A 131,739-nucleotide genomic window follows, 5' to 3' on the forward strand; every position below is an offset into this window, starting at 1 on the left:
GAGGGGTCACATTTAAAGGTGGATCAGCTGCAAACTGGCCCTGTTGCTGAACTGAGCTGGCTGAGAAAAACCCTTGGGTTTCCAGTTCCTTCTGATGACATCAGCTACTGTTCAAACTGGGTTTGTTTTTACCTTCTGCCTGTGCTTCTCAGCTGTCAGCACCACACTCCTGACTCTCAGTTCTATTGCCAACATACAGGTCAATGAGAATCCTCCACTGCAGTGTCAGTCCAGGAAAGATGAAGCCAGAGCTGTAGGTAGTCCCTAGGAGGAGGGTATAACTATTAAAAGTTGATGGTTCAGATAATTTTCAGTCATTTTTGTGTGAAATTTGCCATAAGGACATAATCTCAAGTGTTCTGGAAAAATAATCTACTCCGCTGCAATTCTTGAAGACCTCTTAATGAAGAGAAACTCTTAAAATTAATACTTGGCTACTAGAGGAATTGGCCAGTTCATCAAGGTTTTATTACTGCTAACATATTATCTTTCCCACATAATGTTTAATAATGCAATAAGAGAAGAAAGACTGTCACAAGCAGCAGCAAATCCTGAAATGTCAAAAGGGAAGTAAGCTCCACCAGTCATCCCAGACTTGTCCTGGACTGGGATGGCTGACAGAAGGTAATGCCATGAGACAGACAAACACCTTAAGATAAATTCAAGCTATTTTTACAACAGTTAAAATCTCACAAGCAATGTTCCTTAATTTGATAGTTAATATTTCAAAACAGTCAAGTAGAAACACAGTGAAGAAGATAATGAGAGATTATACATCAGTCCTGGAAGATATTTTCACTTCAATTTAGGGTGTTTTCCATTCCTTCAAATTCTGGAATTCAAAGTAAAAGGATATTTAACACAGAAATGTTTGTTTGGGGTTTTTTTAGCAGTTGTTAATTTAATTATGGTGGAATGGTTTGCATTAGTGTGCCTTTTTTTTGCTGTCAGTTTGGTGATTTTGGAACATGCTGTTGAATCTTTAAAAGAATGTAAATCTATATGCATTCAATATACTTAATTTCATCACAGAGTACACAAGAGTTTTTAAAATCCTGCTTCTAACTGTGAAGCAAGCAACATTTCCAAAGTTTTTAGAAGAAAATTTGTATCTCAAAATGATATCTTGGTTTCTGTGACAACACTTGAAGCCATTAAAGAATCCCTCAATATACCTGCACTTCTCCTTTGCAAAAAAAGGACTCTGTCAGGTCCAATTTCTTCTTCTTGAGTGCGTGCATCTCCCAGTTTGTCAGTATATATAAGTGATCAAAAAAGACCACTGCTTAAAACTGTTGCTCAAACTGATTTTGTCATTGCCCTTGTAGGAAGGTGTGAACAGGCCCTTTTGTATTTGCACAGACTCCAAAGAGGGAAATAAGGACCAAAATAAAACCACATAAGCACAGAGATATTCAAGGACAGTGTGTTGAATGGAACTGTCATGGATGGAACTGCTCTGGACAGTTATGCTGGTTCCTCCCTTTTTGGAGTTTTTTGGAGCAGAGAGCAGTCTGCACTGAGCAACACCCCCAGGTGAGGGGCCAGGGGCTAAGAGCAGATCTGGTGCCCAGATCCTACAGGCTTCTGCCCACAATGGATCCATCTCTCGTTCTCACTAGCAAAGTCAATGCATTAATTCAGGAGAGCAAATGAATTGTATGCTTTGGTTCAATAGAGATGAGTCTCCTTTACCTACCCCTGAACAGGATTTACACAAAAAGTAATTCTTTCTTATGCCAAACTCATAATTCTGTTAAATTACTTGCTGTATTAAATTGCTGAATACAGTGATTTATAGATTCAGTCTTAATTGTGACCTTATTTTCATCCTTGTCTTGTTCTTCTTTAATTAGTTTCATGAAACTGCAGTAAATTAGCCTAATAATGTGCTTGATAAGCATATATTTGCTCAATTTTTTCCTTTTAGTAAAATCTATAAAAGAGCACCTGGGGCTGGTCTATCCCTTCAAGTCCTGTGAACATCCATTTCTGCCTAATATCTAAATCCCAAATCCACAAAGCAATTGTAGGACCCTAAACCCCATGACAATAAAAGTCACTCTCATTCATTTATTTCATTATTTATCTGAATAATCGAAGTCGGTTGCAGCCTTCCCTGCAAAAATGCAAAGCCTTCCCTTACTGTAGGGCCAGGGAGCCCAGCGTGAAAAAATTAGTGCTGCCTCATTCCACACAGGACCCCTGCTTGTCTGCTAGTTGTGTTGGCATTGGCTGCTTCCCAGGCATCACAAAGTAATGCCAAGGGCTACTGCATGATCTCCACAGTCACAGGCTGCTCTAGGAATGAGTTCTGTGGGGAAACAGTCCCAGCACTCATGCCAGAGCTAAATCTGAATTTTATAGATGGGCCCATTATCAGAACAAACCAAAATGCTCAGTCTGCAAGGTCTCTAGTTACCACTATGTGAGAGCCACCCCTTTTTGTCTATGCTGGGCTTTCTGCACTAAATCAGAGCAAATTCTGCTGAGCAGGGTCCATGACCAGCTTGTCTTCTTTCCACTTCAACACTCATCACCAAAAGGTTCCAATACCTCTTTCCAGATATCTGGAAAGAATTTCTTTGGTTTCAGCACCTCTTTCCAGATATCTTACTGCACTGCACAAGTACTACTCACCATGCCCCTGAATTCCAAAGAGTGGGGACCTTCAAAAGGAGTCTGGAAGACCAAAAACACTGAAAACATCCTGTGCCCCCTTCCACTTCCATCTGAAAAACACACCTCCTACGCTGCAGGAAGGGGAGAGTGCAAACATGTCTGTGCAGACAGGCAACACAGCTCCAAGTGCATCAGAAAGGGATGTTCAGTGAAGAGTGGTGATCATAACCATCCTTTATTCTTTGACCATGTCAGCCTCTGATACAGGTTATTTTGTCTGGCCAGAACAACCAACATAATACATTTACCAAAAAGAAAAAAAAAAAAAAAAAGAGGGGAGAACAAGGTTCTTAAGGAGCTTCTTTAATGAAAACAAAATCTAGCAAGCACTGTCAGAAGAGTTAAACCATGTGGTTTAAGTTGTATTTTAAGAAAGGAGGGTGTTTATTAGCTTTTGTTCCAGATTTTTGTTGTTGTCTAATGCCTGAAGGAACCTTATGTCAGATGCTCATACCAGAGATAAAAATAGAGGGCCAATGTTCCCTGCTTTAGCTATTAGTTTAACTCCACTGTCATGTGCTCTCTAGGTAAATCCTTCTAAGATCTGTCTCTTCTCCCATCCAAAATGAGTCCTTAGCCTCACTCTGTCTGACTGACAAGCCAAAGAACAATTATTAGCAGAATGATCCCCAAATGAGCACTGAACAGGAAACAGGGCTCATTAACTAAGCCAGAAAACTCTCCAAACCTCATTTGAAAGTTTTTTTTCTCACTTAGGGTTCTGCCTGGCACCACTGGGACTACCCCTAACACAGTCACACCACCCTGGTGTAGGGAGGATCTCTGTTTAGCAGAAGGGAGTCAGACAAGAGGAAGCTGATCCCCAATATAGGCACAAAATAAGAGACACATTTTTAATAGTCTGAAATTCCCAGGTGGATCTGAACATCCTGGGAACCATCGCTTGGGGTTTTTTAATCCAGACTGAGCAGCACACAGCCTTAGGGAAATGCCACATAGGGAAGTCTCCTGATCCAAACCACTGCAGTCCTTTCAGACCTTCCAATCTCTTTCTGTACAGCCCTCACAAAGCACTGTGACCATTTTTCTTCTTTCAAAAACTCTATTTCTCATCTACATCATATTACCTTGTGATGAGAGAACTCCTGAGGTCCCTGGGCAGTGACCACAACCAGCCCTGGGAACTGGACGCAAAGGCTCAGCCAGTGAGGAGTTTTGCCTTGCAGGCAAAATGATGCAATGACAATTTAGCCATTTATTGCCATAAGCAAATGGTCATCTCTAGCAACAGAATGATCATGCCAAATAGCATTTCCAATTTGTGAGCCTTCCCCACAAATGAATCAATTATCACTTCTAGCTGGGATCATTACACAGCCTTGTTCCCTTCTGCATTGTTCAGTAATATTGCTGTGTCTTCATTAACTAGCAGTGATTAGAAAAGAAACAACCATAATTCATATTCCAAAAGTCATCCTCCCATGTACCCATTCACTCACCATTCCTAATTAAGTTCATGAAAGATTAATTCCTTAATGGTTATGATTTGTAATGTTAATTAATTAGCTGCTTTTCCATTAAACATTCAAAGGTTTCCAGCATTACATAGATTCCTTAATTAGCCCATGGCGAGTGTAAAAAAAAATAAATAATTCAGTAACTTCTCTTTGTCCCTTAGGCAATTTATCAGCTGCTTGGTCTTCCAGTCCATCTCCTTTCCCACTCCATGCAGAATCCCTTTCTGCAAATGCAAATGTACCTGCTTGGCTCATTCATCTTTCTCAGAGGGTAACACAACCAAGGAACAGGCACGGCTGACTGACCTCACTCTTACGCCAGGGAGAAAGTGCTTTGACATGAACTTTGCCTCTCTTCAAGTTCCCTAAGCTGTGCAGACCTGAAATTGAAAAGCTGCCTGGGATGTGGCTTGGGATGAGCATGCCAGGATTGTTGAGCTCTGCCTGATGCCAGAAGTGGGACCGGTATTTACGTTGCAATTCCAGTTAGCCTGGCAGGAGCTCCCTGCAAATTCAGCTTCGTCACAGTTGCCAAGGCAACTTCTTGGCTCCTGGTTGTGATAGGTTTTGAGGGATGCCCACAGGGGGTTTGCAAGCTCAGCCTGTCCTCTCTGCCCTGATGGCAGGGACTGGAATCTCCCACAAAGATTACTCTGAGAGACCTTTCTTCCTCAGACTCTTCTGGAAGTGTAGTGGAATGTGGGACTTCTCTCCAGCCCTTCTTACCTTGCTCCGTGTGGCTTTGCAGCCTCTGGTCACCACCTGCTCAGACTCAGAATTGGGAGCAACCAAAAAAAGTCAGAGTTGTGTTTTTAGGATATATCCATGGCTCCCTTCCTAAGCCACTTTTAAAGGTACCCCTAAACCATGTTCTGCTAACACCACCATTCCCAAAACTTCTCTAGCACAGGGCTCTGGGAGAATATCCATAACCATGACCACACCAATATAGCAGGCTGACCCAAAGTAAAATGAATTTTTCAGAGGTCAGATCATTATATCTGAGGAATGGTGCTATCTATCCTTGACTTCAGCTCTGCACTTCCCCATACACCTTCCCACAGAAAGAAGGCTTCCCACATGTTGGGTGCACCCAGGTGGGCTGCTCCACATGCCAGGTCACTCCCTACCTTTCCTGCAAGCACTGTAACCAGTCCTCAGGGGCAACCTCAGCATTAATCACCAGTTTGCTTCCAGAGTCTGGTAGATAAAGCTGGTAATGTGCAAGGAACTAATGGGGATCACAGTTAAAACAGGAAGCATCCCATCCTGGACCAACACCACAGGGTGAGGAGCTTGCACAGTGACCACTCACAGCAGGAAAAGCTCCATGCTAAAGTAATAGCAAATACATGAGTAGGAGGCCCCAGCTTCACTGTCCTTTGCACTTGAAAACTCTGCCATTAGCAATAGTAGTCCATTCCCCAGTGGTGTTATCCTGCCATTAGTTACTGCACTGCACTTGGTTCCTACAACAAACTCATCCCATAGCTCCAAGTCCTCCACTTGAAGCCTAAACCAAAATTAGATCTGCTGCAAAGGGTCTCTGTGTGATAAACCAAAAAGGAAACTCACCAGTAGATTTTTCTGCTGTGGGTCATTGTCATGGGGTCAGCACCTGCAAGCAAAAGGGTCTCTAAATGTAGGAAAATTGGGATTTTCAGGATCCCACAGTAATGGCAATGAGCCCACAGGGTACCAGGTCTCAGTGCAGCACACACATCAGAACCACAGCAAACGTGGAGGGAGCAGAGCTCCCTCATCCCACAAGCTGACCAGCATATATTGCAGAGGGAAAGCACAGCACTAGTCTTGTATTCCTCAGAATGCAGCCTAGGAAATTCTTCCTAACAAATTACTATCCCATACATTCATCTCTGATCAAAAATGGCAGTGAAAGCCAAAATTAATGGTAAAAACCAGTGTTGCAAATTGCACCCCTCCTTTCTGCTGGAGCTCAGTGAGGCGTAAACCAATTTTCAGCAAACTGTCACCTCCATGCAGGTGTTTTTATTCCAGCAGTATGTGCTTTTTAAATATGAAGTGTTTGGATCATTTCTAGTACAGCCAGCTTACACTGAAGCAAATGTCCCTTAGGACTGCCACATCAGTCTGATGAGATTCGTGGTGGCTAGAGAAGCTGACAGATAGGAAGTTCTCCTGAAACATCATATTCATCTGCCAGGAAGTCTCCTCATCATCTGGTGACAGGGACACAAGAGGATTTGAGACAGAGACCACAGCTGAGCCGTGTCCCCAGATTACCTCAGCTGACCTTTCAGTTTAGATGTTTCCTGCCACTCCAAGTAAACCTTGCCCCTGTGTTTGGCTCCCAGCAGGAAAAGCTGAACAACTCCTGAAGCATCTCTCTTCTCTGCTTCCTACTGTCATTATTACTTGGTGACTCACTCCTGAGTATGCCCACAACCTGCTCAGCCATTGCTGCTGGAAAGCCCTGCCAAACACAACCCTGCAGCTCAACCAAAATAAATACCACCTGCCCCCTTCCTCCCCTCGAGAACCAGCACAGGCACACTTGTGAGCAGGAGAGATCCCAGCCCTCCCAGATGGGGCTCAGAGTGAGACACATTTTTCTGTACAGACAGAAAAATCCTATGTGAATTAGCAGGGGAAAGAGGAAGAGAGTCAGCTTGGAATGGCCCTTCCTACCTGCTACCAGTCCCTGGTCACAGCTCCTGGAAAGCTCTGGGACTGCGGGCAAGGATCTGAACGGCTGGGTGAGCTCTCACATGCCCCAGACATCCTCATGCCCTCATTCCTGCACAGCCCTGTCACTCCTGCAGCGCTGACAATGGATGTGGAAGCACCGAGCCCGACGGAACGGGCAGTTTCACACCGAGTTATAGATGTCTCCAGCACAGCAAGGAACAGAAGCAGCTCTGCACTGCTGATGCTGGGAAGATGAGACCACTACATTACAGTACCATATTATCCAGCTGACAGCCTAAATGGACCATTGAGCTCTTCACCCTAAAAAAATGATGCAAACAAAACCATTCATGCAAGCAGGCAAGACAGAGCACTTACCGTGTGCAAGGCTGCCACCACATGGTACGAGGACAAGCCTGTAGATTCCCTGAGCCAGAGCAGGAGAGGGGAAAACTATCCTCACACCTCCCGCCAGCCCTAGCCTCACTGACCAGCTACAGCCAAATCGTGATGTCTCAGCTGGATCAATTCCTTTGGTCGGGTTCCTCTTGCACCCTTCCACACGCTCTAAGTCACTAAAATCTCTTGTGAAGAAACCACCTGAATCTTGTGAAGTGGAGATTCCTGCGACACGGATGAGATCTGGCCATTCTCACCACAGAAAATTTGAATTGACCAGAATCAGTATAACAGTGTCACACAGATAGAAAAGTCTGGGCTCAGCAGAGCCTGAGAGCACTGACAGACCAAAATCTACCAAGCTTTTGCAGTTCCATTGCTTGTGGCACGGAACTACTGCAAAAGCATGACACTTCCAATAATGGCTGGGCAGCCTTGGCCTCTCGTGGTGAATTACAGAGCAGTTCAGGTAACTGTGGTTCTGCTCTGCAGTAGCAGAGCCAAAACACAAATGTAGAAGCAGGAGGAGCAAGAGAAATCACAGCTTTGTGTTGGAGGAGTACAGGCACAGTCAGGCCATAGAAGGATGACAAGCAAACAGAGATTTACCTGCCTCCAGCATCTGTCACTATAGGACACGAAATAACATGACACAGACATGCTGCTCTTTTCAAGGTAAAAAGGGACTTTTTAATTTCTGACTCCAGCATTTATAGTTTTCAAAAAAGTGACAGTGGATTGGAGGGTGAAAGTGCCACCTCCAATGACACTGGACAAACTAACAGTCCATCAAATCTCTCCTCCTCCGTAAAGAATGCAAAACAAGAAGTTATTTACAGAAAGTGTATGAGAAAGGTTGTTACAAGAATGTAAACATCAGAAAGCTTGGAAAATCTTACAAAATCAGGGTGACAATCACCCTCAAGCCCAGGCAGTGTTTTGGGGATTATTTACTTTTGAGGGTGTCCCATCCAGCAGAACCACATAGAAATGGTGCCTCCAACAAGTCCCAGGCTTTGTCACCCCCTCCTCCTTTTTGCTGTTCTCCTCTCTTGACTGATGGCAGGTTTCTAATGAAAATACAGAGCCCAAAGTGGTGGCTGGCAGTGGTTCAGACAGTGAGACACAGCCAGACAGGGCAAAGTGGTGCCTCTGTCACTGGCCTTCACAGAGCAGGGACAGCTTCCAACAGCACTGAGCCTTCATGGCAGTGGTGCCTGCCATCTTTGCAGCAAACTCTTCTCCATTTCCAAGCCATCATCACCTTCCCTGGTCAATAAAGGTCTTTTTATCCTCCATTTTACCAGGCAATCCATCAGGTGGACAGGCATCAAAGCCTGACTGAGATAAACCAGCCAACTGAAATCCTTATCTGCAGTTCATCCTCACTCCTGGAGACCATAAAGCACATTGAGTGGGCTCTTCAAGATAAGAATGCCTTTCTTTTTAGGGTCAGAGAGAGCACACAGTGCCATGAAACATGCTCAGGGCACAGCACTGCATAAACAAGGCACTGGGAAAATGGAGATGTTGAACATACTTCCCCTCCTCCCCTCCACCTGCCCTCCCTCTGCCCTGTTCATAGCTCCTGTCTATCCCTTTCCCCCAGCATGGATCAGGTAAAATGTCTTCATCCTACAAACCCACTCCAAGGGCACTAGAAGCTGGACAGAAGCTCTGCTGGAACAGAGAGGGGGACCATATTTCTTAAGTGATCACACCACTGACAGAGCTTTTTCCTGAAGGGTGAAGAAGGGGTGAGGCTGCCTCTGAAGGCAGATCTGCATAGGAACCGCCCCGGCTGAAACCACTCTATGATAAATAAGGGGGCATTAAAGAAGATGCCTTTGACATTTCCAAGTGTCTTCTCACATAGAAGTAAGACAAGTATTGCTGGATCAATTCACTTTCAAGCACTGTATTGATGCAGTTGCAGCTTTGCTCCTAAGGACAGCCTCTGCCCTTTCACAGATGAAAAAATTTCTGCTGACCCTCCAGCCGGGCTGTTGCTTTATAGCTGCAAGTCATCTATGGGGTTTGGGTTTAGCCATAGCACCCAGAAAAAGCTGAGCAGCCTTCTGGGTAGGTTCCCTTAACCTTGTCTCCTTTAACAGCTTAAGCAGTTAGAAGAAGCTTTTACAGCCTGTCTTGAAAGTTTCTGCTCTTTGAGAAAACTTTTGGCATAAGAAATGCCCCTGGGACCAACTACCTCCCTCCAAAGGGGTTATGATCCCAGGCAAATCAGTGAGACAAAGTGTGTCCCTTCAGCAGGATGCCATGAGTCATTTGAACTAGCACACAGAGAGCAGAAGTCAAGCCAGCACCTGTAAACCTGTCCATGACAGATCAAGCAGACAGATGTGCTTAACTGAGCTGAAAACAACAGCAGGAAAGAACTTCTGGAGGAGAGAGAAAAAAGAAAACTACGTTTATTTCTGCCCATCAGGACACCCTTCGGGAGCTTTCTGAAGGCTCCAGGGACTCCTAAAGCCCTTGTTCAAGCCTGAGCATGGCAGCAATATACACACATCTCTCTGCCAGGCACAAGGCTGCTGCTTTGTGCTGTGACAGGGACTGACAGCATGCGCAGATCCAGGAATGCCTGGGTACCTCCTGCAGCCCCTTCCCCACTGTCCCACAGCCCGTGCAGCAGTCCTGTCCCAAAGCACTGCCCACAGGTCAGCAATGCTCCTTAGGGCACAGAACACTGCAGCCACCCCCCTGCAGTGAGCACCCCCCACATTGCACACGGAGGGAAGCAGCCACGGACACAAAGTGGGCAGCTGGCCAGCCAGTAAATTAATTTCAAAGACAGGCAGGTGATAGATGGGATTCATGTGGGAAACAGGAGAGGATAAATTGCCCATCTGTGACTGATACAGCGGAGAACAGCACATGATGGAGCAAAATGAATGGGCACAGAGGGACCAAGGATGGAAAGACTGGGTGGAGTGTAAATAATTGAATCCCTGAGGCCTGGATCCTGTCTTTGGGACTACGTGGGATTGCAAACGTAGGAGCACAACTGAAAGGAATGATTCATGGGCTGTGTGTGACAGATAGGACCCTCAGAGCAATCTCTCAGTGGTGTGGAGGTGGGAATGCCACTTGACAGGATGGTGAGGGAGTGTATGAGATGAGGAGCTTCCTCCACACCTTTCTATGAACCTTTGAACCCAGCCTCTATGGAAACAACCTGGAAGGGTCTACCAAAATTAGAGGTGATGCCACAGCTCAGCATTCAGGGCCTGGTCAGGGAGACAGCTCGTCAACGGGATCCAGTTCCCTACACACAGCAAACCAAAAGCCTATTGCAGCTCAGTGCTGCCAACTTCCTCCCTGCAGGAATCTTTGTCAGGGAGAATAAAACGTTAGAAAAATCAGCTCTTCTCCCTCTGTCCATCTCTGCCCTGCTGCTGTGCAGGTTCAGTTTGGTAGAATCAGCCAGTAAGCAAGTGCCAAGCCATTTCTAGGGCATTCCAGTCTCACAGGAGGCAGGAGCCCCCCAGTGCCTTAGGAAAGAGGCTCTCAGCAGTGCCACCCCAGACCTGCACGCTGAAAAGCCGCTCAGAAGCACTCTTGACTGTCCTGTGTTATGTCACTTGGTTTTGGCCCTGCAGCTACTCAGGTGGAAAGACAAGCTCTTGTACTTATGGCAGGAGACTCACATGTGCATGGCACAAGTGCAGCTGGGACATGCCCAAGCACTTGTGCCCTTCTAGACCGCCTGCAGCAGCGCAGGAACATCAGCTGCACTGTCCCGCTGCTACAGTGGATTTAGCATGCTCCCCCAAAGGACTGGGGGCTGCCAGAAGACATGAGCTGCAGGCTATGTGTGACCACAGCATCCCTCTCACCGGCTCCTGCTCTCCCAGAGTCCATCAACAATGGCCAAGAGAAAACAGGAGCTGTGTGTCGCCTTCCCGCCTGCAGCAGCCTGCGGGAACCTGTTCAAGTGGGAATTTTCATGCTCTTAAGGCCACCTATGCTTTCTTACCTTGCAATTCTATTTTTTTCTTCCAAGTCTAAACCTTTAGCATCCACCACAACCTGTGGCAAAGAGGATATTTCATGCCACACTGCTGAATCATAGAGGTAGCAGGCAATCCATTTCCTTAGTCCCAGTCCTTCTGGTACCTGGACTTCTTCCTGTATCTGTTTTAAGCAGATGAGTGATAGATAACTTTCTGGTTTTTTTGTTGGTTTTTTTTTTTTTTTTTTGAGATTGTGAACAAATTCAATTTTATGCTGAGATCTGCTGTCTCATAGCTCGTTTCCAACCTGCCATGCCACCCAAACCCTGGGAAGCAAAGCATGGCTGAAAGGGACATTTGGGTCTCTACCCCCCTGACACTTGGAACAGGATTACTGGCAACAGTAGATCAACAAAATTATAATCTTCTCTAGCTGAGTCCTGAAAATCCCCAAAGATGAAGATGTCAAAGGCCAACACATTTTCTTTCCAAGAAACACCAAGAGTATGGGGAAAGTTCAGATTTTCACAAATAGACTCAAATAGACACAAAGAGACTTAAAAATGAGCATCAGATAGGGATGAATGGATGCAAAGTGAAGCCCTGTGGAGAAGGACTTAGGGTGCTGGTGGTTGAAAAGTTGGACAATGTCTTGTCAGTGTGCACTAACAGCCCAGAAAGCCAACCATAACCTGGGCTGCAACAAAAGACAAATGGCCAGGAGGACCAGGGAGGTGATTTTCTCCCTCTGCCCTACTCTCACAAGACCCCACCTGGAGGTGGCCATGATCAGTGCCAATCTGGGCAGCAGGTACATCTCACAAAGACCTGGCCAGCACTCACTGGGCAGCAGCAAGGCCGTGGAGCACCAGAAGAGTTTGACTGAGGTTCAAATAAATTCTACCTTCCAAGCACAGAGGGTTATTCCACTGAGCATAAGGCAGAAACAGACCTTCTCTGCAGGGATGTAACTTCTAATTACGCATTGTTCCCTGCAGCCTATATGCCAGGTTCATTATTGTCTCTCATGTTTGTTAATCAGCTACCTGATTTTAACAAGAAGATAACTTCTAGCAGATATGCAAATAATTCTGCAATTTTCCTTTCCAATGACTCAGCATTTGCATCAGAAATGTGTTAACAGAATACAAAAGCTATTAAGAAGCTCTCTGCATAGTTATACTCTCCCTTGCCTCCAGTTCTTAATAATTTATGACAGAAAATTAGTATCTTGTAATACTCAATCTTGCCAGAAGAAAAATTTTTTAAATTATCTTCTGTTTAAAATCTCATTTCTAAAATTTTCCCTTCTCTAAAGACTTGTCTTGAAAATTTTACTTAAATAAGGCAGAATAAAATACTCTCAGTAGAAAAATGTATGTAAGTGAAACCAAATGCTTTCAGAATTGAGGACACTGGCACCAGTTTCAAATAGGATTGTCACACTGAGAGTCAATAGAGCACCTTTATTTTACTTTTCCCTGTTTCTCCAGGAGAGAACACATGGCTGTGACTGAGTTCATGTTACTGTCACAGAAAGGCAGCTGAAGTGATGTTTACCCAAATGGTCCCATTCATGCCATTTATTTGGGATCAAGTGCCACACATTGATGAGCTTGGAATTAACATTAAATATGTTGGAAAATACATCAGTGTAGAGAACGTTTTTTAGGGGGCAGCTATTTTCTTAGGAGACACAATGACAGTACACAGCTACTTAGTGCTTGTTGTGCAGGAGTTGTTCAGGAGAAAGAAAGCTGGTCTGGGCTACCTACAGGTGGAACACTGAGCTTTTCCTTGTTCATGTTGTTCAGGCTTTTTTTTTTTTTTTTTTTTTCTGAGCAAGAGCTTTGCATTTAACTATTAGAGGAACTTACAAGATTCACAACCTAAGAGATAGCTCCTGCCTTTGGTTTTGCTTTCTTCGCCTTCCCTGTGGTTCTGCTTTCTTCACCTTCAGCTGGCCCCTCTGCCTTGAAAAATCACACCTTCAAGAAACAAGGAAACAAACCCAGCCCAGCATAACTCTCCAGTATTTAAGCCCTTACCATCCTTCCCCCCAGGATGGCAAATCCAGCCAATAACCATCCCACCAATAACAAGGGAACAGAAGGACACCCTCATCTCAAATGGCTTAACAGGGAAAGCTGGGACAGAGAGCTGGGAAAGCTAGGGAAGGAGATCAGGCAGAGAGAAATAACCCTCTGCATGCTTCACCAGCCACAAAACGTTCTGATAAGGCATCTTGCTTAAAACAGGCAAGCCAGGGGCCTTTGCATGAAACGTGCCTTGTGTTGAGCAGTAATCACAAAGGTGTGCACAGAATGAAAATCTGAAACTGCAATCAATTTGCACAGGTTACCTGGAGGAATAAGAACATATTAAGCAGATAATAAAATAACCTCCCTATGATGCCATGTAGGCAGGGCACACTGTCAGAAAGAAAAAAAGCCGTACTTGAAAGGACTCAGAGGCTGACATACAGACAGGAAAGGTGTATGTGATGTCTGTGTACGTACCTGCCTGGGACATATCAAAACACTCCACAGGTCTAACCCCAGTTCATACACAGAAGCACAGGCCATTTTACAAGTTAATACCCCAGATTTTGGGAAACTGCATAAAAAACATTTGCAGACCCAGACCCTATGCAAAGCCAAACTCTGGGCTCTGCAAAGCTAACTCTTATCAGTGACCGCCAGATGAGATACTCTTTGGAAAACAGTGCTGCCGAGGCACCCAGCCATGCTGGTGGGACAGCGCGCCGAGGCTTTCCAGCCCCTGTATTCTCATGCCTTTGGAGGCAGGCAGGTTGCTTTATTGCCGGGACAGTTCTTCTGTTCCTTCTGTTAGAGCAGCACTCACAGCCCAGCAGAAGCCATCTCTTGTCACTTTATGACGAGACGGGGGCCCTGACCTTAGCAGCCGCACGGCACTGCGGGCGTATTTCCAACCTCCCTGCACTGCCCAAGACACTGCGATCGAAGCACAGCCCCGACCAGCTGAAGCCGAGGAGGGAACCCTGGGGCACGCTGGAATCCCAGCCGGCGCCTCCCCATTAACTGTGCTGCCCGCCTGCACGGCTCTGACGGGAAAGCTTTCCACCCCCGTGAGCGTGCTCCTGGGGAGGCTCCTACAGCACTCAGCCCCGCGTCCCCGCCGTGACACCCCAGCCGTGGGCGTCCCCCGCGGCCGCTCCGCGCCCCGTCCGGTACCGGTTCCGCCCCGCGCCCCCCGTTGCCTCCCGCGCTGCCGCGGCCGTTGCGCCCCGAGCCGCCGCCGCTGCTGCCCCCGCCGCTGTCGCCGCCGTCCCCGCTCAGTTGGCGACATGGCGCGGCCGCTGGCGCTCCTGCTGCTGCTGCCCGTCCTCCTCGCCGGTACCGCGCACCGCGCCGGGGCGCTGGCGGTCGGGGAGGGGAGCCGGGGAAGTTGGAGACGGGCTGGTACCGAGTCCCGGCCGGTCCCGTCCCAGGGAAGGGGGAGCCTAAAGCGGTGCCGTGCCCCGGCTGGCTCAGCGGCGGAATCTAAACCGGGGGTGGGCACCGGAGCCAGCCGGAGGCAGGGCGGGGAACCGGCACGGGATGGTGCCGGACGGCAGCTGGCCGGGGCCGGGACCGGGACAGCGGCTAGAGGGGGATGGCGGGGTGGGACAGCGGCTGGTCAGGGTGTCCCTGGAGCGGACAGAGGCTGGTCAGGGTGTCCCTGGAGCGGACAGAGGTTGGTCGGGGTGCCGGGACGGGGCAGGGTGCGGTCGGTATCAGCCGGCCCGGTCGCGCGGGGCTCGGGGGATCCGTGCGGGACCCGGCGCCGTTAACGCTGCTCGCTCTCCACAGGTCTCCTGTTGTGTCCCGGAGCCATGGCCAGCTACCCGGTGAGTGCCGCCTGCCCCGCTGCCCTCCCTGCCTCCAGCCAGGCCTCCCGCTGGCCCGGCCCCTTCCCCAGAGCCGCGGGCCCCACGCTGGGCTCTGCGCCTGCCCTGGCCCCGGAGCCCCGGCCCTCTGCGGGGTCTCTCCCCGCAGCTGAGGCGCCCGGGACCATGCTGGCTCCGCAGCACACACGCCCTGGCGGTGCCCATCTCTCACCATCTCCGGCATTGCCCTTCGTGCGGACTCGCTGTCCGTGTGTCCCGCTGATGCTCGGCGGTCGGAGGGGCTGCGCTGTGGGACGCACATAAGTCCTGACACCACAGCTAAGCCGTGCCAGGCAATAGGAGCCAAGCCTCAAGTGATAAATTCCCATAAGAGCATGAAAGATAATGTGGCACTTTAAAATGCTGTGCCAGCTCCCGATGGACGCCTTTTTTCTGTGCATACCAGGATTCTTCAGACACTGAGCAGAAACCTGTTTCAAATGGTGTAACTTTGGCTTCTTTTGTACCTGTTTTCTCTAGCCCAACTGTGCTCAGTATGGGAAGTATATGTGTCCAAGGGACTACCATCCAGTGTGTGGCACTGATGGAGAGACCTACGGAAACGAGTGTGTGCTCTGCCTTGCTAACAGGTAGTCAGTTCTGTCCTTCCCTTCCCTACATGCTAGCAGAACATTCACCCTGACATTCCAGATAACTGATAGGTAATTTACTGGCTTTGGATCATTTGCACTGTTGCACTGTAGTTCCAGCAGTGTCCTCTCAGCTGTGAATCCCCTGCAACAGATTTTATTGTGGTACCTGTAAACTTTGATTGAATTTGGTCAGCTGGATTTACTGAATATTAGTATTAGTATTTCCTGAGAAGGAGCATCTTAGAGGAGCTTGCTTGTCATGTTCATACAATGCCATACTACCAATAAATATAATGCCAGACCCTTTCACTTTCCATCAGAAAACATGAAAGATTCCACCCAAAATGCAGCTTTACATATAAAATATTTATGGTCAAGATCCAATCTCCTGTACTTCCTTTCACAAAGAAGAGTAAGAATGCCAAATGTTAGGAGAAAATGCTATTTTGCCTTCAGGTTGTCTAAAAATCAAGAAAAAGACTGTGTGATATTTGAGAGCGGGTATTTTATTCCTTAATAATTTATTTTAAAAAAATATTGCAAACACAGAGAATTGGTATCTAATAAGCATTATTACTCCACATTACAATTGACTGTAAACCTTTATAAAGCCGGCTCTCAGTACAAACTGAGGGGAGCTGCTGTGAACAGAAATTTTGATGGTAAAAGGCAATTTACATTAATGAAATAAAAGATCTTCTGTTTCCAGGAGAAGGTATAAGTGAGAGTAGCAGAATAACGAACAGATAGATCTCAAGAAAGGGAAGGCTGAAATGAGTTTCTGACTTTGGGGCAGAGGAGAGATTAATTCTGACCAGATGATCTACAAAAGTCAAATTACCAAGATAAAAGAAACATAGGCCAAAATAAAGAAAGTGACAAAGGTATCAAAGGACACTTTAGGTAATGTTGTGAAGAAAGTGCTGAAGTGTGTCATGCATATCTGCAAAATTTGACAACACTTTCACCAGAGCACACCACAAACAACCCAAGCAAGTGACAAATTGCAAAGAGAATTGGTAAACCTACAGTTTAGGAAAAAAAAAAAAAAAAGAAAATTAATCAAAATTCACACACAGTATAATCTGTAAAAAGGGAAGAGGTTCTGGCATGTTACATATTAGGAGCCTACCCATCTTTCCTGCCTCGAGTGATGTTGGAGTAAGTTATTAAGTGATTGGCTTTGTACATAGCCAGAGGTAAAGAGGAATGTAAGCAAAGCAGATACAGATTTGTCAGAAATAATCCAATCAAATCCATGAGATTTAGTTTTTTGGCACGATAACTGGCCAAACAGAGTAGGAGGATATAGAAGTATTGGTGCATGACATTAATAAGGCAGTTTACATTATCTCCACTTGACAATCACATAAGCAGACAAATAGTTATTCAGCTGAAATTGTTAAAGGATGAAGTCACAGAAGTTTGAAATGCTGTGGTTCAAAAGCGGTGATCAGCATTTTACATTTGAAAGAGCTATCATATTTTATATAATCAAAATTGCAAAATGGCACAGATATAGTGATCTGTGCAGGATATAAAAATTCCGAGAGATCTGGAGAAATTAAGTTAAATCAGTATAGTTAAAGACAAAAAAAAGAGCTGAGTATCACCCATAGAGAGTGCAAATCCATATTGTGGAGATACAGACAGGAGAGCATCTCACAACCTAAACAGTATATTTAATCCTTTCAGAACAGAAGGATGAGTTTGAGATCCAGCCTTTCTAGGATTTCTAGGATGCTTCATTTTTTTAGGCATGATCCCTCGGTTCCAGATGGATGCATGGCAGATTCCTGAATGCAGCACTGCACACAGAACAAAGGGTTCTCCACTCAAATCTGCTGCTTATTTCAGCTCCTTAACTAATTCCTTAAGTAATTAGTGATGGGGCTTTTGTCTTTTTAGTATAAGATGTAAAGTACATCTTTTGTGTGATACATGGGATTAAATCCAATTATAAACACAAGATAGAATTTTGTCTTACCCATCCTTTTTTGCTGTCTTCTTACATGCCCAGAAACATGTATTTTGGTCTGAAGGGACACAGGGTAGTCAGATACTCTCCTAATATTCTTCTTTTTATAGTTCAGTAGTTGGCATATTTGGGAGCCTTCTAGTTCAGCCTGGAGTTGTTGTTCTAAAGTGTTTGACTTGGCATGAACACAACACAGATAAAACATTTTGCTTTCTTGGAGGAATTTCAGCTTTAAAAAATAGTCCATAGTCATAAGCAATGATCATTCCACTCCAAGTAATCTAAGGTAGAGTCTGTCACGCTTCTTAGGAAGACAGAACAAAGAGATTTTTCTGCCCTGTTTAGCAGGCTGCATGACTAGTTGCTGAAATAGTGTAATGTGATATAGAAACAGATATAGGGACACATCCAGTACTAAATTACAAAACAGTCACTTCTCAATTAACTTGGAGTGATTCTCAATTGCCACCTTGCAGGTTTGTTCTAGCCCATATTTAACCCCATGAAGGGACTTCTTGGAGAGAGTTGTGCTTCCTCATAGCCAAGACAGTACTGTCCATGAGCTCTTTTAGCTATGAAGGACTGTGGGGGCACTTGGAGAGCCCTGGGTGAATCCAGAGCTGCAGAAGAGATTGCTGCAGCTGATCCATGATAACATGAGACACCTGCAGCAAAGGTGCAGCACAAACCCTCCCCATCCTGCTCTGCAGTGAAGCCCCTTAATTGTAAGACCAAAGTTGGTTTTGCTCCTTGCTTTATTTTTTTTCTTTTAAAGCTTAGATTTAATTTATTCTTAAGTGGGTGCTCAAATGCAAATCCAGGGTCTCTTCCACACTCAATGTCCAGGAGCAATGACAACATCTGATCTTAGTTTAAACCTAGTCTGACAGCAACACATTCTCTTTGGAAATAGATGCAGCAGCTTGAGGTGTCTCTGCAGGGTTTAGTGTGAGGGTGTCCTTCAGCCAGAACCACTCCTTACATCCTTACCAGTGTTTTACATCTCCTGGCCTTGATTTTGCCTTTCATATTCCTGATCTGCCTTCTGGCACTACCTTCTGGTTAAAGGATCCCTGATAAAACTATTACTAACTAGTACAGATTAACCCTGCTTTTGGGTAAACATGTCTCTTGAATTTTATGAGGAGTAAACCAGCTTGATTCTATTAAGATAAGGAAGCAAACTGATGATCTGGGACAACTTGCATTCTATTAGTTTCTTTTTCTGTCTGCATTTGCCTGGTAAATTGAGATTTGTAAATGGAGCACCCCAAAATACTGTGTATAGGACTTGAAAGAAAAACAAACCAGTGTTTCCAAGCTAAGGGGTACTTGGCCAAAATTTCCTTAAAGAAGATTCCAGCATTCGGAGAACCACACATTCAAAATTTAGCGAAGCCTCAGATGCCGAGGTGCATCAGGATGCACACCCTTCCCACTGAATTCCCATGTGGAAGGGGAAATACTGTAAGCATTAGAACTGGTTTGCATCTCAGAGACTGCGAAGTTTGACTTGTATTCGTGCTTTGTAATGGACATGTTAGTCCCCATGGTGTGATTTGTCATGTGGTGCGACAGCACTCAGATTTGCAGATGGTTTTATCAGGTTTTTATAGGTGACAAAGCCTGTGGTAAGTTACTCACTCTGTGTATCTGATTTCATAAAATTTTGCATCATGGTTACTTCGTGGTGGTGCTTTAAGTAAGTGGTGCAATTAATGCATCGCTGCATTTAATTGAACACATAGAAAGAAACGAGAGAGTCCACTTTATAAAATGTGTCTGAAAAATTCAAGTAGTGTTCCTCTTCTAATAGGTTTTTCTTCTGTTTGCAGGGAAGATCATACCCATATAGAAATTGTCCACAGGGGACATTGTTGATACGACAGATGGCTGCTTTTCAAGAAAAATAGAGGGTCACAAACAATCCAAATGGAAACAATGCCTTAAGTGCACATTCTGTGTAGCCTGTCTTAATAAACAAACTTGCATATTCAAAGTTTGTTTACTGTATTGAAACCAGTGGTTGTAAACATACCCATAGTACAGCTATAACCTGAACTAAAGATGGATGATAAGAAGGGGATGTCCTCACTCTATACCAGAAGGTCAGTTGTCCAGAGAAGGGATTGAGTGCACCAAGGAAGGAAGTGAGTGGGTACCAAGTGCCATTCCCACAGTCCCTCCTGGGATCAGGGAGGCCCCAGCATCTCTGTCAGAGGCAGTGCTCTTTGGTTCTGGGACATTCTGAGCCCACAGGTGCCAGCAACCCCTGGAGAGCCACTGGAGGGGTTTCTTGTGGTGGCTACCAACCTGGCATGTGCCAAGCCTCTCCCCCTGGCTCCCTGCCTGCAGGTCCTGCTGGTGGGGGGCAGTTGCCTGGGCACCCTCTGCTCTTGCTGCAGGTAAGGGCTGTTTTGGAATGCTGGAGGCAGGAGCAGGGGCATGCACTGCCCTCCAGTCCCCATCCCTCTGGCACTGCTCCCTGCGGCTGCGAGGAAGAGGCACCCGAGAGCCCCTTCCTGTGGCAAACATCAAAGCAAAATTGGAAAGCTCAAGACTCCTGTGAAGGGGTGCACTCCAGAGATGCTCTGGTGGGCCTTCCCACAGGGAGGGTGTGCCAGAACTGGGGCTTGGTCCTTTCCCTGTACTTGTCGTGAATATGGGCACATACCTTAGATTTGTTTGTTCCACCAAACAAGTGGGTTTTGCGTGCTGATTGAAATTAACTGTGTTTGGGTTGTCCTGCAGTGCTTGGTAATACACAGGTGGCTTTTTCCTTTGATCTCAGCCAAGCAGCACCTGCTCTCCCCTGGCCCCAGACCATGGCTTTGTCAGGCTTTGCTGGGCAGCAGCAGTGCAGGCAGAGATGTACAGCACATTTCATGCCTGAGGAACATTCTCAGGTCAGTGACTTCAGGTTTGAAAAACAATAATGTTTTTGCCTTGCATTTCCTTTAAAGGATCAAAACTGCTCTTACCTTCCAGGTAGCACATGCCTGCTTTCATTTTCTTTGAGCAAAGATTAATCCCTGGAGGGCTGGAAGCAAAACAAAAAAACCAAATACAAACCTGAAACAGTAGTATACCCCAGTTATGTGTTTATGAAGCTTTATAGCTCAAAAAGATGGTGAATTTCAGTACAATGGGTTTAAATTTTTTAAGTTAAAACTGTACATTTGGGACCACGTTGCAAGCATTATCCAAACACTTCTTGAACTCAGATGGCCTTGGTGCTTCCCAGGGAACCTGTTTCAGTGCCTAACTGCCCTTTTCCTAAAATCCACCCCAAACCTCCTCTGGCACAGCTTCACAACGTAACTTATAGTAATATTAACATAATAATAACAGATTCACAGCATAATTCATAATACAGAAGGATGTTACTGTAATCTTTAGACATCAACAACCTCATGGCAAGCATTCCCATTGGCTTATGACACATGTGTGAGGCTAACAAGGAGTTATGCCAGCTGAATGGCATGATTGTGAACCAGGAAAGGATCTCTCTTCTGTCTGAGCTCAGGTGGTTGAACAGTATTTGGATTGATTAGGATTTATGATATTTTCTAGCTTCACAGGATCAGCACAGCCCTGATCTCACTGGGAGGAGAATGTGCAGCCATCCATATAGATCAAAGGAAGGTCAGAGGATGTCTCACTGCCTTTTGCTAATGAAATGTGCAGATGAATGGCTTTTTTTCCCTGGCTGAGCTGCAAGAACAGTATTTTTTTTTTTAACTGATAAAATTCCCAACTCTCCCTCCTGTGGAATTTTAATCGTTTTTAAATTTGCCCAGGAAAAATGTTTTTAAAAGTTGCCTGAACTCCACATACTGTCGCTCAGCAGGCACGGTGTGTGTGTTTTCTGGGACAGCTGGGCTCCAGCTCCCAGCTCAGCGGGGAAGTGCTCAGCCCCTTGCTTCAGGCACCCTTGAAGGGTGTGCAGGCTTTCCCCTCCAGAGGTGTAACTGCTCAGTAACACTGGCATCTAGAGGGAAAGAGAAGTCTCTCCTGGTGACACAGGACCGCAAGCAAGGGCAGAAGGGAAAGCCATGTCTGAATCCTGTGGGAGACAGTCAGTACGAGGAGCTTGGATTTGTGGATTTCCAGCTCGCTCTCTAGGCGGCAGCGTTTGTTTTCTTTTAAAGCTCTTTTTGTGTTCTCAGTAGGGGCTGTAGGAACGGCTTTTTATTCATCTTTATCGTTTGAATGCACAAACGTTCTGTTAGGAGCTGTTTGTTTTCAACTGTATTCTATTATTAGTGTCAGTGATACACGGTCAATCTCATTTACTTGGCACAGCTGATGGGCTTTTTCCTGACCATTTTTTGGAGGAGACTCCGTGGCACACAATTTGGTAGAAACGTTATTCTCTGGGCAGATGACTCACAGATGAAGCTGTGACATTCATTGCCATGTGTAGGATTGCACTGGCTTCTATCTTAGCTTTGTGATTTCTGAGCTGGTCACGTAGCAACTGCTTCATTTTCTAAACTCCAAACATCTATAGAAATAGCATAGGTTTCTGGGGAATTCTTAGCTAGATAACTTCAGAGAAAAACCCCAACTTTTCTCTGTAAATGTGCCTCATCTTTACATTGAGAAAAAATTAACCCCTTTTAAGTGCTTCTTCAATCAACTGGTGAGAAATTATGCAAGAATCTGGTACATGTGTTTAATTTTACATTTTAAGCAATTCTGAATATTTCTTCCTGACATTAGGAGTTGACATAAAACTGTTCTTACATAAGCTAGTCTATTCCAGCCTCCCCAGTGAAAAATCCTACTGTGAAGCACTCTGGAGCAGGGAATAGGGCTGGGACTGAGGTCTTTAACTTGCCTAGTAATATCTGGGGTCACTGTAGATTTTGTGGGATGTTGTAGCAAGCCCCAAACTGTTGCTCTGGAAGAGCCTGGGTTTTCTGGAAGTCCTTTCTAATCTGCCAGTCCCCTTCAAATATTTTGGATATCCAGCAATTTGCAGATGTCTGTAAATGGAGACTTGGAGTGAACCCTCTCTTCATTTGAAGGTGTCAAACAGAAGTGGCTTCTGTAGGAGGCCTTGGGGCTGTTGTACCCTAGCTGCTGCATGCACACTCACCTTCTGGCAAGCTTTGGGAAACTCCAAGTAGCTTGCTTCTCTCTGAATTTCTAAAAACCAGCTTTGCACTTACATGGGACTCACAGCTTTCCTTGTCCCACAGTGTTTCTGCCTTCACTAGGCCTATGGCAGGGGACATAAACACAGCTGGGTGCACGGAGCTGTAGTGGAATGGGGGGTTGTGAGTGGGAGGTCACAGCCATGATTAAGGTTATCTGCTAAGAATCATAGAATCATGCAGGTTGGAAAAGACCTTTAAGATCATCAACTAACATATACCTAACATGCTAAGTCCAACCAAGCTGTGTTACCAAAAGTAAATCCTGACGATCAAGCCAAATGCAAATTGTGTCCCTGGTGCTTTCTCTGACTATCAACTTGCCCTCTGCCTAGAGGATGCACTCAATCCCCTTGGCCAGATCATTAATAAAGACACTAAACAGGACTGGCCCCAACACTGAGCCCTGGGGAACCCCACGAGTGACCATCCAGCAGCTGGATGTAACTGCATTCACCAACACTCTCTGGGTTGTTTTTTACATGGCAAACAGTGCACCCATCCATGCCACGATCAGCCAGTTTCTCCGGGACAATTTAGGGATCTGCAACCATAACCAAAGTTTAAGACTTGACTATCTATGGAGAATTAGATATCTATGGAGTTTTCGTGTCAGAATCAAATAGGACAAGGCAACAAGCAAATTATCTCCATAGGTCAGCCAAAGTAAAGACTTGCTAAACTCTGGGCAGAAGGGTCTGTAAATTCCTAGCACCACCTGTTGCTATGTGACTGAGCCCAAACAGAGGAAAAACCTGCATCTCCTTCCACTCCTACACAGAGAAAGAAGGATATACTTTTAAAAAGTCGTCAGAAGTGGAAAAGGAGGTTTTTAACACTGAAAAGAAAACTGTCTGGGCTCATGAGGAGGGAAAAAAAATTTGTTGTTCCCCTGACAAACATTGCCTTTAGACTCTGCCATGCACCAGTAAGGCAAAAACCCCCACACATAAGTAGTAATGGGCTAGAATAGGGATCTTGTATACATGCAAAAATTTTGTTAAAGACCAGCAAAAATTTCTGTCCCATGAGGAATTCCAGAACAGGAACTTGTAGTGGTTTTAGGAACAACTTTCTTCAGATGTCCACAATTCTGCTGCTCACTGTCCTAAGCCACCTGATCTAGAGGGCCCTGCTTGGAGCAGGAGGTTGGACTAGAGAATGGAGAGGTCATTTCCACCTCACTTATTCTGCAGTTTGCAATAGCAACAGGCTGCTGCATTTGCAACCAGCACCTGAGCTGCCCAAAGTCAGGTGTTATCAGAACCACCAGCACCACCTTGACAGGTCTGACTACTTATGAGAAAGCACCCCAGTTATCTGGAGTGCTGTGTGTAGGTGCTCAGCAGAAAAATGCCTCTGAGCCTTCTGCCTAACTTCCCATCTCTTGCATTATATTTCCTTGGGTGAAAACATCATGAAATGTTTAGGGTCAACAGTCTGCCATTGGGGAGCGATAAGAGTACTTTATTCAGAACAGAAAAAACCCTTTCAGAGACTCAAGAAAGCCTCCAGGTCTTCAGAAATGACAGGACTGGAAAACACCTGGCAGAGACCAGCAGGCTGTGAGCAGTTGCACACCAGCTGTGTCCTGTGTGTCCCTATCCCAGGTCACCAACATTTCCAGTGCAACAGCAGGCTGGGCACAGAGAGTAGAGCTGGCCCCTTGTGTATTGTATTTTCCCCATGGCTCATATTGGTCATGGTCAGGCACACAAGTCAGCAAACCCATTTCTATGCACAGAACAGGTGAATGGGCAGCAGCGGTTAGAACTAGAATCTTGCTAAAAGAATAGCTGCTAAGTGAAGTGTATTTCAAGGGAAGCAGGCTCTGGAAACCCCTGACAGTCTGTTCCAGTGTTCCCTTGCCATGCAGACAGGCCTGTGCAGGACAGCAGGAGTAGCTCAGGGGACACTGCTCTCCAGTGGGCTCCTGGAGCTCAGCTCTGCTGTGCCCACCTCACTGAGCTTGGCTTTCTGCAGCCCAGCCAGAGACCTACAGGAGACATGGCCCTACATAAAGCCCTCCCTGGAGAAGATCTTACTAGCCAGGACTAGGCCTAGGATGAGAAACAGCCTTTGAAGGAGGGAGAAAAGCCCACCCAGAGAAGCCAGACAGACTGGCTGTATGCAGCACCAGCCAGCCAAGAGACGGGCACATAGACACTTGGAGCAACATGAGAGCAATCCCACGCCGGTGCCAGAAGCCTTCCTTCGGCTTCAAACAGCCTCAGATTGGCAGTGAGCCTCCAGAACCTGCCCTCACCACTGATGGGAACTGGCCCCCAGCCTTGGGTGTCCCCCAAACCACTTCCCTCCAGCAGGACAAGGTGCTAAAAGACGTGCTGTGACAAGAGTGTGACTTCCCCAAGCAGTGGTGCAGGTATGGCTTAGCTCAGGTTTCTTAGGCTGTTTGTGCTTGTTTGAGCCTGCTGGGCTCTCCCATGGGTTGAGCACTCTCCAGCTGCTTGCCTGTGCAGCACTGCACCCTGCTCCCATACTCCTTCCCTGGAAAGCACCCCCATCCACCAGCCCAGTCACCTTACCCTACACCCTGGAGCCTCTCTGCCAGGCACCCCAGACACAAACAACCCCCTGACAGTGGAGTGCCTGAGACTCCAGAGCAGGAGCAAGGGGAGATCCCAGGAGCAGGGGATGTCCCACTGAGAGTGACCCCTCCCTGGGATGGAAATGAGGCTGTCAGAGCAATGAGGAAGGCATATGTGAGTGCTTCTACTGCGCTCACTCAGCTGTCCCCAGCTGTGGCCAGCTGTGTAGAGAAGACTGTGGGCAGCTAGCGTCCTTTGTCAGTGTCAGCTTCCCAGGAGCCCTCTTTAGCAACCAGCTTGCTAAAGGGAACAAAGATTTTACAGTTAATTGCTTAGGGCCCTTGAAGCCACTCCCTGACACCCAGCAGGTGGAACAGTCTCCATTATGTTCCTTCCCTGTTCATTGTCACTCTGTGAGTCATTCTTGTTGTCTGCCAGTGTCACAGGGCACCACAGGTGCCACAGGGACTGTGGTGTGTGTCACACAGAGATGACCTACCCCGCTCATTGCCTGTGGCAATGCCCAGCAGCTGGGGACACCAGAGCCACCTCTCCACAGGTGCCTGCCCAAACTGGTCCAACAGAAACCACGGGCTGCCAGCTGCATGGCACTGCTGCCATGAGGTGGGCACAAGGGCCAGGAACCTGTGGGCTCCCTGGCACGGGACAGCACAGGGGAAAACTTGGCCCTTGTCCCTCATGGTGAAGGCTGAGCAAAGTCATGGGATGGTCAGCACCCGTGCTTGCCCTTGAAGCTGGTCTTCAGGGTAGCATTCCTGCTGCAACTGAGAGCCACGGTGGCAAGCAAGTGTTTGGACGAGCTCATCCCCGCTCTGGGGAGGGATAAAGTCCCTTCATTGACCTTGAAGTATTTGATCACTGAAGTATTTGAGTCAGGACCTCCAAAAGCTCTCTAGGCAGCTTCAGCCTAGAGATTCAGAACAGAACAGATTTCAGCAGACAATTCCCAGCCCCCATCTCCCCACTTGCTCCCTAGAAAACGCACAGCCATCCGAGTCTGTGGAAGGGCTCTCGCTCCCCTGCACGCACCCCTGGCATTCCCAGGGTAGAGAGTGGATCTGCAGGTCTACTCTGTCCTCCCTCCCCGCCTCTCACAGTGCCAGGCCGTGTTTTCCCGGGCTGGGCATGGCAGCAGCTCCCACGTGTGATGATGCCCTGCTGGCTGTCTCTGCGTGCTGCAGCACGCTCTGCCTACAAGCTATGGCAGCGCTGCTGAAAATCCTCCCGGCAAGGAACTGCACGTATCAGCTCCCGGTTTAGTCACTTCAAAACAATCCGGTTAGTAAGAGTGAGAGTAGGGAGGAAGACTGTACCCCAGGCAGAGATTGCACATGGAAATACCAATGAGATGACACTGTTCTCTGAGAAGTGCTGGAACAACGGGAGGAATAATAAAACACTGCAGTTTCCATCCACACAACTGTATCCCACGGACAAAGTAAAGGCGGGAATCTAACTGGAAGTCCCATCTGATTAGTATCTGTCTGGCCTGGATCCCTTCTACTGCTGAGGAGAGACAGGCTGAACCCTGCCCACTAGAACCAAAGGAAAATGCATGAAGGAGAGAGCAGAAGAGGCAGTTGCTGAGGCCAGGCCAGCAGCCCTGCTCCTGCAGCAGGAGCCAGCAGTGCCCACCTCCTCTTGCCCCAGGGCATGGTCTGGGTAAGCACGGTGTGCTGCTGGCTCTTGGGGTGCAACCAGTGTTGCTGCCCTCCTAGGGAAAAACTGATCAAAAGAGCAATGACTCAGTCACGTTCTTGTGTGTTGGGTTGTCCAACAAAGGCAATTGCCAGCTGCACCCTGAAGAGCAACCAATCTCTTATGCTGTTATGGGGCAAGTGGGGTATGGAGGTAGAAGTCTCATCTGGTTAGCTGCAAGAGTTGTCCTGTGAGTCAGTACTGGCTAGTTAGAAAATGCTTCTCTAACTGAATGGAAGCCAAAATATCCTGTAAAGCCTTGTTTCCAGCCACATTTTTTTTTGGATTAGCAGCCAGAAAATCCCAGCACATCAGGGAAAAAAGCCACTGGTAAACAAAACAGAAGATGGCTTTTGAGGTTTTCCTTTGCATTGGGGTGTTCAGAGGGAGAAAGGAAGCTTTTGTGCTTTCTCTGACACTTGGGTTGGGGTGGAGTTTGAAAAGCACATATTTTTTAATTCACATACTCAGAAAAAGGAAGAAAATCTCTGCTTAATCCCCAGACAAGTGATGCTGGTGCTAAGCCTCATTTTCAGAAAAGAAAACATGGCAAAATTCAAGAGAGACACGTGCATGAAAAGGAGGAAACATGAGCAAGTCAGAAAAGCTGTGTTATAGCCCATTCTATCCTGATGACTTGACAAGTCGCTTCCCCCCTCTCCTTTCCATGTTTTTTTCCATTCTGTCTTCATGCAGTGTTAAAGGGACAACAGCTGGGTCAGGGTGGGCATGAGCTGTGTGTCGAATGCCCACCCCATCTTCCCCCCAAAAGTGACTCCAGCCAATATCTTGCCATGGAGCAATATGGATGATATTCCAGCCTCTGCAGAAGGGGTCCAGAGCAGTGGGGTGCTGAATGCAAGCTGCAGCTGCCAACCCCTCCCTGCAGTGCCACAGTATTATGCAAAATTGTCAAATGTACATCACAAGAGCTGTACTTCTTCTCAACAGGAAGAAAGTCTCTGTGATGGGCCTGGATGCACCCCTTCATTTTGTTTCTATGTAATCTAATTCTGCTGACAGAGGACATCCTCTGGGACAGGATCTCTTCATAGCAGGTGAAGCATAAATTCCAGCAGCACTTCGACCCTCTCCCAGGAGGAGAAATGGGGCGTAAAAGATTTCAGAAAAGGTCAGAAAAGCATTAACATGTGCCAGCCAGATGCACACAGATTTGTGACATGACTTTCACACTGTCACTGCAGGACTCCCAGCACCTCTGAAACCATTTCAATGGGGTGTCTCAGCCTCAAACACGTCACTGCCAGTGCTCCCAGTGCAAGCCTGGGCTGGGTTCACAGGCTAAGAGAAAAGGGTTTTTCCACATAAAAGGCTTTCTCTCCGTTGACAGTAATAAACAAGGGAAGAGAGGAGCCTATCCTGTTCCTGCAGGCCACGTTACTCACATTTTGCAACTCTCAGGGCATATGCACGGAAGGAAAAAAAAGACAGCATACAAACATTGGAAAATCTTTCTGGACCAGAATATTTTCCCATCTGTCCTGTCACCGAGGCTGGCCAAGAGCAGATGCCAGAGCAGAGCACAGACATGGGGCAGATAAGTAGCAATACCCCTGAGAGCTCCCCCAAGGACGTGTCAGTATGCAGTTTGGGACCACTGCCTGGACTTTCCCAACACTGGGGTTGAAATCCAAGGCTGAGTCCTGCTGCAGGGGTCTGCTCCAGCCTCCTTGAATGCACCCTGACGCCCCCAGCCACAGCTCCTGGAGCCATCCCCCAGTCACATCGTCCAACCTGCTTGTGTGCACATTGCTAGCCATGCTCCTGTTGCTTAGCACCAGTGATAAACAGGACATATTCCTTTGGCCAGGTGCCTGCCCAAGGCATGCAGGATCAAGTCTTCTCCCAAAAACCTCTCTGGCAGCCACTGAACAGCACCGTTTGGCTTATCAGGCATTGAAGCTATCCCCTGGTCTTGCTTGATCAATGTCATCCTGCTAAGAAAACTGGCACAGGTCTGCCTGCCCTTTGGCACAGATCTCTTTGCAATCCCCTTGTCCTAGCCCATGTTTCCCCCAACATTACAAAACCTTTTCAGGGCAGTCTTGGCTCACTGCTAAACATATGGCAGGTTTCTTGCCTGGGTTTGTCCAGCCACTTCTCTCCAGGGTCCGGGGCCCTGCCTCTGGCTCCAGCCAGCTCCACAGCTTTTGCATTCTGTGCCAGTTTGAGTTTTGCTCTGGCAGATAATCTCAGCCATTGCAAGCCATACTCAATTTTTCATGAAGCCTTTCTTCAGCCTCTCTGATTTTCCAGCATCCCCTTCCAGCTGTCTATAAACTGAGAGAAAAAATCGCCCCTCCCCACTGCACTCCACCCCACAAGATGACTCTTTTTAAGCTTCTGTCTGATGCTTCCAGACCACCACACAGAGAACGGCAGGCTCCTGGGCACTTTAATCGAGGAGATGGCATTGGCAGAGGACGCCCTGCTCTCCTGCCCATCCCCAGGCAGGCTGTGCCTCCGAGGGCTGCAGCAGCAGGACAGATCCAGGACCCGGTCCTGCCCTTACACCCAGCCTAGCGGGATCACAGGGCTGATTAAAGTGACAGCAGACTCAGGAATGTTAAACCTGGACACATCATTTGCAAGACACTAAAGCGAGATGAGAATCCAGCCCTGCACAGCAGCGAGCGCTGCGGGCTCCATCAGCCCGGGCGGGAGCGGGGCTCCTTACAGCGGCGCAGCGGGATGCAGCCCGGCCGGGCGGGACGGGCGGGCTCGGCTGGAGCTCCGCGGCACGAAGCGCAGTTTCCGCCGCACCCCGCCTGCACCTTTCCTGTACCCCCGCAGGAAGCAGCCCCGGCCGGGACCGCGTCCTGCGGCCCCGAGCGTGGCGGGACGCGCCCCGACGGCTGCCGGGCCACCGAGAGCCCGCGGAGCGCACAAGCACGGAGCGCGGGGGGAGCCCTGCCAAAGGGAGCGGGTGCCAAACCTGAATTACCAGCCCAGAGAGTGGCTGTGGATCCCGGGAGCTCCTGTGATTTGCGGCAGGTTTTTCAGGTCCCCGCCTGTCAAACACACACGCAGATACTTAAGCAGTCACCCGAGGACCTGCGGGGTTCTTGTTTTACACACTTCTGGTCCCTGCCAGCTCCAGGTAAGCACAGGCTTCGAGATGGGGGTGCTGGGGTGGGTTTGCATTTGGGGATGGGGGGGATGGAGGCAGGAGCTCCCCTGTGAGTACTGATGCTGAGGAGGTCGGAGCTGCACCCAGCAGGGCAGGAAGGCTCATGCCTGGGGCAGGCAGAAGGGCACCCAGGCACGGCCCACCACGGGGTCCTGCCTCTGCTGCAGCAGCTGCTGTGCTCCTGTTTGCTTTGTTCCTATCCGATATTATCTTCTAAAAGACTGGACGGGTAGTTTACAGGATGCATGACAGGTGTTTTTTCCTTATTTATGGCAAGGCCCAGTTTATTTTTAAAGCCTCTGTCCCACCTTATCCTGTGCGCTATGCTGGCTGATGTTATCCACAGCCACCTCACAGCAGGAGGATGAGCAAAGCTCAGGACAGGACATGGCTCTGCAGCAGAGCAAGGGAGGGTAGGAGGGCTTGTTTGCATTGAGAACTGCTATTTTGATCCCTGCAGTGGCAGGAAATAGCTGCAAGCTAAAACCAGATGCAGATGCCTCCAGTCGCATCCTAGCCCTGACAGTGGGAGCACTGGGAAAGGGGTCAAGAAGCCCAGCAGAGGCTATGGAGCCCCATCATCTTGGCAAGAGCTACTGCTCTGAGAGATTTCTAGGGGCTTTGGGTGCAGTAAATCGTTGGAAAGCTGCATACCCAGCCAGCTATTGTGACTACTGTTAAAAAAGCAAAGCTGAGCAAACAGTGATCATGTCTTTTCTGGAAAAGTGGCAGATTTCTGCCAGGATAGTAAATGCTGACTGCACTAGCAGTGCTGGACAAGCATGCTGGGAGAGAGAAAGATGCCCTTGCCCATTTCAGGCCAGAGCTAGGAGTCCTGCTAGTAACCCCAGGGTGTTTCTGGGGAGCTGGGTGCAACCACAGGACATGGGCAGAGTACTGTATATTTATAATAAGACTTTCTCTTGCTGCAACTTGTGTCCATCAGCCATTACCTTTTCTCTGCTCACTCCAAAATGGCCCTGGAGGTGCATTTTAATGCCCTCTCAGCCACACTAAGAGCACCAGGTGCTGTAATGTACATAGCAATGCTGGCTGGAGCTGCCCACAGCCCAGGCAGCTGCTGATCCACCTGCAAGCTTCTGCTCTCACATCGCTCTACCTAAAACCACGACAGTCAGAGCCAAGGGTGAATTCCCAAGGGGTCCTTAGCTTGACACTTAGGACAGAGCAGGTGTGGTGGTTTCCTTGTGACGGTGCATCTGGCATTGTCATTTCTGCCTGGGTGAGTAAACCCCAGCTGAATGACAACTGCAGCCCCACAGCCCAGCTGAATGGTTAACATTCCTTGCACTGAAAAAACTTCTTTTTTTTTTTCAATGTTTTCAAAAATTTAAGAGGAAAAAAGCCGTAAGAAGTGGTGCATTTCAGCAGCTAAGCCAAACAGCTGTGAGGCTCCATATTTTTGCCAGGCTTAAAGAAATGTGAGACAATCACCTTTCCTGTACAGGGAGAGATGTTGGACAGCCTGAAGCTCAGCTGCATGCCTGAGCTTAAACGAGGTTCCATTTAAGTAGTGGGCAGGTGGTCAGTGGTCTCAATAGGGTGTCTGGCCATTTAGGCGCTCCTGCTGCCCTCAAGTCATGCCATATATCCTCAAATTTAGCATCTAGGAGGTGCCAAGTGCTAGAGGCCATATGCTGCACAGGGGTCACATGGCTCCTGAAAGCCTCCAGGACATAGTGGAGTGATGTGACCTGCAAAGCCCTCCAGGAACCCCAGGGTTTTTGCCTTTTACTGACACCCATCTCACAGCCTTGAGAGGTAAAAATTGTACACCTACCAGAGCAGGGGGAGAGGGGACACAAAGAAAAGCCATCAGGCATCACATCCCACATGCTGGAGTACCCTGAGCTGCCAACAGGTAGAAGATACTGTGTCCTGTGGGGAAACGCCTCAGGAACCTGGAGATAATCAGAAGCACAAATAGCTGTGCAGGTGAAACATGAAAGGTGAAGCATGAGTTCCCTATGCAAATCCATGCACTCACATCAATGCACATTAATGCGGCAGGCTGCAAACAATGATTTATGAGCTGCCAAGGCATGTTGCTGCTGGTGACCCAGGCTAGATGCATGATCTGCAGGTGATGAGGATCCCTTTGTGGCTGGGCTTTCTATGGGAAGGGCAGGTGGCTCAGCTGTGTGCTGAAAAAAGAAGAGGCAGGACTTGTGGCCTGAGCTTGGCCTCATCTGCATTTTGACCTCATGGAGAGCTTGGCAGCCACAGTGCTGGAGAGCAGCACCTCAAGTCCAGGGGACCTCCTTCTAGCCCTGCATCTTTTCCAGAGGTCTACAAACATCTAAGGTAGGTGAGCAGCATTCAGCAGACTCCTACGACCTCACATGAATGAGGAACTGAGTTATGGTGCCCCCTTCCTATATGGATGTTTCTGAAGTGAGCTGACCCCAGGAAACCCAGGCAGCAGCAATGCACTGCAGACAAGGCCAGCTTGGCTTGCAGTACCTGGGGTTAGAGATGGTTTTTCCTCAGTCCACCCAGGGCTGGTGGGTGATACTGTCTGTACTGTCCACCAGCACCCCATCACGTTCAGAGGTGCTCCAATGTTACACAACCTCTGTGTTACAATCCGTATTTACCAAGTGACTCAAGCAGAGTGGGCTGTTTCACAACCAGCCCTGGTCTATTTATAAGCCCCTACTCAAATGCCAAAGGATTCTTTTATTAGTCAAAGCACTTTCTGCCGAGGAGGCTCAGGGGGATCTTTGCTTTATGAGGTAAAGTTCAAAGAAGAGGATCTCTCCAGCCTCTCACTGTGCCTGGCTCTTCACGAGCTGCATGACAGTTTTGAAGCTGAGCTCCATCCTAGCAGTTCTGTCAGCAAGAGAAAGCCCTGGGGCATTCGGTTCCCCAGGGTACCTAAAGGTGAGTTACCAGTCAACCAAGAAAGCACTTGGGTTTAAACCTATGCAGTAGGAGTGCAGCATGATGGATGTCCCAGGATTATACCCCAGAGCCAAAGAGAAGGAAAAGCTGGACTGCAATGTGGAGGCAGGGCAGGTCTGCAGCAGATGGCCCACAGGATTCCCAAGAAGGGCCAAGGGCTCCTGGCAGCACTGGAGAACCAGCAACACCAACCAGCCAACCTGACAGAGATGGGCCAGGCAACTGGGACGGCAGGAGAGCAGATCAAGCAAGGCCACATGTTGCAACCAGCTCTTCCCCTGCCAATACCCCACAGCCTGGTTTCAAAAACACCACAGTGATTCAGCATCAAGGGACTTGTGCGTGCTGTGTGGGGGCAGTGCCTTGAGTTTTAGTTGACTGAATTAGCAAGCTCGACCCTCTGCCATGTGAAAGCAAACCTGAAACCCAGCAGAAAAGAGGTGTGGGGCTTAGCCAAGATGCATTTGCTTTGCGTGTTCTTTTGGACCAAATCCTCCAGAGATTGTGCAAAGCGCAAGTGGGACAAGTGTTACTCTGGAGGAAAACCTGGGCTTCTTGGTGCTGCCTTTGCTGGGAGCACCTAGGACTGACCCCAGTCAGAGGCAGCAGGTGCTTGAGCAACAAACATACACTGGGTACAGTCCTTGAGGATTTGACCACTTACACACCAAAATCCAACCAATCAACTAACCAGTTCAGTGATGCTCAGGAACAATAGGACTAACTGTTTATGCCCATGTGTGGTAACATTAAATATTACTTTAAACAGTGCAGCTCACCTTCTCATGGCCAGCATTATGTGATGTCTGGCCACACTGCTAAGAGAAGGACCAGGACACTGATCCTGAGGAGGGGAAACAGGGTGGTTTCTAGATCAAAGACTACACTCCCAGAAGGTCACGTATGCTCTGTTTCATCATTCCTTTGCACAAACTTGCCTGATCACTGGGAAACAGGGGGAAAAAAAAAAACAACAACCCACTAGGTTAGATGTCAGATATTGTCCCTTCACCCAGAGGATAAATAATGTTTTTTGCCTAATGTCTTTAAATTAACCCCCTGAACATGCCCATTGCTGTGACATCACTCCTTAGTGACGCCCAGGCCTAAATAGGGCTGTAAACAGGAATCGTTCCCATGGGAGTCACACTGGCTATAAATACAGCACCAGGGGAGTGCTGAGCAGCCTGCAGCTTCCTGCCAGCTGAGGATGGTGAGACAGCTCAGCACTGGGCATTGCTGCCGTGTGCTCGCTGCAGTGAGGAAATGAGACAGGAGCTGCTGGGGGTTGGTGCTCCCAGCTGAGCTCCCTGGCATGCCTTTAGGAAGGGAGCTGAGCCCTGCTGCAGCCAGAGGCCACAGCTGGGGCCGGGAGGGAGGTTGGTGGGGACACAAATGGCAAATCTGGGGCTCAGCAAGTGTTGCCCCACTGGCCACTCCCAGCTTGAGCAATGACACCAGCCCCTCTCTGCAGTGCCTGGCCCCATAGCCCTGCCCCAGGAGGAGATGGCCATGGAAAAGCCAGTGATACCCACTGAGGAGCAGCTGGAGATCCTGGAGTACCACTTCTGCAAGGTGAATAAGCATCCTGACCCCACTACACTGTGCCTCATCGCTGCGGAGACCGGGCTCTCTGAGGAGCAGACTCTGGTGAGTGCATGCCCCTCATCCTGCCCCTGGCACCAGACCTGCTCCCCCTGCATGCCTCTGTGTCCCATATCTCCTGCCTGCCCTGGCCTATCATACACCTGTCTGTCCTCCCACAGGCTTCCTACAGCAGCCCCTACCCTTCTCATGCTCCCCCCACACGCCTGCACTCCTTTGTACCCCATGTGCTCTCTGCCTGCACTCCCTGCACCACCGTGCACCCTGCACTCTCCTCACTGCGCCCCCAAGTCTCCTCTGCACCTCTGCAACCCCCAGCACACTCCTAACTGCACCCAGAGAGCTCTAATGCAACACAGCACCGTCCTGTACCCCACATCTTTCCTGCACTCCACGTGTTTCTGCTCCTGAATTTACAACCCGTGCATGCTGTTCTTCCAAATAATTTCTGATAGTCTTGGATGCACAAGCTACTGGTGGTTTTAATGTCTGAAGAAACTACTGTCATTTTAAAACAGAAAGAGGATAGATGCAATTCCTGCAGGATGTGCTGTGGGACATGCTCAGGCTGTGCACCCTACCCCTCAGTGTCCCTAAGGCCCAATGTCAGGCAAGTCTGTCAGGCTCTCCAGGAGACAGAGAGGCCTCCAAATACCCCTCCACAGGGACAGGCTGCCTCTGTCTGGGCATTCCACCAAGCCCCGTGCTCCAACTGGAGCAGGCTACCGTGGGCTTCGGAAGCAAAGGGCTTCTTCCCAGTTCCTTCAGGTGGCAGTGCAGCTCATTGGGATGTAGGTGTTTTCTAGACTGCATTTATGGGTATAGAAAAGAAATCCATCCCACTGGAAAGTTAGCAGCAGTTTGCAGAGAGCTGCCAAGCTTGGCTCTCCCTCAGCAAAGCCAAAGGGGTATAAAAGCCGAGCTGGCAATGTCAGCATTTAGCCTGTCCTAGGGAAAGATGCTGGAACAGCATCCATTGCACAGATAGTCCTCGGCTGGAGTGGACTGTGCTTTGGTGACAGGCAGGTACCAATCACTGCTTATTTGAGGCAGCAAGGAGGTAGTACCCCTAAAATACCTTTTTCTCCATAGAAATGGCACTGTTCCTTTTTTTTTTTTTCCCTACAGCAACTTGTAAACACAGGCCATGTAAGCCCAGGGCACCTGTGGAGATGTCTTAAAATCCTCCCTGATAGCTATCTTTTTCCACTAATCTAGTGTGCTCCTAGAGATCTGGAGATGGAGGTCACGTTAGGGACAGGTTCAAGACTGGGGTGGTGAGCTGCAAAGTGCCTGCATTGCATAGAACACAGGGAATCATTGCCCCTGACATCTGGAGTGCTTTATCATCTAGAAATAGCAGCCATTTTAATAAAAAATTCAGTAACAATGAGATGCAAAGAGGAGATTATGGTTTAGGACAGAGAGTGAAACTTTTGAGAGAAGGCTAGGCTGTCAATCGTATGACTGGATGTGGTCAAAGGCAGTGTGAGTGTGAGAGGCACTTATGGAGAGCACTGTGGTTGTATCATTATGGACCATAATAGCTTCAAAAATAACCATGAACAAATATAGCAACAAAATGAACTGCAACAAAAGGAATCACAGGCACATTGCCAACAAAAGGCTGAGCTGTGCTTCCGGCACATGAGTAGTGTTTCTTTTCTTTTTTTTCTTCTTAGGTAGTGTTGCTTTAACCAAATACATTTTATCTAATATTTTAAATTGTGGCTGCCTTGAAGTGGCATCAGCAGTTCTTGGAATAGGCTTCCAGATGCTAAGTTACAACAGACATAGTGCTAAGTGCTGCTAACATAGATGTGCATATTGCCTTAAAACTAAGATGATTTTAAAACAATTTTAAAAATAGATTGAGAGTCAATGTGCTGTACCTCTCCTCCTTTCTGAAACAGGTGAGCTTTCAATTCCTGTCAGTTTTGAACTTGCAGATGATTTTTTCACTTCTCCAGTCATTTAAACAGACACCATCCAGCTCCTCAGCCAATCTCTTACTCTGCAAGAAAAACCTGGGCTTACAGCAATAAAAAAAAAGCCTCACCCATGCTGTCAAGGTCTGAAATGAGCTAGAGAAATGAGTTTGAAAGAAGTGCACATGTAGGTTATAAGACTGTTCAGTCAAGAGCAACCATCCTGGCTGCCTGTACTGCCTGGAAACAGCACCTTGCTACAAGGCAGCAGCACCATGAGTTCCCCTCACCTTGTCCCATATGCTGACATCTGCACCTTTAGAAAAGTGATTTGGAGGCTTCACTCAGCCCAGTGTACTCAGTCTCTGCTTTGTTCTTTCTCTCCAGAAATGGTTCAAGCAGCGCCTGGCGGAGTGGAGGAAGTCTGAAGGGCTGCCCTCAGAAAGCGGGTCTGTCAGGGACTAGAGCATGCTGCTCCAATCCCCTTGCCACTTATAAAGGATGGTGAAGCTCTTCAGTGGGTTTCCTTGGGGTTCTTCCCGTTGCAATAGGGTTTGCGATACAAAGTTATACTCTGCTATTTAACATAAATCTTATTTAACATGTACATAACCAGAAAAAACCCCACTATATATATATATATATATATGTATGTGTGTGTGTATACAACTTTTGATGGCTGATAACCTATCTTGTGATTCCAACCCATTAACAGCAGCTGCACAAGAAAAGGCAATTTCATGCCCTTGTTCCAGGCTTGCAGAAATTTTGCCATGATATATGTTCAAATATAGAAGGAAGAAATAAAGACTCCTTTTCCTTACAATCCCCAGAGGCAAAGTATGTGTGTGAGCTTTAAGGTGCAGATCATCCAGAGAGTAGGGCATCTGGAAAACCAGGTGTGTTGTTCAAGTGACCTGATTTGGCTCAACATGCCTGAATCAGCTCTGGATACTGCAAACCAAGTGCCTACACCATAATCAGACCAAGCCAGGCACCCTTTGAATGCCTTTTTTACCTTTCTGTTAAAGGTCACCAAAGGGAAAGAATTCATGGGTTGTTTTGGGTTTTTTCCCCAGTGCAATTATAAAAACCCAACATTTTTTTAATAAGAGGAGCTGTGCTATGTCCCTCCTTGTGCTCCCTGCCCCCATGACAGGAGGCAGACTCATTCGTCTGGAAGGGCACCATTTCTCCCAGGCAGCCTCAGTGGGCACAGTGGGCTTTCCCTTTGCCACAGGGACAGCCATGGGCAGCCTCATCTCCTAGGGTATGGCAGCCCACACAACCCCACACACCTCTTAATCCCTGGGGTGGCAGAGGATGGTGGTGCTGGGGTTCCCCCACAGCATGGGGGTTTTAGGGGGAGACCCCAGTCTCCTCCTGGCCATTCTCAAGCCAGAGGAATGCAGTTGCACTGGGGCTCTTGCACGAAGTCCAAACTCTCATCCATCCTGGCACAGGACAATGCCTGATCTAAAAATAACCAGCACAATTTCCCAGTGACCTTACCTTATTCAAAAGGTCTCAAAAGTCCTCTGCTTAGTGGATTACTGAATCAATTAATGGATCCTCTGATTAATCCCCTTCTGGTTTGTGGTCACCTGCCTCTAACTCCTTTGGAAGGAGAATCAGCTTAACAAAGGGAAGATTAAAATACATTGGCTCTGAAACCGCCATATGCTTTCATTTGTGGCTTTTGTCCCTTACTGGTGAGCATCTCTCTTGCCTCAGTATCTCCAGCCTGTCGCCAGTAGTTGGGCAGCCAGTGCAAACACACTGACCCTGTAGGAAGCAGATAAAAGCATTCTCCCCTTATGTCATGCCCTGCACAGGCTGTTGTTCCCCCTGAAATCCAGCTGCCAAACTGACTCACCCACAGACTTGACTGGAGCTCAGAATTTGGTCTGCAGACTCTGGCATCAATATTTGTTTTCTGCTTAGCCTTTGCAACTTGCCTTCTTTCTCTGCTTTTTTGAGTTAGGCTCCAAAAATCCCAATGCAGAACTCTCTTATTTTGCCCTGGGTCACACAACTGAGTATCTGAACCACACAGCTTTAACCCACCTATGTAACTGGATCTGCCTGTTCTCCAGGCATTTGAGAAAACAGGCCCCAAATCGAAGCCAACTCAACATATATTGTAGCCTTTTGTATTTCTACTTCTGTCACAAACATAAAACTTTTGAGTGTCAGTAAAAAGATCATCTTACTGACACTCAAAAGTTTTATTAAACTGAAGTTCTGCTAAAACTTTAGCAAAAAATTTTAACCCCAAATTCAGGAGTCGTATTGCATCAACTTACTGCGTGCTTGCTTTTGAGTTTAGTTTGCCACACTTCCCTGCATGAAAGGACAGTTCCTGTGCTGCCTTCCCCCAGCAGTTGGTTCATTACTTCTTAAACTATTACAGCAAAAAAAAATCAAGAGAGAAACTCCAAACATAACCCATCCTAGGGAGAAAGTCTTCCCACATTAAGTTGAATTCTGTCATTTTCTCTGATGACTATTTTTAAGGAATGATGATTTTATTTTAACTCCCAGAAAGCGTTCCTGCTGAGTGCTGCCTCTGCACTGTGTTCAAAGAGATTTTCCAGCCACAGCACAGCCCAGAGAGAGTGATGTTCCAAGGGGTGATGCGGGCAGATGGCAGGAGCATTTCTGAAGGTGCTTAGCGCCTAATTGGTTGAGCTAGTTCTGCGACCCGTGGACTACAAACCGCCTTCAGAGCTCTCTCTTTCACTTTGAACGCATCTGGGTCGAGTGCAGTCAAGCCCTGACGAGGTCTGGAAGAGAGAGGGTAGGGATCGTCAATCCTGACTTCAGCAAGGCCAGCTGTCAGCTGCCTGCAAGCTCCCACACCTCCACTTAAGCCTGCCCTTTCCTGTCAAGGGAGGACAAAAGGCAACCCACCTCCAGTGTTGTCCTCAGGGGAGGAGTATCTCTCACAGCCACTACAGCAAGGCATTCTCTCACCCTCTGTGAAACATCCTCCCCAGCACTTCCTGCAGACTGGGCTGAGGTCAGCTGCAACATGCTGGGCAACATGAGTGTATTACACTGCCCTTTGCCAGTTGGTTGCTTTTTATAGTTGGAATTAATAACAGATCCCAACCAGTAATTCTGGTGGAATTAAAGAGTTCCTGTTTCTTCTCTTTTGACTCTCCTTCTACCTCAAAAGGGCTTTTTAAACCACAATCCATGTAGCATCAACTCATCAAAACATCTAAAACCCAGGCATTTTGGAAGTGGAAGAGCACTTTCTAATCTTGGCCTAATCTCTCTGGCCAAACACAAATTAACAAAGTGCCATGAGCCACGCAAAATGGGCTGGCAGCTGATCATTTCCCAGTGACAGGGAAGCAGTACCTACCTTGAGGAAGGCTGGGCCAGCCCCACAATTCTTTCTGTAGCCACTGCTTGCATGGCAGCCTTTGTCACAGGCCACTCGGGCTCGCGCGCGGGCATGAAGTTAGGGTGGAGCTGTTTGGGCTTCGACAGCTCAAGGGTGCGAGGGCTTGCGACTACCTTCCGAGATGACGGGGGAACCTGAGGAAGAATGGGGAGGAAGGTCTTTAGAGATGGTCCTGGCATTCAAGGGTGCTCAGCCTGCAACCAACTCAATGTTACCAGGTTCACAGGCACTGACCACACACAGATAGGACACAATCATATCCTCAGCTGTGTTTGGTACCAAGCAAACTGTAGAAGAAGAAATCACTGCCTCGTCAGTCCCACAACCTGCCCTCCAGCTTCCTATTACTCACAGCCCTTTGTCCAACCCACCCCCAGCACTGGAGATCCCAGTTAGGCACTTGTCCACCTCTCCCCGTCCCTACAAGTGCAGGTTAGGCAGAGCTCTGCCGTTCTCAGGGGATATGTGCTGGGAGTCAGTTCATGCTCTGAATGGAGCACAAGTCCTGCTTTCCAGCTCAGGAAGCAGCTATGCCAGCCTCATGGAGAGCAGCACATCCAGGGCTGACACGAAGAGAGCCACAAACAACTGAGCACCTGTGCCCTCTCCTCTGCCAGAAGTCTCATCCATGTCGGGTCCCGGGAGACGCTTCCTTACCGTAGGCATGACACCAGGTTTGGTGTGCGTAGTGCAGCAGGTCAACTCCCTGATCAACGGCTCTGCGAGTTTCTGGATCCGCGCCGATGCACTGGCCGAGATTGCTAAGCTGGAAACCTGTATTGGCACCTGCATGGATCCAGAATGGGGGAGGGACGTGCAGACACAGAGCTTGTACAGCAGCCCACAGGGACATTCTCCCTCTCCACAAGGATGAGCATCCCAGCACCCTTCCTCTGCATACATGGTCACTCTTAATTTTCCCAAATCCATTTTTTTTTCCACCTGAACTATTAAGTCATTTTGGTGCTTTACAATTTCCCGGCTGTTGCCCACTCAGAGCCAGGAGGGGAGTGCCTGTAATGAGAGCTGATGTTGCCAGGTAAAAGTACAGAGAAATTCCTTCCATGTTTTTACATTCATCTTCCTGGCCAAATCAAATAACTTCACTGCTAAGGAGAGACATTCAGATATCAGGGTAAATTTGCTGCTATGGTTAACTGCATTCCTACAGAAAACTTCTCCAGCGGGAGACTTCTTCCAAATTTTTTCACAGGGTTACTGTTGCCCAGTCCTGCTCCAGCCCAGGCTCCCTCTTCCCAGCCCCAGAGGCTGCATCCAGAAAACCTAGCCTTTGCCACGGAAATTAGTGTAATCTGAATTGCTCCAAGCCCTTTCACCCCTGCCAAAGCAATGATCCACCTAAAAAGAACAAGCTCAGAAATATAAATTAGGCTTCTGGCAAAATGTAGTTAAAATACACATAGTAATTGCAATCTCATGCCCCCTCTGTACTCAGATAGGAGCACAGCTGCCCAGCTACAAACATGACTACTCCCTAAGAGCTAAACGTGCCATTTCCATCAGGTTTCTCCACTTTCCCCGGCAGCTTTGTTATCAGAGGATGCAGCCCAGATGCCTCCCTTGGCTCTCCTGCTATACTAGGCTGCTCCAACCTGGCTGGTTTTTGTCTCCCAGAAGGAGACTTGCAAAGACAACATTCTTCTCTGAACAGGCAGTTTCTTCCAGTGCCATAAACTGCAGCAGAACCAGGCAGCTTCTCCCCTCCACACACTGGGCACATCCAGGGGTGGGATACAGGACAATTTGCTGCATCCCTGTACCCCCCAAATCTCACTCGACCTCCTCCTCACCTCTCTGGGCGGCATGAAGTCTGGGTGCAGTGCCTTTGGCTGGGCAAGCTGCAGTATCCGCTTGGAGGCATTATAGTTCTGTGCAGCGAGGGACACAGGCCACTCCGGGGTCTCACGGGATCTGGAAGCACAGAGTCATGGCACTGCCACTCACAGATGTTCTCCAATCTGGCAGCAGCTGGCTTGTCTAAGCCTCACATTTGCTGTCTTGTGGCCATTTCCAGTGTAGGACTCATCCCATGAGAGAATCCAGGAGTTCTAATCCCAGCAGAGACCCTGCTCTGCATTTTTACCCTCTGTTTACCCATCCTCTGTTCCTGCATTTATTAGACACCATTGATGCAAAAGGACCCAAGGCTCTACCTATAGCACCCTATAGGCTTTCTAGCCTCTCACCTTTGTTCCAGGTAAGCAGGGAGGAATTTTTTAGGTTCAGACAACCTCAGCAGCCGTTCAGAAGGGTAGCCATACTTCGGTAGCAGGGGATTCCCACCGATTATTGGTCTGCAACTGTACAGAAAGAAAGATTTTGAGGAGCAGCACAGAAGAGCTAGCAAAAGGCAACTGACAGAGAACATGATCCTTGCAGATGGTAACCTAAGTGTGCCTAAACAGACTCATGCCCATTACATGTACAAAATTTGGCACTGGCGCACATGGAAAAGCCATGTACAAATAGGAATTTACACCTGAGATTTCCTCACTTTAAATGCTTTTGGTATCTGAAGAGTTGACTTTTAAGCACTCTCAGTGCACTGCTTTCAAAGTCTAGGCTTTTCCTGAACCATATAAAGAAGCTGCCCCACAATATCTGGCAGCATTTATGTTGGTCAGCTCTGCCAATTTAGAAACCTCTTTGTTACAATGGCTTGATAGCACCTTGTGCCCTTGTAGCTCCTTTCATCTTGGTGTCTCCTGTAGTGCCTTGTTAATCCAGCTCTCAAACAAGCATAACTGCTGGAATATGCCTGTCATCACCAAGGAAGAAGAGGTAAGAAGAAAGGCAGGAAGTGCTGTTGTATGGACACCTTTAGCAAGAGACAGTAGCTCTCAGGAGGATGAGAGCCCATAATCAGTGATAGTGGCAGAGGGGGGGAAAACTACAGACATGCTTGTCTTGACATTCCTCCAGGTAGAGGAAAGCCAGGAGTGCAACACAGTTTCATCTCCATTCTCACAGACTAGCAACCACCACTTTGACTCCAAAAGAGCTTAATCTCCTCCAACAGAGCTACAAATGACTTGCTTCAAGTAATGCAGCACCACTGTCATTTATACTTTTTCCATCAATTTTCATTCCAATTCCAAAATATGATCTAGGTTTTACACCATGCAGTGACAGCAGAGGTTTAACTCAAGGCAAAAGACCTGGATTCCTTCCAGCAGCAGAATACTGCAAGATTTCTCTATTCCTAACCTTATCTTAAAGATTTAGGTCAGACTCCAAGAGGATGCAGGGGTTCATTAACTGTGTCCAGGTGCCTGGCTGGGCTGCATCAGCCCCAATGGGACATGGAACACGCTAGGGACAGTTCCTCTCTACTCACAGGACACATTCCATCATGTGCATCCATTCCAAGAAATGCATGCATGCACCTGATGTCTACTTCAAACCAAAGCAGAGCTGTTGGATGGGTATTTTTGTTACAGCAGAGGAACAGGAACATGCTCCCCTGTGCTTGGAGACTGAGATCAAGACAAGTTCGTAGGGCAGCTGATGGGAACCCAGAGCTCTAATCAGACCAGCAACTATGTGTTGCAGAAGTCCTTCTCACAGCTGGGAAGTGGGTATGAGGAGATAAAAGGGCACAAAATTTTAGCATTCCACAGTCCTCCCCATTCTGGAAGTCAAGTACTCGGGGTGATTAGGCTCCCACAGCACTTTCTTCTCTGCTCCAGGCAGCCCCTGTTCCAAGCACAAAATAGCTGTTGAGTACCAGTGCCATGGAGCTATCTGCAGGACAGCCTTTTCAGGAGAGGAGATGGCATCTCCCCTTTCCCTGGGAGCCAGTATAGCCCCTTAAGGAATATGCTCTGAGGTGCCTCCGTCCCCAGGATGTCCTACCACGTCACTGACCTGCGCCCATACTTGGTGAAATCTTTCTTGGGCTGGCACAGATACAAGGTTCTTGCAGATGGTCGAGCTGTCATAGCACCAGGTGTGAGGGTCCATATCGTCTCTTGGTTTCCCCATACAAGCCTAGCATGAACAGCAAGGTTGTCAAATTTCAGTAACAGGCACAAGTGTGAAATGTGTTTGCTGGGCCTATCCTTCCCTGCCTAGGATGGAACACACACACAAACACACACCCCCCCACCCCCCACCCCCAATGGCTCCCCAGGCTCCCCACACCTGCAAAGTGCCACTAGCACCCCCTGAACATTCTTCTTTTGTGGCTCTGAATTTCCCTACACTCTCCTGCTGGTTGTTGTCAACTAAAAGGAAAGATTCTGAAAGTGATAGGTTTTAGTTACCAGTGGATGTGCAGAAAGGGTCATTTCATTACATCTCTGAAACCCCTGGAGGAGTTTCATCACTGCATTTCTTTTGCCTCACCATTACCACCCAACAATACCACAGGTATGACAGGGAAAATAGTAACAACTTTACAGTCAGGGTGTGCCATGGAAAGTGGGTGAGGTTTTACAGCAGGTTAGTGGTTACTCTCCTGTGCCCAGGGCAAATTCGGAGTTGCTCATCCCTCACTGAGAGGCCATGATGAGAGAGGGTACTGGGGTAGTTGGGACAGGGAACAGCAGGGCAAGGGGTTTGTGGAGCCTTTTTCGAGACCCATACAGATAACGGAGAAAAGATGTTTTCAAGAGACTGTTGCCCTGGCTTGTCAAGCTGTAGTTTGATCACATCACACAGACAGCAACTCTGTTCCTAAAGCTGGGCTGTATCCTCCAGGACAGAGCAGCCTGGCTCCCATGGCCCAGTCACCTTGCACCACACACCATCCTACCCCACAACATCTCAGCTGGGCAGCTCAGATCAGATGGGGCAACAAAGGCAAGGCTCGGGTCAAGCCCAGGGTTTTGACTGAGAACTTGAAAGAGCAAACTGAAGGGAGCCCATCGAGTATGGAACATCTCAGTCTGCTTTTCTAGGGACAGAGGGGAAAGAGTACCAAGACAATGGCCAAGGGTCTGCTCCAGCTGAGTCCTGTCAGACCCCAGCCCTTGAGCAAGTGCTGTTTGAACACCTACTTACGTGGGACTGCTGCCTTGGCTAAACACTGGTTTGGGGTCTGCAAGTACCTCTATCCTGCCAAAATTGCAGAAAAGGACAAACATGCCATTAATCATACAGTTAAACCAACAAAGCATAAAGAAGCTACTGCTGTACTCAAAGCCATACAAACACTCTCAAAGCCCTGTGCTTTTGCCTCCATTCCCTTGAGAGAGTGCGTTTAAGGACCTCTCTCTTCAAGTACTTTCCACCCATTTAATCTGGCAAACTCACCAGCCCATGAATTTTTGTGTTTTTTCTTGGACTGCAGAGACACAAATTTGCAATTCTGCCTCCACTGATGGCTAGGAGAGTGGGAAGGAACTTTTCTGGTCAATAACATACCATAAAACAGGTACAAGAAGGATGATCTCCCAGCCTATGGGAGCCCAGATGAACAAACACCTGTTATCACCACGTCATGGTTTACTAAAAGGCACCATGGGGACAGGCTTTAGGAGCACATTTTATTTCAGTCCATTTATCACAGAGGTCCTAGATGCTGTATAGACACAGGAACATACATATCTATGGCCCTAGGAACAGCTCTGGAAATGTTTTTACTGAATATACAACAGACCAAAACCTTTCATGAAGATCAGGTATCACTTCTGAGGCCTCAAGTCCCAGTGACTGGAAGTGCCTGAACTTTATGAGCCTTGGTACAGGGAGGAGAACAAGATAATCCAGTGCCACAAGTGTGTTACACAACTCCTTGATGTCGCAGACCAAGCCCATACCCACCCACTGGGGCTACAGGTGCCTACCCACAGCCAGCTGGTGAACAACCACACTGTGCAGGCAGCTGTGGAAATGCTCCACCATGGAAAAAACACAGAAGGTGGAAGCCTGAGGCATTGCTTCCCTGCCCCATACCACCTGGCAATGCAGCAGCATGGCCCTAGAGAAGAGCAAGGACACCAGCAGAGAGAGATACTTGCCAACAGAAAACAATTTGTGCTGTGGGACACACCTGTGGTTTCTCTGATGGGGCTAATACTGCTAGTAAGATGCCAAGCCCTGGAAAATGCTTGTCAGAGAGCTCAGCAGCACAGAGATCCCTGAAATGGCAGGCTGCTGTTACAGCATCGCCACTGCATGAGATGCCTGTCACGCCTAACTTGGGCCACAGAGCTGCAAACACAGCTCCTACTGAGATCCCACAGAGGCAGCTGCCTGTAGGACTTTGGCGCCCTGCCATCAGTTCAAGACAGGACACAGTCAGGAAGGCAGACGTCATTTCAGAAGCCAAAACCCAGTTTAAGCTCTTTAGTCCCAAGCAGGTCCCCAGAGGGTTTTCCTAGCAAGGGGGTGAAGGATTAGCACACAGAGGTTCCCCCCAGCCTAGCTGTGTTGCAGAGCTGGCACTCTCTCTGCAAGCAGGCTCACTGCTGTTCCTCAGCTGCTGGCACACATCCAGCACACAGCCACAGCCAAATGTAGCACAACATAGTGCACATGGCCCTAGTGCCCCACACTGCTGTGCAAAGCTTGCATCATGATCCAGCCAAGGAATGAGGCACACATACATTCAGATCAGGTGGCTCAACTCACTTGGCAATCATTTTTTGTTCTTTTTCCAATTACAAAAAGAAAGACTACATTTATTGTGGCAAAAGTTCTAGACAGACAGGCGTCCTCACTCAGGATGTACCTTCAGCAGCTCTGCAACTTGAAGGGGTTAAACCACCTCACTGACAAGACAGCCCTGGTGGAGCCTTTGTTGTTTGGGCCTGTTCATGCTTCCCAGCAAGGCCTTGCTTCAGCCAGACACAGAAAAACCTCCCCTCCATTGTCTGAGCATTCACACACTCATTGCTTAGGGGAGATCAACTCCTTTTGAGATCAATTCCTTGTAAAGCAAAGAGTCACAGCTTCCATTTGGAAGCGGCAGGATGGTCGGATGCTTTTTAGAAGCTGAGGTAAGGCCAAAACCGGACATAATTTCCCCTCAAGCGTTTATCACAGTGTCATCCGATACACTGACTCACTGCTTGGTGTAAATCCCCGACTGAGCCCTCTCAAGAGACATGGGACATTGACCTGAACACCCAGCCAGGAGGGGAGGGCTTCTTACCTGCTGCGTGGGTACACACACATGCAAGGTGTGAAAGCTGACACTGCAAAGACAAGAACAGGTGAATTTAAAAGCTTGATAACACCTGGAGCCTGGCCTGCCTGCTCTTTAGCATGCAATAATCATATGGCAGATGAAGTTTGTGCATCTCCTCAGGACAGTTGCTCAGCAGATGTTTGTACTGCTTTTCCCTGGTACCTTCCTCTCCAGTGGTTGCTCCTCACGGGGGGATGCTGGCAGCCCCCAAGGCTGCAGGACGGAGCACCCCAAGAAGAACCAGTGGTCACCAGCCCGGAGGCTCCCACCTGATTCTATAGCCACCCCTTATGATGGCCTTCAGCAGCTTCCAGGGGAGGTTTTCAGAGCCTCGGGGAAATAGCAGCTGTATTAAACTGGGACCAGGTGCCAGTATAAAACAACCAAGGGGTGGGGGATACGGGATGACAGGAAAACCAGCGACGTGCCGAGCCGTGCAGCCACGTGCCCTGACGGCAGCGATGGCCATGAAACGGGTCCGGCATCCCGCAGTCCCCGCCGCTGTGGCCGAGGCCTGCCGGCGCCACCCAGCCCACCGTGCCCGGGAGCCCTCCCTGCCCGAGCCCACCGCGGCCGGCGGCGGGGCTGGGGCTCGGCGGAGGGGCCGCCCCCGCCCGCGGGTCCCGGCGCCGCTGGGGCCCCACGCACCGTGCAGGCCGCACGCACTGTGCAGGCCCCCGGCCGCCTCCATGGCCAGCCCCGCCCGCCCCGCCTCGCCCAACGGCTCCGCCCGCCCCGCCCGGCCCGGCCCGGCCCGGCCCGGCCCGGCACGGCCTCTGCCCACAGCGGGGGACAAGGGCCCGGTCATGCTGGCCGTGCCAGAGAGGCCTCGGGAGCCGCCCGCACCCCAACATTTTATTCCCCAAATGGAAGAGAAGAGAGCAGCCCGAACCCGTGGTTAGGGTGGAAATTTTTGCTTTATGCATCTGTTACAAAGAACAAAACCGTAAAAGCCTCGTACAATAGATGCGGGTGCAAAACAGGTCCTTTACAGGACTGTTCCTGGGTCGTGTCCTTTGAGTATAATTAGGAGGACACCGGGAAAGTGACACTCCTCAGCAGCTTGTCACCTTCCTCACCTGCTGTGCTAACAGAAACCACGGTCAAGAAACAACAGGGTTTTCACAAATAAGACTACTTGCTCAAGGACATCTCGGACTAAGCTTAAATAAGCCGCTCAACCTGATGGACAAGTCTCCCACCTTTGCTGCTAATTTAACTTAAAAGCATCCAGTCACTACCTCAAATTACACCATTTTGGTTTTTTGCCTGTAGGCAAAGAAACACTTAATATACTAGTGCTTTCATTTTCTTGTTCTTACCCTCTAAAGAAGCAGTAACCAACCCAATTTTCACAGATTACCAATTTGCTACTCCCATAACAACTGGGTCCAACACAACAACAAGAACTGTCACTGTCAAAACCACTAGCTGCAGCACTTTAAATTTCTGACACTGTCAAGAAGTGAGGTCTCATTTTTCACAGAACACCACTGTTAAAAGGGTTCTGTAAAATCTGTGAAGTAAACATATTTCACTTTAACCTGAGACATCAAGCCATGTTAAATTCACTGGATGCAACTTTCTTCCACAGAAATCAGTGCTTGATTCCCACCTGACGTGAAGTTATCTAGCCCATCTAAGCTATATTTTCCCTTAAATCTACTGCCTGAGAGACAGACTATTTTTCTCCTACAAATATGCTAAAAATAGACTACTTCTCAAATGTATTTTCAAACCACTATAAATTAAGATTTTCTTACCAACTAGATATCACTTTCAGAGGAATTCCACACCCACCAGGAAAGCATATCTGCTAATTTCAGCTGCCACACTGCAAAGTGACCATATACTAACACCTGCTCTCCCTCAGCTGCAAACACCTGTTTATTGAAAGAAAAGAGCTGTCACTGTGTTTCCAAAACCAGCTGCCCTATCAGCTCCTTGGCATCCTGCATGCTGGAGGAGATCTCAGAGCCATCTTCTGCCACATGGGTACCAATCAAGAACATCTTCCTCTCGTCCCCAATATCAGACAGAGCCAGAGCATCGTGAATATCAGTGATGCAATATGCACCTTCGAGGTCCTGTTACACAAAAATAAAACAACCCTATTAGTTGCAAGAAGTAGTGGGACCATTCCTACTTTGAGCCACTGCTTTTGTCCGGGAGTGAAAGAAACTCAAAAGCTCTGGGGCACCATTCTTTTCTACCTTTTATGAGGTCACTTCCCATGTCCTAAAATGCCTTGGGGAAGAGTTAATTTCTAACCTAATTTCTTCCTGAAGAAATATGGGTACAGTTGTTTCTATTTCTACACCAATTCCACTGTTTCTGATATCTGTGTAAGACTACCTGCACAAGGCAAACAAAAGCACTGATGGCCCAAGACCTCAGGTGCAAAGAGTTACAAGAATAGGACAAATATACAAGAGTCATGCCCTGCCTGCCTTCTCAGCCACCAGTGTTCTGATGTATTTGAGTCTGATGAAGCCCAAGCCTGCACTTGTGTTCAAGAGTAACATAAATGACTACTAGTAATGGGCCTGAGTTACAAGAAATTTAGGAGATAACAATGTAGAGCAAACTGAGCACACAGCCTTGATATAAGAGAATCTGTGATTAAAACCCGTGGGCTCTTCTGTCATCTGATTGTACCAGAGGTCCAATTCTTTTCCAGGTACACCACCAACCATTGAGACTTCCACAAAGATCTTAGGAGGAAGCACTGCCTTGTGAGGAAAGCTGCTCTTTCTCTCAGATTTCAGAAGCAGTCTTAGGAGCACCCCACCAGAGAGTGTGAAGGCAAACAACAGTGCTTCACTCTTTAGCTGCTCCTAGGTGAAGTGGCACTTCTAGGCAGATACTCAGAACAGAAACCTAACTTCAGATCTAACTGTGGTCTTCCCTGAAGCTCCCAAACCTTGCAACTCTACAGCAGTTTCTACCCACAGCTCTGATTGCATCTCCACCGAGCACAGGACCTGCATCTTGCAGATCCAAAACAACCTCAGATTATTTTGTTTTGTGGTCAACAGGTGTGTCAGAAAGACTCCCAGCCGTGTGCTCTCCTTAGAGGCATGAAGCCTCTTTTGAAAGCCTTTGTTGCTGTTTCCAAAGTTGCTGCCAGCCCAAGCTGTGGCAGCAGCAGGGAACTCTTACCTGCTTGTTGGCCAGAACTACCACAGGCAGGGTGGAGTTGTTCTGGATTAGCTGATGAAGCAGCTGTTTCGCCACAGGCAGTCGGGCATGATCAGCCGAGTCCACGACATAGACCAGCAACAGCACTCTGGGCAAGTACATCTTCCAGTATGAGCGCAGAGATTCACTGCCCCCGACTGGAAGAGAAGACAGCAGCACAGGACTCACCAAGTAATTCAAGCAGCACTGCTTTCAGAGGTGCAGACAGCAAGCCCTGGGCTGAAAACCCAAGGTATTTGGATTACCAAAACCTCAAAGTATTTGAGCTACTGTACATGAGACTGAAAACAGCTTTACTTTCCCCAGTCAGGTCCCATGAAGGCATATGTGTATGCTCTGGGGAAAAAAAAATCTTTCCATTTTAAGCTCTTATTTTAAGAGGATTCTGGGTTCAGTTTCTTTACAGTTGCTTTCTGCCTTGTTGGTTCTTGCTCTCAAGCAAGTAAGGAGAGTAGAAAACAGTTCAGTGTCCATAAACAACAAATGTCCCCATATAGGCTGTCTCCAAATGCCCATCTCATTTTAGGACAAAGTAGGTGGACAATTTCCAAAGGAGAAATTTAGCTCTGAGGTGTGGAGGGCTCTCATTGTATTTGTATGACACTAAGAACTAGCTCAAAACTCCCACAGTTTTGTCAATAACCAAAGGTGCTTAAGGAAGAGACAAAAATCTAGTCCCAGCAGACTCTTCAGGCAACCCTTTGAAGTAATCTTCACACAGCATCCATTTCTCCATGAGCTATTCTCTGCTGGATACAGAGGAAAACTGTTCACCTTCAAAAGTAGGTCTTAAAATAATTCTTTGGTGAAACTGTAGGCAGCAAGGTGTTCGAGATTGTTGCTCCCATCTGGGGACAAAGAATTCAGTAGTTTGCTGAGTTTAACAGCAGAAGGAATCAGTATATTAAGTCTTTCAGATTTGTTTTCAGGTCTTTAGGTCGTCTTCAGGCACATTGCAGGACCACTCACTCAAAGAATACTGAGGTGCTCAAAAGGCATGGGCGAGTCTCTCAAAAGCAGCAAGTTTACAAAGAAATATATCTGGGGTTCCCTGTCACAGAAGCTCTTTTCAAAATTGTCTGACTATACAGCCATCTTTTATTGCCCTCTTTGACTGTTATGTGTCAAAACAATTTTGCTTTCACTTAAGTCAAGAATATGGAAAGGGAAGTAACATTTCCCACTAGAGCATGCCTGCCTCTTCAAGTGGCCCAACGTACCTGGAAGCAGAACTGCAAGTCTGCCACTGTGGAAAGGAGCCAAAGGGCTGTGACTGACATGTAATGTTTGGGACAGAAGCCCAATTCTGTACTGTGATACTGCTGGGGCTCAGCACTGCTCCCTTTTTTAAGTGTATTCATGCACAGCATAACCCAGGGGTCAGCAACCTCACAGAGAACCTTTGTTTTCCCCGCAAGCTTGTAGGAACTCAGCAGAAGGCAGGAGGTCCTACCACCTGCAGAGGACAAGATACCATCCACTTATCGGTATGCTGGTACAAAGAAAAAAAACAGTTTTCCACCTGTCTAAGCCAGCAAAATAAAACCCCTGCTGTTTGCTGATCACCTCATGCCGTGCGATCACAGCACAGGCTGCTAACCCCTGGACTAGGCAATGGTACAGACTGGATAAGTAACCAGATTAGAGAGCCATGCATGGATTTACCTGGCTGAAACTGGCCTGAGACATTGCATTTCCCATGGGTCAGATCGCAGCCATCACATCTCAGGCACTACCAACCTGGACCAGAGAGGGAAGGACGACTCAGAAACAACAGGTTCTGCTGTGGTGTGTGCAGTGCTGGGCCCAGACCATCCCCAGGCAGGAGAAGAGACACTGTGGGTTTCTCTGAGCTCAGACAGACAAAGCACATCCCAGTAGGAGACACCCTCTTACATACCAGGCAAGGGGCACAGACTACAAACATCCCTCTAAAGATGATTTCCCCAAACCACTGCAGAGACTCCTATGGTAGTAAGACTAGAAATGAAACTTTGTCTAAGCAGCCTCATCCCCACACCCCAAAAACTTACCTGGGAACAGTACAACTCCTTCAGACCTGCTAAAGGTACAGAGGCATCTATGGGCTAGCTGCCACCTGAGCCAGTTGAGCACTGGTACAGCACAGTGCAGAAACAGCAGGAATCAATGAGCAGCTCCTTCCTCCACAGAAGGCAGGCATTGATGAGGCTGGATGTCAGCCTCTCTGTACCAGGGAGTGACCTGACCCCAGGGCCTCCACCTTTCCCATTAGCTAGCTGCACCTCAAACAGCTATGATGCACCAAAGGCATCACAGGAGATGCCCTCTGCAGGCACAGACAATAACCAAAAATCAGAACTAACAACAGTACAGAAATTTTAACAAAATGCTACAGACATTCAAAAGACTGTTTAAAGACTAGAAAACACCACTTCTGAGGCTTTTGAACAGAAAGAGTACAAAGTTTTTCTCTTCCCCCTCTCTTCTTTCACTTATTATTTATTCCTCTGTAATGCTTGCCCTTTACCAGGCATGAGCACCACGGAGAAGCAGTACAAGAGCTATGGACCACAACACAGGGCTTACTGGGGAAACCTCTTCTGGTTTCACCCAATCAGGCTTATTACCCATCTCTCTCTGGGAGTAGAATTCCCAGGATGTCAGGGCTCAATGAAAACTGATCTCTAACACCATTGTGTCTTCTCCTTCAAAGAGGCTGAGTAGAAAAGCAGAATTCCCAAGGAGAAAATAATCACAGCTTCACATTATCGAAGCAGGCATGTGGGGACGTTGAGCTATTAAAATATGTGCCTGATCTCTACGGCACAAGACAGGAACTTATTTTATGTTCAATACTAAAACAGGTTCACTCACTCTCCAGAAACTCCATCTGGGACTCTTCGGTGTTGATGCAGATGGCATTGAAGCCCTCGGTGGGAGCCATGCTGCGCTTGACGTGGTTAGTTGCCAGGGAGTGGAGAATGCTAGTCTTCCCAGCCCCATCCAGGCCCAGCACCAGGATCTGCTTACCGTGTCCTTTACCCTGCAAAGCGAGGGGCAGCACCCTTACCCGGGCAGCCGGGGCAAGAGCAAAGCTTAGCAGGGCTGGGGGAAAGAAGGGGACTGAACAAGGGGCCCAGGCACAGCAAAAGCCCCTTCGCGGTGAAGAAGCCGAAGATGCCCGCGGGGCTCCTGCAGCACAAGCGCACGGCCGCAGCGATCGGGGATCCTGCGACACCAGCCGGCCCCGGGCATACCCGGCAGGAAAGCGGGGAGAGCGGCCCCGGCCCGGCCATCACCCCGCCGCGGCTCCGGGCGCTGCCGGGGCCGAGGTCGCGGCGGCCCGAGACGGGCGGGGCGGCGCTGCCACGCCGGGAGGCCCCGAGCGGCCCAGCGGGCGTTTCCCGACCGCGCGGCCTCGCCCGCCGCCCCGACGCGGCCCCAGTACCTGGTCGGCGGCGGCAGCGGTGGCTGCAGGGCGTGTGGGCAGCGAGACCGCGCTCCGCCGGCGGGCCCAGGCCCGGATGACCGCGACCGTGCCGCCCGCCACGGCCAGCGCCGTCCCGCAGAGCGCCGCGGCCCGCAGGCGGGGGTCCATCGCCGCTCCGGCCGCGGGCAGCGGACACCGCGCACCCGCACCGCGCACGGAGAGCGCCCCCCGCAGCCCCGAACGCGGCTCCCGCCGCCAGCCGGGCTCCCAGTGCCAGGCTGGGAACACGGGGAGGGGGGGGCGGTGAAACAGAGAACGAGCCCTGCCGCGGGCGCCTTCTCGCTGGTACGGGAAGGCCACGGTTTCCGGACACCTGCTGCACTCCCCGCTCACACCCCCGCGGGATTTGTTCCCAGCTTGTTCTGCCTGCGCGCCCAGCTCCGGCGCAGCAGTCAGGACACTGTCCAGGTACCCGGGACAGGGCTCCAGCAGTGTCACCGAGTCAGCCTTTCCATCAGGCCAGAGCTTGTGCTAGGTTTGACCAGAGAAGATGCCTGAAGAACAGAGCTGCGTTCTCTTCCGGTGTCTCCCCTCCTAACACGGGATTGCTGCAGCACAGTGGTCTCTCGCCTGTAGTCAGCAGCTGCTAAGTGAGGGCACATCGCCCAGGGAAGTAATTTAAAACAACACTCTTTGTTCAGCACTCGGCAGCAAGTGCCTGCCAGCCATTCATACAACTGGTTTCTTTCTCTATGCTGTTGTCTTTCAGACAACACTTTCAGCCGCCTTCTCAGATACTCCCACTGTACAGGCAAGGTAAAAAAATGGATTCTGCATAGTAGATTTTTACTGCCAGGAGACTCAGTTGTTTTTTTCTTAAGCCCCAGTAACACGTCCCTTAGTCCCTACCTTTTAAGGTCTTTGCTTTAAATTCTTTCAGACAGAAGCTTTTGCCTTTTGAGCTGACATCTGACAACCCTCTCCAAGGCACATTTCTACCCACTGACAGTCCATGTCTGGAAAAACGTTTGGCTACATTCAGATCAAGACCTGTGTTGAAAGATAGTAGTTTAGCATGAGTAAGTTTTTAGCAGAATGAGATACATAGTTATAATTCTGTATAATTTAGTATGCTGTTTGCTTAGCTTTACTTGTTCAGGATGAGTAACTGGATTTGCTGAAGCCTCAGGCTGCAAACCATGAACTTACACCTCCATAGCTGAAATTAGTTTTCTTAGTAATTTTCCTAGTACCTGGCATATTGCTGTGTTTTGTCTTTAGTACAGGAAAAATACTGATAGCACACTGTTGTTTTTATTGTTGATAAATGTGTTTATCCTAACGCCTGGGCTTTTTTTGGTTCCCATGCTCTGCCAGCGAGCAGGTGCATCAGAGGATAAGGAGACAACTGTCAGCAAAGCTGAAACTTCACAAGAACCATCAACAGCCTTCCTGCATGGACACAGAGAAACACCTCAGTCAGGTGTTAAAGATCCAGATCAAAAATAACCACTGGGCCAAGACGCATGCAAGATGGGCACTTAGTCTCGAAGGTATCCTTTCCTGAGGATTTCCTTTGTTCTGGGTTCCTCTCCAGAGTCACTGAGCTTAAGCTGACCCGCTGCTGTACCACTCTATTTTCATAAACCCAGCACCTAAGACTTGTAGGAATGTAGAGTCAAGGCCAGAGGAGGAAGCGCACCTCAGACAACCACACACATTCTGCTCACCTTTGTTTTGTCAAACCCTTTAGAATAAGGCAGCTGGCTTGCAGAAAGTGGGACACTGAATCTGCTGCCATACACTTTACCATGCTTTCTCCTAACAGTCTTGTTATGCCCCTTCAGCCTATCTTCTCCTGTATTATAAAGCCCAGATGTTGTTTTCTAGGATGCTTTGCGCCTTTGCTCTTTGGTGGTCAATAACTGACTGACATAAAAGACAGTGCTTGCATCATGCATAGATAAATCTGCTAAAGGCCTAAACTGACATATGCAAGAGGAGCATGAAACGACATTTTAAGAAATTCTTGATTATCTCATATCTGCTAAATGTCTGGCAACACAGAAACAGATTTTTTCTTACGGGCTTTGTTTGACTTTGATAGCAACAACCTACATCACAGTGAGGGCACATGTGAGGAAGAGAACTTGGTGAGCAGACAGATCATGGCATCTATACCAGCCCATCTCCCCCCGGACCACTGACAGGCAGGACAGAGATCCAGATTCCAAGAGTCTTTCGCCAGCACTTGCTTTTGACCTTTATTCTGCAACCAGCATCACGTATTGAAGGAGGGACGTTACACATCCTGCTTTTTACCACCCTCCTTTAGCCCCTTTCTTCTTTTTCTGCTGCTGTTTTTTCTTGGTGGCTGGAGCACCCGCGGGTTTTTGGTGCCTGGGAGGGATGACGTTACTTGCAGCCGATACAGCTGCCCCGCTGCCAGGCCGAGGGGAGGTAGGTGGGCTGCTGGCAGTTCTGCTGGCATCCCTGCAGGAAGGCAAGAGAAAAAGACACCGTGTGGGTTCACAACAACCTTCAAAATGTGGTACTAGTGCAGGGAGCTGACAGTGAAAAGCAGCAGCTGCCCCATTAGGTAGCAAGCTTTATGTATGAGAGGGCACTCATGCAAGGAGAGGATTCAACACACAGAAGGAGCTGGTGGAGGATGGGAACATGTTTCAAAGAGCAGCAATCACCTTCTGATGTTCACGAGATGATGTAAGTTACTGACAATGAAAGCAAGGCTAACTTTTGAATAGACACGTGACAGCTCATGCAGCACACAAGAAGCCTTTCAGGTCCCACTCCGAGGCAGTGCAAACCCAGCATCCTTCCTCAGATGCTAGTAAGACACTATCTTGCTGTCAGGTTTCATACGTAACGGTAATTCTTGATTCCAGCTCAAATAATCACTTAGAAGGAAGTACAGTGTTTTCTCAAATCATAGCTAATGGTTCTGCAGCTGCCAAAAGACTTGAAAGCAAATTGCTCAAGAGAAAGCATGCAAAATTAATCTCATTGCCAAAGGAGAAGCGCATTAAAAGACTGTAAGAATTTTATTTGCACCTTGGCTCCTTCAAGCATGCCTATCCTATCACACTGGTTTTCAGGAACCTATAGGGATCTCCAGGGAAAGCAGCTGGTAGCAGGTTCAAGCAGCAAAGTACAATGTCACTTGTGCTACCCGCAGTTGGTGTGGTGACAGAGCTGCAGCAGAGCAGCACAAACACGGCCCTCCCAGTTGCCCAGGAGTGAATCCCCCCATCAATCCTTGCAAAATGGGTACTTACAGTTCAGAGCCAGTTGTGGTTGAACCCTGAGTCCCCTTGCCAACCTGATCCTTCTTCTTGCCCTTCTTCCGTCCACGGTAGTAGGACCGCTCTCGCATTGGAAGCCACCGCTCAGGGTCGGGAGTCACCTTGGGGTCGTAGTTCTTGGGCAGTTTTCCTGCAGAACATCCCGTGCCAGGAAATAAGATTGGGGTAAACACACCAGAGGCATCACCAAGGGACATGCATGGGATGTCAGCAGCAATGGCATGGCAATGCAAAGAGACCAGCAACTACATCACCCTATCAGGGTGTTGCTCTCACTCCTAAGGAAAAATGTCCCAACCAAACAAGCTATCATGAAGATCCACGTTTCCAGAGACAAGATCCTAGCAAAGGGCTCTAACTCCTAGGGACCTAGAGGCTGGCTATTTGGAGAAAGAATCTGGAGAACTCTCTGGAGCTGTGCTATTTCAACAGCTAGGAAATACAACTTACCCTTCTTTTTTTTCTTCTTTTTCTTCACTTCCCCTTGTCTGAAAAGAAAACAAGACATTGTGACACAGCAGAGACAGAGCAGTCAACTAAAAACTAGCTCTGGAAGAAGCTAAACCATTACCATTTCTCTAAGAACTTGGTCTGCTCATACATAAAGCTCCTTGCAGTCAAACAACAGGCTCCCTTTCCACCAACCTGCCTTCTACAGCAATGCCTTCACCACACCAGGTGTGGTTCTTGAGCCACCCCAAAGAAGGATGCACCAGAGCTATAGCAATAAAATTAAATAAAAAATATAGCATCCTGCTTTACCCTTGCTCCTTCTGCTGGTTGTCTCCAGTGAGCTTCGCAGCTTTCTTCCGAACGTAGGTTGCTCCATGGGAGTTCTCCAGCGCATCAACATCTACTTTCAGTGACATGGTGTCTGAGGAAGGCAAGTGTTTGCTAAGACTGCAAGGGAAGAGTTCAGGGATGCAAACCAGGGAGCATAAACACCCATGTTCTTCCACACAGCAAGAGGCAACCTCAGCTTAAATAAATTCTGTCTGTTAACAATGCCTAGACAGGCCTATGGGGCTATTTTCATCTCTCTCACTAGCTTCTTACACAAGTTGGGATGAGCTGCTTAATCGCCATCTGCCTCATTTTTCCCTCTTTAACACAGGGAACAGCTTCCTGTGAAAGCAGTTCAGGTGACAAAAGCAGTATGTGAACGAGATTTTGGGTAAGCAAGAGCTTTGCCATATTGTATCAGTCCTGCATTACTACCACAGGTTTAAGATTCTGACAGAAAAGATGGAGGTGCTCTTGTTTTTGGTGCTACCTTGTCTTATTAATTCTCAAAGAGAAGGAGGACTAAGATAAAAGGGGTCCTGAGATATCACAGTAATGAAGCCAATTAGAAAAATAACGTAGCTCCAGACAACTTGACCTGAATATGTAGCTGTTCCAGAGAGGTTCCTCGCCTTTCTTCGGGTAAGAGTGGGTCTGAAGTCCCCACACAGCTGAAAATCCAAGGAAGCAATACCCAAACACCTCTTTCACCACCATTAAAAGGATACACTTTAGCTTTTTCAGGGTCAACCAGGGAATAGGCAGAGATGAGCTGTGCCAGAGTATGCACATCTTTTGGGTTTTGCCTTTTGAGAGGGAAAAAAAAACCAAAACAAAACAGAAAAGGACCAAGTTACCAATGTTACTCATCTCAAAGACTGTTAACACCACACAGTGCTTGCTGCTGCAGCACAGTTGCTATCTGTGGGGACAGGCATGTTAGTATGTGGTCTCCTCCAGAGCACACCACCAAATGCCACTGGTGTGGATTAAAGGAGGTACAGACAATTTCACAGTATCATGAAGCAGGCAATAGAAGAGGAAAAACCCAGTAGCAAAGGCAAGTTAACACTCCCCTCAATAAAAGATCCCATTAAGTGCACAACAGAAACTAAAACTTAGACATCCATGTTTATGTAGCACTAGAAAAAACTGCATTCCAGTCCTCAAAGAAATGTTCACTGCACACAAGAGGCTTCTGGGATAAGTCTACCAGGTTTTCAAGTGAACATCAACTATAGATCAAATGAATTATCTCCCCTTCTTCAAAAATACAGCCTTGCATTGAAGCCCCTGTGCAAAGGCAACTCTGAAGGACAGCTACTAGTCAGTCAAAATTGTCAGACACTGCCTGCCACCAGACAGCTTGCAGAGGACTCTGGGTGGAGACCTGCTGCTCAGCAACCATCCAACTCACTTCCAGAGCTCCTCCAAGTCGCTGATTGCTTCCTTCTTCCTGCCATGCTTTAGTTTGAAGTTGGCAGCTTCCCTTATCAGTGACAAATGGACAGGAGACTTTGGCTGAAAGACACAGCAGCCATGATTAGTTCCTTATTATCACAATGTGAAGCCCAGCTCTAGCTGGCTTTAATGCACCTGAGGCTTGGCCCAAAGAGAACTGAGTTAACATCCTATCATGCAGAAAGCAGACCACTCTTGCACTCTGGGAAGTGAGGCAGAACTGCATGGGACAAGGCAACTTGCTGCTCCACCATATTTTCCCATCAGGGAGAAGTTCTGATTGCTACATTTAGGCATTCATTGATGACACCCTCCTAATCCAACAGGAGCTGCTGCTCCCTATTCATAACACATATAAAATAATATATTATTGATAAATGCTCACAAAACAGGAGCTCACACATCTCCAAATCCTCAACTGGATAACTGCTGGGGCTATGCATCAACAGGAAAAGTTTAACTGGACTGGCTAGAAAATCCAGGACAGATTCTTTCACATTAGCTCCTCTGGTCTGACTTGCCTGGTGTTGCTGATACCACTGGATAGCCTGTGTGAAGACTTCAATTGCACTGTCGATATCCTCTTCATGACTGTACATTGTCACCAACGCAGACACCTGCAAACATTCAAGAGCAGTAAATAGAAGATCTTCCTGCAAATTGTCTACAGCCAGAGTCTCAGCAGCTAAACAATGGGATTTCCCAAAAGCAGAGTCAATGTGAGCTTTCTGCTCTGTCCCTAAAAACCAGCTGTGGTAACAGGCAGGATACCCAGGCCACATCTTCCTACCGAAGTCACTCCCAAAGGAACATCCCCAACATCTCTTTCCTATAGTACAAGCCTAAGATTGCATTCATAGAAGGAACCTTCCTGTCTTGGCACTTTATTTGCTTATCACAGGATTCAGTTTCATTAGAAAACCTTTTTCATCCCCCATTCTCCACCTCAAGAGCTATGAAAAAAGAATTCAGCACTGAAGAGATTATAAGGATATCATCCATTTGCTGACATCCCAGTCACAAGTAGAGGTGACCCAGGGCAAGGAGCTGTTATTGTTAATTGCCCCTATAAATTATTTTGATCATTCACACTTACAATTGGAACAGATCCAGCTATCAGCTCCTGTTCAAAACGCTTATGCTGAACATGTGAGCACTTACAAGGCCATCAAGCTTTTCTGAATAGCAGGTGTGGATAAGCATCAGGGTGATGCTGCAGGGACGGAACACAGCACTTTCCCCCTAAGACCTGCTGTCCTAAAGCTCCTTCTAAAACGTCCCAACAGTACCTACCAGCAACCAGCAGTTGCTCCAGTCATGTTATGCAAGTAAATCCAGGCAACATGCAGGACTGAGAGATTACCAGGGAGTGGGAACATAGGCAGAGAGCATCCTTTTGACAGGCAGAGTACTTCTGTGACTACATTCAGGCTACCTGAAGCAAGTTATAATACCACCTTTGTCCAAGACAAGGAAGATGGGCTCAGAATCCCTGCAGCCACTCAAGTCAAGTGGCAGCCACGGGGAAGAAGCAAAAAGGAGCAAGCAGTGCAAAGCTCTCCTACAAGGGAAAAATCTTACACTGTTCAGAGGGAGTTTTGCTTACCATACCAGGCTTGTGCTGCAGTTCTTCTATGCTCCTCAGGATCATGCAGGCTTTGGTGACACTGCCTAGAAGAAAGACAAGGAACAACACACTCTGAATGGCATTACAACACCTGATCCCACCAGTGAACTTCGAGCTAAAGGTAAACAATGGGGACAGAACAATTCCTCTTCTCACAACATCTTCTCCATTTCAGGAGTTAAGGACAGGCCTCCACACAATGGACCATTCTACCCTTGTCACATCCTGCAAGAGTTCAGGAGCAAGTTTTGGCTACCAGAGAGCTCTCTTCAGGCTCAAGTCTGTGCTACCTGACTACATACAGGAATGGTACCATTATGGAGCCTCACACTGCTCCCAAAATTATCCTGTCCCAGAAGAGATTCAGCACTTCACAGAGACTGTGGGCATTTCTGCCACCAATCTGTGGAGCCGGTGTATCCAGACATTAGCTATCAGCATTATCCTGCCATAGCTAAGTATATGTATTACCCGACTGAAAGTATCTCTACTCTGCACCCCTGTCACAACAGTGACTGCAGCAAAGATTACCCTGAAGTCTGGTTTTCTTACCCCTTGTACCCTTGTCATGTACAGACACTTCCCAACAAAGGAGGACACTAGATACCTTGAGCAATTTTTAGCTGGGCCATCGTCAGCTTGATCTCAGCTGCATTGGCAGGGTGCTGGTCTGCAAAGTCCTGAGAGTGAGAAGAAACAAAAATTCAACTTGTGTGTGGGTACCAGGCTGCTGCTTTGGTGAATCATATGTCATGCTCAGTCACAGCAAGCTGTCAAGAGCCAAAGAAAGCTTTCCAGCACAGGCAGGTTTCAGTACACAGCAGAGAAGGACCCCAAGTGCGCCCTTTCAGATTTCTGTCCCAGGCCACTCAATCATTCCACAGAAGGGTGTTGCAAACTGTTTGTAAGCAGAGCAGCAAAGCCTACTGCTTACCCTAGAAGTCTACTACAGCTTCATAAACATAAAAATCAGAGGTGTAAGGGAACTGTTTCCCTTTAAAAGCAGAATTGTTCAACTGGGTGTGAAGGCTTTCCAGCAGCATTAAACCAAACCAAAATAAGGAGTCAGATACCCCTGGAAATTTAAACCAAACAAAACAAACTAAGGGAAAACAGCACAGGAAAACACAACACACAGGTTTAAATGGTGCTTGGCCAACTTTCTCTTAACCTACCTGCAGAAGCCCTACGGCCTTTGCATGCTGCTTCTCACGACACAGCTGGGCTGCCTGGATAAGCACAGGGAGCAGGTGCTCGGGGCTCTGGGACTGCAGGCTTGCTGACAGCTTTCGGCACTGATCTGCCTGGAATGGAAAGACAGAACACACTTTCCTCAGCCTCTGTGAGCACCTAACACAGGGCTAAGAAACCAGCAGTATCTAAGGAGAGATACTAGTGGAGACTCCCCTGAAATGAGTACACAGAACCAAGAAATCCTCTCAGTGGCCCTTCAGATACATCTGAGAACCCCGACATCCTTTTTGTCTTCTCATTATCTCCACACCATCCTCCCTACAGCAATGCCCAAGTCACTAAACAGACAGTTGTGCTTTTACGGATGATTTTATTTTTCTGGTCACTTATGTGCCTAAACCTAGAGGTACTATCTTCTGAAATAGAACAGCTGCATCTCCGTTTTTGCCCAGTCAAACTCCTGTGGATTTAATCCATAGCTACTTACTGCAGATCAGTTTCCCCTACCTGGTTTGTGTACATTGCAAGCAAAGCTTTGTTGAATTCAATCGCCTGGAGCTGCTTCTTTGAGAGTTTATGCTCAACTCCTTCTGCATTGGTCAGCTTCACCTTCTTCTTTGAATCAAAGACATTTTGGTCCTGTGGAAATCACATATCGTGAGAAGATTTCACTACATTCCTCGAAGAAGAAAAGGTCCCTAGGTCCGTGATTTAACTACTTTACTGATTATCTTCCTTCTCTCCACAGAAGCAGAGAAGCAAGCTGACTAACCACAATGAAAGTGGCAAGGTACTTCTATACCTTGTTAATTGTGATGATATTATTTGCAATGACAGCAAGGAGTCCTACATCTGTTGGCCTGCAGATAAGAAAAGCAGAAAGCATACTGTTACTGAACAGCAGTCTCTCACAGATGGAAGGCTGGGCATTTGTTTTTTTAAAAAAACCCCTTACTTCAACTTGATTATTTGATTGTAGAGCTGTAGAGCATCCTCTGTACGCCCCTGGAGTTGCATGATATAAGCCATCTGACCATGAATAATAGCCAGTTCAGCCTCAATGTCTTCTTCTGTCACATCCTGAAGGAAAATCAAAGCAAAAAGTAAAAAGTTGCTATCTCACCTCTCTTCCAGCTTCAGCATTCTGCTGGAAAACATCTGTGAGCATTCCTGGGCAGTATCAGCAGCAAAGTACCCCAGCTACTACAGGTGAAGGTAGTACCCACAGCACAAACAGAAGCATTTTTGAGTTAAACTAGGAGAAAAGAAAGCTTCACCTACTCCAGCTAGAATCTGAAGATCACCTTAACTTCTACATTCAATCTGCCATTCTGCAATGATTGGTTACAAATTCCCTGTTTGTCACCACCCACTCAGCATGTTCATCCCTAGCAGGGGTAGGTCACAGGGAGGTTTCAGACAACCTGCACCCTTCTACTTGCACCAGAACAGGCAACTATGCAAGGAGCACAGCAGCAAACAGCCTGCAGTGTCAGCTGCCTGCCTGCAACAGCCATGATGGCTGCCCCAGCCTCACAAGCTGGTACCTGCAGAGCAGCCCTGGCTCTGCTCTGGCACTCTGCACTTTGGGACTGCACCCTCACCTCCCCTGCTGCAAAGCAAACATTCTCCAGAACAACATCAGGAACTTACCGAGTCTTCTGACAGTGACTGGCGGCACAGCTCTACAAGGAAAAATATTGAAAAACACAATTTAGAAGGCTTTAGGGTGAAAAAAGGCAGGCAAGAAGCATGAGGGAACATAGAACTGTTTCATGTATCCCTGAAACTTCTGCAGCACTACAAGGGCACAGCAGGCTACCAGTCTCATGATGGATGGGACTAAGCATGAGAGAGCAGACTATGTGATGCAGAACAATCAAAGGCACAGAAGATACTGTCCCTCCCAGACACTAATTTTCTCTCCTGAGCAAACTTCCTCAGACCTAGTTCCTGATTTTTCCCATAGGGAGCAGCTGCAACTGCTCACTGCTCTTGTGAGTTAAGCGCTGCAGCCTGCAATATTCAGCTTACACATCCTTTACGGGGCAGCAATTCTGTTACTTTTCAGCACCCATACTAGCCACTTCTTCACTTTCTCATACTTCACCAGAATATCACTTGTTTGGTTTCCAAAGGACTACTATCAAAGGACATAGGCTCAAATTACACATGCTTGTCAGTTGTATGGGACACTTGTTACTCTTCATCAAAACTGGGACAGAACTGACCTATTTATCTGCAAGAGCAATTAGATCAGACAGAACTAGTCCTTCCTAGTTCTCTCTCCAGATTTTTTTTTAAACACGCAAAATCCTCCTTTTACCCCACAGAAAAGAAATCCTCTTTGCTAAAAAGCTCATTTACTAGCTTATACTAATTCATACCATGAAGTACTTTGAACTTTTATAGCATGTACTTAAATACATACTCATACTAACAAAATCTCATCTCATGCTTATGAGATTACACTCACATCTACTTCCTGCTTCAAAACAATGCACAAAGTTATTGAATACAAATCAGGGGGCTGTAGGAGAGGCAGGACATGCTGCATGTCTCTGGAAAAGAGTTCCAGAGGAACACTTGTCCAAAAACACCAGCTTCACAACAAATCCTGCTGCTGATCAGTTTTTAAACTCTCAAAACCTCTTTTTCTCTGATTTGTGTATCGGAGAGCAAATAACTACTTCTGCTACACAAAGCTTCCCTCTCATCTCACCAGGCTTTTACCTTCTGCTTTTTGTAGTTTTTTCATTGCTTCATTCAGCTTTCCTTGCCCAATCAATGCACATGCACTGTTATAACACAGCTCGTAGGTAGCTTCTCGAAGGCCTAAATCCTCCTAGCATGAAAAATAAATATAACATTGCATAAACACCAACAGATTTAACAGGCAACAGACACAAACCAAAGTTTTCCTGTACATTTAAACTAATCCTTGAAAAATAAATTTTAGAAGCAAATTTAACAGGGCACACACCTGGCAAGTAAGTTGCAGCATAAAGGATCTTCCTTCACACTGCACAGTCAGAGGCAACTGACAAGTCAGCAGGGAAACTCCAGCCTGAACCTGGGGACTACTTAGGCTGGTGCAAGAGGACAGCTAAGAACTGCTGTGAATCCACAGCACTGAACAGAAAGCTGAGCATGCTGTGTGCACCTCCAAGGACAAGGATTTCTAAACAAATGTGAGCATTACAATCTTCATTGTTCATTAACAAAAATATTCCCAAGCATGGCTGGGTAATCAGAACAACTAGCTTTAATCCTGGGCAAGAGGGTAATGAGAGAGAAAAGTGCTAGTCACTACAGGTATTCTGCTAATACAGGTTCAGAAAGATCTACTTCCTGAACTCTGCTGTGACATCTAAAGTACAAGCTCTCTAGAGATCAAAGGTGAAGTGTAATTCATAAATAGTAACAGCATTTATTCCTCCATACAGGGAAAACCACTACGTGATCTTCAATACTGATACTCAGAAATCGTTATGAGACAGGAACACATTTCTGTCCTGTTCAGTATCCACAATTCCAATACAATTTGTATCCTCTGTTCCTTGGCTCTCACTCTTACACCCAAAGACATACATACTCACTTACTGGCACCACCTTCTCCCATGTGCTTTGTGCTGCCACAACAGCAGAGAGGTTGGTTTTTCTCTCCTCCTCATACTCATCCTGGGAGTTGCGGATGAGATCCCTGTATGCAGCCAGACAATCGTCATAACGCTCCAGTCTGTACAACTGAGAAAGGAAAGGGATTAGCCCTCAGAACAGTATTTTCCTGTGCATGCTGGTAACTAAAGCCTCCTTCCTCCCTCCCCATGGACTGGGGAAAGCAGACCATCATATGTTTTAAGCTGACCATTACTAACATTTGCATCTACCTTTAAGGGCAAGCTATATGGACTACACTTGCAAGGAGTCAAGCAATGACACCAGATACCTGCACAAAAATGACACAGCTCCTACTCCTAAAACAGCTTCTTTAAAAGCAGCAGTTTACTCAGTTTTGTCCTCAAACAGCCTTCTTCCAAATTAGAGCGCCTCTCTAAGAAAGAAATTAAATGAATGGTCTTTCATGCAGCTGAGAGAAGATAGCCAATTCTTCACAAAACCGTTCTGATCAACCAGGAAAAAAAGAAGAGGAAAAAGCATAACTTCTTTTCCGCACCCCTTTTAATGCCTGAGACATCAGGTCCCACAAACCATTCCTGAACAGGTATCTAATGCAAACAATAGCTGAACCACAAACAAATCCCATCAGATCTCTTCCTTCCTCAATCAGATGGCTAATAACAGGCCAGACCCAGGAAGGGAGCGGAAGTCACAAATGTATTGCTTTGGTTCTGTGGGAATAAGATGACAATGCCTCTAGAAACAGGCAACTGAAGCTTCACAGAAGTCTGAGCAGTTGGAACCATACCTGTCCTTACCTTCAAGCCAGAGAAGGAAATTCTGTCCCCATAACTGTCCCCCATTAGAGGAGGGACAAGGCATCCAGCATATGAAAGTCCCACCAGGAAGAAAAGATTGTAATTACCACTTGTCCATAAAGCTCCTTCAGTTTGTCTGTCTGCTGACTGGCACTCTGAATGGTCTTGAGAGCACTTTCAATACGGTTCAACCTGTATTCACAGTAGGCCTTCTCAAAGGCAATAACATCACTGCAAGGACAAGACAGAGGCTGACAGCAAGCACTAGAGTTTCATTCAACAGCATTCAGTCACGTATAACCAGCCTTAATTAGTCACAGACTGCTATATAACCAAAAATCCAAACACACAATCCCAGATTACTAAATTATGTATCTGTTGAGCACTGAAAGCATCTTCTATCTACTTGGTGTTCAACAGAGAAAGCATATCAAAACTTCATCCAAAAAAAAAGGTTTCTTTTTAATGGCATTTCCACACACATGGTATTCCAAATCCTCTCTGCTCCAGGCCGCCTACTAATTATGCTAATCAAATGCTTAAAAGGTAAAACAATAGCAAACTTCATTCCCTGACATTTTCTTAAGGGGAAGGCATTACATTACAATGTAACATTGTTACAGCAAACTTTTAAAGACAATTGACTCACAGAAAGAGAGGAAAAGGTATAAAACATAGTCCCACTTACAGGCCGATACCAAGACAAAGGTAATATTAACCTATTTTGAAATATGATTCCAGCAGAACTGCAGCAAAAGGGTTTGCTTTTGCCAACATAAAACTGGCTTCAAAGCAAGCTCACACCAGCAGGGAAGCATTCTCAAAGAATCTGAGCCTTGAAAGCTATGTTCCACCTATCCCCTGAGTTACCACTTAAGCCAAAGGAAAATTAATCAGCAATTCCTTTAGTTCATGCCTGGGGCCACTTATTATTAGCTTCACTTTGCCTATTTAAAATTATCTCGATTCAACTGAGTATTAAGGAAGTTTGAAAATTAACGGCATTTAGAATTAAATCAAAGCAGCCTCAGCGCAGGATAGGAAAACTTCAAGACAGACCAAGAACCACCACTCTCCTTGCTCTGCAGGACACAGGCACACAGTAGAATGAGCTGAAAGAAGTTATAGGAAGAACTCTGAAACCAGTTGAATATTGAAAAAAAAATGCTTCTCCTTACCCTATAATAAAATAATAAGCTAAAAAACTTGAATTAAACCCCTTTTGTCCCAGGAAAGAAGGAATTGGTGAACAGGGTAATCACATGTTATTCAGATGCAAACAAAACAAAGGTATGTTTCATCACACTGATAAATTCAACACACCTTTCTGGGAACTTTCTTAATAAGAACAGCATCTGAAATACAAAAATTTTCCTGCCAGCCAGTTCTTGGGTAGCACTATTCATCGTTGTCATTGCACAAAGAGCATCCTTATGGGGAACAAAATTAGAATCTTGAGGACACAAATTAGAAGCTTGACTTGTTCTCAAACACAATTTGCCTCCTGGGTCCTGGTTTTGAGAGGATGCACAAAGGGCTTGCACCATCCCAAAAGCTGAGGCAGTTCCTTCAGGCTGGGAAAGCAAAGGACCCCAAGGAGCCATATGATGAGACAGCCAAGCAAAGCCAACAGCTTGCTGCCACCAACCAAGGCTTCTCCTTTCCTACTTCCCTCCCAGAGACATCTGTTCCCTTCCCTTGTACCAGCCATGCTACCCAGCCACATCTACAAGAAGAATCAGCACATGAAGGTAGCTGAAAACTCAGTTGGGGACAACCCCTTCAACAGTAACAGCAAGGTGTTAGACTGCCTCAAAGTCAACCAGACCTTGTCTCACCCCCTCCCATAAATAAGTGTGTCACTGAGAAGACCAACTCCAATGTCTCTGAGCATATCCTGCTCTTTATTTTGCTGCATTAGTCACCTCCACTGAAGGTGCAGCAGCTTCTCAAGGACTCAGGAGTTTCATATTTTGTAGAGCACAGCAAGACACAACTCACCTGGTTAACACTTTAGTGTGGGTATTGATTACACCAAGGGCTTCCTTGAAGTTCCCATTCTGGATAAGACACACTACTTTACACTGAAGTGCTGTCACATCATCTTTGTTGATCTGCAGTACTGGAGAAGAAACCAGTTTCAACACAATGATCCAACTCAAACATACGGGCTTTGTAAGGGACTCACATTATTAGAGCTGCAAAAACCCATCCTAGAGAGTGGCCACATCAACTTAAAGCATCCTGGCATGGCTTGCTTTGGTTTGGATCATGAAACAAACCCCAGCAGGATAAAAGAATCCAGTATAGATCCTGAACTTACCAGAAGCATGCACTGTGCTAACACGTCTGGAAGAGAGCTGCACCAAAGGGGCTACACAGACCTGGGCAAACCTTTCCTTGGCATTTCCCTTCCAGGCAAAGAACACAGTGCCAAGGCCCCAGTGCCACGTAAAGCACACTCAGGAAGGAAAACAGCTGGTACATAAGAACAGTGTGGCTCTTGATAGGGAGTCACTTTACACACTAAAACTTTCTGCCAGTGGATGACAGTGAATGAGAACTAGAAAAGAGACATGGGTTTTGCTATTTGATTCTTTTCAGTGATGCCAGCTTTTCTAGGACAGAAGATGAATCTCTGCTGCCTACCAGCAGCAAAGACAAAACTTATAACCACAACGTGCCTGATACTGCAATCCCGTTTCGGATGCCTAGCCACCAAAACAACACATCTCAACGTGAACCCTCCGTTTCGAGCAAGTTGCTGCTCCCAAGTCAGTCCATATACACAACACCAGTCCTCCAGTTCCCGGGGGAAAAGCCCTCCTTTCTCCCATGACCAAAACGGAAGGAAAACCCACGAGTAACTCCAAGGGCTTAACCCACAGCAAGAGATACGTGATGCAACACAACGACCCGATGGTCACAGTACAGCAGCGGAGCCTGGGCCCCGGCCTCCCCTCTTCCCTCTACCCCAACAGAGTAAAATCCCGCAGCCTTTGCCCGCGGCCCCGCTCCCGCCACGAAACCTACGGACGGACACCACCCGCTCCCCGCCGCACCGCAGCGACCCTCCGCAAGGCCAACGCGCCCGGGCAGAGACCCCAGACCCGCGGGGCGGGGCCCGGCACTGTCGCCGCACTCACTCTTATTGACGGACTTGAGTGCGCGGGCGAAGTCGCCGTTCTGGCCGCAGCGGTTCACCTCGCTCCACAGCCCCGCCGCCGTCGCCGCCCCCGCGGCCGCCGCCATCTTGGCACCGGGACCAGACACACGTCGCGGGGGCGGCGCCGCGCCGGAAGCGGAAGTGCAGAGCGGGGCCCCGCCCCCGACCGGCGCTCGTGCCCTTCCGGCAGCCCCGCCCTGCCCGGTGCGCTGTGACTGCCTCAGGGCCCGCAGCTTGCCGCTGCGGCGGGCACGGCCGGTAACCGGGCTGCCCTGGCGGTGTGTACGGACTGGGGAATGAGAGGCTGGAGCAGCGCTGCAGAAAGGGAGCTGGGAGTCCTGGTCCATGGCGTTGAATGTGAGTCACTGAGCCCTGGCAGCCAGGAGGGCCAGCCCTGCCCTGGGGGGCAGCAGGCTCAGCCAAGGGAGGGATTGTCCTGCTCTGCTCTGCACTGGGGCAGCCTCACCTCCAGTGCTGGGGGCAGGTCTGGCTGCCACAGCACAAGAAAGACGCTGAGCTGTTGGAGAGCGTCCAGAGAACAGTGATATGGGCCTTGAGAGGAAGCCATAAGAGCGTTGGAGGCCTCTTGGTCTGTTCAGCCTGGAGGAGAGAGGAAGACCTCATTGTGGTCTTGAACATCCTCAAGATAGGAAGAGGAGGGGCAAGTACCGACCTCTTCACTCTGGTGATAAGTGACAGGACTCAAGGAAACGGAATGGAGCACAGTCAGGGAAGGTCCAGGTTAAATTTCAGGAAAATGTTCTTCACTCAGAGGGTGTTCGGGCACTGGAACAGCTCCCCAGGGCAAGGGTCACAGCTCCAAGCCTGGCAGAGCTCAAGAAGCTTTGGGACAATGCTCTTAGGCACAAGGTGTGACTCTAGGGATCATCCTGCACAGAGACTGGAGCTGGACTCAGTTATCTTGATGGGTCTCTTCCAACCCAGCATTTTCAGTGATTCTACTGATTTAATTTGCTTTCACGAAAAAGCTCTGCAGATGTAGCACCTTAGTTATTGCAATATAACACCACTCCCAATGTTTTGACCAAAGTGAGTGTGAGTGTGGAGAGGGAAGGGGTGATTGATCATCCCAAAAGGATTTTCTACCAACTCCCAGTACTTTATTTGGCTAAAAGACTGGCCTCAATCATCAGTTTTCAAATTTCAGAAATGTCATGATTACAAATGTAACAAAGTCTGTGTGGTTTTTTTTAAATAAAAATTGCAGAGTTATAAATACATCAGAGGGTTAAGATGGCCATCGCTTTGTATAACACCAACACTTCAGGATTTGGCTTTCAAAGAGAAACTGAAGGAAACACTGCAGTGTGAGATACAACCAACAAAGTCAACAAGTTGCTCAGTGCAATTTGGACACTGGAGCTTCTCTTTATAAAGCAGTCCCAGGTAAAAACCACAAATACTCGCTCTGAAGAACTTGTGAGCACACTGGTGTCATATCTTCTTGTTACATGAGTAACAACCACATTAAATAAAGGAAAAAGAACAATTAATACTTTAAACAAAATACTCTTTTTATTAGAGTATTTTTGATTAAACATACAGAACTCAAGATTGCTATTTAAAATTTGTATCGCTCAAAGTTTTTCCCTCTAAGAAGGATGGTAACACAATCTCAGTGCATATTATATGGAAGGATCATACCTCTCAAGTGTCCCACTCATGAATCAAAGCAATACTGCACGTACTTAAGTGTGCAAGCAAGGAGGGAGTGCTGTAATGCAATTAACAGACAAAAAATGCACCACCAATACATACAGAATCAGCTCCAGGACTGGTGATCCAGAGAGTAGCATCACGTGGATTCAGGAATGAAGGAGAAAACAGTTCCTGACCATGAAAAAGGAATAGGTAACACATCATATGTGTACAAGTCCTAGGCATTCCTCCTCCATAAGGACCGCAGGGGACTGCAACTTTAGCCACTGGTTTGGAAGATTTTTTGAAGCATCCATTGTACTGGGGGTTCTGGGCGCAGAAATCTTGCAGAAAAAGGGAAAGAAACTTGTGATCCTACAGCCCTTGTGCAGCTCCAAACACCATCATTGCAGGCAGCCTGGTGAAGCACTTGGTTACACCTGAAGTATGTCTGCTCTGGACTGGCTTCTGCTCTGGAGCCTTGGCACCTGCTTGTGCCTCTGTTCCACACACAGGACGTTAACAAAGCAGTGTGTGGAGGCAGCTACAGCCCAGCTGCCCCCACCTGCCAGCAACAGTTCCTGGAGCACACCCCATTACTATCAGACTTTGTATACTCATATACATTTAAGAACATATATGCAAACTTTATACTTGGTTTGCATCCACAAATACTACAGCCAAGACCTGCAGTTCTCTGCCTTTTCATACTCCTGAGCAAAACCTAAGCTTTCAATTACACATAGTTAAGTTTCATAGAGTTATTTTTAAATAACTGAAAAATACAGTTCAGAAGTAAGTTTGGTCTAGGTCATCAGTGCATGTGGTACAGGCAAACCTGTGCTGTGATGGAATGCCCAGTGGCAGATTTCTTCAAATGAAAAATCCGGACAATTGAGAGGTATGCAGAAAACTTGTCTTAAATACTTGAAGCTACATGTGCAATCTTACAGAACACAAGCTACAGTTACAGACATAACAGTAAATCTTATTAACCAACAGTGCATAAGAACTTAAAAACAGTCAGTGAGATCAGCTCAGCCAGTGACTTCCAAAAAAGTCATGCCTCAGCTGCATTGAGGAGGAAAAAAAAAAGGGGGGGGGCAGGAAAACTCAGGCAAGTTTTACACAAGTTTAACACAAAGTTTTAATCTACATTTTAAAAGCTGGTTTATTATATATTTATATATATATGCTATGTAAAAAATAAATTAAAAAGGGAGAGGAGCAAATAGTTTTGTATATGCTTCAAATTAACACAGACCAGTAGTTCCATAAATGAACATTTTACCATCTTTGTGGTAAAAAGTTGACATAGAAGTTCAAAACCATACAATGCTTATAAATAGAAAGAGTTCAAAAGATACTTTTTTTAAAAAAATGGAATTTAAACATCATTTTCTCTTCCCCTACAATATACTTCAGTTTTGTACGTCAGCATCAACACATTTACAGAGTATTTGAATGTCACATCCACAGAATCTATAACAAAGCAGGTAAAAGAGCTAACGGTGTTAAAATTTAGGACTTCTCTCCCAAATAACTTTACCTGCTCCTCAGCCTTCTCCTGAAATGAAGGCTATCAACATTCATCACCCAGTGTGAGGTATGGGCAGAAGAAAATCTTCAACTGGTACTCTCCAACCCACCTTGCCACTGCTAAAATATAGCAACAATCTATTGATCTGGTAATTGGCAATGGTGGTGGACAATCTCTTACTTCCATTCAGCTTGTAAATAATTTAATCCTGGTATTAAAAAAAAAAAAGTAACATATTTATTCATAACCTAAAAAACAAAAAAACCCACCAACAAAGAAAAACCCTGCCAAAACCCTCCAACTTTAAATCTTTGAAACTATGTTTAAATGTTGTTCCTGGTTTAAAGCTTCACATAAAACATTGGACAGAAGGATGACAATTTTAAACCAAGAGAGCACCTAAAAACATACCATAGGTAAAAATGAAATCAATCATCTCTCCACTTCATAAAAACGTAGAAACCCTGTCTGCAACAGTAGTACACTCAGAACGAACAACGTCAAAAGGAGCATCTAGAATACTCAAGAGGCTTGCTATGCTACTTCTCTTTATTGCCCATTCTTTCATTTGTATGGATGGCCACTGCATGACAAGATGCCTGTGGATAGTTCTCTGATCTTCCTTTCACCACTGCTGCCAGCTGAAGTCGTCATTGCTGCCAAAGACCAAGAAAAATCCTAGGATGGTGGCAAAGATGACTGTATTCCCAGTGAGAACGAGTGCACATGCGCCCCAGTAAATCTGTGAACAGGCAGAATTCAGTTAGACACGTTTGGAGCTGAACACTAACAAGACAAAATGTAACATCTTATTGTCCCATTCTCAAAGTTCAGTAACACGTCCATGATGCAAGAGACAATGCCTCACTATTTGTGGTTACACCAAGCAGGTTTACCCAAAATTACCTGACAAATTCACAGCCAACCTAGCAGCACTGCAAGTTTCTTCTAGCTGTACTCAAGAGCATTGGCTAGCAGGCAAAACTGGTTCGGTATGCAAAGTAAGGCTACACATCTGCAGCCCAGCTATGCTGCAAGACTTCTTAAAAGAGGTATTTAAGGTCTTCAAAATGCCAGCAGATATCCCAGTAACACAAAAGGAGGTAGATGTTTTCACATGAGAGTAAGGGGATTACTCAAAGGATGTGAGGCATTCCAACTGTCCATTTGAGTTGTTCTTGCCTAAAGACATTTATGAAAGTGCACTCCATGTTTTTGCCTTGGTAGTGCAGTGAACTTGTAAAGTATTTTAGTAAAAAGCTGTATACTGGGAAATATGTAATGAGAACTTGGAAGTTTAAGAAAATTATGCCAATATCACTTACACTGCCATTTACAGTGAGTATAAAATGCCTTTTTTTTGTTTTGTTTATTCATGCTGCTTTAGCCCAACTATTCTACAAATTGTTTTTAAAGTATTCTTTACACTTCTAAATTTGGTTTCTTCCCTGTTAAGTTTTCACAGTATCTTCTGTCTCATTTTCTCTGCATTGCATTATTAAGGTTTATTCCATGACCACGTGAAGCAGTTGGCAATCACAATGTTCTGCCATGCTCCCATTTCTGTATTGATTTTTCTTGACAAAAAAAAAAAAAAAATCTTATTTTGGTTCCAAAAGTACATAATTGTAAGAGTTATTTAGTGCATGAAAGCTTTACCTTCAATAAACAAACAAACACAAAGAACAAAGTTTTCTAGAAAAAAAAAAAAAGTAGTCACAGGTTGAAATAATACTAACCAGTTCTGCTCTTGCAAACACTATGGGCAGCCCAAATGCTGAGACCACAATGCCTGTTGTAAGGAATATGGCCAGCTCCTTGCAGGCATTACTTGTAGCATCCGTGTCATCTACCAATCTTCTTGCTATGCAGTACGGGATAGGAGAAAGGATGTAAAAAAACAGAACAAACAATGGCCAGTACTGGCTGAAAAATAAAGGAGAAGAAAAGTTTTAGTTAACTGGATTTACTTCCTGCTCCTCCTAAAATCCATGCAAGGCATTTTCCCCATCCAGCATCCCCATTTAGGACAGACAGACAAGCCCAGAGAAGGCAAATCCTTTGCCTTGGAATGACCTGACATTAATCCAACAGACCATGTGCGTGAGTGGCTTTGGCTGACCTCAACGGCAGCAGAGTTCACTAACAGGATATTCACAAAGCAAGACTGCACTAAGCAAGCCTAAATCTAATGCCACCTCACAAGGTGAGCTTAACTCCAAGTTCATCCTGTCAGTTGTACTTAAGAGATACCCTTGCAGGGCCCCAGACGAGATTTCTCAGGCACACAAAGGCAGGTGCACATTGTTACAATAAAACTTTACTGCATTGTTTGAAGGGCAACTGTATAAGGGTCTCCTTCCCAAGGGTTCCTGTCACTAGCATTGGCTTCATAACAAAAAACTGGCCTAGGAATTCTAGTCATATATGTAGAAACTGGAATGCACAACCAATAACAGGCCTGCCAACAGGATATTTAGTATTTATTCAACAGCGAATAAGTCAATTTAAAATATTTTCTGTAAAGTCAACATTCACTTGCAAAGAATCAAAGCCATAGGCCTTACTATCTGAGCGCTTGGTCTGCTACTTTGTATCTCCTGAAGATTGAGAGATAGGAATCGATGTCGGGGAAGTACAGATAGCAGCGGCAACTACTAGAGACGCTATATTACAAGTGTGAGACACACCCAAGGATCCACCTGATAGTCACCGACAACCCAGTTACCCCATGGCAGCCATAGAAAAGGCAAATCTTTCCCTGGATAACCCACACTCGCTGCCCACCTCGGGAGATGCTGCTGTCTGAGGGTCGGCCACAGCCCAGACAGTCGGGGCATTGCATCCTTTCATGGTTTGCAGCCAGGCCTGGTACTTTAATGTTCGCTGCCATTAGTTTTTAGGATTAATTAAATCCTGGATGTTTTTTTTAAATATTCCCACCCCAGTCTTTTGAAGCAAAAGACAAAAGCCCAACCAGCCAAAAAAAAACCCCAAACAAACAAAACAAAAAACCCGAGCCCCCCCGCCCAACATAGAGAGAACTTATCAATCCACCATTATGGAAGCGGGACTCCTCTATAGTTACAGCCACACAAAAAGAACAGAAGAATGGAAAGAGAGTGCACGGTACTTGTATTGGGGCAGGGCGCATCCGAGCATCAAGAACATCAGTCCGACCGCTCCCCCAAAGGACAGGCTGATCAGCGCTACAACGAGAACAAACCCAACCAACATGAAGGGTGCACCGCATCGCGCACAGCGCCCACCGCCGCCCGCAGACCAACGCGGGGCTCAGCGTAGCCCCGGCCGCCCGCCGGACAGGGGGCACTCGGGGTTCCGCGGGGGCTCCGGTCCCGAGGGCCCGCCCGGGCAGGCCCGGCCCGGCCCGGTCCATCCCCTCCCCGCGCGGGCCGCGCGCGCCCGCCGTTGCCGGTCCCGCCACCTCGCCCCGTCCCGCGCGCACCTTTGATTCCCGCCATGACGCCGCCCGTCCCGCCAGCCGCGCGGCACCGGAGAGGCGCGCGCCGGGAACCGGAAATGCCGCGCGGAAGCGGAAGCCGAAGGGGCAAGGGGCAGGGCACGGCTCCGCCCCTCGCGGGCCGGCCCCGTGGACGCTCATACGTGGCGCGCCCGCAGGTCCCGCGGCGGCAGCCCCGCCCCCTCACGGAGCGCGGGGAGCGCCACGCCCTGGCCGCCCATTGGCCCCACGGCGCGGTGGGGGCGGGGCTTCTCCCCGGGCCCCGCGCGTTCCGGCGCGGGCACCGCCCCCGGGGCTGACGGTGACAGCTGCCGGTGCCGCCATGGCGGGGCTCGCTCCGCTCCTGCTCCTCCTGCTCTGCGCCGCCGCGGGACCCGCGCTGGGCTGGGACCGATCGGGTGAGACCCGCGGGGATCGGGGGGCTCAGCACGGCCTCAGCCGCCCCTGCCGCCTCTCCCGGCCGTTGGCGGCTCCTCGCGGCCCGGCTCTCCGCGGTGCTGCCGGTTTAGCGGCGGCCGGCACGGGCGAGGAAGGGCTTGTGGGGTTTGGGCTCCCTCTAAACCGGCTTGTGCGGGAGCAGTGATCCCGCACCGCGGTCAGCCCGGAGCCGCCTCGGGGGGAAATGGGGAACTCTGCCATGTTTCCTTCTGGGCGTCTGGTGCTTCCTAGAGCTTCGTCTCGTAAAGGTGCAGGCTTACTGCTTCCTGCGGCCTCCATCGGCAGCCTTTTCCTGAGAGCAGGCCCTCACAGCCAGGAGGAGTGCACCTGCACGAGCGCTGACTAGCAATAGGAAGAAGTTTTTCACAGGATGGGTGATCAAACGTTGAAATGGACTGCCCAGGATGGTGGTGGAGTCACCGTCCCTGGAGGTGTTTAGGGAAAAACTGGACGTGGCGCTCTGTGCCGGGATCTGGTTGACACGATAGAGTTCTTTTATCGAGGTTGGACTCGGTGATGGCAGAGGTCTTTCCCTGCCTAATGGACTCTGTGATTCTTTGTGCGTCCTGTTACAGGGAAGGTTCTGCTGCGGGATGTTCAGGCGCTCACTCTCCACAGAGGGCAATACACAACATCCAGGCGGACAGCTCCGGTCCCTCAGCTGCAGTGCACAGGAGGCTCTGCGGGTTGTTCCCGTGTCCCTGAGGTTGTGCAGTGCTACAACAAAGGATGGGATGGCTACGATGTACAGGTAGCTGTTTAAAACTTGTTAAACTGTTTATAAAATCACTTTCCCCCAAGCTGGGAAGTTCTGAAGGAACGAGGTGTAGTGAGCTAGGTTGTCAGTTCAGGTGCTTTTTGTAGATGAATTCTTGCCCTAAAAACTTAACCTAAACACTTTCAGCTTCAGATTTTCCAGAACTACTGTATTTACATGTTTGATATATCTTTGAAGGAGCTAATGTAAAAGTACAGCATAGCAAACCCTTGTTGGTTTTAAACAAAATGGTGCTCGAGTTTATAAAATTAAACTCTTGCAAACCCCAGAGGACGCTTTTGAATTATTATTGCTGTGCGAATTTCCATTTTTTATTAGCATGGAAAGGGCTTCTTAATATTTGCTTCACTTCAGGTCTGCCTTTTACTTGCACCTTAGGATGTGAGTGCTAGTCCGTAATTAGTCTTGACTTTCAGCTGTTACCGAGGCTGCTGTCAATAGATAACCAGGAATCAAGGCTGAAAGTGTTTGCTAAAACTGATACAGTATTGTGAAAGAACAATCAAAACTGACAGTTGGTACTGCTGTACTGAATTACTAATTTAGAGACAACTACTTTCTTATTTCCTCTCCAAAATACGTGTCACGTGCCATTAGAGATCCCTTTGTTTGGGTACCTCAAGGGATTGTGAGCCTGAGGATCCACCTGTGTTCAACCAGAGAATCCCCAACATAATTGTTAAGTGTTGCATATGGATGCCTAATGATGTCTGTCCCAGTTTCTTTTGATTTCTGCACAGGCACAAATGGACACAACGTGCACTGGATCTCAGGCTCGCGTGTTATGTTTTTATGAGTTTGCACAGGACAGGCAAATTTATTATGTAGCTGTTTCACAGGATGCAGCACATTTTTTAGAAGTATTGCTGTATCTCAGGAAGGGATATCTGAAAAACTTAATCAGTGAAGAAAAAACTAAATCTTCCAGAGTTGCAATTCTTCAGTGTTCTGAAAGATAAGATCTCTTTTAAGTTTTAGGATTTAAAATTCATTTAAACATAAAACTCCTACTCCTTTTGAAAATAAGAGCACGTGGAGATTTCTTGCCTATGGCCCATAGACGATTTAGCAATTCATTATGACGATTAGGTGATGTTAGCAATTACAGCTCTATTTCAGGGCGTATGTGGGGAAGCAGACAGGTGTTTTAATCTTTGGGGCAGTATGTTTTACTTTGTGTTGTGTTTAATTTTTCAGTGGCAGTGCAAAGCAGACCTGGAAAATGCCTACCGTTTTGGACAATTGGAAGTGAGCTGTGAAGGCTATGATTACCCAGATGATCCTTACATACTAAGAGGCTCCTGTAGTTTGCTGTTCAAGCTAGAGCTGACTGCAGAAGGTGAAAGGAAAGTGAAGAACTCTGGAAGCTTTGGCTCTAGCTATTACCAGTCAAGGAAAGATTATTCTGACTCTGGTTCTGGAGCAATTGTTGTGATTGTTCTTCTCGTTCTTGCTTTTGGAGTTTACAAGTTCTTCCTCAGCAACCAGCAGTCTCAGCAGAGTTCTGGGGGCAGTGATGGCTTCTCTCAGCCCTTCTGGCAGAGTCAGCAGGCACCTCCTCCTCCTGGTTTTAAGTCCACCTTCACAGGTAGGGCTCTGAGCCATTTGCAGTATTCAAAAGAGAAGCAGGATTGTCCTGTTTTATCTGTGGTAAGGGAAGGTGGGATAGAGTTAAAACCACAGCATTTGCAGGCAACTGTGGAATTGGCTGCAGAGCCTACAGCCAGCTTTGTATTCTGCTCTTTGTTCAAAAGAGGAAATAAGGGCTTGGCTTTCCACAGGCTTTCAGGGCAGGCTGTCCTCTGAACTTTTGAAAAGCTACCTCCCCATGCTCTGCAAGCATTCTTTTCATCACCTGTGAAACAGCAGCATTGTGACAGGGAGAATAATTGTCATAGGTAATCTGGAAAACAGAATGTTCTTACACAGCCAGAAACAAAGCCGTGGCAAAGGAGCACTCAGAAACTTTATGGAGCAGCCTTTCAGCCCTGATTTCATTGACAAAGCAGTTGATGGGGTTGAGTATCATGTACCAGTCCTCTGTTTAACAGGGCTTCAGTGTAGTCCCAGCAGCTGAAAGAGAACAGTGTCTGTGAACTGTCGTTAGAGGGTATAGCATCTGAATCTCATGTGGGGCCTTTCATCTGAAGTTGGAAATTACAAAAGCAGTGACAAGGCTGCTGCTGAGAAAAGAGGCAATTTTTTCCTTTCCCAGAAAACTGGTGTCTTCTGTCACAGAATAAGTGGTCTTCCTTAGGCCATCATAGTGTCTCAGGGAAATGAACATTTCTCTCTTTCTCTCTTTCTCTCTTTCTCTCTTTCTCTCTTTCTCTCTTTCTCTCTTTCTCTCTTTCTCTCTTTCTCTCTTTCTCTCTTTCTCTCTTTCTCTCTTTCTCTCTTTCTCTCTTTCTCTCTTTCTCTCTTTCTCTCTTTCTCTCTCTGTTAATAGAGAAGGGGTTTTGGCAAGAAAATATGTAGCAAGGATTAGGTTTATTAGTTCAAAGTTTATATTTTAATAATGCTTATGAATGCTTTCTCCGAGTTTTGTTCAAACAGCTTGGCCAACAGAGGGTGCAGTGTAATTCTTTTGGAGACACTTGTGCAGGGCGTGCACAGCAGAAACTTTCAGCTGTACCTGCACCAGAAAATTAAAAGGAATCTGCTTCTGTTGGCTTTGCAAATTGGTTTGCATGTGGTTACATCAGACTGACTGTGCTGTGTGGGCAATCAGTGGCCATGTGTGGGCATGGCACTGGCTGTACTGTGGTGGTCAGCAGGAGCCCTGGCCATGACACACAGCTCTGTCACACTGGGCACGGGCAAAACAATGAAGGGTTATTTTCATTTTTTTTCTCTTCAGTTCCATGTCAGTTAATTGCCCCAATGCATTTTTCTTTGCAGGAGTCACAAATCTAGCAAGGGCAGGGCCTTGAGAATGTTTTCATGAGGATTGCTGAAAACTGAGATACTTAGAATACACATTGGGAGCCATAAGCCATGTTTTTAATAAGGCGTGTCAATGATTTGTCTTTGGATTTCAGGCAAAGTAAGGAGGAAAACTGAAATGTGGAGCCAGATTAAAAATACTAAGTGTTAGGCTACTTCATGAATTCAGTGTCTGCCTTACATTGTGGGAGCAGAGCAAAAGCACATATCTGAATGTGTATGTCCATGTGCTCCAGGAATGTACTAGTCTTTGGAAACCTGGACAGTAACGAAAAGCAATGTTGTTCACATATTGCTGTTAATATTTAATTTTCCTCATTTTAAATCCACTTAACATGCAGAATGTGTCCTGTGGAACTTGTTCAGCTAGACTATCTTAATTAAATTCTTCTTTCTCTCAGTTTGTTGCTTGACATGATTCTTAATGTTTACTCTAGATATTTCCAAAAAAATGGCTCAGTTTTCTGAGTCAATCATGGTGCTTTTGAACAAATGAGTTGGTTCATCTCTGATTAACACCGTTTTTACAGCAAATGAAGTCATTTTTTTGTTATTGTTCCAAATCAGCATAATTTAATGGTATATCATCCCAATAAGAGTTTATATTTCTCCCCACACATTCAAAATGAAATTCAGTATCAAATCCAGTCTAGACTGAAACTGATTATTTAATTATTGTTTTATCTTCTATGACTTCAAACAACCCATATCAGTTTGAAGACAAACCAGGCCCTCTGATTTTTACCTACATCATCTCTGGTCCACTTGTTCAGGTGGGCATGTTTTAGGGAGACCCTAATGTTATCTATAAGGTTTTTTTATACTTCCTTACGTGTTAAACCCATGATTGAGCTTATTCTTGCATCCGTGATTTTTGCTAGACCAGAAAATTATTCTAACTTGGGTTTGTATTTTCTCTTTTTCTTTCTAAACGGAAAACATTCATTCTAGCTCAGAACCTCATGTTTTGTGCAGGTCACATGTCAGAAAATTTGTGACTCTCCTTCCCCCACAACCTACTTGATATGCTTGCAGTTTCATCAAGGTATTTGTCAAGCTTGGCGACTCATGCATAATGAAAACTTTGCAATGTGGTTGCAGTTAGCTTGGCTTTTGATAACAAGTGCCAGACTAGGATTACCAGGAACAATACCAGTAATGTCAGCGTTACACTGAGCCACTGTGACTCAAACTGTGCAGCTGTGCTCAGTGAGATTAGGAGCTCTGTGTCTTTGTGGTTTGCTCACTCTGCAGTGTTACCTACTTGATTTGTGTTCCTGCATCTGCTTCTGGCCTGCTCGGTGACCTTCAGCAGATTATTTTTTCTTAGTTTCCTTTTCTATTTTTAATCTAACTTGTCTGTTTATAGATCAGCAGGCAGGGACTCTTTTCCATGTTTTGCAATTGTCAGGGTTGTGAAATGAAGTGGAAGCAGATTTTTAACATAAAACTCTTTATAGTAGTGTTGTTTTATGTGGAGTTTCTTGCTTTCTGAAATGTGAGGCCTTTCAAGTTAAGCTTGATCGAAAATCTGCTGAGATCAGTAGCAGTTTGTTGTCTAATTTTCCATTATCTTTAACAGGAGAGAATTTTGTTGCAACAGCTGGACTGAGGATTAGTCTGTTACTAACTTATGCTTTCTATTTTCATTTTGTTTAAGATGACAACGGCTTTGGAACTCATTCCCATCATGGAACCAGTTCAGGACCAGGATTTTGGACTGGATTAGGAGCAGGAGGCTTGCTAGGCTACTTGGCAGGCAGTTACAGGTAAAATATGCATTCTATCAGATTTTAATCATTTAAGCTTTCAGGGGGTATGCCATGTACTATATTGACATTGCTTTTAAGATTTCAGACCTGTGTCATTCAAATTATAAAATCCTACCACTAGAAGAATTTTGAGCAGCTGTTTGTAGCTCCAGGACCAGAGACATTTCAAACATGTTTCTGAGGCAGAATTGGAAAGACTGAGGTACTTCATTCTGCTTTCTCTGACCTGACATGATGGCCTGCACATTTAAATTGAGCATTTAAACAATTTATCTGCAGAATGCCTTAAAACACACATAGTCATATTAAGCATATAATCATCTGTATATGGATCTCTTGTATCAGTGTCATCGTTCCTAAAATAAGTCTGGATGACCATATTTGGTATAGGCTTTTAGACATTTAGAATGCATCATTTTTAGATTAACAGTTTAAAGAGAGCAGTTGCTGCCATTTTAGGCTTCACTGGAGAAAATATGAGATTCCTGCAGGGAATCTTCAGATCCTAAGCAGTTTTCTCTATTTATCAAATGACTTGCTTATGTATCAAGTCTATTCCTGTAGAAATGTAGCAGATTAGAGAGTAAGATATATGGACAGGAGTGGGCTAAGCATCTGTATTGTAAAGTTGTGGGCTATTTTTAGTAACAGAAGCCTTATATTAATTCTGCTAAGAATTTTTCTAAGGTATAATGTGTTAAAGGTTTTATTGGCCCACCCAGTATTTCTTAAGGCTTAAATACATGACTCTTGTCATGTATTCTATTCATGTAGCATCTACATACAGGTTAGTTCCCTGATTTCTGTACACATCCCCATTTCAGTAGGCACAAATGATTGCTCAAGATTAGAGGTCTAACTGAGTACGTTGAAATACATAAACAAGCTTCCTAACTTGGGCTTCTTTTTGTTTAAAACAGTCTTTGGTCCACTATTATTTAATTTGGTTTCTTACGCTTTTGGAATTAATGTGCTGCAAAATGCTGGTGCCAGGAAGTGTGAGAGAGCTGTTTGCAAATTTCAACAGCAGGAAATTCCATATCCATGGAAGCGAGTAATTTTAAGTGAGTGAGTCAAAGACCATGATATGTTAGTGTTACTGATATGACCTTTTCAAAAGAGTTAACAAAAGGATATTTTTTCTCTCGCCAAGCATGGCTGGGATGTAGGTTATGCCAAAATGCATTTAAAACTTCAGATTTCAAACTTCTTTCTTGTCTGATGGAATTTAAAGTCAAAATTTCAGAAAGAAAACTTTCCTCATTTGCAATTGTTAGAATTCCTTTTTCTGAAGAATAAAACTTAATTTCCTTTTGAAAGTCTACAGATTATGATATCACAGCACTGGATGTCCTTGCTCTCAATATGTTAAATACATTAAATAGGAGTATTTCCAGCTTTGAAATAACTGTTTACAGTTTTCCCTTGGAGGTGCAGTTCTCTTGTTTGGAATGGTCTCTTAATTTTTCTGAAGGCCACTAATGAAGCCTTCCTTCTACTCTGTTTCATGCCAGAGCACAGCCGCGTTCCCCATATCACAGTATGTGGACAGATCCCACAGCTGTACCTCCTATGTATGGGCACTCAAGGAATTCCACAGAAGGCAGCAGTTCAGGAACAAGAACTGCTTCTGGTAAGGCAAAGCACCTTTTAATTTCCTGAAGCTCAAGAGACTCTGACCTATGAAAAACATGCAGATGTTAGTTGCAGTTCAGCGAGCATCCTTGTTTTATTTTACTGGTTGGTGTAGGTGGCATGTAACAATGTCCCATCCTTCCATTCCCTATAGAAGTAGGTCAGCATTGTGGGGCATGAAATTCCCCACAGGCCTGTGGTGGGCATGGCACCATCAGCATCGGGCTTGTCTTCACTGGCAAGGTGCATTAGTTTAAGGCTTTCCCTTCTGATGAGCACTGCGTGTACTCTTCTCTAGCAAACATGCACAGACATGTTCTCTGTAGAATGCAGGTTGTCTAATCTGCGAGAGCAGAATAGTTTCCAAGCCAGTCAGCCCACAGTTGCTTGCTGTTCTCCTTCATGTGGATATGTTTACCTCATCTCCCTTGCCACCTTTAGGCTTTTTAGAACTAGAGAGTTCAAAGGAAAGACCATGGTGGAGCTAACTTCTTTTTTTTTTTTATTTTGCAGGCTTTGGGGGCACAAAGCGAAGATGAAAACTTTTACATTATTACATCAGAGTGATTGAACTAAATCTTGTTGTGCACTTGTACTTCTTTTAATAGTAGTATACTTCAGAAATGGATATGAGGTATGAAGGACTAGGCAAAGAATTCCTCACTTTCTGTGTGGACTCTCACTGCTATTTAGGGTATGACAGGTGCTGGATCATCCACTATTTCAGATCAGCATCTCCTACAGTAAAAGCTCATCCAGGTTAAGAAGAATGATGTTACAATGACCATGTATCTGTCTGTACTTGAGGCCCCAATGATAGCCTTACCATACTTTCAAAGCTTGTATCTTACTACTCATGTTCTGGGCTTCATTTCATTTGGTCCCGAATTTCTGATAATATTTTTCCTCTTTTCTGGTAGTCCAGCATCTACTTGATATGAAAGGGGTGCTGTTCTTTGAAGCTATTTTTGTTTGCCTTTGCAGAATTAGTGTGAACTTTACTGTAAGTGCAGTCAGCCACTCAGATATGTGTTGGAGTTCTTCCTCAGTGGACAAGAGCAAAACTGTGTATAAAGAGATTAATGTTAGTATGTTTGTATCTGTGCTGTGTGACTGTTGGAGCAAAAATGTGCAGATTCATGGATTCTCCATGTTATAGAGTTTATCCAAGGTGACTGTGCAAACCTGGAGAACTTTGTCTATAAGTTATTTGGGATAAATAAATAAGTAACCTGGAAATCTGGATCTTTTCCTGGAAGACTGAGGTAATTTAAACTCAGGTGATTGCAGATCTGTGGCATTGAGGCCACAGATTTTCCTTTTAATGGTGGATGTTGGCAATGAAATGAAAACTTATAATGTGAATGGTCTGTTCTGCTAGATCACCTGTCCAGGGCACAGTAAACCAAAGGTGCTCATTGCAAAAGGGAAGGGAATGTTCTTAATGCAAAGATGATAGAATCCCTGGGACACAGCAGGCCTTGATACTAAGCTGAGAAAGGAAGTTGGATATCTAACAGCATGTAAACTTCCCCAAATGTGCTTTTTTTAAAAAGTGCTGTCGAAGAGTAGGAAGCAGAGAGGCATTGCTTTGTTCTGTGATGATCTTTTGGGGCCTCTGTGAAGTGTCATACAGTTCTTGGGTGACTTATTCTCTTCTGGAAGAGGCATTGCTGGATAAAAAGCAGAGAAATTTCTCAGGATTGTGGGGAGAGGGGAAGAGTGAAGAATGGGCTGCTTGATCACCAGCTCTTCTGCAGAGCCCATCCTAACAGAATGTAGAAGTGTTTGTGTGGGCACAGCTCATGTATGCTGGCAGCAGCCAGAGAAGCGTTGTCTTTCAGCCTTGGGAAAATACTGTGTCTGGGAATTGATACCAGCTGTTACAGAGAAAGCAAAGCACTGTTCAGCTGATACAGGTTGCATCTCCTCAAGGAGATTAATTAGGTCTGGTTAGTCTAAGAAAGTGACTTCAGCACAACTCAGGGAAAAGCAGCCATGTCCATTCATGAGTATAGAAGGAATTAGTTTGTATGTTAACACCCAAGTTCAGTGTATGACTTAAGCAACCAAAAGAGAGAAATTCAAAAAAGAAAAGAAAAAAATATACAAGCAAATCCCAGAAATCTTTATGGAGTCAACAGCCAAAAAAAGTGCTTCATGAAAAAGTTCTTGTACTAAAAGTGTTACCAATTTCATTTGATACATTCAGAATAACTTGATGGTGAAATGGTGGTTTGCTTCTCAGAGCTACCTGAGGGTTGGGGAAAAATAACTGCATTAACTGTGAACCTGAAAAAAATGACAAAGACCTTACTCATGGCCTCCTAGAAAGCTCTGCATTTAATGAAAAGAAGTCCATGGTAAATCTCTTATCTTTATAACAAACTGTAGCAGAAGAATATATTTTAAATATGGAGTTCTTACTTATTTCTAAGTGAATTCAGGTTAAGCTTGTCACAGTCAATATTTGCTTTGCCAACTAATTGCACAACAGTGAAACTGGATTTTTTTCTAACTGGGTAGTTGGAAGCTGAAGTTTGCTCTTAAATTACAGTATGGTATGAAATGTTTTAGACAATGCTTTCATTTGTATTTATAGTTTCTGCATGAAATGTGCAAAATAAATCTGAGATATAAATCTACTATAGCTTCTGAATCTGTTTGGATATGTTTGCCCTTCCCTCTGATAAAGGAATGAAATAAGTGAATAAGGAGTATTTTTGTCTTTAAATCACTGTCTTGAGGCCTGCAGGGATGGCATTGCTTGTTTTCTCAGAGTTCTCTGTCTCATCATCCTCTTCCTGGGTAAATAATATCATCCTTTACCCCAGATGCAAAATGGGTAAGCTGTATGTTGTTTCAATAAAATAAAACAATACTGGGAATAGTTGTTGTATTGACTATGTTTTCAGTAACAAAATACTGAATCCTGTAAGGAATTGAAGGCGTTCTTGTACATCAGAGCTTGGGATCTGAGTCTGCAGTAAAGCTCTGTTATATAAGCATGCTCCTGGTTTTACAAGGTGGTGAGCTGAACCCTTCAAAAGAATTTCTGATCACTGCTGCTGTTCTGGTTGTGGACAGAGCAGAACTCAACACAGGGGTAGCCTAAGCTGATGGATTGGCCTCTTACACAGAGGATGTGTCACTGCTGAACAGAGACATGGTCTACACAGAGAGTTCCGCATCTTGGCAGTTGTAAACTGGGGTTAAACAGGGGCCTGCAAATTCTGCTGTCAGTGTTTCCTTCATCAAATGCTGCTGATGCTCCTGAGTGAAAAGAACTCGCGGAAGGCAGCTTAGAGCACATACTTCTGAGACCTTGAGCTTCCTTCCTGAGCATCAGATCTGGGAGGTCCTAATCTCCCTTCTGCTCCTGGGCAGCGCTCTGGCAGCATCTTCACAGCAGCTTCATGGTTGTAAGGCATATGTAAATGCTCAAACTGTTAAATGCTGTTGTAGATAGTTGCAATTCTGTTTGGTACCTGGGACCAGAACGGCTTGTACTCTGACAATGCTTACATCCTCACACAAAGCTAAAACTCCTTACAGAAACTAAACTCCTGGTTTTACAGCTGACTTCCCATGAAGCATGTGATGAAAAAAAAAATAGATGGACAGAGATAAGCTTTCTCTGTGCTGCTCTGTCTTGTGACTCAGCTGCCAGGTCAGATCTTGGCTAGTTCTGCAGAATCTCATGCTGTGCACCTTGCTCTTTTCCCTGGGTGCCGTGTGTGTGTTTCACTTAGCACCGAGGCAAGATGGCAGGTGATTTGTTTGAAAAACAAAATTCTTCCATGGTCATCGCTTTACATCACTGACTTCCAAAAAGGGAATAAAGCCAGGTGGCATGATTTCCAGCACTAGGAAGTGTTACACAGAGAAATTGCTGAAGTAAAGTAGCAAGCAATACCTACCTGCCTGCACAGCTGTCTAAAAGCTGAAAATGCAGCACTTGCACACAGACTGTTGTCCACTCAGCACCGATTAAAAGTGATGGTGAGGTATTTTTTCTTCCTTACTAAAGCAAATTTGTATTCTTAATATTGTCCCTATCAACCAGTGATTGTGGTACAGAAATAGCCCAGCTGCCTGTGAACTAAGGCATATGAGCAAATCCACAAAAACATTAAAATCTCACAGCAATGCAATCTGTACCAGCAGACAGTGCTGTTGTGTCCTGTTGTGTCTATTGAAACATATTGTCAGGTCCCTCCTCCTGTACCTACTGGGGTTGAGTGCTGTGTGGGAGCGGCTCCTTATCACTCAGCATATTTTGCTGGAGCCTTCCACTGCAGCCACTTCTTTTGCTTTCCTAATATTGTGTGTAGCTGCAGTAGTTGTCACTTTCTGACACCTCTTTTTGTATAGCAGGTGTGATTTGCCAATGCTAATGAAAATAATCAGCAGACTCTCTTTATGTGGCCTGTGTATCTTATCTCCTGCTGTCTTCCATCTTGTGGTTCCCTCTGTTCCAGGGAGTCAATGTTTCTTTAGCAAGGAAAGGCTGAGCAGTTGTAAAAAGTGCATTGAGCTGGGAATGGATGGAGTAGATAGTGATGAAGTCAAGGGAGCCAACTGTCAGGCTGTGAATTGACCTTTGTGGGAACTATGTCTGTGTAAAGACATTTTTTTAGCTCTCTGTCAGAGAAGCATTTTTGTCAAAGGTACAGTATGGCAGCTGGGGATTGGAGCAGATTAGAGCTGCTGACCTGGCAGCAAGGAGAAGACCTGAAAACATTCTCTCCATCCTAACTTAGGAATGATGTAGCACCAGGAAGCTGGCCTAGGACGTGCTAGCTCAGCCACTCCACAGTCATGCCATTGCAGATCCTGTAGGTAGATGTATGTTTAAAGATACCAGGTGCCTCTGAAAATGCCAAGCAGAAGAAAGGTGACTTGGCCCTGCATCTATGTTTCTTTCCTTCTGCAGCATGACTTAGAATGAACAGAGAAGGCCAAATGTGGAAAGAGCAGCAAGCAACTATGATGAAGGGCAGCAAGTAGGTCAAAGCAAAGCTTGCAGGTGAAGCCTGTGTCCTAGTGTGTCCTGCCTGCTCACTTCTCACACAACAGCAGGAAATAGTAGGCAGTTCTAACAGCTGTTGTATCAGGATTATTTTACTGTGTTTTCCTGCATCCCTAAAGTTCAGTCCTACAGGCAATTACCAGTATAATGGATTGGCACCTTTTGCTCTGAGGGTCATCTGAGCCATTCCATAATTCAGACTTCAAACTACCCACTGTGAAATTTGGAGGAGGCAAATCGCTGCCTGCTTAAAGACCAGAGTCTGAAGTACTGCATAGAGAACTTTTCCTCATTTCCTGCATTTGCCCTGACTTCCCTGGGCATCAAGACTTACACAGTCTTTGCTGTGCAACTTTATTTGGGTGTCGTTGTGTGGGATCCTCTGAGACTTGGCCTTGAGATCACAGCCCTGACATCATTGTTTCTGTAAGCCTTCTTCTCTATGCCTCCTGTGTCCTTGTAATCAGCATGTGGGGATGTCTTTATTGAGGCAGCACTGGAATTACCAGCAATCCAGAACACCTTTTGCTGCTGCTGCCTAATGGGAATTATTCGTCTCCCAGTCAGCTCCTGTGGTCATTTTCATGTCATGTGGCAGCTGTAAACATGTCACATCTGCTTTTAATGGACAGACAACAAATACGGTTGGGGGAAAAAAAGGGAAAAAATGTGCAATGAATGTAGATAAAATGTTAAGTTGGAACAATTTTGCAGAGCTAACCTTCATCATGGGAATACTTTATCAACATTCTTCTCTGGGAGCTGGATGAGAACTTTATTGATGTGGATTTCAATAATGCTAGCAGTGACTTCTGCACTGCAAGAGTGGAAGACTTAGAACTGTAACAGGTTTGGTGTTCAACAAAGTCGGACCTGTTCAGAGCTCTTTGTAGTTTGACACACAGTTTGCAAAGAATTGGTAACAGTAAAAAGTGAGGTAAGGTCAGCATAGAAATTCATGTGGCTTTAGCATAGACAGAAACAAACTGATCTGTGCTATTTCTGAAACTGAGGTAAAAACAAGCTCCAATCAGTCTGAAGCAGCTCAGAAGGTTGTTCCTGTCTTTGCTTTGAGCTGAGATCCTGTTCAGCACAGATTGTCATCTGCTGCTGACAACTACTGTCAGCACTGAAGTCCTCCTTCCCTTAGGTAGGCAAACCCTCTGTCCTCGTTCTGACTGTTAGAAAATCAGCCAGGCCCCTGGGTCATAGTGCAGTGGGATTCTGAATTGGCAGGCTTGGGTGGTTAATTCTACATTAACAGGTGGAAGGATTTATTTCCTTTTTAACAAGGAGCTGGGGATTAGGCTGTAACTAAGTGCATGTGTATAGAACTGAAACAGTGCAAGTCTAAGTGATGAGAGGAAGACCATACTTGACTCGGGTAATCCAGTTTCGCCTAAGATACTAATACATTCCCTTTAGCCCAGCTAAAGGGTGCAGCTGCTAAAGAGAAGTTAGTGTTTGGGCAGATACTGGCTTTTAAATTGCAAAGCTGCTTTGGACAAAACTGAGAAACAGAACTCTCTGCAGCAGCTGAGAGAGAGAAACACAGTGTGAACCATCCTCCAAGGGCATTCAGCCTGAGAAGAGGAGGGGGGAACAGGAAGTCCCAGAGAGTGTTTCTAGCCTGAACCTGCTACCGGGGCATCTGTGCCTCTCCAGTCTTTGTTTGCTTAAGCACCTGAGAGGCCTCATGGAGCCATGAGTGCTACCACTTAGCCTCAGCTTGGCATACTTCCAAGCAAAGAGGCTGTGGGTGAGGGAAGATTGTTTGCTGACCTTTGGACAGCATGTCAGGAGAGGCCCAGGAAGACAGCTGAGCTACAGGAATTTGTCATGCCCTGGAATGACAAATAAATTAAGGGTATGGAACAGTCAGCAGCAGAGTCCTTTAGAAAGAGACGTAGAATGCCCTGGTGGAGCCAGTCGGCATGTGCTGGAGGCTGTTCTTGTGTGCAGCGGCTGCAGCGGGCTGGAGCAGCTGCATCCCATGGTCTGCATGTGGCTCATGAAGGCTGTATTGGTTCAGCTGCTGGAACAGGGCTGGCCATTTTCTTGCTCTCCCTCCAAATGCACGGCCTAACCATGCATTTTCACAATCTTGCCAGCTCAGAGATCGCCTGCACTTTGAAACACAGGCAATCTGGTTTATGAAACTTTGTACCACAGCACATTCTAAAGGCCAAAACTGAAGATGAAAAGGAAAGGATTGGGTGATTTTCCATAAAAACAGTAAATTAGCTGCTGTTTTACATGACTTCTTGCTGAAAAATCCCTAGAACTTGAATTCCAGAAGCAGAAGGTGTTAATGTTAACGGCCTCCATCAGAGTCAGGGTACTGGCATAGGCAGAGCTTTCCTCCAAGGCAGTATGGCAGCTCTTACATCATTATCTATAGGATAAGGATCTAGTTATCCTAGGCACAGCCTCCTAGCACAGAAAGGTAATGCCAGCTGAAAAACGCTTTGCCCAGACTGGAAGAGGAAAAGGATGGATCATACTGGGCAGCATTTCACCCCCAGTAAGACACAAACCCCTTCCAGGAGGTCCCCCAGACAAAAGACTGTGGGCAAGGATCAGTCTGCAAGGATGGATGGGAGGTGGGTTTTCTAATTCCTTTCTTACCTTGTGGGAGAGATTTATTAGCTTAAGATGAGCTGCAGATACTTGAAGGAAAAGAGTGAAAAGAGAAACATTAATAATGGGGGTTTGAGACTTACCTGTGTGTCAAAGGTGAAGGGCAGCTGTTAATCACAACTTTTGTTTTGTTTGTTAGGGTTTTTTTCTGGCTTCCCGTTACGAAAAAATAGGGACAGTAGGAAAGTCATTTTCTCTGTGTAGAGCACTACATTTTCCATATTCAAAGGAAATGTTAGGCCTTGCTTAAACCTGACCTTTAGCCAGTGTTGTACTGAGTGATGTGACTGCACCAGTGAAACCTCTCTTGACGCTGTGCTGCAAGCCCATAACTTACTCTGACAACAGAAGGGCAAGAAACACCCCTGAGTGCTTTTTCAAGACAAGAAGTGGGTGTCCTGCATGGTGCAGCTTTCCTAGCATGGAAAGCCACGGCATGGCCAAGTGTTGAGAATTTGAAAAAGCATATACAATTGCAGGGGAGTGCACAGAGAGTGTGCTTGGGAAAATGCTCATACACTTCACTGAGTCTTAGGGATTATTTCAGGCTAGTGAAACGATGTTTCTGTTGACTGAACAATTACTGGAGGCAAAGTGGAAAAGTTTATATGTTTATTTAGGCAATGTTTTCAACTTTTCCCCTCAGAACAGTTGCAGTGGTGCAAACAGCAAAGGTTGGAGAGAATGCTGGAAGTTTTTTAAAGTCTTTTTTTAGACTTACCGCATGATTTAAAGTACCCTCTCCTTGCTACTGTACAGTCCTGCACCCCTTTTCCAGTCCCTGGTACTGGAGGGGTACAGCTCTTCCAGAGAGTCAGACTCAGTGAAATATTGCCTGGTTGTCAGAGGGTGAGCTGGGGCTTATAGCAGGTAGGAGAACGGGCAGTGGCTGCTGCTCCAGGAAAGATGGGCAAAGACTGGGTGAAGGAGGAAGCAGAGGAATAAAGGGCTCAATTAAGAAAGGGGTGAACATCCCACATGGGTTTGGCTGAGTGACATTTCCAAGCCAGTGGGCATAGGAAGCCTGGTGAGAAGCAGGAGCAAGAGGACTGTGGCTTAAATGCAGAGGTGCTTAGGAAAGTTAGGTGGGATTTCTGAACCTGATGTGAATAAGACAGACTCTTCCCAGCAGGATTTATTGAGAACTGACATGCAGCACAGAGTTTGACTCGCTGGGAACTAAGGGGAAACCAAGGGTCAGGACTGTGGTCAGCTGAGCCCCACCACACAACCACATGTTCCTTCTAAATGGGGCCTTCCTCCTCCCTTGCTCTTCCTCTCACCCAGCAGTTGTACATTACATCTTCTCTGCTCCCCACATAATCCCTGTTGTTGTCAATTAGCCAGTGGCAAAGTGCAGAGGGCTGTTGCTTAAGAAACAGTTGCTCATCCAGGGAGCTGTCGTAAAACACCAGGCCCACCATTCCCTATCCTGTCATCACCCAAGACAAAAAATGTGCATGTCCAAATCCAGTTACACCAGTGCTCCCATACGAGAAAGGCCTTTAAAAACAGTTTTATGGGTTGTTGCAGCTGGATGTCTGTTTAGGCTGTGGCACTGTAATTCCAGGCACAACATTACCCTCCCCTTCCAAACAGTTACTCAGGCAACTTTAGTTTTAGAAGCCAGGAATTGCTGCAGAGGATTAGGTGCTGTGTGCCTAGCCCTGACACCCAGCTGCACAGCTTTCAGCTGCAAACTTGATATCACATTTTCCACAGCACTTGGTACCTACTGCCTCTCCCTTCCATGGACTGAAATCATGTGGTACCAACCACATAAATGGGAACTGTGTAAAGTCTGATGGCACAAAATTAACCACTCAGAGCATCTTGAAACAAACAGGACTTGACAGGATGTGTTTTGTGCCAGGTTCGTGATTTGAGTCAGATGGCTGTGGTGGATTAGGTCTGGCAGTGGCAGCCTGAACACTGGGTTTACTGCTTGGTAAAATCCCAGACACAGCATTTGGAAACAGTCTTATGTTAGAACCTAAAGATGTTTTGAAAAGGCTGTGTTAAAATAGGTACAATTATTAAGCCTGATTGCTTGTAGAGAAATACCCTGTGAGTAAAAAAGGTAACTTTCAGTAAATATCTTTTTGAAGAGTCTTAGCTTTCTTTGCACATGATATTTTGTACTGTATGAAATGATGGCTTTGCCAAAGTTTGCCCCTTCAGAGTATCAACTGCTGTCCAAGAAGGCAGCAAAGCCATAACAAATGCAATCTATTCTACATGCTTTTCTGAAAGAGCAAAGTGAAGTGGCTAAGTGTGGATAACATTCTGGAGACTTGTACTCCATCAAACTGACCTTTATTACACCCACTTCTAGGCAGGAGTGAGAACATGGCATTTGTACTGACCTTGTAAGGTAAGACAAACCAGTGCTGGTCACTGAAGAGGAGCTTTTTGGAGAAGTAGTTTTAGTATCTGTTGTTCTGCTGATCCTGTTCACCACATCGATGTGGAAACCTTCATGCTGGAAGGAGGGAGGAGGTGCCACACTGGTCTCAGTGAGTCAGAGAATTTTACTGACTCTTTAAAAAAAGATAATTATTAGATTCTTCTCATCATGAGACCTGTGTCTACTGAAAGCTGTAGAATGAGCTTGTTCAAAAGGATTAAGGCAAGAATTTCTGAGATGTAAGTGACACTGCATAGAGCTTGAAATTTTGGCCCATTATGACCAAACATGACACGTCTCAAAAGTAGCAGACAAGGCAAAACAAACCAAATGGAGACCTTTTTTAACCCAGACAGCAATGCTTTTTCTCCATTAGCACCGAAAGAGATTTCTCTTAGAGCACAATAGTGCAAAGTGTATATATACTGTGAGGCTCTGAATTGTGTTTGTATTGTTAAAGCAGTTCTTGTGGGATCCATTCCTGGCAGTGAAGCATTTTATATTTAATTTTTTTAGAACACTGGAACCATAAACACATTTTACAGTATTAACATAGACAGTTACGGCACATTGGCATACTTGCAGAGTACAAAAGTTGAGAAATCTGGTCAGACTGGTTTTTGAAAGGTGAAAGAGATCTCTGGTGAAATGATAAACATTAAAATACTATTAAGATAACATTGAAAGTGGTGCTTTTGGCAAGCAATCTGGTCACTAGGATAATAAAAAAAATAAAAATTAAAAAAAAAAAAGGAAAAAAAGCTGCTTCCAGAACCCAAAAGGGCACTTATGTCAAATCCAGTTGTGAAATTATACACAAAGGAAAGAACCAAAGTTCCCATAGGAACCCCAAGTCATCTAAAATGCTTTAACAATTCTAAATGCAGTGCCTTTATTTTTATAACAGATGGATGTTAATATTGAAGTATGCTTTCTATTAGAAACACAGTTTCAGCTCCCTGCTCTCCAGCTGATGCAGGATGGAAACAATCCATATGACTGTTAATGTCAGCTTTCTTGTTTTGGCAGAAGTTTTTATTTATGATTGCATTTTTTGCAGACATTACAGGCTTTGATGTGGAACATTTCTTTCATGATACATATTCACTGCAGGACTATCTACATTCAAACTGCTCGAAAGCATCCTGACCACTAAATAATTGGTGTAGCCACTTCCGTGTGCTGCTAAGATTTCTTGGGGTGCACATGTGGGATTTTTTGGAAAGCACTGGAAAGTGCACTTGACTGCTGGCATAGCTTAGGAGTGGTGTAACTTGGGTTTTAACCTATAAATCTGATGGGGCAGCCCTAGAATTAAGGGGTTTTGGGAATGGCTCAGACTCGATATAGAGTTTAAAGGAACTTTTCACTTGGGAATGCATCTTTTGTGTTTGACTGGCATAAGGAGAGTGTTGAGCAAAAAAAGAGCTGTCTGCAAATAAGGCAAGTTCTGCAGGAAGAGGTGTAGGCAATGGCCATGTCAAAACTACTTTCAGAAACTGGAGCCCAGCTGAAGTTGGGTTAGATTTTTTGGAGCCAAGTAGTCTGAGCCAGTAGCATCCATGTATTTCATAAAGGCAAAGCTTTGATGTGAGGCTGTCCCCCTGTGTGCTCAAGTTCCTCTGCCAGGGTAGCTGCTCAGAGCTGTACCCTGCATTAATACCAGAGCATGGCTGTGCTCCAAACTATGTGTCTCCTGAGAGCAGTGAAGAGGGAGGAAAGATACATGGAGTTTGCAAGGATGTGGTGCCTAGGTAAGGGCCCTTGGGTTAAGGTTTTAGGGCAACCTCTCTCAAATAAATCCGTACCATAATATATAAAAGAATATATAAATTCATAACACAACATATGTGTATTACAGAGTTTCTCTTCTGGATATGAAAATGACGGACAGGCAGATATGGAGGCTGGAGAAAGGAGCTTGCCCTTGGGAAACAGAAATATCTAAGGTAGGGCCAGGTGGCAAGACTGGCCAGCACACACACCGCATCTCTGCTGTCCAGGCCAGGGAGGCTGTAACTCACAGGAACAGATCAGGGATACTTTTTAGATTGTCATCAGTTTCAATATCTAACAAAGTATCTTTACGCTCCTTCCACATTTCCTGATGTAGTTTGCATTCTCCAGTTGTTTTTGTACCTAGGAAAAATCCCATTTGCTTTCCCCAGTTTCAGAGAGTTTCCCCAGTTTCACAGCTTGCTTTGAGGCTGGCCAGATGACACAGAGAGAGGGGTTTTTGCAGCCTTCTAGTGACATCAGCCCAACAGGTACTGGCTCCGGCTGAAAATGTTGAGATTTAGAAATCAGCTCAGCCTGAGGAATTTCAGGGCCAAGGAAATTTTTCCGATATTTATGATGAAGAGCCACATGAGTGCCCAAGAGAATAAAGAACCACTAAGAAATTTGGGTTTCTCATTTGGGATTGGGATTGTCACCTAGACAGGACTGGATGCTGTTATTGAGCTCTCTGTTGCAGCCAGTGAGTGCATGGCTGGGCTCCGCAAAAGCAACTTTTGGGGGTTTCCCCTGGTTTTGGAACAATGAGGACAGTCTATGGAGGTTTTGTGTCCTATAGCTGCATACAGCATTTTATGTTTTGAGAGCAATTTGAGTCGTTTAGTGGCCTAGACCATGCCATGGTGGAGCAGGGTGAATCACAGAATCAGTTAGGTTGGAAAAGACCTCTGGGGCCATTGAATCCAACCTTTGCCCAAACACCACCATGTCAGCTAGACGATGGCAAGAAGCGCCACCACATCCAGTCTTTCCTTAAACACCTCCAGAGAGGATGACCACCTCCTGGGGCAGCCCATTCCAATGTCTAACCACGTTTTCCATGACTAATTTCTAACCTAAACCTCCCCTGGCCCAGCTTAAGGGTCTCCTTTCCTCACTAGTTGCCTGGGGGAAGAGATCGACCCCCAGCTGGCACAACCTCCTTTCAGTTGCTTGTAGAGTGATAAGGTCACTCCGAGCCTTCTTTTCACCAGGTTAAACGCCCAGTTCTCTCAGCTGCTCCTCACCGGACTTGCGCTCCAAACCCTTCGCCAGCTTCGTGAAAACGACGCCGTGGGCACCGCCTCGAAGCTGGTCAGATCAGCGTTATCATCCCTGAACGGGACAAAAGAACTCACGGCAGCGGGGCCGGGCGCAGACAAACCCCGCGGCCGCCAGCTCTGCCCCTGGGCACGAACCCTCTCCTCGGGCGTGTGCCCCTTCCCCCGCACGCCGCCCGCCCGGTGCCCCCGCCGCTGCCGAGTGACCCCGCTGGGCCCGGCCCCTCCTGCCGGGGGCGGGCGGGGCGGCGCCGCCGCTGCGCGCTGTGTGCTGGAATGCGGGGGCGCCTCCGCCCGCCGCCGCCGCCAGCAGCGCCTCCCGCCCGCCCCGCCCCGCCCCGCAGCAGCCGCGCGGCCGGGCGGCCCCGCGCCGCCGGTGGGTGAGTGAGTGCGGCGGGGCCCGGCGGGGCCGGGGAGGGGGGGCCGGGAGCCGGGCGAGAGGCGCTGTCCAGGGCTGATCTGCGGCCGGCGGGCGGGCGGGGGCGGCCGGGCGGGCCGGCCGCGGGGCGATCAGCACCACGGCTAAGGAGCCGCGCCGGCCGCGGGGGCGCTCGCCGGGCCGCGCCGCCGCCGGAAGGCGAAGCCGTCGCCGGCCGGGCCGGGCCGGGCGCCGCCGCAGGCCCGGGGCCCGGGAGCAGGCCCGGGGTGCTGCTCGCTCCCCCTCCCGCGGACGGGCATCGGGTGGGCGCGGCCGCTGTGACCTTGCCGGTACCGAGGCGCTTCCTCCGCTCCGCGCCCCCGCACCGGCGCCGCTGCCCTGCCCTGCCCGCCGCGGGGGGAGGAGGAAGCCGGGCGTCCCCACCGGCCGGCGGACGCGGGCGGGCCGGGGGCGGCGCGGGGAGGGCGCTTTGTGTGGGCAGGCAGAAAATGGCCGCATGCCTGTCAGGCAGGGAGGGAGGGAAGGAGGGAGGGTGGCGGGGGCACGGCCCGGCCCGGCTTCCCCGGCGGATGTGCGCCGGGCCGCGGAGAGGTCGCCGCAGGGCCGGGCCGCCCCCTTTTGTTGGCGGCCTTGGGCCCGGCGGGGCCCTTGGGGCGGGCGGCGGCCGGACAGGGGCGCTCGGCGGAGCCCGGCGGCAGCACTCACCGGCTGGCCCTGCACCCCCCCATGCCCCGGTGTCTGGCGTGTCGGGAGCCGCGGGGCCCGGCCCGGGGTCACTCACCTGTCCCGAGCCCCGCCTGGGCCCCCGTTGTCAGCGCCTCCCCCCCGTCCTCCACAAGGTGGGATCCTGCACCAGCCGTAGGGAAGAGCTCAACCGCCCCTTGGGGCAAAGAACGAGACCCCCCAGCCCCGGGTTCTGCTTCCCGCTGCCCCAGCACCTCAGCAGAGAGCTTTAGTTTTTTGAGGTTCCCTGGAAGGCTGCTTCGACAGTACACAGCAGAGGAGACTTTTCCACACTCAGATACTTACAGGTGTTCCTTTTCTCTTCCAACAGAATTACTGCCATGGCAACTCAAGTGCTGGGACAGTCTGGTGGGAACGGCCTCTTTCCCGGCAGTTCTAATATTGGCATGGCATTGTCCAATGACATGTATGACTTACAGGACCTTTCTAAAGCTGAGCTGGCAGCTCCTCAGCTTATTATGTTGGCAAATGTGGCCTTGACGGGAGAAGTTAGTGGCAACTGCTGTGATTACCTGGTTGGAGAAGAGAGACAAATGGCAGAACTGACGACGGTGGGGGACAGCAACTTCTCAGATAGTGATGGAGAGGGTATGGAAGATACCCAGGTTGCAGAGAGTGACCGTGAGGCACCTGAAAATGTGGAATTAAGCTCCCTTGAGGTTCCTAGTGTGGAAACTCAAGGTCCAGCTGCTTGTTCCCCTCCCAAGACTCCCAGTGTGGACAAAGATGCCTCATTGGAAGCACCGGGTACCCCAGAAAGCACAGAGGACAAGTGTAAGAGCTTGAAGAGCAAACCATTTCGTTGTAAGCCTTGCCAGTATGAGGCAGAGTCTGAAGAGGAGTTTGTGCATCATATCAGGGTTCACAGTGCTAAGAAGTTCTTTGTAGAAGAAAATGCAGAAAAGCAAGCACAGGTGAAGGAGTCTGATTCCTGCACTGCAGAAGAGGTGGATTTCTCTAAGGGCCCAATCCGTTGTGATCGCTGTGGCTATAACACTAACAGATATGATCACTATCTGGCTCACTTGAAGCACCACAACAAAGCAGGGGAAAATGAGAGAGTCTACAAGTGTACCATATGCACATACACTACTGTCAGTGAATATCACTGGAAAAAACACCTAAGAAATCATTTTCCCAGGAAAGTGTATACCTGCTCAGAGTGCTCCTATTTTTCAGACAGGAAGAACAATTATATCCAACATATTCGAACTCACACAGGTAAGTTTTTCATCTTCTTTTGACTGAAGTGCAGTAGGACTACTGAGAATCCACGATAAATGAAGCAAGCAGAGTCTTTTTGCAAAGTTTGTTCTATCTGATAAAGCTTTGTGCTCTCTTCTCTGGTGCTACCAGCTTATACCTGAATGGAATTTGCTTTGAGCTCCAGTCTGTAGTCCTAGAGGACTGAGGAAATGTCAGGTGCCCAAGATAAGATGAAGGTCATTCTGTTTAGTAATTTTCAGCCAATTTTTTGAAGAAGACATGACAAAATGTACCTGTGATAATTGTCAGAGTCCACAACACCGAAACCTGTGTAGTCTAAAACCAAAAGAAACAGATTTTCAAAAGGTGCCTGAATCCCATAGGTAGTTCTGAAAGTGGTACTTTTAGACTGAGCTGAAACTTGACTACAATGTAATTACAGAGAAGAGCGAGCTGATATATCCATGCAGAGGAGTCCTCAAGCATCCACAAAGTCAGAATAAGAATTGAACAGTGAATTAATTCCTTTTAATGCTCAGAGGCTTCATTTTTTCTGGGGCCTGCATCACTGCAGCAGCCAGAAGTAGACACACACTTCTGTTGCCCTATAGGAAGCCTTCCCGGGAGTCTGGCCTGATTTCCTGACTTCTTCTAACCTTGGTTTGTAATTGGAAGAGACAATGTGAGGCCCCTTTTTTCCCTGGTGTATAGCAAGTGGAATCAGAGGACTGCAGTGTTGCTGCCATCCTGTGAGCTGGGACCACAGGTGGCTTAGGAAATACATTGCTTTTCATCAGAGAGCCTCACCACCCTCACACATGGGGAGTTCTGCCGAACCAAAACTCCTTTTAACAAGGGGTTATCACAGCCATCTCACCTCTCTGGGCCATGGGGTACAGTTACTTGGCCTCCTGATCCCTTTTGTGGAAGTGAGAGGGCAATTCAGAACTTCCTTGCTGCTTCTTAGGAACTTTTATTTCCACTGTGTCAGGGCTTTACTGTGGAGAGGGCTCACTTGCTAACCATCTTCTAGGCTGCTCACTGACTTGGTTCCCCTTTATTGTAGACTTTGCTGGATGAGCAGAACGCTGGGGAATTTCTCCTTTAAAGTCATGTTTTGTCACAGCAGTGGCATGAATGGTTTGGAGGTTTCAGTTCAGTTGTCTGCAGCTGTCTGGAAGGGATGGGTACTCCGGAGGCTTTGGGGCTGGGCTTGAGCTTAAGTGTGCAGGAGTTTGTGTTTGTCAGCTCGCTTTAGTGTCTGCTTTGTTGGGGCTGGTAGGGTCTGCTGGGAATTTAAGTACTTTATTCTTTCCTTAGAATACTGTGTGCTGTTGTTCAGTGGATACCATTAATTTCAAACTCAGTCTGTCTAAATATTTTTTTTCTAAACAAATAAACAAAGTTTATTGTGAGAGGTATTAGGAAAATGGTGTTGTTTGTCCTCCAGCTCATTTTCTTTTGTGTGTTTTGTAGGAGATAACAGGAAAGAGACCAGGTAAAAATGGCAAAATAGGAAAAAGCCTAAGTGAATCTTGTGGGGAGCTCATGGCCAAATGTGAGCCAGTGCTTTGGTTCCTGTCTAGTTTACATTTGCCTCAACTTTAAATTAATCTCTGCTTGTGTTTGTAGATGACATTAGGTCCCCCTTTCTGATTTCTGAAAGTGTTTGTTGAGTTTTACAGGAACTACCATGAAAGCATGTTTGCTGGGGAAGTGCTCTGTTATAACTGCAGTTGACCAATTTACCGATGAACTGTATTAAACTTTTTAAAAAATCAAGCGTATCCAGATCCCCTTTTTCTCCTTTGAAGACAGTTGTGCAGACAGGATTTCTCGTTCTTTTAGTTACTGTAATTTTTTAAGCTGGAATGAGTGATTATGATTTCAGCATGTTTTAGTGTACCCTTGTAGGTGTTTCTTTGCTACTTCATAACTACATAGTTAAGTTCTTTCAGGCAGTTCTTGCTTGATTAAAAACTTCCAAATATGTTAGCAGAATGATTTAGGAATGTGCCTTGTTTCCATTGGTTTTGTGGAGAAGAGTGTTAAAGCTAGAGTATTAGAAGAATATACCTTCCTGGCAGGTATATTTTATACACCAAGCTAAAAGTCTCTGCCAGTACTAATGTCTATTGCCTTAAAGAACACAAACAAAACCAGAACACACAAAAAATCCCTCCAAACAACCCTCACCCTAAAAAATCCTGAAAAAACACCCACAGCTATTTTATAGTCAAAAGTATTTGCAGACTGTTTACATAACAGTATTGAATTTAGTAAAAACTGTCTGAATGATACTAAAATAGCTTTGGATTGCAGTTTTCATTTAAAACTAAAAAAAATATTTGTTGGGAAAAATAAATGGGTTACATCCATCCATCATTTTCTTCCTATTTTATAGGTTCAGAATATTAAAGAAGAAAGTTGGAATTGTTTGTTTCTTTGGTTTCCTGATGGCCAATAGGTTAAATAATTTTGGATACATGCTTTTCTTTCTCTCCTGCTTTTGTGTTCTTCATCAGACTTTTTTGTGGGGGAAAAAGAGGGGAACTGCAAAGAGACATCTCTTTGCAGTTAATTTGATTCTGTTGTGTTAGAGCCATACAATTTTCTGAAACACTGACTGTACAGAGTGGAGTTTCACAGGATAAATGTGCTGCTGCTGCTGCTGCTGCTGGAGAAAGGCAGTCTCAGTTTTTTACCTGTATCCTGGGACTTGTTGGTTCAGCTCACTAAAATGGAGTAAAGGAGTAAAACTACTCCTTTCCTCTTCCCCAGGTTGGTTTTCTGCTGGTTAGTGAATTTAGTTGCCTTACTAATGACACATGCAAATACCAGAGCATGTGGCCAGGAGCAGGGAAGGGGGCTGCATGCTAGTACCTTGCATGATTGGGAAAAATACCAATCCTTGGCATGTTTGGGGACCACAGGAAGACAGGCAGAGGTTATCTGCCTGCCTGTTGTTGCTTGCATTCATGTTGGAAAGCAGGTGTCCCAGAACCTGCCGTGTACTGAATATACCTTGCAGCTTGTGACAGTGCTTGTGGGACAGGCTGCTGACAAATGTTTGGGACCTTGGGCAGAGGGGTGTTTGAAGGACCCTACAGATGGTCATAGGCTTGTCACCTGGGAAAGCTAAGTCTGGAGGGGCCTATCTGCTGCCCAGTGGCTGGCTGGAGGTGTTCAGGACAATCTGTTCCTCTGCTGCTTGGGCAGAAAGGACTCTTTGTGTCAGGGACAGATCTACCTGGGCTCAGTTTGTGCTCGTTAGACCTTTTATACCAAGTTTTGACTTGATTTACCTGCTGATTCTGGAGCTGTACTACAGGCAAGACAGTGCAGCATTATTCTCTTTCTTTTTTCTTTATTTTGCTTGTTAGAAGAAATTTCTAGAAAACTTCATTGAAAATAATCTGAAGGGCTGTATAACTAAGACATCTGCTTCAGTCAGTCACAATGTTCTGTGTCTAGTTTTGGACTGGTTTTGGTTTGGTTTATGGTTGTTACTTTTTTTTTTGTTGTTGTTGTTTTTTTTAATTTAAATTTTGATTGTGAGAGGAGATCTTTCTTGCTTGCCACTCTGTTTGAAGTTTGATGGAAGCAGATTTGTTTCAAGCAGATGGGACTTCTAATTGCATTATAAAAAAAGGCTTTATCAAGAGGTTGTTGAGGAATACCTTTGGTGCAGATAGCTCAGTGCGCAAACTGAGAGATCAGGTTTTGCTCAGGGTGAGGGCACAGAGAGGCCATGGGTTACCATGGCCATGGGTTACCAACCCTGTACTGGTGGTGCCAGCCAGATGGATGGACAGTGAGAGACACAGCAGGAGCCATGAACTGCCAACCTTTTGGATAACAAAGTAGATGAAGACTGGGGAGGCCAGCAAGGTAGATGGACATGGAGAGGCTCAGCAGCAGGAACAGAAGACTGGGGAGGAAGAGTTGTGAGGGTATAAAAGTGCAGGGGTTCCACTCTTGGGTCCTTTTTGGAGGCAACAGTTCCAGGTGTTTCTGTGTTACTGTGCCATGAGTAAGTGGCTTTATGGAATGGGACATCTGAGACTGCTGTGGGAAACCTGGGGTCAAACTGGTAAGGAAACCTGGTCTGACTGTGTGTGAGTGGGGTGTGCAGGGAGTCATGGGGGCGCCTGTTGGGTCACTGGAGCCTCTCACCATGAAAGGGCTTCAGTCCCAGCACTCTGGCCTTGGGAGTGTGACTCTTGAGAGTCTCCTGCATGGTCAGACTGGGAACTTTCTTTAACAAGATGGTCTTAAACTTGTATGCCAATGTCAGTGTGCCTGTTCATTTGCATGGAGTTAAGTGCCTGCTTGAACTTTGGCTAGATTGGGGCTTATTTTGTAAGTGTCTTCTGGAGAGGTTTTTTTAATGGCTTGTTTGCATATAATGAAACAGCTTGTAAAATTACAATACAAATCTTTTGGGGAATAGTATTTGACAGAACAGCCTGTACAATGCATTTAATTCTCAAGTGGCAATAACACATTTTAAATTAGTTGTGGTCATTATACTTAAATCTAGTCTGTTTTGTTGGCTGTGCCCTATGTAAAAAAGGCCACGAAAGAAAGCCTGTTTCACATTCCTAATGTTGTAGGTAACTTTACAGATATGAAATTTCAGGTAATGGGAAGAAGATATGACTGAATATTCCAGGACCTTTGGCCACATATTTTTTAATTGTAAGGAGTCATTTAAAACCAAAACCATTTCTTTGTACCAAAAGGACTACCCCTCCCTTGAGCATGACTTAATCTTATTGTGTGTATTGCGCCAGTCTCCTACCTTGTTTTAATTGGTAAGGGAGGGGAGTTATGGTTGTTAGGGTGAATTTACCTTTAAACTGCTGATCTAATCAAGAACGATAGTCTAAATGTTTGATGGAAGGAAGAAATGTGGAATTAATCTGCATTACAAAGGCCACTTCTGCTGCTGTTTTGGCACAGGCCAGCAGTGGAGCCTCACATCACACACTGGCAGATGCAGATCTTTGCTGCTGCAGATAGAGCTGTGCCTCTGAAAGTGAACACATACCCTGTGTGCCAGGCTTTTGTGGATGTCCCGGTCTCTGTGATTTGAAGAGCACCTTGATTCTATACCTCATGTGTAGCAAATTTATCAAAATGCTGTAGTGTAATTCTGGCTATGATTTGAATAAATACTAGGACTGAGTAACTTCTTTTTCCCTTTTCAGCTTCACTCCTCTCTTCTCTTGTGGATGTCCACCCAAGACTAAAAAGTGTTTGTAGGGAAGACAGTGTGCTAGCAGTTTGGGGCAGGCACCCTGGTGCTTATCCAGACCTGCCCAACATGTTAATTATAAAACTGTCTGCCTTTGTTTGCAGCTTGTCTTCACTTGAAGAAGATTTTCAAGTATCATTGTACTGATACAATTTTTAGCTACAATTGCAAGCTGACTGTCCTCAGTGGAGATATAATTTATGACCGTTTAGTTTCCATTAGTTCTCCAGAACCAGTAACTCTTCAGGCAGGGGGTTTTGAGTCTTTTGAAAGAAATGTTTATGCTACACTTAAGCTTTTGCTAGCAGCGTAATTTCACTGATCAGGGCATCATGCTTTTCCATGCTGCAAACTATTTTCACTCTCCCAGTAAAACTTTGGAAGTAAAGACCTGCTCTGTCTGCACTTGTCTTCTGGTAAATGCAAGTCCATGTGGAATGGATGATCATATCCCATCTTAATCCAAATTAAATATGGAGGTTTCAGGTAAGGTGTTAAGCAAAGCAAGAACATACCTTGTTTCCTACAGGATCTTTTGTGCATCTTCTGCTGTAGGGAAGTCAGGTCTTGTGGCTTAAGGCTTCCTAAAGTTGTCTGTCCTCACAATCTTTTGACTGAGGTTACAGTTGACCCCAGGTGGACATTAGGATGTGCCTCCGTCATATCCTGCCCTTTTACTACCCTCATTCATAAGGCATGACACGTTACAGTGGTCTGGCTCGGGCATTTGCTTCTCGCTGTCCCTTTGCTGAGAGATAACATGCCTTCAAATACAGTGTGAGCATCTGTGACAGCCTCCCCTGTGTGGCTTGGTAAGCAAGTTTGGGAATCTGCTGTGTTTCAGTAACTACTTTGGTGTTTGTTTTGCAGGGGAGCGACCCTATCAATGTGCGATGTGTCCTTACTCCAGCTCTCAGAAGACCCATTTAACCAGGCACATGCGCACCCACTCAGGTTGGTACGGAGTGGCAGCAGCATGGCTGAGGAAAGGGGGTGGCTCACGGTATCACAGCGTGGCTGCAGTTGGGGGAACCCCTGGAGCTCATCTGGGCCAGACCCTGCCTCCAGAAGGGTCACCTAAAGCAGTCTGCCCAGTTCTGTGTGAGATGCCATCTTAGCCAGTAAGGCCTGGGCTTTAGCTTCTTTTTTAATGGAAAAGGTTGTCTTGCTAAGTGTTATGAATAAAACTGACAATTGGAATATATCTTCTTCTTTTTACTTTTCAAGGTCTATTCTGATATTCATAGGGCTGCTCTAGTAGTCCTAGTAATCTAGTAATAAATACAACACTGTGATGATATAGGAACAAATTCTTGTACACTGTCTGCTGTCATAGCTGATTTCAAATCACCAAAGCTGGGAATATTTTGGGTAGCTGAGAATCTCCACTGTGATGCCTAGGATTGCGTCTCATCCAGGAGTTCTGAGGGAACTCTTAGCTTTTGTTTAGTATGACACGGTGATGTAAATTAGTGTCTGCTTATGGCAAGGAGACACAGGAGAAAAAAGCAAACTCAGAGGTTGTTCACAAGTGACTCAGTCTTGTGGCCCTAAAAGCCAAAGTAGCAACTTTCACTACCCTTTATTTCCCATTACTGGTCGTGAGCTGTGGTGTTGCAAACATTTGCTGTCATGCTCTTGCAAATCTCTTTTTGAATGAAGTAACAGCATTTTTGGGAGTTGTAGCACCATAGACACAAGCATAGTCATCCTTTATGACTCTCATAAGGGAGTTCAGATAGATCTGAGCCTGTGCTTTGATTTGTTTTTGTAAAATCTGAATTGACCAGCCCTAGGTGAATTCCTAATGCTGACAAACAGGAGCTGAAGTCTCCTGAACAGTAATTGTCTCAATTTCAATTGATGAGGCTTTTAATTGAAACCAGGAGACAGGCAATTTTAACTGTAGTAGAGAGGGTCTTGGGCCCATTAAAAATAGCCAGCTTTAAAATGACATGTCAGTATTTTGGTGTGAGAATTTTGGGAGCATAGTATCGTGCTTTCAGAAACAAAAATAATATTTGGTTGAGCCTCTGGTTTGCAAATGAACCACCAAATTTGCAAATGGTTTGGTCAATACCGAACCTGGAAACCATTTCATGAACATATTGCTCTGCCCTTGTTCTGTGCAAGGATGTCTCAACTCCAAAGGAGGTAAGGAGTGGGATCTGTCTGTGGCCCCTGCCTCAAAAGTCTCTGAGGGAAGGCATGACTTTTGCTATTAGGGGTCTTGTCTTAATAGCTCTCCTAAATTCTATTGTATGTTTTGTTGCATTGCCCAGGCAGCTGCACCTTTTCCACGGCAATTTCTGGACTCCTGCAGTTGACAGGCTGGGTGTTTTAAGGCCCACGGGTGCTGTAGCTTTCTTCCCATATCAGACAGCAAATGGCAGTGGTTTAGAGCCTAATTCACAGCTGTTTTTAGCCATCTTGGTACATATCCTTTTCACTTGCACAATAAAACCCAGGATTTAGTAGAGGCTGTGGACACAAGCTCTTCACATGCTGTCTTTGAGTTACCCAGTTGCAGCTGCCTCTGAGCACTCTGTGCACTTAGAACATCCTGTTCATGTGTATGTAAGAGAGGCTGTTCTTGTCCTCCCCCAGTGCAGTGCAGAACTGTTCTTTGAAGTGTAGGTGATAAAGGCTCTGTACTTGGATAAAGGATGAGCAATAAACACATCAAGCTTAAACTTGTAGAAAATGTCACCAGGAAGTGGGAGGAAAAAAGAAGGAAGTGGAGAGGGAGGGAATCAAAGTAGCTCTTCTTTAAATAATAAATAGGTGCTGCAGACAGACGTGGTGATCTGGACTCTTACAACAATTGTCCCCCTGCTTCCTGCCAGGGAGGCAGCACAGTCTTTTCTGGAGTTTGTGAGGGTGTTGCAGATCTTGTGGTTAACACACAAACAGGCACCACATCTTCAGTGCAGGCTGGCTGGTCTCCTGAGTCATGCCACAGAGCATGCTTGAGTATGGGCAGTGGCTTGCAGGGGTGGGAGAAGCACTATTATAACATGAGCAGAAGGGACTGGAGTAGATTTTCAACATACTGAAGAAGTAGCATGCATTAGTTCTGCAGATCAGTTTTGAGATGCTGGTTCAGAGCTCAGGAGCATCCCAAATTCCTCAGCTAAATTTGCACATACACATGCTCCCAAAGTATTTCTGGACTTGAGTTGTTGCATTAGAAGTGTTCTTCCTATTTGTTTTGATGTGTAAGGGGAAAGCTACTTCTGCTGCAGTGGCATGCGCTAAGCAGACCGTTTCAGGAACACTTCTATAGGAGTCATTACACTAATATAAATGCAGATTTTAATAGTAACATGATGGCTGTGGACTGCATTTGGTTGCCTTGCCACGAGTAGCCTGCAGCCAGAGCACTATGTGTTTGAGGCACCAAAACAGTGAACAGAATTTTTTCAGAGGTTAAGATCATCTGGGCGCCCCTTTCATGTTCTTAGGTTTTGCTAGCTTCTTTTCCTTCATTTCCTTTTCAATGCAAACATGAAGTATGCTAAATCTGTATAAAGTTGGACTTTATTGAAACGTTTGTGTGAAACTGCTATTCATCAAATGTTACATTTCCATTTTTCTACAATGCATTCAATGGACCAGTTGGGTATGGATTCCATTTGCTAATATTACTGTAGAGAGATCTCTGCCGGTATGTATGCCTAGCCAGAACCTGTGACGTTGTTACTGCTTGTTTGGTTTTGGATCCCCTTCCTCCCAGCCCTCACTCCTTCTCTCTTTTTTTTTGTATTTTGTTCTTAGTGTCTTGTGAATGTGTTTGTGACTTGTGGATTTCTTATGTTGACTTTGCTTAATTTTAAAGGCGCATGGATATTTTTTTTTTATCCTTTTCAAGTTTCATATTTCTATATCTGTATTAGTGGGAAGTAAGTGCCTCACAACCAACCACCGTGCTTAATAATCACCATCATTCCCTTCCGTCCTTCCTCCCTTAGGTGAGAAGCCATTCAAATGTGACCAGTGCAGCTACGTGGCCTCAAACCAGCACGAAGTGACTCGTCACGCGAGGCAAGTGCACAACGGGCCAAAGCCTCTGATCTGCCCGCACTGTAACTACAAAACCGCTGACCGCAGCAACTTCAAAAAGCACGTCGAGCTCCACATCAACCCGCGCCAGTTTCTCTGCCCTGTCTGTGACTATGCGGCGTCTAAAAAATGTAACCTGCAGTATCACATCAAGTCCAGGCATCCCGATTGTTCTGACATCACCATGGATGTCTCGAAGGTGAAGCTACGGACTAAAAAGAGCGAAGCTGACTTTTCTGAGAGCGGTAATGACAAAGCAGAGAAGGAACCAACGAAAGGGGATTCAGCTGCAAAGAAAACTGAGAAAATTGTGAAGGTGGAGAAAAAAGATAATTCGGCAAAGGAAAAGAAGTCGGCGAGCAATGTTACTGCAGGCCAGGTGACAACCAGAAGTCGGAAATCGGCTTCAGAAAACAAGGAGGTGGATATTAAAACTGAAAAAAGTACTGAGAAAACATGTAAAACAAAGAAGGTCAAAAGAAAGGCAGAGACTGAGGCAACTTCCTCAAAACAAGAGCCTGCAAATGATACCTCAGTAGTAACAAAAAAGAAAAAGAAAGTGGAAGCTAAACCCAGAGACTGCCCGGAAGCTCAAAAAAGTGATGTTGCACCAGAGGAAGAGCCTAAAAACCAAAATTCTTGCCTCAAGAAAAACAGAAAAAAGAAAGCTCTGAAAATTAAGCACAGTAAAAAAAGCAGCAAACCTGATCAGGAGAAGATTGAGGAAGAAGAGATGCCAGATGAGTATCCTATCACAGAAAAAGATGGAGGTGTGAAGCTGGACACTGAGGGCAGTGACCAGAAGGAGCAGGATCCCACTGACACAGTGGCATTAAACAACAATGGTGGTCATGCTCTCAGCGGGGAGAGCGCTGATCCCAAAGAAAACTGCATCCAAGGTCCAGGGCAGCCTTGTCTGCCAGCTCAGGATGCAAACACAGAGGGTGAGGTAGAGGACCAAGAAATGCCTGCGACAGTAGGAGAGAGTGAAGACACTGGTGGTGCAAAAGAGGAGGAGAGACAGGCAGACAAAGGGGAAGACACTTGCTCTGAGGAATCTTCTCATGCAGCGTCTTCTGAAAAAAGCGTGGATGTACTCATGGATGTGGTACCAGATCTGGCACCTGAGAAGGAGCCAGAGGAAACTGTGGCAGAAACTGAGACTAACTCCAGCCTGATGGACCTGACCAAGACATGCCTGCCAGCGACAGAGTCAACAGGGGATGCTGTGCCAGCACCTGTGCCCACAGAAGGGTGTACACAAAGCCCTAAAGTGGCTCTGCCCTTACCTCGGGATAACACAGCCGTGAATGAATCTCAGGAAATGGATGAGGATGAGGGCATCCACAGCCACGAAGGCAGTGACATCAGTGACAACATATCAGAAGGAAGCGACGACTCGGGGTTAAATGGTGCTCGCTCTGTACAAGAGGAAACAAGTCCAAAGATGTCACAAGGAGCTCCAGACCCCGTGGTGGCCAGGGAGAACTATGTGTGCATTTTTTGTGACCGCTCATTTAAAAAGGAAGGTGAATACAGCAAGCACCTCAACAGGCACTTAGTTAATGTGTATTATCTTGAGAAGGCAGCAAAAGGGCAGGAATAGAAATAGCTGTGGTTTGGGGAATCTTCTTTTGTAAGATCTTACACAGCTTATGTAAAAATACTGTTGATTTTTTTTTTTAAGCACAGTTTGCTTTAGTGTCTGCATTGGTTTCTTTTTTGATTTAGTTTTTTTTTAAGTTGAAAATATTTTTGACAACTTTATGTGTCATGATGAACTCATTAACTATTGGATCTCTTAATTAGAGAAAGCAGGTGAGGTGTATGAGGTTGTGTCCTATAAAGTCACTGTAAGCTTCTAGTCTGTTAGCTTATGCAGCTCTTTTATAAACTGAGTTTTAGGAACAAGACTGGAGCTAACAATATACAAGTTGGATGTTTATAGAGCCACTGGCCTAAGTTGCTTTTTGTTCTAGCAGCCAACTCTCTTTCTCTCCCTTTTTCCCTTTCCCTTTTTAAATTTTAATTCTTTTCAATGTATCTTGATGTTCAAAGTGTTAAACTACTTGATAGTTTTTCTACAAGGAAGATAGCTTCTATTACATAAAGAGCACTTTGTAAAAGAAATCAAAGTTGGCTAGTGATGAACATAACTGTTTGAGCTAATTACAATTATGAACGTACATTTCAAGTCCCCTAAGTGTGAATGATGAGCCAAAATTTGAGAGCAGTCCTTCCAACTTTTGATTGGAGAACCTCTGTCTTGATTAATATCTTAATCACTGATCTGTAATTGGCTTTGTTGTGGGGGAGCAAGTTTGTTATTTTTAATTCCTGCTTTTTGTTTTTTGATTGTGCTTTAAGGGCTTAAAATGTTGCACTTGTTTTTGATTTTTACCTATGCAGTTTAATCTTCTAGGAATAGTGCTTGTGCAGTATATGTACACTTTATATATGCATGTTTGGTTTTGTATGTGTAAGTTTTTTTTATTTGGAAACGTTCAGACTTGTTGCTTACCGTGGGACAAGTTTCTGTGGCAGTTTTCTGTGATGCTCCTTACTGCAGATTTTTCTTGTTTTCCTGGAGTGTGATTAACTGTGCATGAAGTTGCTGAAATTATGAACTGCTTGGCTATGTGTTTTTGACTGTGTTTTGAATTGTAGAGTCCTTGAGCAAAATGCTACCAATGCAGTTCCAAAACACTTTTACAGGATTTATTCTGTCATGGAAATGCCACTTCTGATACTTTGAATACACATGCAGAGTAATAAATTCTGATTTATAATTTGGGATCACCAGCCAGGAAAATAATCTCTCAGTGGAAACAGTCTGCAGATTCTGCAAGTCTGGAATTTTTTTTTTCCCCCTTCCATTTTCATTTTTGTGGTGGACAGCAGTCAAATTTCATGAGCTTTAAAAAAATAAAATAGTAGCAGTGATATAATCTAACATCTCATACACAAAACTACCCAGCAAACAAACAAAGATGAATCAACTGTAAGCAACAAACCTGGCATTTAAAATCTGTAGGAATTTCTGCTCTATATGAATTCAAGTTGCATTTAATAAAACCATCCTGCTTCCCTGTAGAGAGAAACATGCAAGTTATCATATTGTCATCTCAGGTCTACATGTCATATGAGGAGTTTTTAATTCTAAACAGATTTAATTTTCAGCACACACAAATGCAAGAGAGATTGCATACCTGACTGCTTGTAGCCAACCAGTGGCAAAATGTAAACAAAATCCAAACCAGCAGGGAAGAAGCAAAACCCTCCAGGTCCCATCTGTGCGCTCTTCTGACTGTCATTAGCTGCCTTTCCAGTGGGAGCAGTTGGGGACAGCTCCAAAGAAGCAAATTTGGAGGCAGGTGTTACTTGGGGAGTGGAGTTGAAGAGCTCAGACAGCATTTGTCAGAGCACTTTATTGCAAGTAACTCTCTCTGTGTAAGCTCTGGAATAAACCCCATTCTTCACTGTGTTGTCCCCACAGCATCTTCTCCTCCAAACAAACCCACTGCTGTGAATGAATTGAGAGCAACAATGCTACATTGCTTCTGCTTTTGGGAGAGATTGGTAATAGGAGGCCAAAGATTTGAGAGGGAAGGCATCCCTCATGGCAGAAATAAGTTGTATAATGTATAGTGAGTTTCTGTTTGCATAGATAGTGTTCAATCCTTACCTTGGCTGTGACAATCATTGTCAACTCAAGATCAAGTTGCAACTATATTTATGTTAAACATTAAGAAAACAAACCTAGTTGAATTGTTTTCCTTAACTACCAGTTGTAATAGTTTTAGATGTATTTTTTTCTTTGTAATAGTATTTCTTTATATATAAATGTTGCCACCATTTGTGAGTGATGTAAGCAGATGCTGGGAATTCCAGTGCTGTGTAGAGGTTTAAAGCTCCCTTCCTATCCTTGCGAAGAGTCTTTGCCATTTTGTGAGAGACTTCAAGGACTTTAGCTGTGTTCAAGTAAACTCATGGACTGGCCTGATAATTTTTTCCTGTTATTTTTTTAATGAAAACGATGCTGTTAACTGACTTTAAAGTTCTCTCTGTGAGACAAAAGCAAAGGTCGTTCTCTGAAATACTGTGCTGCACATTTCTGTGAAGTGGTCAAGGTTTCAATGCTTGATCTGACAAGAACTCTTCAAAGACAACAATTGGCTCCTCTTTGGCGGAGTTTCCTACTACAAGATGAAAAACTGAAAATAAATTATTAACATATTAAGAAGAAGAAAAGTCGATTTTTTTCTATCTGAGACCTATCAACAACATCCTGAACTAGCTAATCTCGGTGCAGAGCTGTGTTGGAATTCTCTGCAAGGTTTGGGATTATGTTACAGTAAAAAGGCAAGGATGTAGTGCATTATGTTTATCTCAAATGTTGGGCACTGCTAATATGAGTATTTGAGGGGGAGTGTGGGTCACGTAGCCCACCATATAGGGTGGTCTTACATTGCTGTGTCTCCCTTTGAACAATGCTTTTTTTTTTTTTTTTGGTCTTTTTCAATATTGTTAAATTATTTTGTGTTGGTTTTGCCAATGCTAGCATGTTTGTGTTTTTTGGCAATAATACCTGTATTTGTGTTCAACCTCCAATATGTGATCGGAAGGATTAGCATGCTGATATACCCCTACACTGCCAGCCCTTGGTTGAGTCATGTGTTTTGGGCTTTTTCTGTATGAATCTATACACTCAAACTAACTGCCCTGAAAAATGATCAAGAAATGGCTAGCTAGGCACCTAAAATCCGTGGTTTGCAATTGTTGTTTCTGGGTTTTGATGATCTAGGCTGGAACTTCAGTCATTTAAAGAAGAATGTTTAACAGCTGACAGGCCAGATAAGATACAGTAAAGTCATTGATTTCAACTGATTTAATGTAGCTGAAAGGTATTAAATCAAATTCAAGAGTTTTCTTGAATGTCAGTTGTGTAGATATGTGGCGTGGATATGATATTAACAGAATCCAAATAGCTAAAGAAATTGTTTTATGTGTACATATATTTTTCCCCCCTCTAAAATTACACTAGCTAACAAACTTTTGTAAGCTGGCATGGAAACATGTTTATGATGTTTAGTTGCACCATGTTTGATGCTTTTACAGTGCAATACTTGTATTCTCTGAATTAAACCAAAGGTAATTTTTTTTCATGCTCTCTACTGTAGTGCATGACAGTCTTTTCTGCGTTTGTAATAGATGTAAAACGAGCCAGATCATACTTCCTGTTTTTACCTAAATCATGTATAAGAAGTCTTTTGTTTAAAATGTAGTATAAAGTTAAACTAAATTGCATTATATTAACCTTTACAAGTGTATTTTCCTAAGCATAGTTATGATTAAATAAACTTTATTAAGGAACCTTCAGCTTCTATCTTCCACTTATTAATGGCCGTGGAAACCATTTTTAATTAGAGGCAGGAGCAGTGCCAGTGTCATTGACAGAGCTCCTGAAGACCTCAAGCCAGGCAGGTGAGCCTGGGGGAGTCAGTATAGAGTTGCCAGACTTGACTGCAGACAGGGACAGTGGCTCCAGAAATATGTTCTTTTTCCTTTTCAGCATATTGTTTTCATTTCTCTGCCCACTCTAGTAAGGACAGTGCGCAAAGTGGGGGCTGCACACAAATGGACAAGGTTCACATGCAAAGGTGAGTCTGTTTGTGATTTGGAAGGATGGGCCCAATGGGCATGAAGGGCAATATTCTCTGCCACTAGAGAAGTGCAGCTAGATGGCAGCTGTGGAATTTAAATTTGGGTTTCAGGGCTAATGCAGGTGACAGTGGAAATGAGGGTTTGTGAGCTGTGTGGTTGTTACTGAAGCAGCAAGGAGCAGGGTGCAGTGCTGCCGAAGGACATAGCCTTGGGGGCTGCAGTGTGGCACGGCTGGCAGTGCCCAGACAAGGGGCAGCCTTGGCTTGCTTCTCCTGTAGGCTGCATGTGAGCAGTTTATGGTATGGACAGAGAATGGGAGTGGTGCCTGAGCCTGTCCACAGACTGCAGGGGAGATGTAAGAGTGTGGCACAGAGATGGCAGGGGCTGGGTACCTGAGTGCCTCTTCCTGTGCTGAGTTAATGATTTCAAACTGGATCAATAGAGGAGGCCCTGCCCTTTGTACCACCAGCTAGTGCTGCCCCCCACCCTCAGGAAAGTGTTCATGGGACAAGCTGGCTTATCTAGAGAACCCAAGTGGGTTGGCAACCTGAGAAATCATTTTCCCTTAAAGCTGCAGTCAGATCATCCTTACCTTTGACGAGTTCGTTGCACCCTGGCAGAAAACCTGCCTTTTTTTTTTTTCCCAGTAGAAAACCAGGATAAAACCCACTAGGCTGAAAACATGCTAAGAACCTGCTTTGTGCAAAGTTGTTTTTTAACAGGACCAGGTAACCAAGCACAAGTGCATGGCTCTGCAGTACCTTGCAGGCCAGCAGGAGATCCTGCCCACACAGTGAGCTGCCCAAAAGGTGAGTTGGCTTGTGTGAGGGATGGCTTCACTTCCTGATGGCCTGTATGGGGAGAGAGCAAGCTCATGTCTTAATTCAGCTGCCTTGTTCAAGCTTTGCTAATGCTCTGAAGGAGCTGAAATGCTGGGTTCCTGATTTTGGTTTGGTGGTTTTCTTTTGTTTGTTTTTAAAGCTTAGCCATGCTGACATAAATTGCTTTAACACAGTTCTTGTATGGAAGTGTATATATGTATAAGCTATGTATAGGAAAAGGTAGATCTAAAAGGATAGATCCTTCCCTTGCCCAGGTTGTATTTTTAACCTTAGGCAATTGTGCTCTCTGCATGTCCTTGGCTGGGAGCACCAGACCTGCAGCAGTGCACCCTGGCTCAAGCCAGGCAGCTGAACCTGTCCCTTGCCCCAGGGCTGACCAAAGGAGCCTTCTTGGTCTCCTTTCACCCTGCAGAGGTCAGAGTGCTCAAGCTGCTGTCACGTGCAGCAGAAGCTGTGCTGCTGCTCAGGGACAAATGAGGTTCATTGCTGGGTTGCTTTCCATCAAAAACAGCCAAAGGAGAGTTACAGCAAAACCTGGAGTGGGAGGGTAGTGACGGTCCCTTGGTGGGGATGCCAGGGACAGGGATGGTGACAGTGCCCTGAGTCATTGCGGAGTGCAGCTATCAGCTCATATATAGATGTCACCCAGCAACTTAACTCTTCAGGTGAGACCTCTTCAGATGATTTTAATAAAAGACTGGACTTTGAGTAGGTGCTGATCTCTGGGAACTCAATGTCAGCCTCAGTTTTAGCACAGTAGCTGGAAAAATGGAGAGTACCTCACTTCTGCTCTCATCCCTTCCCATCTTCTCTGCCCTCAAAAAGAAAAAAGTTAAAATCTCATGAAATCACCAACAGCCTTTAAGTTCATTTTTAGGTGACTAGCTTCCCTGCTACCCATGGCAGAACTAGAGACATGTTTGTGGTGGTTTTTTTACACAAATCTGCTCTTTCTCTTGCTCTACTTTAATTCTAGTCTCCTGAATTCTTTGTCACAGAATTTTCATTCAAAGGTTTCTATGCCTTTTTTCAAGCATTAGCCAGCAAACCCTGGAAATGCTCTGACAATTCAGGAAAGGATTGCCACTGCTTTACACAACAGTCTATGGAGACAGGCAATGTAATTGAAGTTAAACTAAGAGCTTAGTAACTTACAGCACAGATCCTGAGACTTGTGACTCCTATTTGCCACTTCTAATTAAAAAAACAACCACCAAACCTTGTCTTTTCTAAGCAGTGCTGGTCCCTACAAGGTGTATGCATTCCTGGGCTGCTCCTCCAAGCACCACTCCAGGGGCTGGGGGTCTCCTGTTGGTTCCCTGACATAACCCTTAGCCCCAGGCAAGGTTTCTTGCCTCGGCATGAACTTGCAGGGTATGCTTCCTTCCCTGGCAAGGGCTGAACTCCAGTGAAACGCCCCTGGGCTGGCTGGAGCTGAGCAAACCCCTTTCTAGGGGTTGTACCTTGCTCTGCACTCCGTGGGTGTGACTCAACTCCTGCCTGGGAGCTGAGGGCACAAGGTGACCTCATTTGGAAATGGACACCTCTCTCTCCAGCCAGCTCTCTTCAGGAAAAGTCCCCTGCTTTGTCCTTGGGTCTCTCCAACCTGATGATCTTCTCTGTCATCTTCTGCCTTTTCTATAGTCTTTAGTGTGTCTCTCACTGCTGTTATTACATGATGTGGCACTTAAATCACCAAAACTCAGATCCCTGATTAAGAAGAAGGAGCTCAGAGGAAAGGAAATGTTTTCAAAGTAACCTGGTTTTGACCTCCAATATCTGCCAGTGGATGAAAACAATGGGGAAAAAATTTCGGGTCAGTACAAATGCTTGGTTTCAACTTTGAGCCTGTCATTCAGTGGCAGTTCCACAGTGTCTTATAAAGAAAGAAGATTTTAAAACTACAACTGTCTTCCAACTCCTCTAGAAAATCTTTTGGCCTGATTTTGATGTTATAGACCCTAAAATGGCCTTGGATACCTTGATTAATTTTCCTCTAAAGGAAAATAAAACAACAACAGACCAAAAAAAGGGGACAGAGTCACAAAAGCCTTTGGTTGACCAAAACCATCTCCTCCTGAAGATGGGTAGCAAGAAAGAAAAGATGTGTCCAGCTCTACAGGTGATATCAATCCTCAGAGGGCTGAACACTGCACTGTTTCCCTTCTGGTTTGTGCCAGTATGGAAGCAGAAGAGCAGGCAGGAAAGGCAAGGGACCACTAAGGGACCTGACTGGGATGAGATGAGGAGCCTACAGTGAAATTCACAATGGAGCAACTTGTTGTTACTAAGGGGGGAAATCAAGACAGGCTTCCCCTCGGCTGCAGCCCACCTTCACGGCTGGTGACAGGGGCAGCACCTCCCACCTTGGTTTCTGCAGTGGAACCAAAGCCCTGTCTCACAGAGGAGACAGAGAGAAAGGCTGGTGTCCCCACTGAAGGCTTTTCAAAAGGTTCTTAAAGAGGACCAGTGGAAATTCTCCTTGTTGCCATATGAGCAGAGACTGAGAGCTGACAACTTCAGCAGGGAGGAGAGAAAGCCTGGGGGTTTGTCTGGATTTTTTTTAAACTGAAAACTTTGGATTTACAGAAAAATCCATGTGGAAATGTGGTTGACCCTTCCCATTGCATCTTGCTTTGTAAGTACCACTCTGTTGGGCCCTGTATACTCTCTGCAGTTCATTAGATATCCACCCAAACTTGATGCAGATGCGCACAACGCAGTGCTACGTGGTGTGCCGGGGGAAAAGCCACTTAAAAATGGTGATGCCGAGGGTAGAGCTCTCGTCCTTGTAACAGTATTTGTAGATTAGGTGTTGCCAGAGATCTCTGGCGTCCCGAGCCAGGATTGCCGGGTGTTTCAGGCAGGAGGGAGCTGTGCAAGCCCGCAGGCATCACTAGATGGTGCCGCAGTCCGCAGCTGCGGCGCTGCCCTCGCAGCCCGAAGGAGCGGCAGCTCCGGGCTCGGGCGGCGCGCCGGGCACCTGGCTGAGCACAAGGAGCCCGGAGGTAAGAGCAAGAATCGACTGCGGTTTTCACAACCTTCCTAGTTAGTGAATCGCTTCTAGGCAAAAATCCTGCCAGCAATATGATCACGTTTTCAAGCAGCTGTAAAATTTTACACATGAAGCAAACGGGCAACTCTTAGGAAAGGAATAACAGCTGCAGCAGAACAGGTATGTGACATGTTTATGTGATCCTGAACCCTAGGAAGCCTCCCTGTTACCCCACTGTGAGGAGTCAGAACGTGGTGCAGAGCACTGACGGTGCTGGTTTCTGTGTGCCCCCCGATACTCTGAAAAGGAAATGCATCTGGAAGCAGGAACAAACACTTCCTCTGAACAGTATTCTTCCAAGAACATCCAGGGAAACAGAGGCTGTCAAAGCTGTGAGCCAAATGACAACTCAGTTGGTTCTTACCCACTGGGTTTGCTTCCACCTGATGAGAATTTGGTTGTCAAAAAAAAAAAAAAATTTAGGAAGAGTCAAGTGGACAAGAAAGTCTGGACTTTTTTTTTTTTTTCCTAAGGAATATTCCTAAGGAATTTTTCAACCATTGAGCATTTGTCTGTGAGTTGAAGTAGGATTTGAAAATGTTGAAAACTGTTGACATAACATAACTTCATTGCAATTTCTCCCCGTGTGGACTTGAAATAATGACTGTAAAAAATACAGTTTGCATTTTTGTTGAAGTTGTTTTCCATTAGGGAGCCCTGTGATGGATAATTTCCAGCTGGCTCTTGAGGTTAGATTCGTATGCCCTGCTTTCCTTTATCTCTTCACTTCTGGCCTTTGCTCTCTTCCTTGTGCCTAGTCATTAATGGGTTATTATGCTGCAGATCATGAGCTTGCAGTTGCTTTGTAGTTTTTATAGCCTTCAAACCACAATGTGTATTTATTTCAGAAAGTGAACAGATAAAAGCCTTGGTCAATAAGTAATTTCTTTACTCCATTGTGTACTTACCCCACATTTGTAACAGTAAGACAAAGGAAGAAGTTTTCTAGGAGTCTGTTGGGGCTGGCCATATGTTTTCACTGGAACATTTTCACAAACACAATGTTCTTCAGTTATTCTAAACCCCCACAACCTCAGCACAAACAGAATTTGGACTTCTAGTGAAAATCCAGCAATAATTTTTCATATTTTAAATGATCTTTTTGTTGAGCATTTTTAGGAAAAAAACAGTCTTAACAATCATTTTATTATTATTCGTCGACTTAATTTTCTATTGCTTACCATCTCTCATCAAAAGCTTTTAAATCACTCGACTAAGTTTTTAACAAAGTGCAGTTCAAAGTGAGAGAGAGGCAAACAGTGACCATGTTGAGGATTCTGGGGTAGCTCACTGAGCCAACCAGTCCTCAAAATTGAAGGTCTCAAGTACCTGTATTACATGAACACTTTAACCATCTGAACTATGTGGCTTGATATTTCATACAGATTAAACTCCAACAGATTTTCCCCTCAGTAGAGGATCTGCCAATAGCAATAATTCCAGTAGGAATTTCAACAGTATTTGTCCTACTTAGTCATAGTGGAAATGAGTGAGTGGAGAAGAACAAGAAGAAAGGCAGAAGAAGCTCTAGAAATGCTGCACACATTCCAGACTTTCTCTGTGTGTGGGCAGTTTCCCAGGCTTTGGAATGGGATGACACTACATTGGTCAGCTTAGGTATCTTAGGTCAGAGAAGGCTTAGCCAAAGGTCACTGAAAAGCAATTTCTGAACTGCTGCTGGATGAAAAAAAAAAAGGAAAACAGGCCTTCCATGAACAAGATGCTCCTGTCTCCCTCTGCCCTGGATAAAATTTTATTTACATACATACATACATACATACATACATACATACATACATACATACATACATACATACGTGCCAGGTGTGGCAACATCAGTGCCTTCTTGACAAGTAGGAAGTGTGTTCTGTGCACAGGAACCTTCTCAGGGCACAGTGCAAAATACCCCACCTCCAAGGTAAAGCTGGAGAGGGGCTGGAGGCTCCAATCAGCAGCTGCACAGGAGAAACAAAGCATTTTGGATTCCCATGCCCATACTGTCCTCCCCCTGAGATATGAAAGTATCCTTTGGAGAGTAAAAAGGGAAGTGAAGTACCTGAGAAATCATTTCTGGGTAAGAAAGAGGAGATGGTGCTGACACTCATTTTACCCTGAGGAACAAAACAAAGAGTGGTAATTTATTTCAAATTTCAGCCCTTTAGAATGCAGACAGAAACTGCTCACATATAGAAACCCGCTCCTTGATTGAGATGTTTCATTAACTGTATGAAATGGGACAAGGAAGAAACACTTGGGAAACCAGTGAATTCAGAGAGATTATTTGAAGGTTATGTGGTAAAATGCTTAGTTTCTTCAACTAATTAGGGCTGCTGGGGAATGTGCAGTTTCTAGGTCACGTTAAGTGTAAGAAGCTTCCTTCTTTAGCCAATTGAAAAATAAAGCTTGGCTGAACTGTGTTTGCAATGGAGTTTTTCCTCCCCTTGGTTATCTCTCTTCATTTATTCATGCCATATTCTCAACAACCAAATAAAGTAGAGGGTGCAACCAAAACCACACCAGTTAATTAAAACCTACAGTTCATATTTCTGTCCCATCTGGAAGATCCCCCACGTAATTTTGAACTGTAAAACCTCATATATGGTGCTTAAAATGTTCTTCTTCAGCTGCACCTGATGGTGGTGGTGGTTGTTGCTGTATCTGCCATGCTCTGAAAATATGAACCAAAAGTGCAGAAGGCCCAATCCTGGGCTCTGTTTATCTTGAGAATCTGATTGTCTTGGTAGAGGATGTTACTCAATATTTCTCAGTGGGAAGGTTTTGTTTATGTTTCTTTTCTCCTGCTGCAGTGATACAGTTGATTGTTCCAGTCACAGGACGGACTCTGTAATCTCAGCAGATCTTGCCATCCTCATCTTACACAGCCATCTAGTGCCCCTCTGAGCAACAAATAATCTTCTCTTGAGCTGCTGTCAAGGCTGGCTCAACCATTCACACCTCTCTGCTCCAGTGAGTTCCTCTTTACTTATGTATCAGCATCATTTTCTGGTTTTTACAGGCGTGGGGAATAGCCTGCACACAGAGAAAAGTCTGAGACAGAAACAGTGAGAAATTCCATTCCTCTGTATTAAATGAGGAAGCAGTATTTCAGTTGGTTTAGGGTTTTTTTTAAGTCTATGAAAAATATCACTATTCTTACTTTTGTTCCTTAATCAGGAAATGAGCAAGTTTTTTTTTTTTTTTTTTTTTTTTCTGACAGTAGAGTCTTTATCATCAACTGCTTCTGCAGTTTGGCTATTAGTTTCTTTTTCTTGAAGAAATTCAAAGTAAAGCTGGCATTTTCACCTTCTGTTTGGGTTCTATGCTGGATTTTAAAAAGCAAATGGAAAGAAATTGCTATTTCATAATGAAATGAAAATGTAAAATCAGCTTGTAAGCAGGATTTTTCACATTACCTAAAAACTTTGCAAATATTTAAAAAAATGTTATGTCATATTATGTAAAACAAAAGTCTTTGGGTTTTCAACCATGTTCCAGACTACTTAAGTGGAATCATAACTCTCTGGGCCACTGATTTCAGTCTCATTCATTAAATTATTGATGCCATTTTTAATTCCAACCCTTTTATTTAAAATTGAGGCTTTCTACTTCTTCCAAGTACATGATGCTCACTTTCCACAACATCTGATTTTGCAGGAGCAAATACCTGTACCTCAAATATGTCAGAAATGAAGGGTCTATTTGCTGTCTATTCCTACAGTTTCTGCAGTGCTGGCTCCTGTGGCCTGATGGCAGGAGAGGAAGTCTCCTTAGGAACATCCTGGGATGTGATACAGGTTTCCACACTGTCTGCACACACTCTCCCAGAACCCAGTCCCTCTTTTTCTCTGTGCTGTGTCTTGAGTCACCAGTGCAAGACAAGCCTGTACTTACAAGGGCTGCCCCCATCCAGGACCCCTGAGAGCCAACTAACTGGTCCGTGCCATGGAGATCTGGCCAAGATTTAGCTCTGGATTGCTCTCCAGGAAAAAACTCACACTGGAAGAAAGGGACAGCCCCCACAATTCTCCAGCCTTTTTCTTTTGTGCCACAATGCATGAAAGACAGTTATTCCTTTCAGACCTTTTCCTTTTTCTAATAAAAAGCCTCATTTCCAAGAAGACTGGAGTGCAAATTACCTTCTCTATTCAATTACAAAATCTGATCACTGCCTTTTCTTTTTTCACCACTAATAAAAGCTATTGAAGTAAAGCACCCATCTCTCGTTATGGAAAAACAGGCAGTAAGTCACCTTGAGATTAAAATATATACTGCTACACGATTTTCTGGGGAATACAGAGCAGTAATTGCTTAAGACAATGACAACTGAGACTAGAGGGAACGGTGTATTTTTGTGGAACATTTCCAGGGACAATGGGGGAAATCCTTCACTGATTTAAAGTTCCACAAAGTTGCTACTCTGGCTGATGTAAATTATCACGTCTTCATTGGAGTCAGTGTCCCAGCTCCTCCAGCTCTCACAACCGGGGACGTTTCCCCAAATAGGAACTATGATCCATCAGTTTGGATGAGTATGGCAAGACAGGTGCATTAAATCAGTAACTGATGTTCCAGGCTGCCTGCTGGGATATGCCCTTAGGACAACACGGGAATTTGGCACAGCCTTTGCTACCCACTTAATATGTTGCAAAATAGTCGAGCAAAGATGTGCCACATCTTCAGGTTGTCCTGCTACCCGTCATGGCTGAAGTGGCAGATATCAGCTAATTACACTTACAATTTCTGGGAAAAAAAATATATAGAGGGGGTTGGGGGGGAGTTTAAGAGCAGTAGGGACTTGAATTAACAAAAGCTTTTCTAGTCTTCATGGTTTTGCTGCCATTCTGTTGTGATCAAAGAAGTGGTGAAGCAAAAGCTGGTCCCAGTGCCGTGCGACTAAAGTTTGAAGAAAAAAACCCCAAGACCTTGCCCCTACAGGTACAAACCAGAGACTCATGATAATACAAAGCAGAAGCCAAGAATAGGTTAGGGGTAAAGTGTTACAATCAGATAATATCTGAAAACTCAATAGGGCATCCTTCAAAGGTCAGGTTGTCTAATATTTTATGTATCTATGGAAACACTTCAGGGGCAGGAAAGCTCAAAGTAAAGGTTGAATATTTAACCCCTGCCTTTAAAAGGTTCTATAGGCACCTTACAAAAGCAGAGAGAAAATACACACTGGTATCTCTCATGTCATATATGAAAGGAATTTTTTGTTGGTTTTTGATCCATATTCCCACATTTTTTGTAGGTGTCTTTAAATATGAGATGCTGCTCTGTTTTGGCAACGTGTGTTCTTTATTGTATTTTTATGTGCAGGGAACTGTTAGCTTTCAGACCTTACAGATCAGAAATGGGAATGACTTGGATAATTCTAGCAGTGTTAGCATGGGCAGAAATTAAAAAAGTTCAGCTTGAAGTCTGAGATCAGCCCCACAGATTCAAATCCAGCTCTCAAACTTTACCATGCGTTAACCTTGTCACATAATGAATGCCAGAAGAGTGCTAACAATTTTTCTTTTCATTCTTCACAATAAATTCAGGCTCCCCAGGGAAGACTGACAAAGATCCAAAAGTGTTTGGACAATGCTCTCAGGAACATGGTGTGGTTCTTCAGGCTCCTGTGCAAGACCAGGAGTTAGACTGAATGATCCTTGTGCATCCCTTGCAACTCAGCACGTTCCACAATTCATGACAAGCTTCCCATAGCAGACTTAAAAACTGAAGAGATCAAGCATGAGATTTAAGGCAGGAATCCACGTTGAATTTCAGTGCGGAAACACATGTAGTCAGAGTGAAACCACGAAAATATTTATGAATATTTAGGCTTACATTTGTTTCCTCGGACTCTGGGGGAAATGGCAGGACATGTTGAGAGTCGGAAGAGATTTTTTTTCCAGGTTGAAGAGGCAGCACTAAAAGGGAAAATTCTGATGGGGACTTTGCCTCAGCTTTCCTTAATAGCTGCCCAGCATGATAGTAGAAACCAGTGTCCTGGTTGTGAACACTGGCCCTGACCACCTCTGTAAGGTCAAGATCCATTTGCAGGCCTTCATTTTTTATTTTTCTGGTTTTAGGCTTTTGTGTAGAGTGAAAGGCAGCTTAGGCCAGTCTGAGCTGCCACACACTGCTCCCACGTTGTGGGCCCTCATTTTGAGAGGGCCAGCTGCTCACCCAATGTCTTCTGAAAGTCACGTTCACACTCCTTTGGCACTAACCCCAAAGCAGGGCTGGTGACTCCACCTGATCTGTGTTCTTTGGAAATAGCTGTCTGATACAGTGCACCTTTTCTTGGGGGTTTGTTTTAGCTGCCAGGATGACTTGCACAGGTGGAAACATTAGTGCAGGTCATCCTGACCCCATGAAGGGCTCTGCTCTGAAGTGAGGGTGTGCCCAAGTTTCTGCTGCTCTTGGGAGTGGAAACATCAGCTTCTCCTTGCCCTTTTCCAGTTCAGCTTTCCTTTTCAGGTGTTTCTTCCAGCCCAGGCAAGAGAGGGCTGTTTTCATTTTATGTGCAAGGCAGAAAAGCTTACAGTGAGAAATAATGGTTCTGGAGAAGAAAACACCCACTCTTCTCTACATCTCCATTGCAGTCTCAGCCCTGCAAAACTGAGTTGAAGTCAATCATGTTTGCAATGCATTTTTTCTTGTTTCTTCCAACAAAAGATTCTGTTTTCTAATCTATATCACAAAGCAGCTTATTTTGTACTGAAGCTAGAACAGGCTGATTTGTTAATGAGTCTTTCTCCCTCCCTACATTTATTGGTACATAGAGGGATATACCCCATTCTGCTTTCATTCTGACTGTGAAGGTGAAATTGGGGTAAGGATGGCCAGCCTCTCTCCTGCTGGGAGAGTGCATTCATTCCTAAACAAGCAAATGTTGGAGTTGCTTAAAAGTATCCTGAGCTTTCTGAAGATTGTCTGCCTAACCAGTGATTTGAGGAGCAAGTGGACCAGAGCTGATGTTAGCATGTCAAACAGGCTGCCCCATTTTCACAGTGAAAACTCTTTAAAGTTCTGTGTTTAATGGCGTGAGACTCCATAGACCCCGAATTGAATCCTGTTATTCCAGATGTGCATTGTCTCTATAGGAATGCAATTTCACAGTCATCAAACATTTTAAGTTCATCAAGTGCTAATTATAGCAGAGAGCATGACAGCAGCATCTTCAAAGCCCTGTGGACAGAAAAGCCTATTGATCATACAATTGATTTTTATCACTTGGTATTGAGCAGCAGGGCTGCCTGCTGTTGTATAATCTGTTTTTAATTTTTTTTCTGATTTTTTTTTTTAAATTTTCTTATTTGTTCTTCTACTAGACTAATGAAATAGTCTAGCTTGCCCTGATGCAGGGCATGGTTTGAGCGGCATACCACCTGGGGTATGGTGCTGCATTACTGCAGCTCTCCAAAACTCCTGCCTGTGTTATTTTCTCTTTTAAAGAACGTGCTGCTTTTTCTAGACCTTTCCCATGGAGCTGTATGTCCAGTGGTGATGTCTCTGAGACTGAAATGAACCAGCCTCTCGCTTCTGGTGGGCTGATGTCACTCACCTCAGCTCCATCAGCTTGGTGGGTTTCTGGTGTGAGAGGGGAAAGAGAATTTGTCAGTGTGCTGAGACATGGTCACTCACTGCAGTTTTGGTGTTGCTTGTGGGATTTACTGCATGTGATCTGAGTATTGACTCTCCAGGAGCATCGATCAGTCACAGGATCAGGCTACTTTTTCAATAGAATATAAGCTGAGAAATGGTGTTTGCTCTACCGACTGCCACAGAGCTGTCAGCTTTCTGCCAAGCTCCTGGGGGACGGGCAGAAGTGAACAAGGGGTCCTGCCACTCCTGTAAGCTGCTTCCTCCTGTGACTGGCTGTGGCTGATCTCTCCCCTCTCACATTCTTTTCCCCACCCTGTCTCTGTTAGCTGCTGCTTGCAATGGAAAGATAAGCGCAGATACCTGCAAACCTGCCAGCTGAGGAGGTGCACGCTCACCATGAGTTTTGCTGTTAATGAGCCACGCAGAGCAGGTAACAGGCAGCCCCAGAGGATTCATCAGGGGCTGGTGCCAGATACCTGTTGAAATAATTGGAAAGATTTCCGCTGACTTCAGTGAGCTCTGGTTCCGTTCCTAATTGCACCCCCCTGTGTTTCCCAGGGATTTGAATCCAGGAAGCTGTGTGTGCTGTGCCTGTGTACCCACAGCTCCCTAATGTCCTTCCTGTGCCAGGGCTCTGGAGAAACAGGCTGGATGCCAGCAGCACTTTGGTCTTCTGGGTACATTAGTCACAGACCTCAGGGCCTCAGTTTCCCCGTGGGCGAAGATACAGATGATGGCAACTGCTTCTTGGAAAAAAATGCCTGAGGACTTCTCATTTGTGGTATGGAGGAGCTGGCTGTTTCCATGGTCAGTCTGAGTGCAAAGGAGAAAGGGAGATGAGCAAGACCTGAATGGGCACGTCTGCTTTCAGGGCAGCCCCAGCTATGCACCTCTGAGAGCCCACCTGTTGTGGCAGCAAGGATCAGACCTCTGCTGGCTCAGAAGCAGTTAAGTTTAGCTAAACTGTCTCTTTGGGGTGAACAGCCTGTATTCAGGATGAGATCTATGAAAGCTGCCAGGACTGACCAAGTATGGCCACATTGAAATCAAGTGCCAAAAATCAGCTGCATTAGGGAGAAACGTAGACTACTGCAGACCTTTCTGGTAAGGAACATCCTGAATGCACAATCACTCTTTGGTTTAAAGGATCTTTCTGCTGGCTCCTTCTGACAGTTGTTTTCTTTAAGGAGTCAGGAGAAAGAAAGAAAAGAAGAAAGGGCATTTAGGATGCAAAGAGACAAAGCCATGTTAAGTCTCATTTACAGAGATGAATTGGGAACAGGTGCTTCACATAACTGAGGGCCACCATTCTGTGAGAGAGCCCTTGAGAGTCAAGAGAAAGGAATTGCAGAAAGCAACAGTATATTCAGAAAGATAACTATAATCAAGCCCTTTCTATATCTATTAAGGGGAAAAGACAACAACCACAAATGCAATGGAGACATAAAAATTGACTTTGTAAAAAGCCATTTTTAATATATTTCTTTGTTTCTTTGAAATAATTTCAAACCCGAAGGCAGGAATAATTGAAGCATTTACAGAATATATCAATAATACCTCATTATCCAGCTTTGCTTCAATCCACTGATTTCAATTTTCTTTTGAACAAGCTGCATTTATCAGAGGACTTAGCATATGAATGGGGAGGGGGGAGAAATGTAAAATGCGTGCTCTAGATTTACATGTCTTAGGATGCCAAATAGCCATCAAAACTAATTGTTTCTAAAATGCTTTATAAACCTTATCTTATGTGTTGACCCTAATCAGTGCAATTAATTTCATAATGAATTCTTTCTACACACACCCAATCTTATTATTATCCTTAGTCTAAATTAATAACATCATGATAATAATTAGTAGATATGAAATTGTCTCTTCACTGCTTCTCATAGCATGTGGGCTTGATAGAAAAGAGCAACGAGGATGACAATTAGAGTAAAACGTCAGCTGTATTGATTGTTGAGCACCTTAACCCTAGCATCTGCAAAACAGGCTTTATTTAAATCTGAATATCTTTTTATACTCTCCATCTATTCCTCCTTCTATTTTATTTCAACATTTTCCTTCCTGCAAGAGGCAACATCTCCTGCTTAATGCTCACAACAAAAGCATTAAAGTGGAATTTTAGAGTCTGATTCAGTGTGCTGATGCCAGATTTTGAAGCAAATGAGCAATGGGGACATTTAAGAGAGTGTCAGCACCTGGAGAGCCATCAGTATCCTTCTTGAGGTTCCAGTCTTCCAGAAGCCTCAGGGAAGGTGGACAGCTTTCTGTTTTGGACTGTGATTTTATGGCCTTGTTAAGACAAATGGATTTGAAGAGGGTGTTGCTCTCATAGCTCCAGGTCCAGTCCTTGGTCTGCCTCACTACTTAGCCATGGGACGGGAGTGTGAGAGGGGAGTGGAATTGCCCATGGTCAGAGGGGCGTAGGACAGACATGAAAAACATCTTTAACCCTTAGCCCTGATTGCCTTTGCTGAATACATTACTGTGTTTCAATCAAGTACTGTGTTTCTGGAATAACTCTCCTCCATTCTCTGAAGGCCAAAATCTCTTTCCATGGGCATGGCTGTAAGATGATGCTCCCTGTCAGTCCACAGCCCTGCCTTTAGCCCCAGTTACAGCCTTAGAATTTCCACCCTCCTTCATTCAAAGTCACTTTTCCAGCTTCTGCAGTCACAAGAAAACATGGCACACCTGCATTGACAAATTATTGCCTGAAGCCAACAACTTGAAAAGGGACTGAAACAGGACAAGGCAGAAGAAAAATTGCTTCATAATGTTTTATTCATGCACCTGATTGATGATGTATGGGCTACAGCTTTATGATGACTGGGGAAAAAAAGAAAGAAATTTGTTGTATCTTTTGGGGTTTTCTTCTTTGTTTGTTTTATGTCCTTTTGTTTTGGGGTTTTTTTTTTTTTTTACATTTATTTTTTAAAATGGTAATGATGGAGACTGTGTTATATGAAGCACAGAAGGAAAGTGTTCTCTGAAACAGAAGGTATTAAGTCACTTGGGTTCTTCAGTGCAAGAAGAAGAGCTCAAACCTTAGCTTCTCATTTTGGAAACCGAAGTTAGAAAAGCACATTCCCTTGATGCCTCTTCAAAAAGAGCTAGCTAACATTACCCCTGCAAAGGGAGGTATTTTGATGTTTGGCAAAGAAAGCCTGTGACAGAATCACATCGCTGACAGTCGAGATGAAGGCGCAGCTATCACGGAAATAAAGTCCCTTGTGTGTCTCTTTTTTCCCCTAAATCAGCTGTGAACAGCTTTTAAACGATCTTTGTGTTTTTGAAACTAGCATCTTGAAGAGCTGCCTGCATCACAAAATCTGCAATTCAGTGTGCAGGCTGAAATGTTCAGCAGAAAGTGCAGGCTTGATATTCAGACCGGGAATGTTTCCGTGTTATTGGCAGTACCAGTGTGAATTCTAGATCGCCAAACCAGGCTCACAGTGCTGCACACACAGATAGCAGGAAACATTCCAAAGCTCTCTGCTGTGCACATGGCAAGCACATATCTGAGATGCAGACATGACCTGCCTGATGCCCCTTTCATCCAAGAGGTCAGGGCCTACCAGCATAGACCACAAACTCCAGAGCCTTAGCACTTCTACGGAGCAAGTGCTCACACAATCCCTTTCAGATTCACATCTTTTGTCCTGGTTATTTTTTTCAGTCTGCAAAAATGAAAATAAGGTAATGGGTAGCACAAAACTGACCTCAGAAAGTCTTAAAATACTTCATTCTAAAAACACAAAAAGAAGTTTTTCCTCAATTCTACTTCTCATGCCAAGAATATTTGGCAAATCCTACCGAAATTTTGCATTTGTTTTGGAAGAAGAAGCAAAGTTAATTGCCGCTGAGTCCACAAACTCCTCTTTAATCTGTGAACAGCAGATTCTTTGGCACCCTCACCTCTTCCCTGTGGCACAGCAACCCTGAGTCCAGACCTGCTGGCCATGGCCATACTGGCCCTGTAACAGAAGATGGCAGCAAAACTGACAGTGATGTCTGTGCTTGTGAAGCCAAATTGATTTCAATGTATGTAATATTCAGCCACCAAATATGTTCCCTCCTGTATTTTTTAATAACTCTGCAGTAATAACTCTGCACCTGTGTTGTTTGTACATCTGAATTGGTTTTTCTTGTGCTATTTTTCACCTATGGCTTTAGTTCAGGACAGAGAGTTCACACAAGTGAAATTAATGCAACACAAAGGGTTCCTTCTGGTTGCTATTGACTGCTATGTAGCAACCAAAAGCCCTTTAGTTCTAATCAATTTTCCTGTCAGGTGAGGTTTGGACATTTTCCAAGGCACATCTTGTATTCTTCAAACAACAGGGACTGATCTCAGCCTCACTTTAACTCACTTACTGGCAATAACTCCAGCTTTGGCTCTACTACTTGACTTTCGTGTATCCACAGCGATTTAAGCAGCCTGAAGGTCTGGTGCCCTTGGGACATAGTATAAAGAACTCATGTCCTCTTAAGGCACTTAAATCCCTGAAAATTTAAATTAATATGACACCGGTGGTCACTAAAAACAGCGGGGTCTGCAGAGATGAAATATTTTGGGGGAATAGCCTGTCCATAACCTCGAGAGCCCCAGATGTTCTGGTGGTGCAGTGATGCAGCCCGTGGAGCGGCAGGGGCTGCACAGCTTGTTCTGCACTGCACTGAGGTGAGCTGCAAAGGGAGTGCAAACTTCTCCCTGAACCATACATCAGGTCTGCCTCTTGGGATGATCTCTGGCTGGAGTGGTTCATAAGGGACCTCCAGGCACACGAGAGCCCTCAGCAGCAGGGCTGCAGTGAAGCCGAGGGGCTGAGGAGGTGTGGCTGGAGCGTGTTTCTGCCTCAGTTCCACTAGAGAGCAGCTTTGCCACAGCCCCAGCCCAGGAAAGCAGCTCAGACCTCGAGCGCTGCACCAAGCTCTCTCAGCACGCCTCTATCCCAAACACTGATGTCTCAAGGATGCAGGCCTGTTACTTGGTTGTGTACAAATCCACAATAATTTTCTTATACTGAAGAATAAGTCCTGCTAAAGGACAGACATTTTTTTCTAGTCAAGTGAGAGATTTTGATTATACTCTGAAATCCAAGTACAGCACTCATTGTATCGGACCTAGATAAATGCTTAATGTTTGGCATATGGCACATGTTTGAATTGACTTGCTGCATCAGAATATCCTTTAATATAAAATATGGAAGGGGTAGGAAATTCGCTAGAAATGGGTAAGATATGGTCAGCTTTTGAGACTGCACTGTACAGTAAATTATGTTTGCACTTCAACACAGAAGGCACAGCTAAGTTATTCTACTGTGCATCTGTTCAATGAGCTCAGAGAAAATTCTAAAATGAGATTAAAGTTTTGAACTTTCTGCAGAGGAAGAAAACAAGAAGTGCTTACATTCTGATACTAAAGAGGTGGTTCCTTTCCAAATACTGAAAAATCAATTCATGTAGTGCTTTCGTCATCTGTCAAAAAAATCTTTGCCTTCCCTCCTCCAAACTGTTTCAACAGGAGTATCCTTAGCTGCCTGTTTCACTGAAACCCACTGACACATCCAGCTGTACTGTTTAGATTATATTTAAACTTCCCCTCTGAAAAATCTATTTTATGACCGAGCCTCCTGTGGCC

General features: G+C 45.9%; 7 protein-coding genes across 9 annotated transcripts; 4 read left to right on the top strand and 3 right to left on the bottom strand.

Annotated features, from left to right (window-relative positions):
• The first annotated feature begins 14,465 nt into the window (after positions 1 to 14,465).
• SPINK2 (serine peptidase inhibitor Kazal type 2) lies at positions 14,466 to 19,650 on the top strand. The gene is made up of 4 exons (XM_084204374.1): positions 14,466 to 14,580; positions 15,037 to 15,074; positions 15,594 to 15,703; positions 19,520 to 19,650. Exons 1-4 carry the CDS (start codon positions 14,532 to 14,534, stop codon positions 19,563 to 19,565), a joined length of 243 nt encoding a protein of 80 aa, XP_084060500.1. The 5' UTR covers positions 14,466 to 14,531; the 3' UTR covers positions 19,566 to 19,650.
• Positions 19,651 to 29,952: 10,302 nt separating this feature from the next.
• HOPX (HOP homeobox) lies at positions 29,953 to 38,317 on the top strand. Of its 2 annotated transcripts, none has more exons than XM_084204287.1 (3): positions 29,953 to 30,235; positions 34,665 to 34,840; positions 37,111 to 38,317. In XM_084204287.1, the coding sequence occupies exons 2-3, from the start codon at positions 34,697 to 34,699 to the stop codon at positions 37,186 to 37,188; spliced, it is 222 nt and encodes a 73-aa protein (XP_084060413.1). In that variant the 5' UTR covers positions 29,953 to 30,235; positions 34,665 to 34,696; the 3' UTR covers positions 37,189 to 38,317. The 2 variants fall into 2 exon arrangements, with proteins under 2 accessions (XP_084060413.1, XP_084060412.1); XM_084204286.1 differs by lacking the exon at positions 29,953 to 30,235 and adding an exon at positions 34,389 to 34,403.
• A 9,886-nt stretch (positions 38,318 to 48,203) lies between these two features.
• On the bottom strand, positions 48,204 to 54,086 carry ARL9 (ARF like GTPase 9). The gene is made up of 4 exons (XM_084204725.1): positions 53,926 to 54,086; positions 53,352 to 53,520; positions 50,457 to 50,632; positions 48,204 to 49,381 (listed from the first exon to the last, which is right to left on the bottom strand). Exons 1-4 carry the CDS (start codon positions 54,073 to 54,075, stop codon positions 49,202 to 49,204), a joined length of 675 nt encoding a protein of 224 aa, XP_084060851.1. The 5' UTR covers positions 54,076 to 54,086; the 3' UTR covers positions 48,204 to 49,201.
• A 2,045-nt stretch (positions 54,087 to 56,131) lies between these two features.
• Positions 56,132 to 70,010, bottom strand: SRP72 (signal recognition particle 72). The gene is made up of 19 exons (XM_084204248.1): positions 69,881 to 70,010; positions 68,736 to 68,856; positions 66,842 to 66,965; positions 65,899 to 66,042; positions 65,029 to 65,140; positions 63,949 to 63,980; positions 63,251 to 63,375; positions 63,098 to 63,155; positions 62,803 to 62,934; positions 62,277 to 62,405; positions 61,709 to 61,781; positions 61,081 to 61,145; positions 59,996 to 60,091; positions 59,431 to 59,534; positions 58,742 to 58,819; positions 57,993 to 58,130; positions 57,681 to 57,718; positions 57,204 to 57,360; positions 56,132 to 56,400 (listed from the first exon to the last, which is right to left on the bottom strand). The coding sequence occupies exons 1-19, from the start codon at positions 69,984 to 69,986 to the stop codon at positions 56,226 to 56,228; spliced, it is 2,007 nt and encodes a 668-aa protein (XP_084060374.1). The 5' UTR covers positions 69,987 to 70,010; the 3' UTR covers positions 56,132 to 56,225.
• A 1,472-nt stretch (positions 70,011 to 71,482) lies between these two features.
• On the bottom strand, positions 71,483 to 76,654 carry LEPROTL1 (leptin receptor overlapping transcript like 1). Its single transcript, XM_084204205.1, has 4 exons — positions 76,566 to 76,654; positions 76,233 to 76,308; positions 74,839 to 75,025; positions 71,483 to 73,841 (listed from the first exon to the last, which is right to left on the bottom strand). Exons 1-4 carry the CDS (start codon positions 76,579 to 76,581, stop codon positions 73,725 to 73,727), a joined length of 396 nt encoding a protein of 131 aa, XP_084060331.1. The 5' UTR covers positions 76,582 to 76,654; the 3' UTR covers positions 71,483 to 73,724.
• A 195-nt stretch (positions 76,655 to 76,849) lies between these two features.
• Positions 76,850 to 87,039, top strand: SARAF (store-operated calcium entry associated regulatory factor). The gene is made up of 6 exons (XM_084203790.1): positions 76,850 to 76,978; positions 77,594 to 77,769; positions 78,994 to 79,384; positions 82,403 to 82,511; positions 84,029 to 84,147; positions 84,663 to 87,039. The coding sequence occupies exons 1-6, from the start codon at positions 76,903 to 76,905 to the stop codon at positions 84,686 to 84,688; spliced, it is 897 nt and encodes a 298-aa protein (XP_084059916.1). The 5' UTR covers positions 76,850 to 76,902; the 3' UTR covers positions 84,689 to 87,039.
• A 10,575-nt stretch (positions 87,040 to 97,614) lies between these two features.
• REST (RE1 silencing transcription factor) lies at positions 97,615 to 114,197 on the top strand. 2 transcript variants are annotated; one of them, XM_084204947.1, is made up of 4 exons: positions 97,615 to 97,660; positions 98,718 to 99,628; positions 105,744 to 105,827; positions 108,845 to 114,197. In XM_084204947.1, the coding sequence occupies exons 2-4, from the start codon at positions 98,728 to 98,730 to the stop codon at positions 110,539 to 110,541; spliced, it is 2,682 nt and encodes an 893-aa protein (XP_084061073.1). In that variant the 5' UTR covers positions 97,615 to 97,660; positions 98,718 to 98,727; the 3' UTR covers positions 110,542 to 114,197. The 2 variants fall into 2 exon arrangements, with proteins under 2 accessions (XP_084061073.1, XP_084061072.1); XM_084204946.1 differs by having other exon boundaries at positions 97,623 to 97,664.
• Positions 114,198 to 131,739: the final 17,542 nt, after the last annotated feature.

Source organism: Fringilla coelebs, assembly GCF_963513975.1.
Source record: "Fringilla coelebs genome assembly, chromosome: 4".
NCBI classification, from domain to species: domain Eukaryota; kingdom Metazoa; phylum Chordata; class Aves; order Passeriformes; family Fringillidae; genus Fringilla; species Fringilla coelebs.

What these genes read in the sequence shown, in the direction of transcription:
- LEPROTL1 (XM_084204205.1), bottom strand. An exon ending in TGCGCCCTGCCCCAATACAA is followed by an intron (nt 75,026 to 76,232) that starts GTACCGTGCACT and finishes TTTATTTTTCAG; the next exon opens with CCAGTACTGGCCATTGTTTG. An exon ending in TGTTTGCAAGAGCAGAACTG is followed by an intron (nt 73,842 to 74,838) that starts GTTAGTATTATT and finishes GCCTGTTCACAG; the next exon opens with ATTTACTGGGGCGCATGTGC.
- REST (XM_084204947.1), top strand. Translation starts at nt 98,728, where the DNA reads ATGGCAACTCAAGTGCTGGGACAGTCTGGTGGGAACGGCCTCTTTCCC. An exon ending in ACATATTCGAACTCACACAG is followed by an intron (nt 99,629 to 105,743) that starts GTAAGTTTTTCA and finishes TTTGTTTTGCAG; the next exon opens with GGGAGCGACCCTATCAATGT. An exon ending in GCACATGCGCACCCACTCAG is followed by an intron (nt 105,828 to 108,844) that starts GTTGGTACGGAG and finishes TTCCTCCCTTAG; the next exon opens with GTGAGAAGCCATTCAAATGT.
- SARAF (XM_084203790.1), top strand. Translation starts at nt 76,903, where the DNA reads ATGGCGGGGCTCGCTCCGCTCCTGCTCCTCCTGCTCTGCGCCGCCGCG. An exon ending in TTTTAAGTCCACCTTCACAG is followed by an intron (nt 79,385 to 82,402) that starts GTAGGGCTCTGA and finishes ATTTTGTTTAAG; the next exon opens with ATGACAACGGCTTTGGAACT. An exon ending in AGGAACAAGAACTGCTTCTG is followed by an intron (nt 84,148 to 84,662) that starts GTAAGGCAAAGC and finishes TTTATTTTGCAG; the next exon opens with GCTTTGGGGGCACAAAGCGA.
- ARL9 (XM_084204725.1), bottom strand. Translation starts at nt 54,075, where the DNA reads ATGGACCCCCGCCTGCGGGCCGCGGCGCTCTGCGGGACGGCGCTGGCC. An exon ending in CCGCTGCCGCCGCCGACCAG is followed by an intron (nt 53,521 to 53,925) that starts GTACTGGGGCCG and finishes CTCGCTTTGCAG; the next exon opens with GGTAAAGGACACGGTAAGCA. An exon ending in TAGTTCTGGCCAACAAGCAG is followed by an intron (nt 49,382 to 50,456) that starts GTAAGAGTTCCC and finishes TTTGTGTAACAG; the next exon opens with GACCTCGAAGGTGCATATTG.
- SPINK2 (XM_084204374.1), top strand. Translation starts at nt 14,532, where the DNA reads ATGGCGCGGCCGCTGGCGCTCCTGCTGCTGCTGCCCGTCCTCCTCGCC. An exon ending in GCTGCCCGTCCTCCTCGCCG is followed by an intron (nt 14,581 to 15,036) that starts GTACCGCGCACC and finishes CGCTCTCCACAG; the next exon opens with GTCTCCTGTTGTGTCCCGGA. An exon ending in GTGCTCTGCCTTGCTAACAG is followed by an intron (nt 15,704 to 19,519) that starts GTAGTCAGTTCT and finishes TTCTGTTTGCAG; the next exon opens with GGAAGATCATACCCATATAG.
- HOPX (XM_084204287.1), top strand. Translation starts at nt 34,697, where the DNA reads ATGGCCATGGAAAAGCCAGTGATACCCACTGAGGAGCAGCTGGAGATC. An exon ending in TCTCTGAGGAGCAGACTCTG is followed by an intron (nt 34,841 to 37,110) that starts GTGAGTGCATGC and finishes CTTTCTCTCCAG; the next exon opens with AAATGGTTCAAGCAGCGCCT.
- SRP72 (XM_084204248.1), bottom strand. Translation starts at nt 69,986, where the DNA reads ATGGCGGCGGCCGCGGGGGCGGCGACGGCGGCGGGGCTGTGGAGCGAG. An exon ending in AATCAAATAATCAAGTTGAA is followed by an intron (nt 63,156 to 63,250) that starts GTAAGGGGTTTT and finishes TCTTATCTGCAG; the next exon opens with GCCAACAGATGTAGGACTCC. An exon ending in AGGCCGTAGGGCTTCTGCAG is followed by an intron (nt 61,782 to 62,276) that starts GTAGGTTAAGAG and finishes TCTCACTCTCAG; the next exon opens with GACTTTGCAGACCAGCACCC.